General features: G+C 39.7%; 2 protein-coding genes across 6 annotated transcripts; one reads left to right on the top strand and one right to left on the bottom strand.

Annotated features, from left to right (window-relative positions):
• Nucleotides 1-41,465: 41,465 nt before the first annotated feature.
• Nucleotides 41,466-51,975, bottom strand: ZCRB1 (zinc finger CCHC-type and RNA binding motif containing 1). Its single transcript, XM_048300389.1, has 8 exons — nucleotides 51,830-51,975; nucleotides 47,066-47,153; nucleotides 46,885-46,913; nucleotides 44,641-44,752; nucleotides 44,451-44,558; nucleotides 43,602-43,711; nucleotides 43,418-43,493; nucleotides 41,466-42,110 (listed from the first exon to the last, which is right to left on the bottom strand). Exons 2-8 carry the CDS (start codon nucleotides 47,147-47,149, stop codon nucleotides 41,979-41,981), a joined length of 651 nt encoding a protein of 216 aa, XP_048156346.1. The 5' UTR covers nucleotides 47,150-47,153; nucleotides 51,830-51,975; the 3' UTR covers nucleotides 41,466-41,978.
• Nucleotides 51,976-52,064: 89 nt separating this feature from the next.
• Nucleotides 52,065-116,818, top strand: PPHLN1 (periphilin 1). Of its 5 annotated transcripts, none has more exons than XM_048300246.1 (10): nucleotides 52,065-52,132; nucleotides 56,306-56,353; nucleotides 57,442-57,533; nucleotides 60,749-60,919; nucleotides 61,376-61,431; nucleotides 78,320-78,528; nucleotides 82,866-82,945; nucleotides 86,208-86,327; nucleotides 89,528-89,668; nucleotides 116,526-116,818. In XM_048300246.1, coding segments are annotated over exons 2-10 (1,080 nt in total). In that variant the 5' UTR covers nucleotides 52,065-52,132; nucleotides 56,306-56,352; the 3' UTR covers nucleotides 116,736-116,818. The 5 variants fall into 5 exon arrangements, with proteins under 5 accessions (XP_048156203.1, XP_048156202.1, XP_048156201.1 ...); XM_048300245.1 differs by having other exon boundaries at nucleotides 60,749-60,928; XM_048300244.1 differs by having other exon boundaries at nucleotides 60,749-60,928; nucleotides 78,320-78,570.
• The last annotated feature ends 4,455 nt before the right edge of the window (nucleotides 116,819-121,273 follow it).

Genomic DNA, 121,273 nt, shown 5'->3' with positions numbered 1-121,273 from the left:
GATGCCATTTTGCAGGATGCTGTGCAAACAGAACAAAGAGCACATGTCCTAAGTACATAACAAAGACAGCAGTTAGACACAGGTAGACAGGAGAATGCAAGCAGACAATGAAATTATACTGGTCAGCATCTCAGTGGCCAAAGCTATTGCTGATGCATTGTCTTTATCAAGAAATGATGGAATTTTGGGACCAAAATATGCCCAAGGGGAGTTTCACTGAAGTGTGTGAGGACATAGAGGTGTTTAAAAATTAAGCAAGTGGACAACGGAGAAACTTTCTGATTCTGAAGGCAAAGTTGTCAAGACAAATTTCAGCTAGAAATGCTGGGATATGATGAAGAGAGGGAAAATGTAGGTAAAGTACTTGACATCTTAGGGAAGCAATTAAAGACCCCTTAACTGGAATGTAACATTTATGCAAAAGAACTAACATTTTTATAAGACTCACAGTTTTCTGTGTCTCTCTAGGAATGCTGTGTGTCAGCAATTGGAAACCTGTGTGGGATTTACTTGTGGCTGCCATTTATCCTAAATTCCTTCTGCATTCATATCCTGCTTCCAGTATTGCAATTTCCCTCACCTTATGGTTCTCCTTGTGTATTTGCCTGACATTTTCCTTTCTTTCTCTATTGCACTTCTTTCTTTTCTCTTTATGCTTCTCATGCAGTCTTCTGTAAATTATGAATAACATGTATGGATTGCACATCTGAGGGTGAGGCATGCCACACACAGACAGCTGGCCTGGGTTCATTTGCATTTAGTTAGACATCTACATGAACTAGGAGCCCAGACCCAGGTCTCAGCAGGAGAAACAAGCTCATGCTGAAGGTGATTGATCTCATGCTAGGACAGGAATACAATTTTCTCACTTATGGGGGCTGTCTCTTTCCATTGACTATAAAGAGTGCTTTGCACCAGTAGTCCAGAATTGGATGTTTAAAATTACAGAATTATATGAGATGTCTCACCTGTGCTTGAACCTGACCTTATGTAGAAATCTCTTGATGGGAAGCAGTGGAGAAACCTGTCTCCTTGTGCCCTTTTCCACAGCACACTCTTTCTACTGTGTAAATAAACATTATTTCCCCACTTTTGGAAGCAATTATTTTGAAATAACTGCTTGCTCTTGACCTTTCCTCCGTCACAGCCTACTTTCTCCATACTGATTGTGAGAAACAGAACTTCCACTGATGGTTACAAAATGCTGAGATATGTTGTAATCCCTCAGGAACCATTCTTGGAGAGGACCATTTCTAATCAAGAGGAAATGCAACTGGCAGCCATAGATGTTATCCCTAACAGAATAGTAATCTTTCTGGGTTTGTGCAAGGGTGGGTCTTATTCTTGAATAATGTTGAAAAGGAAAAAAAGACTATTTTCCTTGCAGCCTTGTTCTGTCCTCAAACAGGAGTATAAGAGAAGACCACTGAAAGCATCGAGCCATCCCATGTCATTTCTGCAACTGAAATGGTTACGGAAGGCATTATTTAACACCAATGCTGGAAAGCACGTGAAAGACGTGTGTGTAGTAGTCAGATGCTGAAGAGATTCAGGGGGACTTTGATACAAACTGAAAAAGCTGAGAATTCTATAGTCAGGTATTTTGTCATCCAGTGGTATTCATGTGAACCCAGAAAACTCATTTGTCTTTGCTAAATATTTGAATGACACAAGATCTAGAAAGTTTCAATGACAAAATTGATGGCATCAGTATTATCAGTCTTTTAAAAAATGTTTCTGGGAAAGAAAAGGGATGAATGAACCATCATTCTGAATACCCTTTATTGCAGTTTCACTTCGTCTAGAAGAACAGTTGTTCCACAGCAATTATTTGCACCCTGTTTTAATTCAAGTGAGACAGAAGGGATGGGCAATATAATTGTATCTTTTTACATCAAGTATTCACTCTCTAGCTAGTGTTTAGTCTCTTATTATCTTAAAATTGACTTTTTTTGTAGCGTTGTACAAGGGAAATGCTCACAGTATGATTATGATATTGAAAATGATATATGCTGATAGCTTTGTGGAAGTTATGTATTTCAATATATGGTTTAAATGTTCTGGCATTCATGACTTGTCAGTTAAAAGTTTATTCATAATAAAGAGGATGTGAAAAGGGATGGTAGCAATTTTTAAGTACCTATTGTGTGAAAACTCATGCTGCAGAGAAAATTACAGTTGTTCCTGAAAAAAGGTGCTCACATACGAGATTATTAAGAACAGGCCGGTGCCATGTAAATACATACCAGGATTTGCCATTTAGTCAATACTTGAACGATTGCTGTGCACATCAAACCTATGCCAGTTGCTGCACTATCAGCATCTTGAGCAATTAAGTAATCACTTAGTCACTGCTCAAGCTTAACAAACTCTCCATAAAGATGATTATCATTATGTTGTAGATAAACCACATTTTAATCCCTATTCATGAAAAGGAATACTGTGTAAGTACAAAATTGTACTAAAACAAATGCATGTTATTCCATCACGGTGTATCTGTTTTGCTTGGGTTGCACTGATAAAATTAATACAATTAATGGGAATTTTACTGGTGAGGGGTTTTTTACCATGTTAGGTATAATAAGGCCTGAATCCTGCCTGAGCTTCTATGTGATACTGTGGGGGAAAAAAATTTAAAATCAGAGATAGTGAAAAGGGAAAGCTGCTTGCAGACTCTATAATAAAGACAATAAGACTGGTGACAGTGAACACTGCCCTTCCAGCCTATGTTTGCTCAGCCTCAGGGGCAGCCCAAGCTATCAAAAGACATACCAGTGGTTCCTGACAGCTCACGCTTCTCTTACTAGTGCGTGGAGGCAGGAGAGTGAAATTCTGCTTTAGAAAGGGCCAGAAGAGAGAGGGACCACACCTAGAATACTTCATAACATCAGAGAGCCTAAAAGCCGTTTTAAAACAGTTTTCACTTCCTTGCATGTACAAGCCTGACCTAAACATATTGTATAATTTTTAGGGAACTATACTACTTATGAGAATTGTTTCATCACTATATCTTTCAGGTTTCACAGTTAGAGTGGCCTTGACATCTGCAGGGATATGCAGTCATGAACCTTGAGTAACATGGTGGTAAATAAGTCCAGGAGTCTTTCTAGGGCCATAATTTGATTGTATCTTTATGCAAATTTGGCTCCAAATTCATAATACAGAGGATTGTACACAGAACTCTTGCAGGTTACAGCACAGCAGCAGTAGCTAAGTGCGTAAGATCAAGAAAAATCTGATCAAAATTGGTTTTTTTTATATTTGTCCTCTGTGAACTGGAACGAAATTATCAAATCACTTACCTTCTGATGCTCCGTAATTATCAAGTAATTATTTCAGTGACTGCTTACTTGTCATTCACTCTCCCAGTTTGGGGCCAGCCATTATCCTTTCAGATTTTCTAGTGAATTTAAAAGTTGTTCAGATCTATAGTTTCTTTAAATCCTCTGCTTCATCAAAGAAAACTCTTGAAGTTTCCCTACCTTTGCCATTTGGCCTCTCCCTGAGGTAATCTAAGATGTGAAGGATCACTGGTAGGAATGAAAGAACATTCTCAACATTCACTAAATATTTCTGGTCCTCTTGCTGAGATTTGGTGGCACACAGTCTTTTAGACTGAAGAAGATAATTAATTTTGGTCAGATTATTAATAAATAATACCAATACTTAATTCTATCATACCTCTTACAGAAGAGGTTTGCTAAAAACTGTGGATGCTAAAAAGCTAGAGGCAGAGGAATTTTCCAGCTGCTCTACAATTCTGTGAAGTTTTTCCTTTCTCATACAGCTCTGACAAACAGTGAAGACGGTTTTGTAAACTAATTCTCTATCTCTACCTGCAATTTGTTTACTAGTCTTGTTTTGGTATATCGGAAAAAAATATTTTGAACGGGTGTTAGAGAACCTCAGCCAATCCTTCTAGGGGTGGCTGGACAAAGGACCAATGACCTCCTGCCATCCTTACGTACAAAGGTATATAACCTAGCTTGTAATTAATAGAATAATCCCATTCCATTCAGTATCCTCCTTGGATCTGTGTCACGATTCTTGCCATTTCTCGGTACAACAGCAACAAAAAACTGCCTGTGAAAGGTATGCCAGGTGATTGCTTCAGACACTGGGAAGGCGTTCACACTCTTTGTCTGGACTTGAGGAACCGGTGGAAGTTTTCAACTCAACAAATGGTGAAAGATTGGCTCCTCCAGGGCAAATAGTTCAAAGTGGTTAAGCCGGATTTCACTTATAAAGGAAGCAGAGAGAGACAAGGCTCTCTAGCATCTGTGAATTTGGATCTCCAGGGTTAAAGAAACTCAAGTGAATCTGCCCTTATCAACTATTTAAATTTGGGGCTAAATCTTTCCCTATCTGCTGCCATCAAGGTGAATTAAGATAGTGTGCAGTACATCCTCTGCCAAGGGGGGATTTATTTGGGCAAAGACAGCTTCCTGAGGAGGAATAGGTATTTCTGAGGCTCCTTTAAACAGAAACAATCTCTGCTGCCACTTCTTGCTGACATCAGTATAAGATCTGGCTGGTTACAGGGGTGAACACATAAATACCTCAATTAGCAAGCCAAGCTCCCTTGGGGCTATAGGAGGGAAGAAAAACCCCACTCTCAATGCAACCGGTTTGTGTCTGCTACCTGATTTCATCATGTGCCTTTATCCCTCCTAATCTGCTCCCTCATTCCTTTTTTGCTATTTGTCATCTTGCTGGTTGTGTTTTTTCTTCTCCTCTTTACGCATTCCTGCATTCTCCTTCCTGATTTCTTTTCCTCCTTGTCTTTATGTCTGAGATTTGTCTTTCTTCCTGGTCTTCTGTATTACTAATTCTGCCTGCTCTGTCCTTCAAGTTCCTTTTCTGTCATGTCTCACTCTTCTCTTCCTTAATTTTCACTTTCACTGAAGCCCTCCCTTTTAGATGTTGTTTTAAAGTGTTAAAATTTGACAAGAGGTGGAGTTTCCTATTTTTGTGTCATGCAGGTGGCAGGCTTCCCACAGAACTAGTGCCAAAGGAAGAACAGCAGCCCAAAGGAGATTTCACAGTTTACAGCAATATTTAAAGCATTCTGAATCTGATTAGGGAACATGGCTGAAAGTCACATAGCTTCTTGGTCCTACATAGCATTTTTTAAAGGCTGTCAGAGAAAAGAATGAAATACTGGAACTAAAGCCTCTAAGCAAGTTCCATGCTTAGTTCTGTGCTCCAACATCTTTTCAAGACAGCACACAAACACCTGCTGCGATCGCCGGATTCACAAGTGCCATAAGCTGCCTTTGGATCAAAAGTGCTGTTCAATTTTTCTCACTGTAAATCTCTTTTATGAATTCCTTCAGATTTACTCTGAGATCAGACTTTGACTTACAGGCATTATCTTTGACTAATGACGGGAAAAGGGTGAATGTATCTGCATTGTTGGATCAGTAGGAAAAAAGGATATTGCAGATGTACTGATTTTTTCAGATGTAATAGAAGTAACGAATGAACAAACCAACCTTCTGTCAGAAAAAAACCACAAAAGGATGATTAGTCCTTGAGAAGAATACCTTTTCTGTGTGTAGTAAAAAGCATATTTCACTGCTTATTATATATACACACATACAAGCACAGAGACACGGGTACTTAAACATTCGAAAGAATTGCAAATTTTTCTTGAAAGGTATTCCATATCAGCTCACTACATTTTCATTATGAAATATTCTGAGGCAAGAAAAATCTCATGAGTACCTTTTATGTCAATTTCCACATTATTCTAGGTAAGGAAGATAATGATGAATTTAATAGAAGTGCAGCATGCAGGAGTGCTGGTAAGAGATCTCACTTTTCTATTTTGGCTTGGAATTATTTGCTTGGTCTCAGTTTGCCAAAGATTATACTCTTCATGACATAATCCGTGTCAGCATCTTCTGCCTCCAGCTCCAGTGTTACATTTCCATTTTTTGTTGTTTGTTTTTTTCCTCCTGCTTTTAATTAATTTTAATACAAAATATAGGATCCAAAAAACAGAAAGGAAGAAAAATAAGAACAGGGATCAGATCCAGCCAATAGAACACGTCTGTGTGGATCCAGAATCAAGGCCAGGTGAAGAAGCCTCTTCCCTGAGGAGAAGACAATTTCCTTACCACAGTGCTAAGGTTATTGTGATGCCAATATCCCTAAATAACCATGCACTGCATCTTACACCCTTTTGTCTCTATTCCCATCCTTTTGCTTGGACTTGTACCGTTGCCATGTGCAGGGCTGGACTGTGTAGACTCAATATTGCATAAAAGTGTTTTACAGAGCTTCTTTTTCAAAATAAATTTGACATATTAATTTCAAAATAAGTATGTAAATGAGAGAAAGAAAAAAAACTAAGTTCTTTAATTACTGTGGAGTGTACCCTCAGGTTTTTCCTGTAGGTTTAGAGCACTGTATACAGTGAGCCTATTGCACTGACAGGTGGTCTAGGGCTGGAAGAAGCAGAAATCTCCCAGAGGAACCTGCCAGTTGACCCGGATCAGTGTTGATTCCTCCTGTTAGGTAATTGTCCAAGTAGAAGATTCTTCAGATTGTTCAGAATTCAAGTAAAACATATCAAAATAAAAGACTATCGAACCTTGCAGTGCTGCTACTCTTAAGATGACTCAAACCTTTAAAAAAGTGCCATGGAAAAAAATACTGCAATTATCAAGATGATCGTTACAGATCACCATCACTGGTAGTTGAACACTGAGCTCAGATGACTTCCTCACAAAGCAGCTACTCCATGGGATTTGACTGGGGCTGTCAAGCCTGCAAATGACTGTGAGGCTGCATGGCTAATGTCGCAAAGGCACACCATTGATGCTAAAGCTCCGCTCCCAAGTTAAACTGCTGCCCTCTGGCTATTGAAAAAAAAAGAAAAGGACATGTAATTACACAAAAGGGAGTTTGAAAAATGACAATTTTTGTTACAAGTTGGACATGAGTACACAGAGTGCCCTGGCAGCCAGGAGGGCCAACCATGTTCTCAGATACAGCATCACCAGTTGCAAAGGAGGGGATTGTCCCACTCTGCTCTGCACTGGGTTGAGTCCTGGGGGCAGTTTTGGGAGCCAAAATGTAAGGAAAATATAAAGCTATCTGAGAGTGTCCAAAGGAGAGCAGCAAAGATGGTGACGGGCCTTGAGGGGAAGCCATGAGAAGAGTGACTGTGGTCACTTGGTCTGTTCAGCTTGGAGAAGAGGAGACTGCGGGGACACCTCTTTGCAGTCTGCAACTTCTTCATGAAGGGAAGAGGAGGGGCAGGCACTGATCTCTTCACTCTCATGAGCAGTGACAGGACCTGAGGGAATGGCCTGAAGTTGTGTCAGGGGAGGTTTAGGTTGGATATTAGGAAATGGTTCTTCCCCCAGAGGGTGGTTGGGCACTGGCACAGGCTCTCCAGGGAAGTGGTCACAGCACCAGCCTGACAGAGTTCAAGAAGTGTTTGGACAATGCTCTCAGGCACATGGTGTGACTCTTGGGGATGGTCCTGTGCAGGGCCCGGAGTTGGACTCAATCACCCTGATGAGTCCCTTACAATTCCTCATATTCTATGATTCTATGATTAATTCTGCATCAGAGTTATCATCTATAGCTGTTACACACGCTTGACTAACCCTCAGAATGCTCTCTTACAGCCCTACAAAGAAATCTTCAAAGAAACCCTGAGATCAAGGCAGTGTAAGCACAAGTTTTAAGTCAGCTTTGAGTGACAGTTTCTGATTTATGCTTTCAAACATACCAACCAGATCTCTGTCTCAGTTTGTTCATTACCACTTGCAAAATAAATAAGGACATGGAGTGCCTTAATGTATCTCTTCCAGAATAAAGTCTTTATACATAGGTTATTAAATTATGTATTTCAGAGAAGAACTGCTCTTTCCTGAAGACTGGATGTTTGAAAAGACTATCTGGAATCTTCTATTTTTAATTAATTGCAGATTCTGTAGCATTCCAGAGAACTCTAATGTCCAAATTTGTTCTTACCAAATCTATATAGCTACTACCATTTTCATATAAACCTTGATAAGTATTGCTAAGAATGAAGTGTTGAATATGCTTTTTATGATATAGTAAAGGCATTTCCCTTATCCTTGAGGAAGTACTTAAGTAGATAAAGTAATTAATAATGTGAGATACTAGCTCATATATTAACAACAGAATATTTGTTAGCTGCACATGTAAGAAGATTTTAAACAAATTCAGGAGTTTCAGATGTAGTTGAATTGTTTGAAAGAAAAAAATCCTATAATTTGAATTATTTGTTGGAAAAAAGCTACTGCGCAGTTAAGAAGAGAGACATGCATCTGAAACTCTTTAGCCATGTCTCTCATTAACGTGCAGTAGAATGCACTGGATACTGTGCCTGGGTTAACCATCACACCTTTCTGCGAGTTGTTTGAAATGTACTCTTAACTCCAGGTAAGAATCTGTCTCTGTATAACTAGAAGATAACTAACTGTACAGCAGACATAGGAAAGAAGCAGCTCCACAAGAAAGTGTCAGGAAAAAATGGATTGACTTTGTCTTCATTTGGCAACTTCTGGAGGTCAAATACAAGAGAAGTCATGAAGCTTCAAAGTCTAAAAATTGTGCATATTCTAGAGCTATTTGTTCTGTCTTCTTAGGAGTCTGCCTGGGACACTAGCCAGAATAGCACTGCAACAGCACCTGACAGGCAAAATTAAAGCATGAATCATAATCTCTCTGGCCTGCCAAACTGAACTTTATTCAAGTTGTAGCTTTAAGATAGATTACAGTTTGATGGCATGTCCTGAAGCTAACTATCCCTTAATTTCAAACGGTGTTGTGAGAAGGTTGTGTACTGGCACTGGGGTACAAACATGGGTTTGCATGATGAGAATTGAGTGAAGGGAGTTCAAAATTGTAATGGCTTCTGTTGTGTAAATTTAAATGAAATACCAGCTGGATATTTGCCAGGATGAGATATCATTCTGACAAAGCAGAGCACTCAAGTATATTGAGTGAGCTCTTTGGACTAGTCTAAAAGAATAAAGGACACTGTAACACTCCAGGCAGAGAAAATGTGGAATGCTTCAAAAATAAGCATTCAAAATAGCATTGATAATAAATTATTTAAATGGAATTTGGAATATGGAATTCTTGATGTTTGGAGCCTTTTTCTTGGATATGAGGAAGAAGGGCAGAGACTAGACATTGAAGAAAGCCCATTATAAGGCAGAAGGGTACTATTTTCATTAATGCTAGCATTACTGATAGGCCAATTTTCAAAAACAAATCTACATAATGTATAATCTTTGCAGCTATAGAATTAGTTGGGTTCCACAGTAAGTATCATCATTACAATTTTCATTTTAGACACTGTAGCAATCAAAGGGTGATAACAGCTTCAGAGAGTAATATGGCATAGGCTGAAGTTCAATTTAGCATGCTGGTAACGGACAAAGCACTGGGATTTTTCAGTTGGCTTGACTGGGACAAGGGATGGACATACAGAAGTCTTCAATCATCAGATTACCTTGACATGCATGACTGAATATAGGCTTAGTTAAAATAAACAGTTTGTAATTGCCAACAAACTGCCTGCTTTATTAAGACTAATAAAAAAGACTAACGCAATCTAAGAGGTTTTGTCTCTGTGCCTAGATTTGTATCTCTCAACAATTTTTGTAATCCATTGATCAAAGGACAGTATAGAAACAAAACAGACTATTCTATTTATAATTCAAAGCATTCTTACATTTGAGATATCTACTAACAAAAATAAAATATCTAACAGACTTCAGTGCAAGAATATGCATTTACTTTTAGTCTCACTGGTGGTGTCCATTAAGGATGATATTCAGTTCATTGGTTGCAGATACCACCAAACCTGTGAAAAAGTGGAGTCTGATTTTGATAAGAGTAGCCATCTGTAGCTGCAGTTGGTATCTTTTCCAGGATTACTTTCAGTTAAATTAATGATATAATTCTTAATATTTACTCCAATTTAACATTGATTTTTGTCTGAGAATTACTTCAAAAAGTTTTTACATGTGAATATTTAACCAGAAAGCCTGTGAGGAAATCCAGTAAGAAGACACAATAAAGGTTCCATAATACCTCACAAAACCTGATGACATAAATTTGGAATCTTGGCTCAGCTGAAAAACACCTGAAGTTTTGAGCCAGGCTCATCAGTGGACACTGGTTGCTTTGTGCCGCTACATACCAAGGCAAAGGGAGATACAAGTTAGGCCAGGTCTACTGATCAGCTGCTTTGCATTACTGGGTGAACTAATACCAGTCAGAGACTGATCATCAATTGACCAGCAGGCAGGCACAGACATGCTTTACAAGAGTGGCATTGGGGACCAGGTGGTAATTGTGTGTGTTGCCAGGGGGAGCTATTGACAGATGAGGCCAGTGTCCCCGGTTGCTTTTGCCCAACTGAGCTGATCACGCAAATCAGTGAGTGAGGAAGCATGACATTTGACTGTTTGTCTCGGTTTTGAAAGACAGGTGTCTGCTAAGGAAGGCAGAGGCCCCCCTTGAAGTGGCAGATGTAACCCCTTTTCCCTCCAAGTTATTATATTTTGAAATCAAGAGCCTTTAGGCGAAGATGTGGGAAATAGGAATAACAGTTCTTTACTATATATATATATATGTATATAACCAGTCAAACAAAACAACAACAACTATGGCAGTAACAGCAATCACAAACCCAGTCCCAGCCTTCTCGGCTGTCAGGCCCTTTCCCCTCGGGTGCAGTTCCGCTCGCAGCCGGCAGGGGCGCTGGCGGCTCCCGGTGAGCAGGGCAGGTGCGATGGTTCCCCCGCGGCTGCAGGGGGCGCTCCGGAGCGAGCTCGGGAAACCCGCGGCTCTGGTGCCCTGGGATCCCGGGAAGGATGGAACAAAGGCTTCACAAACCGCTGGGCAGCCGATCCCGGACTCTCAGGAACAGCAGGCTGGAATGGCAGGGACGAACGCAAATCCCGGGTGGCAGACGAGATGTATCCAGATGGGAAAAAACCACGGAGGCCCAGGCAGGCAGGGTGAGCAGGGCTACAGCGTAGCGAAAGCTCGAAGCAGCAGCGGAGCAGGACAGCCACAGCTCGGTCTCCAGCAGGGCAGGGAAAAGCGGCTTTTGGGGTCCCGGCGTTGCTTCCAGCAGGAAGAAAGAACGGCCAAAAAGAAAGCAGCAGCAGCTCCTTTCTCTGCAGCTTCTCTCTCCGGACGCTCAGAGCGAACTGTCCCCACACCCAGGTGTAGACAAAAGAGTAGCCAGGCCCGCCCCACTCCCCTTTTTGTCTTTCTTAAGTACAGCTATTTGTCCCCTAGCAACATGCATATGGGAGAAAATTCCTTTAACAGGAAAACCTAAGACTAAACTAAAACCCCAACATTATCCACCCCGAATTTTTTCCCATACTAACATGTTACATGAAACTTAACTTTTTTTTTTTAACCATATAAATCTATGCATTACCCAAATTATATACAAATATACATGCTGATATTGATACAAGTGCAGAGCCATGGGTAGTTCACCCTAAAACAAGGTCCTCTTGAGGTAAGCATCGGGTCTCTCCATCCTTTTGCATCACCCACCAGGTGCAACCTGGTCCCTGAGCAAAAACAACCCCACGGATGGGTTTGTCTTTGCTCAAGGCAGACTTTACCCAAACAGTTTTTCCAAGCATACCTCTCATGTGCACCACTGGAACCTTATCTCCATCTGTTGTTTGTAGGGGTTCGGATTGGGCAGGGCCTGCTCGGCTGGTGGAACCTCGAGTGTTAACTAACCAGGTGGCTCTTGCTAAATGCATCTCCCAGTTTTTGAAAGTCCCCCCACCCAGTGCCTTCAAGGTGGTTTTAAGCAGTCCATTACACCGCTCAACCTTCCCAGCTGCTGGTGCATGGTAAGGGATGTGGTACACCCACTCTATGCCATGTTCTCTAGCCCAGGTGTTTATAAGGCTGTTCTTGAAATGAGTCCCATTGTCAGACTCGATTCTCTCAGGGGTGCCATGCCTCCAAAGGACTTGCTTTTCCAGGCCCAGGATGGTGTTCCGGGCAGTAGCATGAGGCACAGGGTAGGTCTCCAGCCACCCAGTGGTGGCTTCTACCATTGTGAGCACATAGCGCTTGCCTTGGCAGGTTTGAGGCAGTGTGATGTAATCAATCTGCCAGGCCTCCCCATACTTGTATTTGGACCATCGCCCGCCATACCACAGAGGCTTCACCCGCTTGGCCTGCTTGATCGCAGCGCATGTCTCACAGTCATGGATAACCTGGGAGATACTGTCCATGGTTAGATCCACCCCTCGGTCTCGTGCCCACTTATAGGTGGCATCTCTGCCCTGATGGCCTGAGGCATCATGGGCCCATCGAGCTAGGAACAGTTCTCCTTTATGTTGCCAATCCAAGTCTATCTGGGACACCTCTATTTTCGCAGCCTGATCTACCTGTTTGTTGTTACGATGTTCTTCATTAGCCCGGCTTTTGGGGATGTGAGCATCTACATGACGGACCTTCACGGATAGCTTCTCTACCCGAGTGGCAATGTCTTTCCACTCTTCAGCAGCCCAGATTGGTTTTCCTCTGCGCTGCCAGTTTGCCTTCTTCCACCTTTCCAGCCAACCCCACAGAGCATTGGCTACCATCCATGAATCGGTGTAGAGGTAGAGCTTTGGCCACTTCTCTCTTTCAGCTATGTCCAGAGCTAATTGGACAGCTTTGAGCTCAGCAAATTGGCTCGATCCACCTTCTCCTTCAGTGGCCTGTGCAACTTGTCGTGTGGGGCTCCATACAGCGGCTTTCCATTTCCGGCTAGCGCCTACAATTCGGCAGGAACCATCAGTGAAGAGGGCGTATTGTCTTTCACTCTCTGGTAGCTCGTTATATGGTGGGGCTTCTTTGGCACGTGTCACCTGCTCCTCTTCTTCTTCAGAAGATAACCCAAAAGTCTCACCTTCTGGCCAGTTTGTAATTATTTCCAAGATCCCAGGGCGACTTGGGTTTCCAATTCGGGCGCGCTGCGTGATGAGGGCAATCCATTTGCTCCAAGTAGCGTCGGTGGCGTGATGCGTGGAGGGAACCTTTCCTTTGAACATCCACCCCAGCACCGGTAGTCGGGGTGCCAGGAGGAGTTGTGCCTCAGTGCCGATTACTTCTGAGGCAGCCTGGACTCCTTCATAAGCTGCCAGGATTTCCTTCTCGGTGGGAGTGTAGTTGGCTTCAGATCCTCTGTAGCTTCGGCTCCAGAATCCCAGTGGTCGGCCCCGAGTCTCACCAGGCACCTTCTGCCAGAGGCTCCAGGACAGACCATTGTTCCCGGCTGCAGAGTAGAGCACGTTCTTCACCTCTGGTCCTGTCCTGACTGGGCCAAGGGCTACGGCGTGAGCAATTTCCTGTTTGATCTGGGCGAAGGCTTGCTGCTGTTCAGGGCCCCAGTGGAAATCATTCTTCTTGCGGGTAACCAGGTAGAGAGGACTCACGATCTGGCTGTACTCGGGAATGTGCATCCTCCAGAAACCTATAGCACCTAGGAAAGCTTGTGTTTCCTTCTTGTTGGTCGGCGGAGACATTGCTGTGATCTTATTGATGACCTCAGTGGGAATCTGACGTCGTCCATCTTGCCACTTTACTCCCAGGAACTGGATCTCTCGGGCAGGTCCCTTGACCTTGCTCTTCTTGATGGCAAAACCAGCTTGCAGGAGAATTTGAATTATTCTCTCTCCTTTCTCAAACACTTCGGTTGCAGTGTTCCCCCACACAATGATGTCATCAATGTACTGCAGATGTTCTGGAGCCTCACTCTTTTCTAGTGCAGTCTGGATCAGTCCATGACAGATGGTGGGACTGTGCTTCCACCCCTGGGGCAGTCGGTTCCAGGTGTACTGCAAGCCCCTCCAGGTGAAGGCAAACTGAGGCCTGCACTCTGCTGCCAGAGGAATGGAGAAGAATGCATTGGCAATGTCAATAGTGGCGTACCACTTTGCTGCTTTGGACTCCAGCTCGTACTGGAGCTCCAACATGTCTGGCACGGCAGCGCTCAGTGGTGGAGTCACTTCATTCAGGGCACGATAGTCCACAGTCAATCTCCATTCCCCGTCAGACTTGCGCACAGGCCAGATGGGGCTGTTGAAGGGTGAGTGGGTCTTGCTGACCACCCCTTGACTCTCCAGCTCGCGGATCATCTTGTGGATGGGGATCACAGCATCTCGATTTGTCCGATACTGCCGGCGGTGCACTGTCGAGGTGGCAATTGGCACTCGTTGCTCTTCCACTTTCAGGAGCCCAAGTGCAGAAGGATTCTCAGATAGTCCAGGCAGGGTGTTCAATTGCTTAATGCCCTCTGCCTCCACAGCAGCAATCCCAAATGCCCACCTGAGTCCTTTTGGGTCTTTGCAGTAGCCATTCCGGAGGAAGTCTATGCCCAGAATACACGGGGCCTCTGGGCCGGTCACAATCGGATGCTTTTGCCACTCCTTCCCAGTCAGGCTCACCTCAGCTTCCAAAAGGGTCAACTGCTGTGATCCCCCGGTCACCCCAGCGATGGATACAGGTTCTGCCCCCACATGTCCCGATGGCATTAAAGTACACTGTGCCCCAGTATCAACCAATGCATCATATTTTTGTGGCTCTGATGTGCCAGGCCATCGGATCCACACCGTCCAGAAAACTCGGTTCTCCCGTGCCTCTTCCTGGCTAGAGGCAGGGCCCCTCTTGTTGCAGTGGGGATCCTGCAACACGCATATATCAAACCAGGAGTCCCGTGGAAAGGAAATATATATGGACAGACAGATTCTTGATAGCTGTTTCAGAGAGATGTTTATTTCTCCAGCCGCATGGCCGGAGCTCTGCCCAGGAACTGTTTCAGTCACGGGACCAAGGGTCCTTCTGCCCGCGCAGGGAACACAAACCAACCAATGGGAACGAGGCTGAGCAGGGGCAGGAAACCCCGTGTCTGTGCCCTCAGGGCCCCTCTCCCAGGGCTACACGGCGGGGGAGGGACCCCAACACCTCACCCGTTTTATTTTAATAAAAGGAGAATGAAAACAACTGGATAAACATAACAAGAACAGTTTCAAAACAAAACAAGCCACCCTCCTGAGTCTTTAAATGTCCAAACAGATTCTCTGGAACATCTTAGGGCTGACAGAAGGGAGACAGAATTCTCTGAGCATGCTTTGTGGGGAAACTGAGGCAGGAGAGGGTTTAACTTCTTCCTTCCCCCTTTTCATCCCCCACTCGGCATTGGAAAGGGATTTTTGGGGAAACAATTGGCAAAAGCATGGTTTTGTGAGGGAAACCATGGATGAAAAAACGGATTGGGAATACACTGGGGGTAATAGGACATAGGGTAAAAGGGAAAGGTGGGATTAGGAAAGGGAAACTGTAGGGGGGGCTTACAATGGAGATACTGTCTAACATGACTACGATTTTTTGCATATATACTGCCTTTTACAGGAACACCATCAGGCCCAGTGACCTGCGATGCTTGTAACCCTTTTCTCCCTAGTACAATATTAAATTCCACCACCTCTCCATCTCCCAAGCTTGGGATGCATTTTTCAGGGTTATTCTTTTTAATAGCAGTTCTATGCACGAATATGTCTTGCTGGTTGTCACACCTTGTTATAAAACCATAATTTTGCTTAACATTATACCATTTTACTATCCCTAAGGTCTTAGTTGCTATGATCTTTTCCTTTTTCCGAGTGGCTGCTGTTTTCTGTCTCGCTGCGTCTTTGCTCTCTCCTTCGGTCGCTCCCGTGTTGGAATTGTCGGGGCTGCTGGTGCCTGCGCGCTCTTCCCGGGGTCGCGTTCGGGGCTGTGCGGGCCGGGCCGGGCCGTGCCGCTCAGTTCTCCGTGCGTCGCCTCCTCTGGTCGCAGCTTCGCTGCTGCTGCCGGGCGCTGCACCCACGTCTCGGCCGGGCCCCCGAGCGAGGACTCCCCCGCGCTCCGCTCCAGCGCGCGTCTCGGCTGGGCGCGGCTCCGTTCCACCGCCATCGCCGCCAGCCGCCGCCCGCGCGCCGCCCCTCTCGGTCAGGCATTCACGGGGCTCGCTCCACCACGCGCTGCACGGGACCATTCGGGCACCGCCGGGTCCCGCCACGCCTCGCTCCGCCACCGACACTGCGGCTCGCGTGGCTCCGCCCGCGCGCGGGAACTGCCTCGCTGCTGCTCGCAGAGCGCTCGGTGCACGTGGCCTGGGCCGCACGGTCCCTGCGCCACGCTTCCCTTCACCAGGACACAGCTGACATTGCTCAACAGTCTCGGTAACTAAATAATATTCACGAAAATATTCTTCCATCGGCATATATTTTGACTCCAATATTAACTGTGTCCAAACGGTTTTCCAAAAGCCCTTGGTAAGAATTAAATCCCAAGAAACATAGAAAAAGTTCTTAAACAACCATGCCAGGAAGTGTTTCAGTTCTTTTTGAGCTTGAATCAAGCTAAAATTTACAAATCGTTGTTCAAGAATCATTTTAAGTTTAAGATAAATGTCCATATGCGGCTCTGAGAGCCAAGAGTCTTCCCACGGTTCCTCCATAGTTTAGATACGGAATAGCAAAGCAAAACCAAGAAGAGGAATCCAAAGTTTCCAGGGTTTACTCACACAAATCAGTCGCTTAGGGATCAGGGATCGTTCTGCTCACAAATCTCCACCATTTGTTGCAGTGGGGATCCTGCAACATGCATATATCAAACCAGGAGTCCCGTGGAAAGGAAATATATATGGACAGACAGATTCTTGATAGCTGTTTCAGAGAGATGTTTATTTCTCCAGCCGCATGGCCGGAGCTCTGCCCAGGAACTGTTTCAGTCACGGGACCAAGGGTCCTTCTGCCCGCGCAGGGAACACAAACCAACCAATGGGAACGAGGCTGAGCAGGGGCAGGAAACCCCGTGTCTGTGCCCTCAGGGCCCCTCTCCCAGGGCTACACGGCGGGGGAGGGACCCCAACACCCTCTAGCCCTGGTTATCATTCTTTCCCTGGGCGTACATGCTCGAGGTACCTTCAAGGGGATCCGACATATCATCCTCCCTTCTGTAATGCCTGGCAGCTCGGTCACGGGAGGCTGAGGCTACCTTCACCTTAGCGGAACCCCCTCGGTTAGTGCCTCCCTCCTTGAGTTCACGCACCCGCGCTGCCAGGGCAGAGGTGGGTTTCCCATCCCACCTTCTCATGTCTTCCCCATGCTCACACAGGAAAAACCACAGCTCAGCTCGTGGGGTGTACCCTCTCTCTCTAGCAGGGGGACGACGGGCTCTGACTTGGGGGCCTGTGACTCGCACTGGTGCCACACTGACCCTCCTCATCTCCTCCCTCATCTCCTCCATCTTCTCCTTCATCTCCTCTTTGAGGTCCTGGACCACAGCAGAGACATGAGCTTTCAGCGGGCCATTGATCATGCTGTCATAATGCCTGAGCCTGTTGGCAACAGAGCCCACTGTTTCTCGGGTATTGTCAGCATCAATCGTTGCAATGAAGGTGGTGTATTGCGATGGCCCTAGCCTTGCCAGGTTCCACATCATCTGTCCTGTGCACCTGACCTTATCGGGGTCATTATCATGCTGTCCATCCTTCCCAAAGAGTACCTCTAATATTGCCACCTCTCTTAGCTGTTGGATCCCTTGCTCGAGTGTCTTCCACTGCATTCTATGATGATACTCCTGCATTCTTTCTTTGTGAATGAACCTTTCTCTCACACTCATTAAGAGCCACTCCCAGAGAGAGAGAGGCCCTGGCTCCCTCACAAATATCTGGTCCACACCTGGGTCCTGGGTCAACGATCCCAGATACCTTGCCTCACCACTATCCAGTTGCACACTTGTGCCCATAAGGTCCCAAACCCGAAGCAGCCAGGTGGTATAAGGCTCACGCCCCCTTCGCACAATGTAGTTTCGCATAGCACGGAGACTGTCGTGCGACAGGGACTCAGTAATGATTTCTGGCTCTGGCTCTCCTGCTGGTTGTGAGGGCTCTGGTTGCCCATCATCATTAACTGGTCGTACTGATTTGGTCTTATACTTCCTCCTTTGCACAGGGGCGACTGCTGCTGGCTGTGGTTGTCCTTGTGGTTCAGCTGAAGCCTGGACGGTTGTAACATCCGTGGGTTCCACTGCTGCACCATCGGACTCACCCTCTTTGGGGCAGGGAGAGGGTTTTTCACTAGCTGAGGAGGTGTATTCCCTTAGCAATTGGCATATCTCCTGGCACACCTGACCCATCTCCTGGCATATCCCCTGGCGCACCTGACCCATCTCCTGGCATATCCCCTGGCGCACCTGACCCATCTCTTGGCACATCTCCTGCATCCCTTTTGCCAGTACCCCCACCCAGTTTGGGTAGTCCATTTCTGAGGTGGACTGTTGGGCAGTATCAGTCTGTGGGGCGGGATCTCTAGTGTCTGGGGCTGTGGCAGGCTCTGGCTCTGGGGTAGGATCTCTAGTGTCTGGGGCCGTGTCAGGTTCTGGGGTAGGATCTCTAGTGTCTGGGGCCGTGTCAGGCTCTGGAGCAGGATCAGGCTCTGGGGTAGGAACTCTACTCTCTGGGGCCATGTCAGGTTCTGGGGCAGGATCTCTAGTCTCTGGGGCTGGTGTCCGGGTAGATATCCAAGCCAATCTCAACTTATCCTTGAATGCTAAATAGAGTAGGCCTATCAGCAGCAGATGGTTAGTATTCAGAGGGAATTTAAACCCTTCGAAAATTGATGGGGTGGGCCCAAAGAACTGGTTGAGGGGTTGGGAGAAAACTTCCCCTGGTGTCATTTCCTCACAGAAGGTACCATTGTTAACATAACCCCAAAAACATGTGCTCAGTGTGTGATAGCTGTTTATCCATGTGCCCACATTCCGGAGGAAGTTAAAAACCCATGAATTCCTCACCTTCTCGACCCATAACGCAAGCTGGATAACAGCAATGGTAGCCTTAGTCAGAGGACCCATATTCAAGTAAGGAGCTGCAAAGGGGAAGAATATAGCCACGGCTACATGCCACCCAAACCAGGGTAAACTAGACCACATAGTGCTGCCTAACAAGGTTCCAATATCCGGCACACAAAATAAAGTTATCGAGGAACTGTTATTCCTTTTTCACCTCTATCTCTTAATGCCCTCAGGCCCCACGTTGGGCGCCAAGATCTGTCTCGGTTTTGAAAGACAGGTGTCTGCTAAGGAAGGCAGAGGCCCCCCTTGAAGTGGCAGATATAACCCCTTTTCCCTCCAAGTTATTATATTTTGAAATCAAGAGCCTTTAGGCGAAGATGTGGGAAATAGGAATAACAGTTCTTTACTATATATATATATGTATATAACCAGTCAAACAAAACAACAACAACTCTGGCAGTAACAGCAATCACAAGCCCAGTGCCAGCCTTCTCGGCTGTCAGGCTATTTCCCCTTGGGTGCAGTTTTGCTCATAGCCGGCAGGGGCGCTGGCGGCTCCCGGTGAGCAGGGCAGGTGCGATGGTTCCCCCGCGGCTGCAGGGGGCGCTCCGGAGCGAGCTCGGGAAACCCGCGGCTCTGGTGCCCTGGGATCCCGGGAAGGATGGAACAAAGGCTTCACAAACCGCTGGGCAGCTGATCCCGGGCTCTCAGGAACAGCAGGCTGGAATGGCAGGGACGAACGCAAATCCCGGGTGGCAGGCGAGATGTATCCAGATGGGAAAAAACCACGGAGGCCCAGGCAGGCAGGGTGAGCAGGGCTACAGCGTAGCGAAAGCTCGAAGCAGCAGCGGAGCAGGACAGCCACAGCTCGGTCTCCAGCAGGGCAGGGAAAAGCGGCTTTTGGGGTCCCGGCGTTGCTTCCAGCAGGAAGAAAGAACGGCCAAAAAGAAAGCAGCAGCAGCTCCTTTCTCTGCAGCTTCTCTCTCCGGACGCTCAGAGCGAACTGTCCCCACACCCAGGTGTAGACAAAAGAGTAGCCAGGCCCGCCCCACTCCCCTTTTTGTCTTTCTTAAGTACAGCTATTTGTCCCCTAGCAACATGCATATGGGAGAAAATTCCTTTAACAGGAAAACCTAAGACTAAACTAAAACCTCAACACTGTTATTTCCAGGTGTAGGTGTATAGATACATCTATATAGAGATAGATATATATGCTAAGTGTTGGGGTCTCCCCCCTGCCATGGAGCCCTGGGAGAGGGGCCCTGAGGGCACAGACACGGGGTTTCCCTGCCCCTGCTCAGCCTCATTCCCCATTGGTTGGTTTGTGTTCCCCGGTGTGGCCAAGGACCCTGGGGTCCCGTGACTGAGGAGTTCCTGAGCTGAGCCCCGGCCATGCAGCAAGAGAAATAAACATCCCTGAAACATCTACCACGAATCTCTCCATATATACTTCTTTTCCACGGGACTCCTGGTTTGATATATGCTTGTTACAGTAATCCCCTCTGTAACAGCTAAGGTATAGATCTGCACCTGCTTATTGCTTATAGCAGTCGTTAATACCATACTATCAATGTATGTCCTCCATATGAAGCCTATATGTGACGTTTCAGGAGATTTAACACTAAGGAAAGTTTGAATGATCCTTTGTTTTCACATTATCGAACAAAATAATGAACAGAAAAGTTGCATCCTCTGCATGCACCAGAAAGGATGTGGCAACCCAGACAGAGCTCCACGAAAACATGCAGCCAGGTCTTAGGCTGCAGATGTCGTCTACCTAAACTTTTAGTAAAGCCTTTGACACCAGTTCCCACAGCATTCTCCTGGAGAAACTGGATTCCCATGGTGTGGATAAGTGCTGGGTAAAAAACTGGCTGGATGGCCAGGCCCAGAGAGTGGTGAACGGAGTTACATCCAGTTGGCAGCTGGTCACCAGTGGGGCTCCCCAGGACTCAGTATTGGGGCCAGTCCTGTTTAATGTCTTCATTGATGATCTGAACGAGGGGATCAAGTGCACTTTCAGTCAGTTTGCAGATGATACAAAGATGGGTGGGAGTGTTGATCTGCTGGAGGGTAAGAAGGCCCTGCAGAAGGATCTGAACAGGCTGGATCGATGGGCCAAGGCCAGTCATATCAGACCTCAACAAGGCAAAGGGTTTGGTCCGGCACTTGGGTCACAACAACCCCAGGCAGTGCTACAAGCTGAGGGAAGAATGGATGGAAAGCTGCTCACAGGAAAAGGACCTGAGGGTGCTGGTTGACAGCAGCTGAACATGAGCCAGTGTATGCCCAGGTGGCCAAGAAGGCCAATGGCACCTGGCCTGTATCAGCAATGGTGTGGCCAGCAGGACCAGGGCAGTGATTGTCCTTCTGTACTCAGCACTGCTGAAGACACACCTTAAATCCTGTGTCCAGTTCTGGGCCCCTCACTACAAGAAGGGCATTGAGGTGTTGGAGCATGTCCAGAGAAGGGCAATGGTGCTGGTGAAAGGTCTGGAACTCAACTCAAATGAGGAGCTGCTGAGGGAGCTGGGGGTGTTTAGCCCGGAGAAAAGGAGGCTATGGGGAAACCTTATTGCTCTCTACAGCTGCCTGAAAGGAGACTGTAGTAATGTGGGGCTCAGCCTCTTCTCCCATATAACAAGCAATACAACAAGAAGAAATGGCCTCAAGTTGCAACAGGGAAGGTTTAGATTAGATATTAGGAAAAATTTCTTCATAGAAATGGCTGTTTAGCATTAGTACAGGCTGCCCAGGAAAGTGGTAGCATCACCATCCCTGAGAATTTTCAAAAAGCCCATGTGAATACAGCTCTTGAGGATATGGGTTGGTGGTGAATTTGTTGTGGTGCTAGCTGATGGTTGGACTTGATCTTAGATGTCTTGTCCAACCTTAACGATTGTATGATTCTAGCAGAGATGTGGGATATAAGACTGGCAAATGACAAATTTCTGAGGTAACAGGTTTAGGTTTTTATGTTTTCTAAGTTAAAAATTAGTTAAAACATTTCATCAGTAAATTGTCAGAAAAAGTGCTGTACTTGAAGCATAGGTGGTGCATCCTATGACACATCCTTGGTGATGCGCCCTACAATCCATACAAAAGGATCTTGAACTTTGATGTGTACAAAGCAAAGAAGTTTTGAATCATTCTCTCAGATCTCTATATGAAGACATACTAGAATCACACCAGTACTCTATGTTCCTTACAGTACATTGTAAGTCTGGAACTAGGAGGAAAAAATGTAATTCACCTGCGGTGATGATTTTACAGATTATATAAGCTTTCTCTGATGTTCAGAAGTTGTAAGAAAGGGTTGCCATAGTAGGCATAGTTAGGATGATCTCTAACAGCATGCTGCCATTTCAGTATGAAGTCCTCAGTAGAGAGCTTGGAAGAATTATTTCTGGCCAGTTGAATCACATCTTAGATGTGCTGATGAATGGTGTTGCTATACAAAACCTCTGAGTTCAGAAGCAACCTTAAAATGTCTGTTTCCAGAGTTATCAAAGATGGGAAGTATTGTAAAGCTAATGTTACCCATATAAAGGTGAACAGCAGGAACATCAGTAATCATACGAGCATGTTACAGCTGTACCTGGCCAGTGGGAAAGCCAGGGAATTAATAGCAAGAGACAGTAAGTTTCATAAGATGGTCTGGGTGAAACTTTTCTTTTACTGTGTGGTGTCTCATTTTTCATTACCAAGGAAGAGGATTCAGAGAGTCCTAAAGCCTCCAGCTCCAGGGACATTGGGCCTGGAAAAGGCATGCCAAGGAGAACACAGAATTACAGCAATATTCCTTTTTCCACATCATTCTTATCTGGGCCACCCATGGAACCTGGAACCTTCATCCTAATCCAAAATTCAATCTAAACCATTAGGTTTAGGATTGGGGTTCAGACAACTAATAGGCACAGAGCTCCACAGACACTGGGGCTTGAAAAAGGATACCGTGGCAAGCAGGACACTGCACCTATACTGCTCCTTCCACATTTTGTAATCTGGGCCACTCATAGTACCTGGGACATTGGCCTCAACCCCAAGCTGCCATTAGGGTCAAGGGGTAGGGGTAGGGTTCAGAGAACCACAAAGAAAACAGTCCCGACAGGGACCCTGGGTCTGAAAAAGGCAAGGCAAGAACATGCTCTCTCTGTATCTTTCTGGTCCAGTCCACTCACAGTATCCAAGACCTCAGTCTCAACCAAAAGCCACAATTAGAGTTAGGATAAGGGTTCAGGGAATCACAAAGCCTACCACTACAGGGACACTGAGGCTTGAAAAGGCATGCCAAGGAGAGCACCAGACTGCACAAACATTGGCGCTTCCACATGTTTCTTATCTCAGTCATCCATGTGATGGATAGTACTTGGGGTCTCAGCCTATACCAAAAACCACCATTAGGTCAAGGGGTAGGGTTTGATTCCGGAGAGCCACAATGTTTACAGCTCCATGGACACTGGGGCTGGAAAAGGCGTGGCAAGGGGAGCACAGCAATGCACCAACATTTGTCCCTCCACATCTTTGTTATGTTGGCCACCCATGGTGCTGGGGGGCTCAGTTTCAAACCCAAGTCTCCATTAGGTTTAGAATTATGGGTTCATGTCCCCTCCAGGGCCAGTGGGAGTGGAAAAGGCATATCAAGGAGAGCCCAGCATTGTGCCAACACTGCTTACTTCACCTGTGTTTGTAATCTTGGCCTCCTATAGTACTGGAGACCTCAGTTTCAGACATCCTACGTATTTAGGGATTACATGAGTCTTCCATAATCCAAGATACTTTATGTACAAAGTATATCAGTTTAGTTTTTTATTTTCTTGGAAAAAATTACCAGCTTCTAAGTTCCTTTAGTAGATACTTAAAAAAATAACCAAAACAAAGAATATTATACAGAGGGTAGCAACTCTTTTTTCCTGCTGCATATGAAATATTTTAAGCAGACAAATGTGATTTCAGAGTCATTCTTTGTGTTTGAAATTAAATAGAGGTGGAAGAATCAGAGCAGCTGTAAAAGTAGTAATACACTAGGTTGTTTGAATTTTTGTAGGCTGTCCTTGCAACCCATAAATTCACCGAATCATAGCAACATTCTCCTTTACTCCACCCTGGTTTGACACTCAACTAGGAGCTGATCACTGGACCATGGTCTGCTATACTCCTTCAGTGAGCCAGCTGAGAATCCTTCTTTTGGTAGTTGACAGGGTCAAATTTACTGCCTGAATTGGTTCACAGACATTATTTCAAGATAGCATTATGTGTTTACACTGAAATAAACAGCGGGCACAAGTTCACTCTTCTTTAAACTTGCTTTGAGCTTGTTTACATGTATTTCTAACTCAGCCCTGGGGTTCTCTGGGTTCTTGTCTGCCTGCCACTGTAAACCTTCAGTGACTGTGCTTAAATCCAAGCATTCACTCTGGATTTTGAAGAGGTTTAAATAGATACAGACTTGTCAGTTTTATCTTGTTTGGGTTTCCTTTTCCACCTGAAATAAAGTAAGCAGATGGAATCTCAAGTCTTCTGAGAATAACCGCAGGGAAGTTGTTTTCTGTGGGTGTGCAGAAACAAGCTAGAGGATAATCTGGAATTTATTGCTGCTGAGTCTGGAGTAATTGTGCCACTTGAGAAGCCTGAGGAGGCTAGGTGAAAGCACACATTAACATGGAAACTTTGCTAGAAAAACTAACCATGTCAAACTGGTCAGTTTCCACAAAAATTGCTGATGTAGAAATAATAGACAAATTGTTATTTTTCTAGATTATGTTAAATTATGTATGGATTAAGTTGTATAAAAACCCTCCAAATTTACAGCTTCTCTGTTTAGAAACCGGTGTTAATGGATATGAATACACACATTAAGTGTGACTTTATTGACAGCCAAAGTATTCCAACATAATTATAGCACTCCGCAGTCTTTCTAAATGGATAGCGTTAATTTTGGAGTCTATCTGTGTTAGAAATCACTCACTGTATTAATAGATGCCAGCTGTGAGATAAGCCTCTGACAGCTTCTTAAAAATACTGTTATTCATTCACACTGACTTCATGTGTAGCTAATCATTGCATGGTTTTGCATTTGTTGCTGAAAGCTGAAAAGAAAACCACCACTTCACTTTACTATTGTAAATATTTAACTGATGAAGTATAAAATATTCTCTGGCTTGCTCTTGTTCTCTGGCAAATGAAATAAAATTTTTAAAGAATCATTCTTTCCTGTTACATTTGTTTGAGGAAAAAGTTATGATAAGGTCTCTTACCGGCTCTGCAGCTTCACAGGGAATTTCTCATAGAATTTTTTTATGTGTAAAATCACCTGAAGAAAAATTTTAATGCAAGTACTTCTGAAGACCAGACAGTAACTGATCATGCCATTTCACAATCACTTTATGCAAGCTAATTGTAGGCTGTCGCCCAAGGAAGCATTCCCTTTCCCTGCCCAGTGGTCTGTTCCTGTCTCCCTTGTGCATGGGCTGCCTTAGGGACAGGGCAGGGCATGGGGAGCTGGAGCACCTTGCCAAGCTGACTGTAACCACTCTGCTGGGTTTTCTGCAGGGTTCATTTTCTCTGCTCTGATCTGTGAGCTAGTCCAGCTCAGCCTGCAGCTATTTGACAGGAAACAGCAGGAGCTTGCAACCAGAAGCAAGGAGGAGAAAGCTGGCCTGTTCTTTCTGGGCTGTGGTGACTCAGGCTTCATTGCACACAAGTCAGCAACATAAATATAGGTAACCTCAGCAAAAGGATAGCACTGGAGGTTGCACTGAAAATCGCTCAAAAAACCCCCAAATTGTTCTAACAACGAAAAGGACGAATCTGACCTATGATCAAAAGACAGAAAAGCCTCTGAACAGGCAACTTACTGAAAAATGAAAAGCTCTTTGTAGTTTATCACTTATTTAATAGCAGAGACATAAGTGGTACTTCACAGAGACATGACTTGATTACTGGCACTCACAACCTAAGCTCTCAGCCTTTACATTGCAAGACAGAGGCACAGAGACCAGCTTATATCACAGAGTTGCAGTCCTAAAGGATCAGATGCTGTATTAAATAATTAAACATGATAATGGGAGACCTGACCCAGACAGTGACTAGACGCATCTACATTAACTTACAAGAACAAAACTGTACTATCTCACAGCTTGCTAATGCTAGAAGCTAATGCTCTGCTTTCACAGAGTTTTTCCTGGCTGTGTGGCCCCATGTTTTCCCATTTTTTTTTTTTGCCTCTGTCACTGTCTGATCCATGGGTGAGCCAGGTCAGCTCACTAGGTAGTTTTCTACCAGCTCAGCCAGCAGATCCCAAAAATTGTGAGACCATGTGAACAGTTACAAGAACCAGAGAGACTGGCAGAGGGGAAACCATCACTCTGTGACCAACTAGGCATCCTATTGTCTCAGCTGTAATGGGAACCCTCCCCAAAGCACTAATTATTTGCAATAGCATTAGTGACAATTATAACCAGCTACACCTGGTTATTTTTTTTACTTAAAAAAAAAAAAAGAAAATAAATCACAGGATAGAAGGATCAGGTTAACTCAGGTTAGAAGGATCTCAAGAGGTCTCTGGTCCAATCTCCTGATCAAAACAGAGAAGTCAGACTGGTTTGCTTAGGTTTTTGTTCTTTTTTTGCCCTCAAAAATCATTCTCTTTATTTGAGAAGATGCATGATTTATATAAAAGTTTGTTGTATTTTCCAGGGAAAGGCCTTTCCTCTGTCACAAGAGCTCTAACACAGCTTTAGGGAGAGAACAAAATGTTCACTGTCCTTCTGTTTGGGCTGGTCAGGTGTCAGCAGAAGAGCACTCTGGAAATGCCTCTTTGCAAACAGTGCACTGGCACACTTTTATCCTCCTCTGTCAGGAGGAATTAGTTCATGGGTAGCGTCTCTTAGGGTCTGCTGAGAGAGATATGAACCCCCTGGGAAGCTTTACTTTCCCCATACCATTTCAATCTGAATGAAGCAGGTGAATGAACCCTCCTGCTCATCCTGTCTAACCTGGAATGACTTCATTCACACGTTGGAGGTGGACGGCAGGCTCAGCCAGTGGGTACCAGGGAACAGAAACATTTCCCGGAGAAGGGGTGGGTGACTGTGAACTGCAGGGAGAACAACTCTTCACCCCAGCACAGCTGGATCTGGAAAAGGACACCTGTCCATGATGTGGGACACACATACATGGTTGTATCATCCTTAAACTGATTTTTTAAAAAGAAAAAAGAATCAAGAAACCTACTAAAAATAGACTAAAAACTGTTATGTGGGTAGCTAAGGCAGCCACCCAAAAAGCATTAAGATGCCAGGTGACCACAGGACCTTGACTCAATCCCCTGTGGAAAGTGCATTATGCAGTATCAGCATGTATTGTTCCTCCATGGGATCTCCATGTGGTTCAGTGGAGAATACAGATGAAAAAAGACTAACAGGGGGATCTTAAACTTCCTACTTTGTAACATTCAAAAGCTTCACCTTGGCCCTTATATCCTTATTAATATTCCTGTAATGCAGAGGGTAACATGCAGTATGCATCATGTGTGGACACACATGTATACTTTGGAGAAAGTCCTTACCTGAAAGAAAAGTAAAAATGTCTTGAAAAGGACAGAAAAAAAATTAGTAATGATGAAATTTGACTTTATCTCTTTCTATAATTCATGTTAACTCCGCACTTACAAGGTCATTTTAAACAATTTCTATAGGAAATAGTAAATCAACTTATCATAGCAAATGTAAAACAAACATAACCAAGCTTGGATGTGACTGTGTGAAAAGTCACATGGGGAGAAAATCTAGGCAGCTGCCTTCAAATAACCATTATTGTCCAAAGGTGAACAGATAAGAGAATGGCCTAAGGCCACTAAGAGCCAGACCCTCTGCATTTCAGAAGATGCAACACTGAGAAAGCTGAGATGATGCAAAAAGCTGAGGGAAGAGCTCACATACAATGGCATCTTTTGGTACTAATCCTGCCCTTTTTCCAACTCTCTTAACTCCTCCAGGGTTCTGTTGTTGGTGTTGTTTTCTTTGTTTGCTGTTTAGATTTTTCTTTGTTTTCTTTTTTTCCTTCTTCCAGAGTCTGAAGTAAATTCCAGAAGGCACCATATGCATAATATCAGCTGCATTAAAATTTTTAATTGTTTAGGACTTGGAGCTATTTTCAGATAAAATTTCTTATCCTCCTGTGATTCTTGTGAAAGGCCAAGAAATCTCTAGAATGGACTTAAAGGTGGGAAATCTCTGCCACATACTGAGTTCTGCAATGCTGTTGTCTACCCTTCTGTCTCTTTACTGTTTTGTGTTGCCTTTGTGAATGAGATACAGGGGCTTAATATATTGGCTTTTATTTTGTCACCTAATTCCTATTAAGAAGACGAGGGAGTTATAACTACTTGGTAGCAACAAACAGTGGACAAAGAAGTACAGTGGGAAGGTGAACAGGAGGTTTGCACTGATTTCGTGTGATCAAGATTTACACCACTGGTCTAAAAAAAAATACATAATTTCTAAATGTCCATACAATTAAAGGGCCAAAAGGTGCCTGCATTTAATCAGAAAAACACACACAAAAGAGAAACACTAAAATATGAAAGATCTTCTGTCTGTAAAAATACTATTTTAATTCAGATCAAGTGTTTGTCAATTAAGAGCATTAACTAGGGACACAGTCATCCTAACTGGCATATGCATTCATCCACAGACGTAGCCTGGAGGGGTGGTGATCAATTATTCAGCATGGTATTTTATGCTGCCTCCACCTTTCATAGCACATCATCCACCAGATTGTGATCAGTAGCAAATATCTGAACAGGAGCAAATGAGAAAACAATATTTTTTGGTTGAAGCTGAGTGAGTTTCTAATTTCTTCAGTAAAAACTCTCATCAGTCACTAGATAATGGAAGATGCATGAGCCTGGTTCCTTCTGTTCTTCAAAAAGAGCTGAGCCGGTGGCTTCCCATTCTCCAAATATCCCATATGCTTTAGCATTCAAACCTCTCAGAATTCTGCCTCTTTCATCACATTTATTGTCACCTCCTCCTCCCCCGAATCTTTACTGCTGGTCCAGCAGTATATTGATAGAGAGCAGCATATTGATAACGAACAACTCTCCCTGTGTGCTTTTCCAGTTTTGAAGCTGCCTTAGAGTGCAGTCAGAAATGCTGCTCCAGCTAAAGCTGATGGAAGCAATGAGGTCACCCCCACACACCCACCAGTTTCTTCCCCATCCTCCCCACCTACCTCCAGCTCAGATCTCTTGGGCAACCCCAAAGCAAACCACCCCACCAAAAACCTGTTGATTTTCTGTTGGCTCAGGGAAGCCGATTCACCCTGAAGTTGCATAATCCCCTGGTGTGATGCAAGGAAAAGGACAGGTACACACATGGGAGTGGGGACATGAAGACAGAAAGGCTGCCACCTTTGGTGGGAGCCCACAGTTGTACAAGATTCATACATCTGCAGTATGAACCACTCTGGAGAAGAATGTGTCAACCACAGTTTCTCTACTGAAAGAAAATACATTATTATAAGGTAACATAAGCTACTTCCTACACTTTTTCAGTTCTTTAGTTTGCTTTTCATTTCTCAGCTGGAGACAGTGTCTATGCACTTCAGAAATGAAATACATGTGAGAGTTCCTTCAAATTAAATGTGAATTTGTTTGAGGTTTTTTTGTTTTTTTTCCTTAAACTACCGCAAACACATTCCTGAATGAAACTATGGAGGACTCTTTCCATACTCATTCTCTCCCTAAGTTATTTATAATTCATGCCCTTGCCTTTTAGCACTAGGTAGGCTCTACAAGATATTTTTTTGTGTAGCAAATAGCTTTTTTCCTCCCTTATGACATGAAAAACATACCAGAGATCATTATAAAACAATCAAGATCATTAATCCTACCTTTCTCCTGGGGGACCTGCCTTGCATTTCTGTTGCTCCAGGGCATTCATCACTCAGAAGTGCATATTCAGCATTTCCACCTCTTATTTCTTGTTGTCTTGGGTAATATCAGGTATGGACTATGACACCTGGGTGAAATTGCAGTATGTTTTAATCTTTCTCACACTCTCCGAGGAAGTTTGGGATAAAAGAAACATGACCTGGGAGGCAGCATATTAGCTGGTCTTTTTGTGGGTAATTATTGTTATCTGCATTGTTAGGTGCATTTGCCTCTCATCTGGAAAAGGCCTGGCAGATTCAAAACTGAGTTCAACATTTGGGAAAGAAAATGCGTTCTACTGTGAAATTAAAATTAACTGGTACCTCTCTAAGGAGGTACTGTAAGAGAGCTCTGTAAGAAGTAAACCATGCAGTTCTTACTTTCGACTTAATAATCATGCCTAAATAAGTAAATCTATTAGGTAACTAAACAATGTTCTGGGTCAAATTAAGCACATAACCGAAAGAAGTAATTCACAAGAAAACATCTTGGCCACAAACGTGCCTCAGTGTGCATAGTTTCCGCCCCAAAACAGTCACCTATTTTCTGGTATCACTTAAATATAAATGATCACTGAAAACTGGAAAAGAATGGGCAGCTAGGCTGGTCTCACGAGACACATCAACAGGCACTTCACCCCATTTGGGAACCCCTCAGCTTCTGGAGTGACTGTACAGCCTATCAGTGTCGTGCAGTATGCAGCTGCAGTATTTTGTGGGGAGCAAGGCATTCAAAAGCCTGGCCCTGTGCTTTTTTAGGCTGCGACCCAGAGCCCTTGCAGGGGCAAGCAGCACCGCGTCTGCTAGCGCAGGGCAGGAGCCCGCGCAGACCCACAGCTCTGTCCCTCTGCTCTGCAAACCCCTCTTTGATTTCCTTCCCCGTACCTTCAACAACAAGCTGTGGAGCACTGTTGTGAAAGAGGGCTATTAAGTAAATAAAAGCTGGTGATGAACAGCCTGCTTTTAAGCAGGAAACTGTGTGTCATCGAGCTTCTCGCTTATGTCAGGGAAGAGAGGAGTGAAGGAGAGGTGATAATGACAGGGGCTGCCTCCAGGGAGGGAGGTGGCGACAGCATTGAAGGGGGTGGAGAGCTCAGATTGAGGCAAAGGAGGACAATGAATACAGTCCAGTAAAATGATCACAGTGGAAATAAATAAAGGACAAGCAAAAGAAGAATTTACTAGAACTGAAACAAAGCAGAACCACTGGATCTTTCAGAGCTATAAAAATGAGGAAATGAGAAAAAGTATGAACACATTTTCATCCAAATTTCTAAAATAGGCTCAAGATAGCAACACTTGAGAAAATAGAAGAGGGATGCTTTGCTTTTGTCTGTCTCTAATCTAGCCAGCAGCGTGCCCACGTTCCCATGCAACGTGACTATAATTATAAGCTGTGATCTATCAAAGCAGGACCTGGAAACTTTCATCTTATTTCTGTGCAAACATACGTGAAGGGCTGCAAAACAGTTAAAGCATTGACTCTTCTCATCTTAGCACATTGTTATTTAGCACCATGATTCTGGACATAATGAGAGTGTCTGGGTTTCCAGTGATAAGGGCTCGATAGTATCATACAATTAGATAGGAAATGTAATGAACATGTCCAACACCTCACTCAGGTTTACTGTTTCTTGGTATCTAATGGAAATTGCTTGCAGTTGCCTCCTCTTTAAATGATGATCCCACACAAGCATCTCTTTGCAGCTAATGAAAAATCTTGAAATGTAAGAACATACTTAAGGAGCCCTTTTTTCCCCCCAGTTTTGTCACTTACTTGTGCTCAAGAATCTGTTTCTCATTTTTTCTTTCCCCCACATGCTGATAAACTTCATGTTGACAGACTGAAGGGGCTGAACACAAACAAGCCCTGAAAGTACTGATTTCAGCTTTGGCATTTCCTACATTAGCAACAGATGTCTCCCCCAACCACTCACCAGAGCACCAGGGGTCTGTTGTAAAGGAGTAAAAACCCAGGCAAAGATAGGGTTGCCCTCAATCTAAAAACACTGAAATATTTTGTAAATGTAGTATTTATAGTGATGGCAGGTTATCGATACTTAGAGGAGCATCACAGCTAGAGGCATAATGGAACTTTTTTGGGGTTATGGGAAGTACAGTCTTATGGCCCCAGGCTTCAACATAGCCTTGAAAGACAGAGGACAGTTATTAGCTTTGAAGACCTTATAACTTGCCTCCAAGGAAAAGAGAGTCTTGTTTTGCTAGACAGGAGCTTCGAAGATTAAAAAAATCCCACAAGGAAAACACTACCCCCAAACAAACAGCCCCCCTCCGCAAACCAAAGCAACTCACCCCACCTAGTTTTAAAGGCTCACTTTCTGAAATGTTAAAGTGTTCACGAACCAAACATCAGCTCTACCATTCTCTGGGAAAGAGATACAGAATCTCCTGAAAACTTAGATGACACAGGAAAAAATGGTCAGGTGTGTAAAACCAGATTTAGGGGTTTCAGTCTCATTTTTATCTGGAAAACCTTTATTAAAGTATTCTGTCTAGCTATCAATCATCTTGCTATTGTCCCCACAGGACAAAGACACACAAGCTTTGAGCACAGATCGGTTCAGCTGGTGCAGCCTATGCCAGCATGGAAGAAGCACAGGAAGAAGCAAAGGCTGAGCAGAAGGTACTTGCAGAGGTCATCGGAGGTAACTGATTAGCTCAGGAGCAACCAGGAAAGGAAGAGCTATTCTTATGCCCATTCAATATTCAACAGTATCAGATGAAAAGCCAAGACAGCTGGTGTCCTAGGATGCTTATTATTCACAAGTTTTCACAAGCATATTTTCCATTCTACCATCCAAGGTTTTAAAGAGACTTTAAAACAGTATCTCATTCATGACAGATCTCTGCAGAATCCCCCTCAGTACATCTCATCACTTTGTTTGTGAACGGCTGAAAGCAGTTTTCCCCCAAAATTTTCACTTTGGTTGCAGTAGTAGCATTTATACCATGTTGTTACTATGTCACAAGAGCACAAATGTCAATGAAGTCAAGATAAACAACATCTACCACCTCTCTTTTACATGCAAGATCTACACCCTTGTGCAGAAAGACATTAGATTGATTAGAGTCTATACTGATTTTGTTTTACATCTCACCTCTTTGCTTAATAATTTTGTTTCTGGATTTTTTTTTTTTTTAAACCATGGGTCTGAAATTCCTCAGCTCCTACTTTTTAAAACCAGAGTCTGAATGTATACTTGTAAATGCAAATTCTCAAAGACAGCTCCTAAAATTGCCTGGGTTCTCTATGTACTCTGAAAGGCCCAACATCTTTACAACATCTAACCAACTGAAACATTCCCTACCCCTTTGTTTCCCAGCTGTAGCTTGCACTCTGATGGGTTGTTACCAGCATTGCAATTGGCTTTGAAAGTGAAGGCCCATTCTGCCAAGGACGAAACACCTCTGCCTTTCCAGCTGCTGCATTGAAGACTCCTCTCTGTTCAAGCGTGGATCAACTTGCTCCCTGGCTTTACCCTATGAACATACTCCTTGTTTTTCGATATTTGTACAACACATATCATTGTTTCTCATTTGATTGGCTGATCTTTTGATTTTGCCTCTGTATTCTTGTGCTAATTACACTTAGCAAACTGGTCAAGGTCCCCCCACTTTTTTTTAACCATTGTTGAAGATTTCATAAGTTGGTCTCTTAGCTCACTCCTGCTTTTATTCCACTTTGAAGTAGTTTGCAATGGTGCCTTTATCACTGCCTTTTTGAAGAATTGCCTGTTTTGTTTTTGACTACTTCCCACGAGCTCCAACTTCTCACTTCTCACAGCTTCAGCTCTGTTGTGACTCTATTTGAAAAGTAATGGTATCAGTGACAATTTTACTAAGTGAAACATGAGCCACTGTCTCTGGATGAGACAAGTAGGCTGGGAAACCAGTAAGAGTGAATGACTGGCTGTCTGGCATTTCTCCTCAGCAAGGTGGCTTCTTTGCTTCATATGACTTTCCTGTTTCTTAACGAATTATTCATGCCATGTAAATGGTAAGAGTCTACTAAGGCTCCTCCTAGTTTCTCAGTTCCCTACAGTAACAGGAATTTGAGTTGAAATACATTTTCCCTAAACCACTATTCAGCAGTAGTAGTGCTAGAAACATTTGGGAAACATCCTTACTATAGATCTATAGAAATATAAATCAAAGTACAGAATAACCATCTGCTGGTTAGCTTGTTTTTATGAAAAGGGACATTGAGCTTATTTTTGTTTCTAAGTGAATTGCAGTACAATAGATGAAATGCATAAGCTTAAGACAGTATATTTGAAGTCATGTACAAATATTACAGAGATTCCTCTGCACACTGCTTTCTCTTTTAGAAATGAAGATATGATTCTAAGGTATTTTCTGCCAAACATCAGCAGATTCCCACAATAAACCCTGAAACCCTTAAAAAGGAGGAGGGAAAAAAGAAATAAAAAAATAATGGAACATCTAATAAGCCTTTTAAGATAGCAACATAAAAAATACTGCTTATCATAATACCGTGGCACAAAATACATATTTTAAAACCAGTTATCAATGAATAATGCACTTATCACTCAGACTGGAGGCACGTATGAAACTCATACTTGAGTATTCTCTAAAGAAATAGGTCTAGACATTTGAAATAGAGTTTCTTGGCCTCTCTCATCAGCTGAAGCCTAAGTATGATATATCTGTCAACAAACACGGCAGCAAACATTAACCTGTGTGATTCATTGCTGGTTTTGCTACAATTAATTTAGTAAAGACCATGTAAATTTTAATAATCTCAGTGAATTCAATTTAACTCATTCATATTATGTGAAGGAACTACACCAAATACATTGCAAGAAGAAAGAGAAACAGAGATGTCAGGAAAGTTCCCAGTCAGCTGATTTTAGAATTAACTTCTTGTGCCCTACTCATTATTAATACAAGTAGGTTTAGAACAGAACATAAGACAAACTTTTATTATTAGTTGTTCACTTCAGCTTGCTAGGGTTGTTTCCATTTTTAAACATTTTATATTTTTCTGATTAATTGAAAAAATAGATGGGCTAAGTAAGACAGAAGATAACTGAACCACTCACTTTACAAGCAGCTTACTGAAGGAAAAATCTGAATGAGTAAAGTCTCCTTCAGTTGGAAACCTAGGCCTTTATTTAAACACTAAATTTAGTCAATGACAATAAAAGTGGAAAAGTAATTGGACAGCATAACTAAATGAAGAGCATAGCTGGAAAGCAATGTTGTTTTTTAAAAAAGCCTCTTGCAGGTAAAGTATAGTTACAATGAGACATCCTGATGCTGATCTGCAGACTGGATATCACACATAAAAAACCACAGAGCAGAAATCTATACATCTGAGAGTCAGAAATCTAGGGAGGGAATATTCATTATTGGCAGAATCACCAATAGCATGTTATGAAAAAGGAAAAAACCCTCAGCATAAATCATAACAATGGTGAAGACAAACAGGAGGACTTTGTCATCCCAACAGCTGGAAAAACTGAACAAAGCTCTGAATAGTACAATCCCCTGAGGGAAGGAGGAACAGGACATCAGTGAAGTGAGTTTAAGAGGCACCAGTTATCAGATACATCATTAGATCTTTTAAGTTAGTTATTGGCTAAAGCACTCTTGAACATTAACTGGTGACACAAAGGATAGACTGGCAAGTCATTTGTGACCTTATTTTTCAAAAAAATGGTGAGCTGCATCCATCTTTACCATATTGCTGTGAAGTCTAAATAGAGGGGAATCAATGCTATAGATGTGTGTTGGTGTGTGTGTTTATTTTCATAAACCTATTTTGCTCCATTCTGTCCCTTATTCTGATGCTGAACTCTGCTATACCAAAATTCTCAGTCTCACCTGCCATTTTTCTTATTTGTTTTCTTCTCACTTCTGAATCTCTCCTTCCTTTCCTACCCAGAATAGATTCCACAAATCCACTGTGCTGTCTGCATTCAAGTCTCTCATGTCAGAATCTACCTAGGTAGAAAGTTTACGAAAAATAGTTCTTCTAACAGGTATCATCGTGCCCCAAGAAAAGCCAGTTAAAGCATGATGACAACATGAAGATGTAGCAAACCTCATCTGCATTAATATAATCCATGTTATACTTCTATGTGACTGAAATGAAGTCTGTGGAGTTAGACTTACTACACTTGTGTACTCCAGACAACCACATACATTTAATCTACATAAACTCTGATCTAAAGTACAGTGAAGAAGAGGATCTGTAGAAGGAAACCCGAAAATGTTTAGCATAACTGATATACACTTATTCTGGATGGATATTTGGCTTACCCCTTCTTTGCCCTGCCTGCCTCCTTCCCTCCTCCACTGGCTCCCAGCCCCTGGAAGCAGTGAAATTGCATCCAGAGAATGCTGTTATAATAATTACTCCTCGCCCCTTCCTTAAAGGTGCAGAGTAATCTGTGTGCAGTGCTCCTACCACACTCAGATCAAGAGAGCCAAGTACCTTCCCATCAACCACTTTCCCATTTCAAAGGTGTGCAATACAGTACAAAGTCCACCATCCTAGCACAAATAACACAGGAGTGAAAAAAAGGTGAAAGTTTTGCAAGGGCTACTTTGTCCTGAACTCAAGTACTTTATCATGGTCTTGACCTAGTTTTGCAGCTAATGGAGAGGATTCTGGACATTCTCCAGCAGCTTCAGCTAAATTAGATATGAACATGAGTAAGGCCCTGGGGCCTTGCATTCCCTGGGATGCCACAGGCATGGGACTCACAGACAATCCACCCTTGCTACAGAACTGTGTTCCAGATTTTAATTAACCAAGTTTTCTCGGTTAAGCTTTTCCTGCGAAAAGCCTCCCACAGTAAAAACACTCCTTAAAAATGTTATGCTGCAGCAGATGAAAATAAACCTAGCTGATGAATTTTCAAAAACTTTCTTGGAAAGAGCATAATTTCAAGGACTACAATCATTCATTCCAGATACATGGTTCATGAACTCAAAAGCATCACATCCAAGTACTGCATGTTCTCATCTTTCCTAACTGCCATATGCTGCTCAGTCGTTTCATTTTATATGCACCCTCAAGGCTTCAGGCTTCATGGGCAGATGGCTCTTTGCCACCTAATCAAATTCACACATCAAATACATCTCAAGTGAGGTCTTTTGTAGAACTGTATCCTCCTTTAGTTTCTCCTCCTTTCTTGAGCATTTGAACATCAGAACAAACTTGTACTACCAAAAGGTTCATAATATTCAGCTATAAGACACTCATTCTTCAATTAAGCAAACATAGTACAAGCAGTTCTATCCCACTCTAAAAATACAATTCAGTGCCTTGGGACTTCACAAGATACCCACAGAATCCTTAATATCCCTTTTGGTTCTATTTTGGGTCTCTCCTGCTTCCATAGCCACATGTGTTCTTTGAACAGAACACATCTACATCCTCGGCCTCTACATAAGCAGTATGCAATCAAGTGACAGTTTTTGCTGCACTGCACAGTGCTTGATGCAGTACCTAAATTTGGATGCCTTCTAACTCTCTTTAACAGGATATTGATAAAACTGAATTTTCATGGATCAGCCCATCTTGATGTAGGCTCATGGCTGTTGCCTCTCATGAACTTAAAACCTCAGAGCTGCTTTTGATTTTTTGGAGCATCCTATTAATCAGACAGGAAACTTCACATATTAGTAACTGTGGTATTTCTTCAAGCCACTGCGACCTACATTGCCTAACTGGGTTGGTTAAATGTTTCACATGCTTTTATCACATTCTACTGCCACAATTTCTGCAACTCTTTTACTTGCTACATTACCTGTCACATCCATTAAATGCATGCATAAGCACACATCTTGTCTGAGTGCACAGCAGGGTCAGGGTTAGCCTGACAGTGATGGAATGTTGTTTCTCAAACCTGTACAATTCTTCAACTTAAAAAATACTGCTTTCTTTACATGGATAATCTCCTCGCCTTATTCCTTCCAGGATATGTTTTAAAGATACCAGGATAGATACAAGAAACAAGGTCATCTACATTAAGGATGATTAAATCCTCCACTTTACACCTTTTTCTCTAAAGAAGGAACAGTGTAGTAATTTTTAATATTGCGTTCAACAGCTATGGGAAAAAACCCTCACCCTGTTAAGATCTGTAAGATAAACAAAGCTGCTGAGTATGAACATTTTAAGGACACCTAAAAATGGTCTTGTAATCTATACTAAAAAGAAACAATCAGTTATCTAATACCAGTTATTTGAAGATAGCACATTTGGAAGAGTATTATTTGAAATATTTTTATAGAAGAGCAATAGCAGAAGAGTGATGGAATATATCATCATACTGACACTGCAGATGCAAAATAGAACAGAAACATTCTATATCTACTTTCTATCTATCTACTGTTCATAGTAGCACTTATTAAATTGCTTAGAAAAGCTAGATGTAAACTGTGATATTTTAAAACGGCATTTATTATATTTTGTCTCAGAAGACTACAGCTAAACAGCCTGCACAGCTCACCTTCCCAGATGCTACAGTCATCTCTGCAGATTAAAGAAGGGCTATCCCAGAGAACACAGTGACCCAGAAGCCAAAGATAGTGTTTACAATTTCTTCCAGACATCACCTATTTAGCTACATATAGTTCTTTATATTTACAGTCCCTTCTATTGCTCTGCTGAGAGTAGTAACCTGAATATGCCAAAAACATAGTGGGAGCCTGCTAAACATGGACTAAAATTACTCCTGTGTCTCATAGCTGCAATGGTTTTAACAAGTGCTGCACAGGCACAGTATGAGTAATACCATTTATAATCAATTAAGCTAATCATCCTTATCCTACTTCCATATCCCTTCTTCCCCAAGGACAGATAAAAGGCATCTCCTAGTGATTTTTTAGACACTACTGTGTTAGCCATTTCAATAGACAAGAGGTCCTATGACCCAGAACACATTTTGACAATTTTCAAGCTGTTTTGAAAATATGAAAGACAAAATCTAGTAAGTGGGTATTTGCAGAAAGACACAAGTTTTTGACATTATTTTAAAAAAAAACAAAGTCTGCCACTTAGAGTAATTTTCTCTATAATCAGAGCCATATTATTTGTACTCTAAAACTAGAATTCAGCTTGCAAGCCTAAGGTAGGTCCTCAAAGTATTAGAAATAACCCTAAACCAACACACAAGCTGCACAGGAATCCCTCAGAAGAAAACTCCGTGGTTTTTCTAACAATAACAGGAAGGTGTTCTACAAGGCATTTTCTGTTCTCTTTTAATAACAAGGCTACACAGTCTCACCTGTCTGGCCCAGAGCCATAGAGCCACCCACACTGTTTCCTGCTTCCACAATGGGTGCTTTATGATACCAAACTGACAAAAGCACCACTGCCTTGCTTGAACTTTGCACACTAATTGAACCCTCTTGGCCTGATCTAAATTAGGAGCTTTGTACACAAGGGAGGGAAGACTCTCCCTTGCTCCTCAGCACTGATGGAATTCAGGTGGAAACCTGAAGCCATGCTGATTAGAGCAGGCAAGGGTAGGCATGAACGGGAGCAAATCCCTCCACGCTGAAAGTCATAGAGACTTTATTGACAAATTTTGGCCTTAACTTTTTTCAGGATGAGGCAGTTGTATTGGGGGTGCTGCAGAAAACAACTTTATATTCAAGCAAGCAGAACAGGTACTTATGCTATCAAATGTAATGGTTATCTAATGCTAGTGTTCAGAATTTCTCACCTAGAAATGCTTTGTTTTCTTCCCAACAAAGAACTGAAACTTAAAATGATTCAGGAAGCCAAGTGCAAAAATCCTATTCCTGAAAGTCCCGTTAGACTGTGTTTTAGGCATTAGGTGCATCCTTCTAAGACAAAAACTAGACACACTGCTAATCAAGAGAAGTTCAGAATTAAGAAAACTGTTAAAGGAAGATGATTTAAGGTGAAGAATTCTAGATGCTGCTTCTGCACAGAAGCAGACTCATTTTTATGTTTTTTTTTTTTCCAATGTCACCTACCTCAAGTGACTTTATACTTGGAACAAAAGAGCATGGAGGAACAACACTGCATCAGTTGTAACAGTCTGGACTGAGCTACTGCTTCATGCCGACAAAAGCAAATCCTATGGGGAAAGCAGTGAGGCAGAAGCAGCAGACTAGAAAGATATATCAACATGCTTCAGCTACTGGAACTCTGGAAAAAAGTACTGTATTAGGTCAGAACAATAGTCAGTTTTGTTTTTTATTTGAAGATATTTCTGAGTGGAAACTTTAACATTTTAAAATACCGTGTTCCATATGTAAGTCTAATCCTTTTGACCCCACGACCCTGAAAAAAGTCTCATGGCAGTGAGTTCCACTAGTACATTACACGGTGTAATGAAATAAAAGTTTGAAGCTTGCTGTCTAATCACTCCATTGAAATCTTAATTCTTGGAAGCTATCAAATATTTCCAAACCAAAGTCATCGACAATGTCGAACTGGTCCTCTTGTCATATTTTAGTTTTCTATCTTTTTTTAAAACCAGCATTGAATATGGTATTTGAGAAGAAGACAAATCCTGATTTTAAGTAGTGGCATAATCTTTTTGTTTGTTTTGCTCTTTTTTTTTTTTTTTTGGACTCCCATTGAGCCCTAACCTAACATTTGAAGAAAAACATGATGGCAGCATTATTTGCTTCCTTAGTAGTGTTTAGAACACCTCAAGCTTCATAATTGCACACATGATGTAGAGTGATTTGCATTTATTAACAAAAAGTTATGCCTGGCAGTTTAGCTCTCAGTTATTCAGTACTAAGAGATCTTCCCAACATTCAGTAAAGGAAGCTTCAGATTTAATATATAGTACCTTCAGCAAAAAGTCAAAGTCAGTCTTAAAAACATTCCTTGGATTACTGAGTCCAAGACCTTCCTGTATCTAGAGCCCAATACTCCTTCCTATTCTGGTGACTTGAGTAGCTTGCACAGAAAAAACTTGTATTACTTCATTCTCATTTCTGAATTCTTCTGTTTAAGGAGCAACAGAAGGCACCACAATGACCTTCTGAATGTCACTACTTTATATTAGCTTAGAGGGTGTGTGTGTGTGCGTCTGTGTTTCTTTGCTTTGCACCCAGTTATATATTTGAATGTAAATTGGTATTAATTAAGAATACATAATGGTATATTTGGATTTACATTTTCTATATTTGGAAGAAAATCAAGTCCTGATGAGCAAACAGGAAGAACTGAAAATAGAAAGGGGCCAGCTTGTCTCTTCTTCCAAGTGTGAAATTGTGGATGTATTTTATATTGTGCTTCCTAAAAGTGAAGGGTTTAGACTACACACCAATATAAAATGGGTACCACAAAAACCACATGTCTGTGGTCTTGGGAATGATCACAGTTACAGGAGAACATGCCTAGAACCCTAGAGAGGTCTAAGGACAGAAAAAGTCTGAACTGCTTTATGTGCAGAATAGGTGGCAACACACTTTGCTAAGAGACCATGACAGTTCCAAGTATACATGAAAGCTGATTTTTAGGCAAAGGAAACTATGCCTTTTGAATTTTGCTGACAGGTTCAGATGGCTGTGATGCAGGTTAGATCCACACACGACTGTGATCCAGGTTAGGTACGAGCCTATTTAAAACCCTGTGGATAACCCTTGTTAGGCACTCAAACTGCAGTCAGGAGAAACAGTGACCTAATTTATTATATTATTGCATGAAGAGTTAAAAGACAATGCTTAAAGCTGAAATTCAACCCTATGCAGAGGAACTAGTGCAAGATTCATATTGTACTTAAGTACTACTAAAGCACTGCTTTCAAACAGACCAATACATAAAGCATCAGTGGTGCTAACAATCATCCTAAGAGGAACTCCTCTTAGGAAAAAAGCCTTGGGAAATTCTCTCATGAAACCCTTCACTGCTAGGACTTGGGTCAAGATACTAACTGCAGGTTGCATTCTCACACTTTTCTGGATTTAAGTGTACAATCACATCATTTTCTTAAAAAATTGCCTTGAAAGGTAAGGTTTTGAGACACAGATATAAAAAGATGAGAGAGTCAGGAGACAGAATAAAAATAAAACATGATTTTCAGTGTCTTCAACACCAAAACACACCTGTATTACAGATCACTTTGTAGCACTTTACAAAATGCACACTATATATATCTTATATATGCATTTAGAACAGTATTAGTTCAGTCACTAAGTTCTTCCTCATCACTGAAATAAGCGCTTTTCTTAATCCGTGGACGTTTTGAATCATCTGAAATTGAAGATTCCCCTGCAGTCTGGGTCCATCTTTGTTGTTCCTCCTCAATTTTGGCTTGCTATAATGAAGGAAGGAAAAGTATTAACTGGGATTAAGAAAAATTAAGGTGCATTACAAATAATAACGCTAATTATCAATATGCACTGAATTATTAAATAAGTTAAGAGAATTACAAGGGTTTATTTCCAGGTATACTGTGTGATCAAAGCACTAGGAAACGTTTCTGAAAGTATTTCTCACATGCAAGCTGTCTTCTACACCACAGCAGGCCGCCTGGACTATCCTGTATTCTCAAAAAGAGGAATCTTGCCCATGGCAAACTTCCAAAAATATAGAGCAGCTGAGATCTAAAGCAAAGAATGCCTCATGTTTTAAACTGATGTTATTGAATCGGCTTTGTTCCACTAGTAAGTCTTCTATCTGTTGTCCTTTGCAGTCATTCATTCAGATAATGAGTGCCTTTGGGGATTATTTCTGAAGGTTATTCAACTAATAGTTTAAATAGAAGCTTCCTATTTTTACCAGTTAAAATCCTTGGATGGTGATAGACATGAGAATGTTTCCTGGCTTTATAGGTTTTATTTCCAATTGTGGAGTTTTTGGGGAAAGGGAGGAAAACTGTGCATATTTGAATAATTTTTTTGGACTACAACATGTAAAAAGTTCTGCACTCCTTACAGTAATAGTCAGAACAAAGTTATTAACTTTTGAGGGTTTTTTTTGGAGGGACAGGCAGACAGGGGACAACTGTTGACCAGGGAGCCAAGAAATTTGAATATCAGGTCAGGATTGTTTTGTGTAGTGAAGCAAAAGAGTGTATAGATAAAGAAGTAATAGAGACAGTAATACAGATAATCTAGTTACATAACAAGATACGCATTCAATATGTTTTGGGAGATGAGGTCTATTAGAGAATGCGATGGTCTGTATTAGGCAAAGAAAGTGCCCCAGTAATAAATGTTCAAGGACATTCTAGTGAGTGCAGAGGATGTGTCCGGTCGCTTATACATGACTGTTTTTCTGTCTCCTCAGTTAACAAAGCAAAGAAGGATTTGTGGGCAAAAACCTAGCAGAGCATCACAGCAGAGATGACAGAAGCAAATAGCAAAGGAGCTTGAAGGAAAGAAAAGGCTGCAACACACAAATACAGCAACAGTGAAAGAGCAAAAAACCCAAACAAAATTCCACTGAACATGACTGCAATGTAAAGAAGCCAACTATAACTACCAACTGCTGCTACCAAACCAGAGCCTGCTGAGTGCTATAGAGCAGACAGACCTATGCATGTATAGCACAGCTTTTGAAAAGAAGCTAAAGAAGGGAGTTGAATTTAAAAAGTAAGTATTCCATGCTTCAATTTTGTACCTGAAAAGCTATGGCTTGGCTGAGGCTATCTAGAGCAGGGTCTTCTCCTTCCTCTTCGCTTTCTTCTTCCTCCTCACTTCATTGTGCAGAGAGAGGGAGAAAAAAAATACAGATCCTTAATTAAAGTGTTTAGTATGAAAAAGCTTCCTAAAAAAAGTAGTAACACGTAACTAAATATACATACGTTTCTTCTGGCTCAACTATTTTCTTTCTCTTCTTCTTTTCTTTTTTTTTTGGTGGTTCCCGCTCCCCTAGCATATTTTTAGGACAAGCATAACTTAAGTGTCCTGCTTCCTTGGAGAAAAAGAAATATTGCTTAACAGAAGCCATTACAAACAACTATACGTTAAAACATATTGTGAGGGAAGTTCATGGGGGAAAAATGGAAGCAATTAGTAAGATCAATGGAATGCTGAATTAGCACACAGAAGACAAACTCTTCTCTAGGCCTGCCATGGAAATGAAGAGATTGGTGGTGATATGCATGCTTAACTGCAAACTGAGAACAAGCTATGAGCACAGTAGGTTTCTTTGGCTGTTGCAATAACTCAATACACTACACACGGTGTATATTCAAGACAAGATAGAAACCTCAGCATTAACAATTTAAGACACAGGAGTGAGGTGACATTTTTGCTGTAAGAAGTGTTATGAATATAAAACAATGTTTGGACATTAAATACTATCCAAATCTCAATGTCCTACATTACTATGTTCAGGAAAAGTCAGGAATTAATTAAAACTTAGAACTCACTTCTACATAAAACAGTTGTTTCCCATATTTATTTTACTGCCAACTAAATAATGAACTTCCAAAGATATAGCAAAAGCAGGTATTTTGAAGCAAAGGAGGCTATCATTGCAACAATTTTCATATGCATCACTTATCTTTCTTGGGTTTTCTTTCTCTTTGTTACTTTCATTCTCATTACCATCTACTATTACTATTATTTAATAGTATTCCAATTATTAAGCTGTTCTTATCTCAACCCACGACTTTTGTCCATTTCTCTACATTTTTGGTTTTACTCACCCCACATTCGTAACACTTAGACTTATCAAAGTAGTTACGCCTGCGAATGAATTCTGCTGCTCTTCCATTATCAATGGCAATGCTTGCTTTTATTACTCTTCCAAACAACTACAGAAAATTGGAAAGAAAAGTTAAATGTTTTGAGACTGAAAGCCCAACCCTCCCGCCACAAAAACTTTCCACAATTTACCTGTTTGTTATTAAGTGCCCGAGAACAGTTTTGTGCAGATTCTTTATCCAGAAACAAAATAAAGGCAACTCCTTTGCTCTTTCTGGTGTCTTTGTCTTTCATAATGGTAACTCTGGAAACATATAACCACATTATTGATACACCATAATTTCTTCAGAGATATTTTTTCCTTAAAGGTCTCAGTGGGATCTTAGCTTTGTTATATAGCAAAAGGGTTAAAGTATATTTAACAAGAAAAACGCTCTAACAGAAATTCAAAGGAGCAGCTAACATGGCCATATGCTTAGAGGTAGAGTGGAGATGAGTTTAAAAAAGTGTGTGGGGTCTTTCTGGGACCAGCATCACTCTTAATTCCCTTGGGTGACTTGAAGAACAGAGAACATAATCTTTAGATTTACAAGTAACCTAACTGGAGGGAACTACGCATACTGGAAGCAAAAGGAAAATTCAGGAGTAATCTGACCATTGCTATTATTGGTGAAAAGCACAGTGTGAACTGCCTCCAAACTGAGAAATCTATGTTTGTGTAGGACTAATCAGCTAAACAGGATCACAATAGGAAACACTAACTACATGCAGTATTGCTCTACAAATATCTCCAACTGAAATCCAAGGATCGTAGATGCACGTGTTATTTCACATGACATACGAAGTTAAATCCTCAGTCTAACATTGAAACCAACAGCTTCAATAGCACATTGAGAAGCTCAGGAAAATCTAGAAACAGTAAAAAAAACCTGTGACAAAAAAGATTTACAAGACACGGCTGGGCGGTGTGTATGGCAGGAACCCACACATCCTCAATTCTTTCAATATTAATCTCAATTGTATTTAGCCCTGAAAAAACCTAACAAAACAACAACAGTGAGAACCAGAACGTCAGTCTACAAGGACATAAAAATAAAAGTACATGTAAAAAAGTAGGGAATACACTCCTCCTTATGTCCACCACAGGCACAACAAGGTTCAGCCATAAGGAAAGCCAAAATTTTAAGAAGTAACAAAAACCACCAAACCCCACTTCAATATAGAAGGCCTACCACATAGCCTGTATAAGTAACAGATGACCTACATTGTAAAAAGTTTATAAAATAAAAACACAGTAAAGAAAGCTCAAATTTCCCCAAATACATGCACGAAAACGTTGAGCTTAGAGAAGAGTTTTACTACTGAAGTCTCTTGGACAAGACATGTCCATGTGCATGCATTAAGTTCAAGCATCAATAAAACTGACCTTAAAACAATTCTATTAATTTTTTTGCCAAGCTACTCTTTGAAGAATTCCAATAGAAGCCTGGTATGACTGTCAGGCTTCTAATTGGGATATTGAACGTATCAGTTAATAACACAAGAATAGAAATAATCAAGTGTGACAGATCTTTAAAAAGCCAGGAACTTCTTGGAGCCATAGAAAGTCTGATTTCTTACTGAACAAACTGAGTTGAAACCATAATAGTCAGGATATATTGGCTTTTCCTGCTATTTGTCACCTGAAACACACTTCTGAGACTTCAAAAACTTTGAAACTCCATATATCACAGATTACTGCAACAGCTACTAGAAGTTAGAGATGGTATTTGCTGGTTTAGGATTAAAAACTGAAGACTTGAGTCTCCTTATTCTGATCAATTAAAAAAAAAATAAACAAATCAGTCAGTTCCTTACTGTGGCATCTCCTTTTGTCATTTGAACATAGAGGCAGATATTCACATAAATTGTTCACGAATGCCCCACATATTGAAAGCCATCAATGCAGCCTTACATCTAGCTGTAAGTAAAATACAAAGTAGTCAAAATAACAAGTCCCTCTAGAATCACGGAGAACTGTACACTACAACTGTGGGAACTGTGACATCTAGTTCACATAAGAAGCAGCTCCCACTTTCACACTTACCCACTGTGCCCCACATGTGTTCAAGGAAAGGAGAATAATACTAGAAGAATCCTGTTTCAACTGTTTCATGGAAAGGACTGATGGTATGTAACAACATTCTACTTGCTCTTAAGAAATGGTTAGCAAAACCCGTCCCCAACACAAATATTCTTGTATTATGTATGTAACTGCAAGAACTTCCAGTCATTAAATTAAATTTATACTTCATTAAAAATGAACAGAACTTCAATACATTCATATTCCACATTCATACTTAAATTACAAAAAGCTCAAGACTTTCAAGTGAAGAAAAGACATAAAATATTTAAAATGAGAGGTACAAAAATAGAAGACCATATCAGGTCACTTACTTGACAACTTTCCCATACTTCGAAAATATCTGAAACATAAAATAAAAAGATTTAACAACAGACAACTGCATTTCACTAATAATAAATTTATCATGACAAACTTACATATATCAGTATTGACTTTACACTCAAAATTGTTGTCAACAAGTTTAATCTAAACAATGCACCTCTTAAAACTTACCCTGTACAGATCGTTGTTTGTCAAAGCAAAGGGTAAATTGGAGACATATACTGTGCTTTTGCTTGGTGCCAACCCACCACTCATTTTTCTGATGAAAGGAAAGAGAGAAGAGTTAAACTGTATTCAACAAGGAAATCAGTTAATAAAATAGTTTCAGGACTTTCAATTTTATTCCAACCTAGCCCAGACAGCCATGATAAAGTTGTAGGAGAGCGTAGCTATCACTTCCCTTGCATCATTTCACATGAAAATGAGTGTTTGCCTTCATGGGCTACAGAAGACATACATTCCTTCCTCCTCTCCTGGATCCAAACATATTTTTGTTCTATGTGAGTCGATTTGTAGTCATGAAAAACCAGACAAGTTAGTGTACTTACAATAATCCTCTACTGATCTGTGCAATAAGAAAGTTTGGGGGCCAAAAGAAACAAGCAATGTCCATTTATTAAATGTTATGGCCAACATGTGAAATTACTGACCTTTGTACCAGTACCATCATGATCTGATTCTTTTTACAATATCAGTTCAGCTGCATTCAACATGGACTAAAATACAGTTGGTTCAGGGGAAAAAAAAAGCCTCCCTAAAGCAGAGTCCTAATTATTGTGGGGAGGGAGATAAATACATTTCAAAGTCAATGTAGTATGATGCTAAAGCAGCATGCTCTCATTTTCTCTCTTAGCTGTTGCTCAGGTTTCTGCACTCCTCTAGAACTGCATGTGTCCAGAGCTGACTGTAAAACAGCATCTCTGTAGAAGCACTCCCCTTTCTCCTCCTGATTAGGCAGCTTTCTCCTGGCAGGAAGCAGGAAAATTTCCAATCTTTCTATTTTAATTTCCAATCTTTTCTATACTCCTGAAACTGCGTATGTCTGGAAACAATGAATCAATTAAAAATACTGTTATAACCACATACACATCACCTAATACTAGGTGAAGAGTAACAACTAACTTGAGAATGAAGAGCCAATGTTTTTCTTCACATTTGGACATTTCCCAAAATTTTAGGTGGTGTAAAGTCTGTGCAAAACACTCTCTTTGATCCATTCTGTAGCCATGGTTCAGACTAAGCGCTGAGTAAAACTTAAGATCAAAACATAGCCCTTATGAAAGGCCACACCAAATAGTACAGCAAACCCGTTCCCTACACAGCCCAATTTCTACCTCCTTGTCCATTTTCCTACAGCCTTATTACTGCTTCCTAGCACCTCTAGCCAATTCCCAACTGAGGATCAAGCCATTTCTTCAGCAAGACCGACTAATTTTAAAAACACAGACAAAAGCTGATGAAGGGATAAAAAACCTAAAGTATTAAAATCAGCATCTGCCATATTACAGTTTCTTAGGGGACTTCTTGGGTAGCCAGTCTGAACAGATTGCTTGGTCAAGTGCCAACAAAGTAACTAATATCGCACTCTAATCCGGCTGATACTTTCTGGCATTTCATGATTCAGTTATCTGAAGGCCTGATATTCCCAGTAGACACTGATTATCCAAGTGCTTTGCTTCTCTTTCCTGACATGCTTACAGTATCACAATTCATTTGAGTGACAGCTTCCAAGTGATTGAAGTTTGAGGTTTTCCATGTTGAGAGACTGTTTTCTGGCATGAGCAAAGATGGCAACACAAAGGTTAAGCAAATGAAAACAGAATAAATTTGCAATAAAGGCCACACATTGCATCTGGTGTTAGGCAGACTGGATTCATTATCCCAAACTCCTTTCTGCTTGGCATTAGTATCCTTGACAAGCCTAACCAGACTGACTTGGCAACATGCCACATGAATAGACGGCCTGAAGTGCAGTTATCCAGATGTACAGTGGATAGAAGGATTTGGGAAGAGCGATCTCAACATTGCACTATGGTATGTTGCCAGTGCTAATATATTGCAACAGTGGATGAGGAAACACTGAAAGCGAACGTCAAGTGTCAGAATACAACAATTTCACTCTGCCTAAAAGGCAAGAGAAGCTGAAGCACCTTATAACAGCAGACCAAGCAGCCCCCGTTTTAATGGGCAGGCACCAGGGAGAACGGCATGACTGGAGAGCAGTCAGCCTGCACATTCCACAACGCCACAGCGCAAACCTCCACAGAGAAGGTGAGACATCATGCAGAGATTACTACTGGCCTAATTAGCACAGTTGTTAGGAAATTATTAATGGATGCAGCCTATAGAACCACCATTTTCAGCTGCACTGCTTTTTTCATTAGAAGCTGAAAGAGTTGCACCCGTGAGCGCTGGCTGCCAGACAGCTGAGGTTGAACATTGTTTCTATTCCCCTGGACAAATTTAAGCTTAACAGTTTTGTTGCTCCAAGTGCCCAAATATTCTTAGTAATTTGTATTGTTTAGGACTGTTGTGCAAGTACTTCTTCTTTTTATTAAGTCTGACTCACTGTACAGACACAGCTTTAATAGAAGAGGGAGCACAGTAACTGCATGGTTATCACCATTTATTCTAATGATGTTTTCTAGCAGGAGGAGTAAAAAATGCCAGTTTCAGCTTTAAGCTAACCCTCTAGACAAGACATGTCATCTGGAGGCTCATTGTTACAAAGTTGAGAGTCCTTCTACTTCAGGAATTTTCTAACTTCACAGAACTCTTCAATGTAAGTTTAACATTTTCATCGCATTCTCTCTCCATGATTACCAGCTTCTCTGCTCAGCTGACAAGAAAAAAAAATCCCCTTCCCTCACAAAAATCCCCAAACCAACCAAAAAACAACATCTGAGCTTTCTTCTTGCTGCAGGAGACTCACCTGAAAGTCATGTACAGCCTGGCTTCAAGGCTATATCCTGCCAGAGCTTTCCAACAAATCAAAACATTTCTAATTTACCCTGAACATTTTTCTGGGGCTTTCTTGATCTACTAAGGTATTACCTTAGTTAGTTAACTTTAAAGCATTGGCTAAAAGCCTTTACAGTATCTCCACAGAATTGTGCACAGTTCCCATTAATGTAATAGCCTCTCTGTAATATTAATGCCTTCTTCATTTATCATTTTCACATATTAACTTTGACAATAGAGTTCTGTCTCATTACAATGACTTCTTGAATTCAATCTTTTTTGTCTTTTCTAACAACTTGAACTAAAAGAAGCCATTTTTTGACAAGAACCATCTGTCAGCAACGATTAAGTCTCCTGAAAAATAGATCAGGTACATGAATATGTTTTGCTTCAATCCAATATGCCTAATACAGCATCTGTCACTAGTGTTGGGGATATCACAAAAAGACAATGATTAATTTCAGTAATTGGCTTTTCTACTCTATCTCAGAACAGATAAGGGCACCAGCAAAACAGTTCAGATGCCTCTGAATCATGAAGTGGAGCTTAAATTTACTGATACTTTCATGACTTAACTTTGGTATTTTAACTGAAAAGCACAAACTTGTACGTTTGTTTTTAAGTGCAGAGCAGCAAGCTCACATTTATGATTTAATCAACTGAAGTATGCGTAAAAGATTTGTGAGCAAGTTTCTCAAGGGACTCCCACTCAGGGCAATTAATTTGAGTTTTTCTGTCTTGATCCTTAAAACACAGTATTTTATTCCTGCTTTAATAGAGTCAACAGAGTTTACACCCAAATCAACAAACCATTAGTTGTGGCAAGAGCTTGGCTCAGGCTTATAGTCAAATGTCTGCGGTAAAGGACAAAACCAAACTCATGTTCTCCTTGGCCCCTGACAAGGGTAATAACCACTTGCAACAATTCTGCTCTGCACAAGGGGCATGGAACAAGCTGTAAGAGCATAATCTGTTTTATCTCATAGTTACTTAGACAGTACCAAGCAAATATTAAACAGGATCAAGAGTTGGTAAATAAAGTTAGCGCTATCAGCAAAAGAAAGAATACAATCTGCTCAAGCCAAAGAGGAACATAAAAAGGATCCGTGTACTTTTATGTACTGATCTAACTACAAAAGTTTAGGGACAGTAAGACTGGGCAACCAGACCATGAGGCGGGACTATTTATCAAACAAATATAATTTATCTATGTCCCTTTTCCAGATCATGTATAGGTGCCCCATCGACCTTGGCCAAAATCAGTCGAATTTTGTCCCAAACAGATATCATGATATGATTCCATTTTCGTCCCCAGTACTACCTGTACATGGTGTTGGCTGGCTTGTGGGGGCCCTGCGTTCACTGAGACTTTATTGTGGATGAAGATGATACAACAGTAAGTGCTTTACTCGACAACAAACGTACAACACCGACAGAACTACGGAGTGGTCTGGAGGCCAGGGCCTGGGCTGTCTTCTTTCGCCTCAACTTGGAGAGACCTGGGGCCCTCAGAAGTTGATCACTTCTATGCACCATTTCCCCCGTGCTCCGAAGGGAAAGCCCATAAAAGCTTTTTCAACAGTGTCTTTTTAAAGGGATTCACAGCACAGCCAAGATGGGAGAAGAGCTGCTTGGTTCAATCGCATCTGGTCTCACCCAGAACTTCACCCAGGCGGGGCAGATCTGGGTAACTCACTTCGTGACGGCCCTTCGTCCTCAAAACACGCGACACACGATTCTACTTCAGAGCTCAGCGCGAGCAGAGCGACATTAAACCAACAGAACCACAGACTGCTCAAGAACTTCCACCCGCTGTATTAACACTTCCGGCCATAACATCGGCCTGCGGTTCCTTTACCACAGCGCGGCCCTGACCAGCTGCTTATTTCATCCCTTCCTACTCCGCAAAGGCCCGAAGCGAGCGAGCTGTGAACGAGCGCTCCCGACACCCGCGGCACCCCCGCCCCGGCGTACCCGTCACGGCGAGGCTCAGCCCGCGCGGGAGCCCATCGTGCGCCGCGGCCCGGAGAGGCGTAGGTGCGGTCCCGGCGGGACAGCCCGGGGCATTCGGCTCGCTCCCCTCTCGCCGCCGCCCGGCCCGTCGCGCTTCCGCCGACGCGCACCTCCCGGCGCGGCTGCGGCCAATGGGCGGCGGCCCCGGCCAATGGGCGGCGGCCCCGCGGCGGCGGGCGGGGGTTTCCGCCGACGGCTCGGGAGCGCCGGAAGCGGAGGCGCGGGGCGGGCGCGGAGCTGTCGTGCCGCGGGAGTGGGAGGCGGGTGAGCGGCGGGGCCGGGCGCGGGGCCGAGCCGGGGGCTGGCCGCCTTCCTCCGCGGAGCCGGCGTGGCGTGGCGTGGCACGGCGTGGCACGGCGGGGGCCGGTCCCCTGTCCCGCGGTTGCGGCGGGGCGCGCTCGGCTCCTTGCGGGGGGCCCGGGGCCCGCCTTCCTGCCCCCTCTGCGAGCACGTGCTCGGGGGTCGCGGAGCGTCTGTCCTGGGAAGCGGCACCCTCGAGGATTGGCCCGGGGAGGGCGCGTCCGTCCGTGCGCCGGGGGGAGCTCTGTGGAGCCGGACTGCCCGCGGGTTGGGGTGCATTGAGGTGGCGGGACAGGAGCGGTGGGAAGGACGGCCTCCAGGCGGCTGTTGGGGCAGCACCCGGGATGGCTTATAAGCCTTATCATTTAATCCTCTTTAAAACCCATGCGTGACAGAAGATTGATTCTCAGTTTAATCTGTGTATTTGTTTTGAAGGGAAGGATCGTCCTGCTTGTACATACATCTGAGAGTGATTTAAAACAATTCGTAATGAATGTTTGGAGGCTATATAAATCCCACTGTAAACACTTTCATTGGCGTGTGTGGTGGGTATGTTGGTGCAGGATCAGTATCCTTATTATTTCTAGAGGAATAAATAAGACATGAGTGTGTCACTCAGCTCATTTCCTAATAAGTACTAGAATAAATCTTTCAGGATAAATTTGTGCGATTAGTTTAACAATAAGGTATGCTGTAATATTTTAAGTCCTTATTAGTATTGAATCATCTCAAGTCTACTGTTCATGGTTCTTTATTCTCACTCATACACCTCAAGTAGGCTCTTTGCCATCCATTAGTGTTTTCAAGGATAGTCTATAAGTTTCTTTTCTGGAGTATCTGTGACTTCAAGGGAACAAAGTTAGAAATACACAAAAAGATGTGGAAACCCACACAACTTGTGAGGACAGTGTGATACAGTGATTTGCTGTGGGTGAAGTGCTATGCATTGGTTGGTACTTTGAAGAGTAGTTTTTGAGAGTGTTGTGGTTTTGACCTGTTAAGGCAGCAGTATAGAGAGCTGCCCTGTTTTGTTGTCAAAGTGTTTGTGCTGCAGGATGGAAAGCCATGGGAGCAATGGTGATCCATGCAGTTGCTTGCAGTGACATTGCTGGTGTAGCAGCCACATCACAGCCCGGTAGAATATGCTTTTCATGGCATTGCTACTGATGATGGCCAGGTGGGTAACTGCAGGTGGTCAGGCAAAGATAAGTGCTAATACAGCAGTCATTCTATTAATATAACCCCCAAAGCATTGCTTCCATTTCTCTTGTTCTAGTGGCATATTAGAATGATGTAGTAAGGAAGTGGAACTGGTGGGATTGTAAATCCTCATTGGAATGCCGCTGCTGTTAATAATTTTATTCAATTTACACATGCTTGAGTTATTTTTTCTTTTGAGGTAGGAGTTAATTTGACTTCTTGGTCAGTGATTTTTTTAAATAATTTTTTTGGTTGTTTTTTTTCCCCTTATTTTAAGTCAAAATTATTGTGAATGGGTTGAGAAAGATTGGAAGAAAGCCTCTTCCCTCTGGTTATTAGGTTTCTAGGTGAATATCCCTAGACCTGTTGCAGTCATACTTCTAATTGCTTTTGCAAATCTTATAGCCTAATATTTGCTATTAGGCAGAGACAGGTTGTCTTTAAATCTTTGTTTTTTTCTTAGTGCCTCTCTCACATTATTTTATTTCCTGATGTGTTGGATTTTCCCCTCTGCTCTTACACTTCTGCTTTTTCGTTTTACCAGTAGGACTATGTCTAGTCAGTGTGTTCCCAGTTTTATCTGTCTTGCCTCCTGTCTAGGTAAGAGGTGCTGGGATGTCTTTGAAGCATTATCAAATACAGAGTCTAATTGTTGGAAGATAAAACAGTGTTTCCTGTCTATGTCCTCACAGCAGGATCACTGCAGGTGTTATAGTGATATTGCTAATAAGTTACATCTCTCCTAGAGCTTACCTGTACAAAAGCGTTTGAGCTTTTTTGGAGAGCTTTCCAAAGTAGAGAAGAGACAGAATTGGCTCACATTTGTCAGTCTCTGCTGTTTGTCAATGTAATATTATAAAACCAGATATATCCCAGTGGCATGGGAGGCACTTCAGCTGCCTGTCTCTGCATTTGCTGCACAGCATTATTTTTGTGCTTTTTTCACATACAGCAAGATGTAGCCATCTGGTTTAGGGAGCCATATGTTTTGAAAACAAAAATGTAGATTCTGCAGAAAGATGATAGCACATGCTAGGAAATTATGAATCCTGGAGCAGTAGATACTTCTAGCCTTGATGAAAATTGATGTTTCAAGTAAGTATAAGCAGGCAAGAATTGTGTACAAAATGTTTCAAAATACTGGAGTGCTTTTGCAAATGCATCAGGAATTTTTAACACATATTATTTAGAAAGCAAAAGAGAATAAAAAATTAATGATTGTTTGTTAGATAAAGAAAGCCCAGTGATGAAAAAATCTGAAGAGACCTGTGTAGTCTGCTTGATGACAAAACCTGTATTAGCATAGAGCACAACATAGTGCTAATTGGAGTAAAGCCATTCTTGTACTTGTGATGGTTGATTCTGCCCGATTAACTGCCTTAATTTCATTCCTCTAAATGTAAATGAGATTTTTCTTCCACCTGCATAGTTGCTTGTTGTCTGGTATATATTTTTTGTCAGTCTGTTGACTTCTGTGATAGTGTATCTCTACCTTTTTTCTAGCTTGTGTTTTTTTTGTCAAAATACTGGTGTTAATTCTTGCTCATTTCAGTGAGGTCCAACAGTGATAAAAAAAGGAAGTGTTTATATCAGCCTTGCTGCCTGAAAATATAATGGGGTGTGTATGTAAGTGTTAGAGCCTGCTGGCAGTCATGTGTGTTGGGATGTTGGAGGTGGTTTGACTGACAAAGCAGCATGAGGTGTAAGTTTGCACTCGGCTTCAGTAGCAGTTCTCTGAGATGTGTTGCTTTTTGAACATTGTGTTCAGTTAACAGTTTCAATAACTCCTGCAGGCAAAAGGACAGGGTCACTACTGTATTTGTCAAAATGGAAAAAAAAGAAAAGCAGCCCACGTGGAAACCTTATCTGAGTTCAGCTTCTGGTATTTGCTATTGGTCTAAACAACTGAGGGTTGCCATCAAGTACTTAAATATCTGTGCATGTGAGAGGTGGGTGGGCTGTGGATGAGCAGGGGAGGGAGTGGGTGCTGTGGGCGGTTCAGGCTGTGGGCAAGTATGGACAGAAGGAATGGTTCCCCCTGGGGCAAGCGCTGGGCATGAGGGACCAGCAGTGTTTTAAGGCAGAGCACGTGATGCCTTTTCAGTGTAAAGATTTTGTCTTTCCGTAGCTAATTCTGTCCCTCCCAGTACATAAAAACGCAGAAATGTTCTAGTACTGTTCTGGGCACAAAGACTGTGGGGACAGTCCTGAGCATCCTCCTGGTAAAGTGGGAAGGAGGGCATGGGGTTGGCCTAAGAACTGTTCATGTGCATATAGCCCTGATGTGCGTTTTTTAGGCTTTAGCGAAAGTCAGCGTAGTACAGAATAAAGAAAAGTTGAGGCAGTTGCTGTGAAAGTGCCACGAAGGTGTTTCTGGTGATGCACCTGACCATCCAATGGCAGCAATATGAGCAGTGATTTCAGAATTAGTAAGTCTTACATGGAGCTTGCTGGAGAGGGCAGGGACAGTGGATCCTTTTGCTTTTGTCCTTAACTAGCATAAGCTGGTTGGTTTAGTCAGCTTTTGATTTATAACCTGTAGCTACATCAGACTAGTTCTGTGTCTTGGTTATAGAGCAAACTTAAGGTCAAGTCTGTTATAAAATGGGACCATATTTCAATAAGATACTCTGGTTTGTTTGAACCAATGCTAGGGTCAAAATCTTTGAACATAGATACATCACGTAGTTGAGGAAAGAGCTTTTTTTTTCAGGATTTACTGTCTTTTACCAAAAGAAAAGCCTTTGTTAAATCAAGCTTTTCATTAACCTCTCATCACATGCAACTGAATCTTATTTTTTTTACAAAGACAGTTCACAGGGTACAGGCAGTTAAAACATTTAAATTTTACCTGTCTGGTTTACTTGTCAGAAAAAAATATGCTTACGATGAATATATATGCATTTTTTGCTAACCTCAGTTTCTGTTTTTTTGTAGGTAAGTGAATGGATCTTCAGAAGCAGAGTTGCTAAAACTGAGAGAAAAGTAAGTATGGAAGTGTTTATTATTTTTTGCAAAAGTGTGTATTGGACTTAGTGCTACCTCTGTTTACAGTTAATAAACGTTTTTGTCATGTTGATTCTTAGCACCTGTATTAATCAATATTTTTATATAGCCTCGTAAGTCTATTTCCAGTAAAGTGTTTTTACTTTGTGCAAATAGGTTATGTATTTCTCCTGAATATGGCTTGCTGTTACTTTTCCTTATTGACTGTTTTTAACAGGTAGAGCTACTATTGTGAAAGGAAGGTTTGAAAAATATAATTCTAGCAATTGCATATCTGCTTTCAATGTTGTATAGTAGATAATTTGTCACCTTTATAATTAACAGAAAGGTTTGAACTCAAGTCTGTTGTCTGGCATAGCGTGACTAGAATCTCTCAGAGTGATGGTTTGTTTCCATTTGTTTTTAATGACTAATTTTGATTTTGAAAGTCACCTTCCTCTGGAAAGAGGTATTTTTTTGTTCTGCTGGCTCCCAGTTTAAAACAGGAAGTATCTGCATGTGAAGAGTGTGTTCTATTCATGTAATCAACATATGGGGCTTTGTATTAAGAAATGATGTGTGGCGTTTTGATCTCTTTCCAGATGGTTGAGTTGATGAAATAATTCAAAGTTATTATATTTTATTAAAAAGTAGAAATTATTTAGTCTAATAAATAGGTGCTGAATTTTTTTTTTTAAAGTTCCAGTATTTTTAGCAGAGCAGTATCAGAATTGCTGTAGGTTATGTGTGTATGTGTTTATAGGTACATCTAGTATTTGCATTATGCATTATTTCAATAGAGCTGTTTATAGCATCTCTAAGTCCTGTCATTTTACTGACTGTACTGAACTAATTTCTGGTTGTTCAGTTTTCTTGCCCATACTGTGAGTTGTTTTTGCTCGAAGTACATTAATTACTTTCCATAACTAGAAAGACTTATTTTAAAGGGCTAACAATAAAAAGTACAGGGCTTCTGCATAATACATTATATTGGGAGAAGTCTGTGAACCTTTATTTTTCTGCTCACTATCCTTTTGTCTATTCATAATGAGTCTGGTTTTCACTAATTGTATTTTCATTGTCTTTAGTGGCATATCGAAGAGATGAAATGTGGTCTGAAGGGCGATATGACTATGAAAGAGTTCCAAGAGAACGTCTCCCACCCAGGATTCATGGTGATGTAAGTATGTAGTAAGCACTGTATCTGTAGCATAATAACACTATACTATACCTTTATACAATGACTTGTACCATAAGGGCTGGATTTATCTACCTGTGTAAGTTCCTAGGATACCCCAAATTCTTTTATTTTCCCATTCTTTGAAGCCAACAATCTAGCACATAAATCTGCACAGAAATAACAGGATGCCTGCAGAATTAAGTCTTGGTTTCTTTTTTTTTAATTTTCAAATCTGTTGAAACAGTTTTAGAATATTTGTATTTTGATAAACTGATTTTTTGGTGTAATTCTTTTTGTTATTAAATGCAGGATTTTTAATGACTTCTGGAGAACAAAAGGCCATACTATGTTATATTTTTTCACAATCTTTTCTTTTTATGTTACTATTTCTTTTATGTAATTTGAGGTGGTAAAGGAACGTCTTTCATAATTGTTCTTGTCACCAACACAGTTTTTTGTTATGATGGTTAAAGTATAGGAGGAGATATGTATAACAAGTGTTGAAAGTACATCTTTGCTAAAGTTGTGCTTTGGAGCCCTGTAAGGGAAACACTTTACAAGAGGAATGTCAACAGAAATCTGCTCTGTAGGTATGGAGTGTTCTGTGGTATGTTATGTATGTATGTTACACTTGTAAAAGTAAATGCAGAAGCTGTGCTTGCTGTGCTATAGAGTAACTTTAGAATGCTTTTAGGAAATCTCTGTCCCACAGAGTTGGATAACTTTTTTTTCTCCCTTGTCTGAAGTCTCTAGCAAAGAAATAAAACAGGTTGTAGCTTTTTCTTTGAAGGTATTACAGAAATAGAATTTTAAGAATACTTTTTGATATTTCTATTTACATCCTGTGCCATGTGCTTTTGGCAAAATAAAATTTCAGGTACCGGTGCCTCTTATCTCACTTTCCTTTTACTTATTGTAAATGTTGAAATAATAGCATAGCTGATTTAGCATATCTTCTGGGTTCCCTCTGTTGCATTTTCAGCTTGTCTCTTTGGAAGCTTACCAATGTTGGTAAGTTACCAATGTAACTTGGTAACTCGTTACAGAGGCTCCTCTATTGAGGAGTTTATTAGTGTTTGGCTGCTCTGTGATGTTTTTAACTCTTTTTACAGGCAGCAACATTTCTGCATTTTCAGCGAGTAGTAAATCAGATTGATTTTCACAGGGCGTTTATCTACTTCCTTCTCCAAAATACTTAATCAAGATAGGACAAGAGGAAAGGCAGAATGTATTTTCACATTTTTTTTTTTAAAGTAGTTTGACTGACTGACACATTGCCAATTTAATTTAACCATCGCATCAGTGACATTTCTAAATTCTTTCAGGCTGCTCCGGGAACAATGTGTGAATAGGCATTATGAAAATTTACTTTACAGTCTAAAAGATACACTCCTTTTGATGCAAGAGTTAACTACATAGTTCAGTGCTAGCTTTGTATTACATGTGTTTGGAACTGGGATTGAAGGGAGTAGCAGAATACACTCATGACAATTATTACTATCCATCTGTACCAAAACAACACCCCCAGTAGCTGGGAAAACCAAGATAGGGTATCTCTCTGCCATACTGGCAGATGGATATGGAGTTCCTTCTCATACAGCTCTGCAGATTCAAGATAGTTGGAAGGTACTTTCTGTCCTTGTAAGCCTGTGCCATTGTATTTGTGTCCACATGTAGAAGTCTGACTTAATTTTGACTAGACAAGTGAAATGGAATTCATTTGTTCAGTCTATTAATTTGCTTAGTGTTTGCCGATAGGTATGTTGGAAATGAGATGTGCCAATGATACAGAATGACATATTTTTTGTCTGAAGAGAGCAAGAGATGTGTCCTCATCTAAACTGGGTGCTAATTGTATGCCAAGTATAGACTGTAGTAGAAACATATGCTTTCAGATACTGATAAAGAACACAACTGGATACACATTAAGCTTTCATGTAACTGTTCTATGTGTCAGGATAGTTGTGTGCTGGGGTCTTCTGGGTGAGGTTAAAGCATGGAACAGTTTTATTTAAGCCTCACAGCACATCTTTGTAGGACACCAAACTAAGAAAAAAAAAATTAGATGTGGAGGATGTTCAGTGAGGTAAGAGTAGATCAAGCGATGTGACTGACTGTGTACTCTCCACTTTGCACCAGTATGGCTGGAGGCTGGCTTTGGATTGCCCTCTAGTCAGTTTGTTGGGTGGTCTCTGAAATCAGAACTAACTTTTTTTTTTTTCCTTGCATGGCAATATTTAGCAGTTTGTGAATGTAATGTGTTTTTCTGCAAAAACTCTCTGTGCATTAGATTGTGACTTCTTACTGTTAAAAAAATAGCTTGAGTGTCTTCCCCCCCCCCACCAAATTGCACATGCTAGCTCAAGTCTCTGCATTTGTAACTTTTATGTGAGGCCCACTAAAAATGTTTTGCTAAAGGAAGAAGATTTAAAATACAAAATCTTCAATTAATGTTTTCATTTGCTTTTTATTTGCAGTTGACTTACATAAAACTTAATTCTAGAAAATTGGATTTGTGTCTTTTGCTGCTGTGCAATTTGTACTTAATAAACAAAGAATTTCTTTAATTGGCAAATGGTGTATGATATGTTATTTGGAGGAAATAAATTAATTTTGTGTTCTAGCAAAAAGCTGCCTGAAACTTGCACTGAAAGAAAAACCAAGTGTGTTAAAATTCTGTCACGTCAATCCTCAGATCAGCTACTGCCTTGTAGTCAGTGTGTGCTTATCTATTCAGATTATGAAGCAAGGTCTGTCTTAACTACAGTCTCTGCAGTGTGGAGGATGTTAAGGACATAAGGAAAATAGTTAGCATTTTCAAACGGGCTCTTTGTTTTATAGGCATTGCGAGTGTAACTTTCTTTGTTGCATTCTAAAGATAATGTAAAAGTCTGAGAAGTACACATAGCTAACCGATGCTCAGAAGGTAGCTGATGCTAGTGCTATAAACTTTCAAAAGAAAATTAAACAATGTTGAAAGTTTTTCCTCTGTAATTAAACTTGTAATGCCTGAGGATTGAATATGAGTGGTGTCCAATTAGATTTAATAAGTTATTCCACTGTCAGACTGGCATGATTTTTAAAGTTTGCTGTTTCCCTGTGCAATTTCTTCTTTTAAGTCCCATATTTAGCAATAACTTGGTTTTACTTTTGTTTATTCATTACGGATATTCAGCTGTTAAAAGCAATATGATTTTGTTTGTTTTGTGGTTTAGAGTGATTACCATAGAATAGTAAACATTGTGCCCAAGAAGCCACCACTGCTCGAGAGGCCGGGGGACGGGAATTACAGTCGCTATGACGATTATGGTCACGCTGAGTACAGAGACTATGACGAGGGTCGCAGCTTTGCCCATGACCGAAGAAGTGGCCCTCCTCACCGAGGTGTACGTAAGGTGATTCTTCTCATGTGTTTATGATGTTTATTTTCCCATTAATGCTTGAATACCAGGTGATTAAAATACTGGAAAGGTCATCATTGTTGCCCCCTGCAACCTAGCTCTTTGAAATTCTGTAATTTCAAGGTGTTGATGGTAATTTATATTTCAAAGAGGAAATTCTTCTTCAAGTCAGAGCATATATATGGTTTGGAAACTTTTGTAGTTTTTGTGTTTTGTATGGCATTGCAAATTTGCTCTCTTCAGTATTGACAGAGGAAGAAAATAAAAGTAATGGGATACAGTGAATAAATTGAGAAGATACTTGCTGTGGGGGTTAATTTATTTTTAGCTCATTAAAGGCTTTGGTTTTGCAGTAATTGAGTACCGTTTGGCAACAAAATACACCTGACATCTGATGTAGAGATACATGTCACACAGTTGTTTTGCATGTATGTTTTGCAGGATGAATCAGGATACAGATGGGCAAGGGATGATCATCCTACAAGACCTGAATACAGGTATTTTTTGATGCTAGTAGTGCCATGCATAGGCTGTAAATATTTAGGGCATTTTACTTTGTTATCAAAACAGTTGGTAGAGCAGGCCAGTGAAATAACAGGGAAAGGACATCTGTTGAAGTAAAAGACAATAGTGGAAAAATGTTTTTTAGTTGTATTGTTTGAAATAGAAATTAAAGAAATTATATGACATGAAAGTCTCTATTTTAGTATTTGTTTAGTAAAGGAAAGGAGGCATAATGATAACATCTTTAGGATGGTAACCTGAAAGTGTAAGTAATTTAATGGATCTCTGATCAGTCACAATTCTTACATGATTTCAGAGAATTCTTTGGTCTATTATTTGATTCTGTGGCTGCAGTACGTTGGGGCCACAATATAACAATGTCTGTGCCATTTTAAAGGTTGGTGGAATAGATAATGGGATTGTGAAGTTCACCACAGCCTTGTTCTGAGCTCCCTGTTTTCTTAGCTGAACTGAAGAGTATGTATTTCCATCATATATTATGTTAATTTCTGTGAATCCCTCTTAGTCTGTGCCTCAGGTTCCCATTTATGAAATCTAAGGACTACTAGTAAATCATAGGGCTGTAATATACATATGCCTGCAATGATGTTTTATATGGGATTATTTGAGTTAGCAAATAAAGTGCACAGGATAGTGTTACACTCAAAATTTATGGACAAGGATGAAAGTCACCTTAAATATTTAGACAAGAATTGATTGTTAGTATAGCTGAAGTATTAGCAGTCTGATTTAAGAATGTCATCTGATGGCTGTGCTTATATATGCCCCATCCTGTGTTTCCGCTTCCCGAGATACCTATTATACCAGGCCTGTATTTGTAGACACTGCGTTGTGGTGTTAGTCGTTATATCACAGAATAACTCCTTATTAGTGCTATGTGTTTCAAACTATGGTTGTACCATACCAAGATCAACAAAAGTAAACCAAGTTAGCTATAGACACCTGGTCAGTTAGAAAAATAGCTGTTAAACCAGCAGCAAGTTAAAAAAAAAGACTGCAAGCAGGTCAGGAAAAGCTCAGACAGAGCAAGCCTGACAGGCTTGCTCAAAGTCTTGGTCTTGTGGTGTTGCAAACTCAATATGAAGCTCTGTTAGTAGCAATATCCATACGGGGCCACAGAGTTGCAGTAGATATCTATTCCATTGCATGGGATGATTTAGACCTGACATAGATGGGTTATTCTGTAACACCACCATAAAAGAAATCCTTCATATATCGTAAGGGTCTGTGTGCAATAGACTTCTTTCAGAATTGCATTCTTGGGGCTAGAAGCAATAATAAAGGGTTTTAAAAAGGAGTGTTTGATAAAAACTTGGGTAAAAATTCTTTCATCTTCTCAATTTAGAAGAATCAGAGTTGTTTAAAGCTGAGGAAAAAACCAAAAAGGCTGAGAAGAGTGAGTTAGTGTCAGGCAGTTTATTGTACACAGAACAAGAGTGGCACCCAGTGGTCAAAAATATGGTCTTAAATGCATCCTGATTTCTTCCTTTCGAAATGTAAGGTTAAAATGTCAACTCACTTTGTTGAAGGCTTTATAAGTGTGTTGTATGGTATAAGATAGTCCCATCTGAGTCTTTATCATATACTTCAGACTAACTGTTACACAACTGCAATAATGCTATGAAAGAACTTCATAAAGATCTATGGTTCAAATACATTTGCAATTGAATGAAACCCTACTGATTTATTATATAAATACAGTAAATCTTGAAAGCAAAGTCTTGTGATCATACTGCTAAACGTTTGTCGTGTTCCTTAATCCTTAATTACGATTTTTTGCATATTGCCCACTATTGAGCAATGTAGTGGATCTGAAGGAGGAAATCAAAGTACATTTCTTGGTATATGTTGTCTCCTGTGGTGAAAATGCTAATTACTTTCTATTTCAAAGACATTTGCTTCACAAAACATGATATTAAAAAGTTATTTTATGTAAAAATGCCTTCGCTTTGGATATGCTTAGAATTATTTTAGATAAGTTCTTTGGAGTATATATAATTTTTTTTGTTTGAAGAAATAGGAGGATGTTTAAGATTATTTTAACGAGAACGATTTTTTAAAAAAATTGCATGGAACATGGCTAAAGCGTAGTTAGAAGTTAGACAGTCAGGAGACTTGTATGGTTGACATTACTTGAGATTCTCCCAAAGTAAAATGCTGCTTATCTGCAATATCAAGTGTCTTTAAATGAGTCCTGTGTGCAGTTTTGGGCACCACAATATGAGAAAAATATTAATCTATTAGAAAGTGTCCCAAGGAGGGCAACATAGATGGTGTAGAGGCTTGAGGAGAAGCATTATGAGGAGCAGCTGAGGTCACTTGGTCTGTTGAGCCTGGACGAGAGTGAGGGGAGACCTCATTGCAGTTACAACTTCCTCTTGAGGGGAAGAGGAGGAGCAGGCACTGATCTCTTCTCTGTGGTGACCAGTGACAGGCCCCGAGGGAATGGCCTGAAGTTGTGTCAAGGGAGGTTTAGGTTGGATATTAGGAAATAGTTCTTCCCCCAGAGGGTGGTTGGGCACTGGCATAGGCTCCCCAGGGAAGTGGTCACAGCACCAGCCTGGCAGAGTTCAAGAAGTGTTTGGACAATGCTCTCAGGCACATGGTGTGACTCTTGGGGATGGTCCTGTGCAGGGCCAGGAGCTGGACTTCAGCGATCCTTGTTGGGTCCCTTCCAACTCCTCGTGTTCTATGATTCTGTAATCTCTTAAACTTTGCTGTTGAAGAAACCAGCAGTTATGGATTTTTTGTATTTTTTTTCCTGTGGTTTCTTTGGTGGTATTTTGTTGGGGTTTTTTTAAGCTTCTCGCCTTTTTCTTAACAATAGGACATGCTTGCTTACTTAGCATTTGTAGAGCTGTGGCTTCATCTGTGATGTGTCTACTGACTAGCAGCAGTTCTCCATGAGTGACAAGAGGATTCCTGAGGTTCTACCACTTAGCTTACTGTCTTTTTTTTCTTGCCTTCCTCCTTATAGGGTTATGCTTCAGTTTCCAAGTGGCTGTCATTTATGGTAGACATTATCATGTCTAGCACTGAGTGGAACATTACTATTCCTTCTGCTATTTTCTGGACCACATGCCCTGTTTTATACAATGTTTAGGGAACAGCTGTTATCCTGACCGTGACTGCTTTATGGCAATGATACATGTTTTATATGTAAAAAATAAAGTAATTCAGAGGATGTGCAGGGCATAGATTTCAAAACGAGTTCCTAGCTCTTTCTCTCCTTTTGTTACCTAAGGAATTCTGAGCTCTAGGAACTGATGTGAATTTTGTTTTAGCTTGATTTGAAGTGCCTCTTGGTTCAAGTGTAGTTGACATATATGAAGAATTGTACATCATAGTTTGGAGAAAATTTTCTGCGCACATTAAGGCAATTTTAATGTCTTGATTGCTGATGCTATGAGGATTGTGAGACTTAGCAATTGAAAGGAGTAGAGATCAATTAAGATGTGACTTTGTACATTTATCTTGTACTGATGTTGATTGCTTCTGGAGTTATGTTAGTGCTTGTCTTCAGCAATATATTAAGCTCATTTATGCAAAGCATTCATGCATATCAGATTTTTTAAAAAGTTGCAGGGAACTATGCTATTATATGTAGAAGGATTCTAGTTTTGCAGTACTTCTCTGTGGGCCTCATAGCAATGGATTTTGCATCCAAGTTCATTTTTATAAGGTCAGATGAACTTTTCAGCGTGAAATGCTTTAGAAGTTTGTTAGCTGCTGTTCACTTTAGTCATGCCCAATTTTAATCCTTTTGAGTGCACAGAGCATTACTTCATTCTTTTTTTTCACCAACCAAACTGAGTTTGCAAGATGGGAAATATATGAAACTTGGCAACTTAAGATGGGTAAGACTCATCTTCAAAGAGAAATTACAAAATGACGCACTTGTAAATCCCAGCTACACATGCATTAAATTTGATCCTTTGAATTATCTGAGGCCCAGATTTTTGTAAAATAAGGATTGCCATATTTGTAGAATAAATAAGAAGTAGACTCCTGAGAAGTGGCTTACATAGGACATTTTTAATATCTCCTTTTCAGCTGTATATATGAATGATTTTTCCTTTGTTAAGAAAGAAACATATTGCTACTACGTGTGTTGTTTTGTTTATTGGTTGGGTTTTTCTCCCATGTTCTAAGTGAAGTAGGAAATAGTCTTCATAGTCCAGTCTTTAATACTAATACATTTATACATAAAAAACAGATCAACTTATTTCCTGGAGTGCGTAGGAAATATTTTGCAATAAATGGAAATACTGAAGTAATTTTGGTGCTAGGAATGAGAGAAGACTGTCTAGTAGAATATGGAAACTTAATGGTAAACAATTTGTGATCTGTGAACAACTGAGGTTCATCAGGCAGTTCTGTGTTTTGTTTTGAAAGTATTTAAAATCAATGGCTTATTGTCTTTCCTCTGAAAAATTTTATGTGGTTTTCTGAATATTAAACTTGCAATTACCACTTTAGGGTGGTAAAACATAATATACCTTGGTTTTTGTAGATGCATACACCTTCACAGTGAGAATGTTTACTGAAGGCCATAGAGAAAACTGGTTGCAAGTGGGGGATGGAAGCCCAGCAATTGTGGCTTTTTGATCTCTGCTTGAACTACCCTTCCATTTAGTGATTAACCCCTTGTAAGTGCACAGAGTGATGACAGGATGTTGTAGAGGTGTGGTCTGAAGGTTGTACATTGAGAAGAAAATTCTTCTTTGGTAAGAATGGTTATTTTAAATGGAAATGTTTGATGAGAGAGTCTCCAGATGGAAGTGAAAGGTCACTGACTCTTCTCTCAATAAAGTAGCATTTCATATTGGGAGTTCAGATGTGTCATAGGCCAAGGCAGTTACCTTTACATTGTCACCTTTGAATTACAGGGGGTAGGTTGTTTCTTGGGGTTTTTTTCTCCTCCCTGTATGTATTCTTTGATTAACGAAATAGTGAACCTGTTTAAATATTATGCTGTTTTAAAGCAGTGTATTATATTGTGGGAGGCCTTTAGGCTTTGGATTTAAACTTTCCTGTAATGTAAACTGATCTATGTCTTGCTTATAGAAGATAAACTTAGCCAAAGGGATTTATGAGACGGTGCTATAAATGTACATAAGTCTGCTGTTTTGTTGCAATATTTGACAGCTCTTAAGGGACACCATACAAGAACCTCATTCTTTATTAGAAAAAACATGTATGGAGGGAAAAAAATATGGCAGTCACCCAAAGAAAATGGTCTTGCTTTTGACAGAGATTGATAAGCAGCGTTGTAATCATACTCATTAGCACATGCCTTTTTCTTTTAATAAATAAATAAAATCTCTGCCTGAACATTGAACCTCTCAGGTATTCACATGGCTGAGTAGAGTAGCTTGTTTATTCATATACAAAATTGCAGTTTCCATATAATAGAGCATTGTGGTAGATTCGTTATACCTGTCTACAACTCCAGGCAAGGACTTGTCTGTTGAAATCTGTTGCTCAGAAAACCCATTGTGTTAAGCTGCTAGCTAAATTAGTTTATCTTGGCTTATGATATTTTGGAGGGTGGAGGGGGAAAATTAGAACCTTTTGGAACAAGATAATAGGTAATATACAACTTAAAAGTTGTTTCTGGTTTACACTAAATATTTAATGACTTCACATTCAGTTCATGTCTTATGCAGCAGTCTTACTGATTCAGTAATTTCTACATTTTCTTTAAGAACTGTTTTCTGCTCCACTGGCTCTAGCTCTTTTGTGTTTGGGACAACCAATTTGTTTGCAAACTGAGATTTGTATTTCATAATTTGAGTGTCATTACTCAGAGTTAAATATGTCTGATTGTATGCCAGCACTTTGGGTTCTGTAGGTCTATAAGTTTTTATTTTGAATGGATTTTAAGAACTCAAATCTTCTCATGCCGATACCACGTAGCATTTTAAAAATGCCCTGTACTGAAGACTGAGTGAGGAACTGTCCACTGTTGCAGGTCAATTGAAAGTATAAAGGTTTCAGTTCGGACAAGTCTGGTTTTATTGCTGTGATGAATCTTTTTTCTATTTAACTTAGAACCCAGAGACTATCTATGTGAACACTGCCTGTTTTCTTACTAGGAATTTTGTGTCAAACTGAGTTTCTGCTGCATATGGCTCTGTGTCCATATATGTAGAATTATGCTAGAAACTTCATTCAAAGCGAGACTGCTGTCATTCCACTTCTGAAATGTTTGCACTTGAGAATGGGGAGAAAAGGAGAGATTAGTAGACAGGGTTTCAACTGCAGTATTTTTTTGCCCCCATCCTATAATGTAAAACTATGGGGAGGAGGTAGAAATTCCTCTTATTTTCAGCTGGGTTTTTTTTTACATGTTTTAGCTAATTGTGTGGCTAAATTGGAAGGTGAATGTTGCTTTCACTGGCAGCTGGTTTTAGTTGCTGAGAGATTAATATTTTAAATATTTTTCTTTGCATAACAATTGACTGTTACATTTATTGAAGGCTGTTTTATTTTCTTTGCAAAATTTATCCATGCAATTCTAAAAAACAAGTTTGCTTTCAGAAATTGCTTACTGATAGTTTTGTTCCTTTTAGAAGATCTTGTAGAATTCTAACTGGTTATGCAGTTTCCATCTCAGGATGAGAGAAAAGAGTTTAAACTATCAAATTAGCAGAACTTCCCACGACCTGATTCTTTTTTTCTGCTGAGCTTGTAAATAAACAGCCTCATACAATAGAGCTGGCCTGTTATATGAAATGTGGAATGGTTCTAAATCCTGGCTTTAACTTCTCTAAAAGCCCTAAGAGAAAATTGGGTGAGCTTGTTTTTGAAAAGCATAATTACAGTAGGTATTTTCAGTCTGATTCTCTGTGTATGGTATTTTTTATACTTTGGTCCTTATAAGTGTTTCAGTTGTATTTAAATACAGTTTCTCTGCTGTGGCTCTGAGGCATTGAGAAAGGATAAAGACAGATATTTATGAACTTCGCAAAGAACATTTTTATATTCTTAAAAATCGTTGTTGAGTAAGGAATGCTAGGTAGTAAATTGACGTGTAAGTATTTATTTGACAAAATTACAGTAAACACACCAAATTTGGTGAAAAATACAAACCCCAGAAGTTCTCATCATGTCAGTTCTCAACAACTATCTTGTTTATTTGACTTGCTTTTGATCCAGAGCTGTGTTGCCTTTTAAGGATTTGTGGCTTTTTGTGTGTACAACTGTTTCCCACTGTAGTTTTTGTAAGGTTTTAAATTGTCATATAGAATTGATATCATCATTGTATTTGTTAACAGGGGCTATTGCATGAGAACTGTTTACTACAGGTGTTATGATATACCTATAAGGGAAAATTCAGTAGTTGGTGCAAACTCAGTTAAATTTTGTAATAACACTGATTTGTTGTTTAAACCTAAGACACATCTTGGGAAAATTTTGATTTTCTTCTAATAAATGCTGTTTACATAATGCTAATAAACTGTAAGGAGCTTCTCTGTTTACAATGTATGATAGGGTAACGTGCCTAAAGATAAGATTATGTACCTTTACATTGGAAGATCTTGGCTAACACATCTCTTAAAGGAAGTCTTTAAAGCAAGTCTTAAAGCAAGCTCGCCTGGTCCAGTCTTATAGCTAACACTGTAGATGGTATCAAACCTGCAGGTTAATGCTGGATTGGGAGATAATGAGGCAAACTCCCTTGGGTAGCACTTGATTATTCTGGAAAAGTTTCTTGACAACTTTGTTGAAAAACAGCTAGCTACTGAGAGACAGTGGGGGAGGGAAAGAGAAGGGAGTCTCCCTTCGAGTCCTGACAACTTCTGTTAAGACGGCATCTAACTAAATCATCTTAATGAAAGCCAATGAATTGGACTGATGAATGTAGTCATGGCTTTCTCATGTTGAGGACTTTGACATAATTTCCCATAGGAAGGTAAATTCTTCTTCAGCTGTTAGGTTTCAAGGACTTGTTTGTTATCTTTCGAATATACGAAACATTTTAAATTCAGTTCCCATTGAGAGAGGGTGGGAATATTAGGATACAGGAAAGGAGAGGAAAAAGTTTAGTGTTACTGATAGTTTAGGCATCCTTTTGTTAAGCATTTTGCTTCAAAGAGAAAATTCTTGGTGTGCCATTTCCATCTACTTTTGTGTTTAGGGTGTTATGATCTACATCTGAGGAAAAGTTCATCAGTAAAGCAATTCCGTGATCTCATGCTATTGGTATTATTTTTAAAAGATGATGCTATTTTTGCATGGTAGCAAATTATTCTCAGTGTTAGTCCTGACATTAGTTTATGATATATATTTGCATAACCTTAAAGGTTTTTTCCTTTGTATATGAAACTCTATAGAAGTTGTTTATGAGCTGACAAGAAATGCTTTTGTCTAAGTGAAACTGAGTATTGATGTCATTACACACAACAGGGTTGGGTCAGCCAGCTGTGGGAATGTCTTTCTCTTCTGAAGTCTGACTTCTAACAGTGGGATGTGTTAAATTAAGTTGTATCTTATCTAGCCTAGTATGCCTAATTATTTTTGAAAATGATGCTTGAGAGCATGATTATGAAATTTGGAAGTAAAATGGAAAAAATGTTTTAATGTGTTGACTTATGGAATAATTAAAAGGTTTGAGTTGGAAGGTACCTTAAAAGGTCATCTAGCCAACTCCCTGCCATAAGCAGGGACATCGTCAAGTAGATTGGGTTGCTCAGAGCCCCATCCAGCCTGACCCTGAATGTTTTTCCAGGGATGGGTTATTTATCACCTCTCTGGGCAACCTGTTCCAGTGTTTTAGCATCCTCATCATAAACATTTTTTGGCAGAGCCTTTTCTTCTCCAGACTGAATACCACCAACTCTGGCAGCCTTTCCTCATAGATGTGCTCCATCCCACTTGATAATTTTTGTTGCCCTCCTTTGTACCTGGTCGAACTGTCCATCCATGTCTTTCCAGGACTTCAGAGCTGGGTGTGGTGTACCAGGTGGGATCTCATCAGAGTAGAGTAGATGGGCAAACTAATTTAGGTTTTTTTAGTAGGCTCAGTATGCATTCTACCATTTTTATCTTGTTAGATGCATTTTTGGAAGCATTTTGTAGAAGGATTATCCAAGTAAGGTGAAAAATTATGTTAACAGAGGAGATTGAAGTACAAAGCAATGAATTGCCTTCTTTAAAACCTCTTTTCAGCTGCTGTCAATATTGTAATACTTTCTAAAACTTGTCTCCGTTAAACAGCATTCTGTTTTAAAATTTATCTTTGAATTTACATTTATTGCTCACAGCCGGTCAGTGTTGCTAGATATGTATGTCTGTTATTTTTAGGGAAAAAAAGGAGTATTACTACTTTGAATCTTACTGATTCTAACTTCAACTGCTCTAGAATTCTCTCAAGGAACCTGTTTTATTTATCGTAATTAATTCAAAGTCACGAGTGTGGTAAAGAGACTGATTTTCCTACAGTAACAATATATTTCCACAGCAGTTTGAACTACCTGAGCACGTGCCATTGCGGTCCTTCCCCTCTCCTGGTTCTGTTTCAGGTGTTTGTACATTTCATGTAGTTGGTTCTGTGTGCTAACCCACCACAATGAATTAAATAATTGTCTGCCAGTTTGGTTGCCTGAGAGAAAATATCAATGCCAGGTTAGGCACGGAATAGGAGTATGAATCCAAGGAAGGTTGCAAAGTTCAGGATTGCAGCAGCACCAGTTTCTGCAAAGAACTGCTATTAAAAAGAATAACCCTGAAAAATGCATCCCAAGCTTGGGAGATGGAGAGGTGGTGGAATTCAAAATTATACAAGGTAGAAAAGGGTTACAAGCATCGCAGGTCACTGGGCTTGATGGTGTTCCTGTAAAAGGCAGTATATATGCAAAAAATCGTAGTCATGTTAGACAATATCTCCATTGTAAGCCCTCCCTACAGTCTCCCTTTCCTAATCCCACCTTTCCCTTTTACCCTATGTCCTATTACCCCCAGTGTATTCCCAATCCGTTTTTTCATCCATGGTTTCCCTCCCAAAACCATGCTTTTGCCAATTGTTTCCCCAAAAATCCCTTTCCAATGCCGAGTGGGGGATGAAAAGGGGGAGGGAAGAAGTTAAACCCTCTCCTGCCTCAGTTTCCCCACAAAGCATGCTCAGAGAATTCTGTCTCCCTTCTGTCAGCCCTAAGATGTTCCACAGAATCTGATTGGACATTTAAAGACTCAGGAGGGTGGCTTGTTTTGTTTTGAAACTGTTCTTGTAATGTTTATCCAGTTGTTTTCATTCTCCTTTTATTAAAATAAAACGGGTGAGGTGTTGGGGTCCCTCCCCTGCCATGTAGCCCTGGGAGAGGGGCCCTGAGGGCACAGACACGGGGCTTCCCTGCCCCTGCTCAGCCTCGTTCCCATTGGTTGGTTTGTGTTCCCTGCGCGGGGAGAAGGACCCTTGGTCCCGTGACTGGAACAGTTCCTCGGCAGAGCTCCGGCCATGCGGCTGGAGAAATAAACATCTCTGAAACAGCTAGCAAGAATCCGTCCATATGTATTTCCTTTCCACGGGACTCTTGGTTCGATATATGTATGTTGCAGTATCCCCACTGCAACAAGTTTCCATCAGTAAGAGCTGTCATGGAGCTCCAGAGTTAACTGTTATTAAATCACTGAAAGAACTGAAGGCGTACAAGAGTTGCAAAAGAATTTTTAATAAGGAATTTTCCCAAGCAGCATACCTTGCTTCTGTGTTAAATATGTTAAAGCAAGTGATATTTATAATATATAGGAAATGGCCTGCAAAAAGAGGCAACAGATAATTAATGTTTATTATAGAGACTGTAAACTGTAGTTAAAGTGAAGGGAAAAAGCAAACTGGAAAATAAAAAAGATAAAGCTACATGGCTGAATAATTTATAAGAGGAAATGTCTCTCTTAACTTTCTGATTTTGAACAAACTATATACCTGACAGGGAGGAATGAGATCACATAAAGAAAAATCCCATTATGTACAATGGATTTTTTGCTTCATATATGTAGAATGTCTTTTATATTGAGAAATCCAGAAGCAGAGGTAGTAGTGTGCTAACTTTCATTGAAATTTGCCATACAGAAGTCCATACAACTATTACAATGCTTAGAGGCATATAAGCAAGTGAAACTTACTTGACCTAATTGCTTCAAATCTCACTTTAATTTAAGACTAAAAACACAGAGATCTGTGAAGCATTTATCTAATATAGAGAAAAATGGAGTGTTTTTCTGATTTATAGATCTCATTAAGGGATTTGGAAATAGAAAAAAAGTAAATATAGTAAGGGTATTGTCTGTCAGTATTACTGACATAAAGTATTACTGCTTGCAAACCTGTTCCACAACTTGTTCTTTCCTTTTGCAGCTTTTTATTGATAGTGTTAGAAAGTCAACCACAAGAGTTGATCAAATCAGCATATCCTAGTACAGAGCACTACTTGTTGCAGTCTTTTAAGTGTCAATGAACTAATGGCGTTCTGCAGCACAATGATGAAAAGTCTAAGTGCTCCTCCAGCAGATATTTCATGGTTTCTGGGTTCTTATATGGAAGGATTTTAGAGATAGCTTTTGGAGAAAGAGTAATAGCTTGCCGAACATAAAATTCCCTTATGTCCCTAAAACGAAGTTCAAAAAGATTTCTTTCTGGGGCTTACATTAAATTGTTTGGCATGTACTAAGTGTGAAGTAAAAAACAAAGTAAATTCAAAGCTCCCAAAGAAAAGACGCTTTTGTGGGGTACCAATGTGCTTTGGTACCTCAGGGAAATGTTTTAAAACTCTTTCCTGTGTGCTGGTCTCTGTGCCTGAGGCAGGATGGCAGTAAAAGTGCAAGCACCTACTTAGAAATCTCTGTCCATTAGAACTTTGTCTAGAAGCTAAAAAGATGACCAGTTTCTCTGGTCTGTTAGGGCATTAGGGAAAAAAAAAGCGTGTAAAGTACCATATTGTGCTTCCAGGCTTTTTTCCAATTTTTAAGCTCATATTGAGGTAGAAGATTTCAATTGTTTCGATTTTGAATTAAGTCTGTTTAGGACTTGATTTAGTTTCTACTGCATAGTCATAAAATGGGAGAGGTTTATTCCCTGAACTAGTTGTCTGAAATGCTTTTACTCTTCTGGGGTGATAGGCTGTTCGAAGTGCAGTTGTAAATGTTGTAGCTGTTTATAGAAATTGAAACTTGGTCCAACACTTTAAGCAAATACTCCCTGTGGAACTTAAAACCTATGTTTTATTTTCTGTTTTATGGAAATTGGGGGGGTGTTCATAAGCCCTTGTTTTTAAAAAGAAGAAAAACCAATATCACATGCATTTGAATGCAGCTGTGTTGTCTAATTTGATCTTAATTTGTCTAAATAACATATTTTGTCTTTGTTCTGCAAAGAGTTTTCTGAAGCTGTTGGCTCTTAATTATTTGGTACTTAAATCTGTGTTTTTCTGGACTCCTTGTTACTTGTTTCTCTGTCCTTTTCTGTATGATTGACCATATTTTCTCCCTGTCAGATAATAGAGAGTTTTAGTTTAAATATGCTTTTATTGTCTGGGCTTATCTTGCAGCAAGTCTAATAGTACGTTATCAATGACAGTAAAAAGGAGGAGGGTACTCTTTACTAAGGAGAAAGAGCAATGCAGTGGGATTTCCAGTGCAGTTGAAGTGCACAGCTTTACTATTCAATTAAAGGACATAGAGGCATTTATTTCTCTTTAATGTTGCTATAATATTCAGATTGTCTTATTTTTTTTTCTCTGACCTGTCATGACATCCCGAGGTGGTGGAAGGGAGAGAGGAGTTGTGTAGCTTTCATACTGAGTGAAGTGGACAAGTGGCATCAGCGTGGGGATTGGTGTTTGCTTATGATAACTTCAGTAGTACTGCATGCAGCATAAACATCATGAAACATTTATTTATTTTCAAAATTTTTTGGTACATTTGGTATTTCTAGGTACCCTTTTCTGCTTGAAACAGTGTTTCACAATGCCTGTTTCCTTTTGCCTTCATGCAAAAAGCTGTTAATAAGATGACACTGGCTGGTCCTAATTATGTTAATTTCCTTTAGAGCAAAATGCAGATGTCACAAGTGCTCCAGTTACTTGCTTAGTCACAAAATGTTGAAAACCAGTTGTCAGTAAGAAATCTTGTCATCATTTCAAATGTTCAAATTAAAGCCATTGGAACCAGGTGCAATTTCTTCTATCTACAATGGTGTAATTCACTGTATTATTTTAGCTTATGATAAATCTGCATAACGGTCTTTGGACAATAACAAGAGATTTACTATAATCTCCAAAGCAGAACCTGAGTAAGTTGTTGGTTTGTTGCACAACCGTGTACTGTGTACTTTGGAAACAAATGGAATGAGGTCTGGGAGAGAGGTGGCTGGAATCTTGCACCACCTACATATACTTTGAAGATGTTAAAAGTGGAGGTGTTCTTGCGTCTTCTTTTAGAGGCTGGGGGTGTTGTATATTTTATTAAATATTTTCTACATAATATGATTCATGTTGGTAGCTCTTGCAATGTCCTGAAAAAGCAGGCAAAAGGATTTTTTATTTTAGCTTCCTCCCCCTTGTCTCTGCATTATGAGACAGAAGAAGTATATTCAGTTAAGGATTCAGTTTAGATCTTGTCTGTTTTATCTCTTTGCACTGAAGTCTGGTGTTGTAGAAACTATTTATAGCTTCTTCAATTTATTTATAAAACTGTGAGAGTTATTTCTAGGCAAGGTTAGCAATTAAGTGCAAGCCTGTAAATGGAGTGTTTAATCCCTTTGGCAATAGCAGTAATCTTTCTCACATGGAAGGGATCACAAAAACATCTCTGATGACTTTTTTATCTTGGTTATAGACAGTACTCACCTGTGAATTACTGGAAGACCCTCCTGTTTCTGTTTCACAGCAGTATGCTGTTTTGTTGTCAGTCTTCAGCTCAGTGTCAAAAGTGATGTCCACTATGGCTGGACCATAATGTAGGTTAATGTTCTAGCTGAAAAGATGAATGTATTGGGACATAGAAGTCCCAGAGAATAGTGAGCACAAAGTATTGTAGGCTGTTTCCCAGTAGCACAAATTCAGTGAGAGTGATCTAACAGTACTTTACTCTTACAGTAAAGCTTTTTCCTTTATTGCATGTGATGTGCTTCATGTACCCAAGTACCTCTCTATTTCCAGGCATTTCTCTTCTAGGAAGTGATTTAATTTTACCTTTAAGTACTCTTAAGATATAAAACTGACACAGTGGTTTGTGTTAATCTTTGTTTCACAGAGCTTAAGCTATACCACTGTGTTGTTTCTGATCCATAGGCAACTGAAAATCTCCCCAGTGTTGTATTCCCTCGGTTTTCTGCTGTGCAGAGTGTCATACTTTTGTCTATTCTGTAGTTGTGTTTTATCCTTGAGGAAACTGGAACTGATGGTGAACTGAAATAGCTGTCAGGCTTGTGCTCTTCCCCTAGCTGCCCTTGGTGAATGGTATATCACAGTATGGCTCTTTTTGTAACATTTCAGAAGCTCATCCAAGACTGTCAGCTTTAGTGAGAACTTAATGGTCGAGTTTCATCAAGGTTAACAATGATACTGCTTCCTGTTGCAACACTGCTGAGAGAATAAAATTGTGCTTTCAGGATTAAGTGTGAATTATGAATACACAATATAAAGATTTGAGGGATGTTATATAAAAGGGATTAATTCTGTATTTGTTGTTAAGGGTAGTAGCTCTATTTTAAAGTTACAGCTGAGCACAAAATTTTGCATCTCTATTAGATATTGTCCCTGCTCAATAAACCTTTTGAGTATGTGTTGGAATCTGAAGCATGTGCTTAACTGCTTTGCTGAATTGGGGCCTTCATTACCAAATTGCAGGTGTATGTTCACTTAAGTATTTAAGGAAAAAAATAACTGTAAAACAATACTTACTTTGTTCTGTTCAGTGTGTTACATTAATGGAAAACATCAGAAATGCTGTGCTGTTGCTATGCTGTCTGAAACAGATTCAATATAGTTAATGACTTGAATGTTCTGTATGAGATATGGTCCAATTAAGAATTAACATGGAGTGATGAAATGAAAATGCAAAAATTGAAAGTGAGATTCTATTTTATGGTGCTTAATATTATTGTAGAATAAGGCTTTCAAATGTTTTCCTGTTTAAAAGTGTGTTTCAATTATGGTTTTTTTCTAATTCTTACATGGATATTAGAGCATTTATTATGTGTGTGCAATAGCTGGGGCTCTGTAAGCATTTCCATAATAAAGTTCTCTGTATACGAGGGTTTAATAATGTGGTCATAAAAGTGTGTTTTACACATAAAAGTGGTGTATTGGTCTGCCAGAAGGCTTGTGCTTTAAAAATAAATAACATTATTTAAAGAGAGATTAAGAAGGAAATGGAAGGAAAAGTGGGCTCTACCTAACTCATTCTTGATAAATATTTGATCAATATGTATAAATAACCCCCCACTTAGCTAGAAGAAGCAGTTCAATGCTGAGCTAATCTAGTATCTTCAAGCCTGGACTTAGACTTCATGTCTGTTGCTACATAAAATGTTCATACATGTAATGAAGATGTGCTTTCCATGCAAAAAGTAAATCTGCACTGTGTAAAACACAACTGTGTCACAGGGTTCTTGTTTTGTGGTGCTACCTTTGTAGCTTCCATAGCCCAAGAAACCTTTGGCACACTGAAATCCTTTGGTATCTGTCACAAATATGGGCCTGTACCATGCTGTAGGAATTGTACATCTTTTCTTCCTCTCCACCAACATAAAATTAGCTATAGCTGCATTGTGCTAGATGAGACCACCAGATTTTTGTGAGGCATTCCCCCGTTTAAAACACTGGACTCTGATGAGAAATAGGAGAGAAGATACATTCTGATTTACTAGAAGTGCTATTAAATCTTGGAGATTTTTGTGGAGAAGCTGAGAAGTACTTGCTATTCTTGCCAATGTGACCAAGGCAAAAGTGACAAGTCTAGACTCAGTTGGCTCATGTGTTCTTTAGCTCTGAGATTCTTTAGGACAAGTTTGAAATGATACTAGGGTTTTTTTTTTACCCTTACACATACATGTACATTAATACAATTTACAAATAACCAACACATTTGAGCCGTGGTCTGGAGTAACAGCATTTAAATTTAGTAGAAAGTTTGGATGTTTATTAGATTATGGTTTTTAAATCAGTTGGGTCTGTGACATTTTACATTGAAGTTCAAAATTAATATTGTGTGTTGTGAGAAACATATTTAGGAGATATAACTCTTCATATTTTCATTCAAGATTTGACCTTGGGTGGATTAATAGGCATGAGAATAGATATTCTGCATATTTCTTGTTGTCTTTGCTGGATATAAGCTGAAATCCCTCAGTGATATTTTGTGTAGCAAGGTGTGTGAAATCAAATGAGGGATATAGTCCCTTGAATAGTAAGAGAAAAACATAGCTGAAAAATGCCAAATAGTGTAAGCAGTATTTTCATATGCATTTTTAGCTATTGTAAATTAAGGCTTAATTTCCAGAGTAAGTGTACTGAATCTGGAAAAAATTGTGAGAGTTGTCATTTCTTCAATGTCTTTTTCTTACATTTTAGCTGTATTATCAAGAGATAGAAAGGAATTGGTTTCTAGCAATGAAGTAGCTCAATGAAATCTGAAAAAATTACCTTTTTTTTCTTTGTCTTTCTTTTTACTTTTTTAATTTGTTTTTCGTTCTTTGCCTAGTACTCTTAACAACACGGAATATTTTGGATATGTTCTGCATGTGACAGCTAACCTATTTGTATTTACCAGGCACGAAATGTTGCCATTGTATATATGCTGTTCCATAAACTTTGGGAGGATAACCAAGTTACTTTTATTTTTCTGTTGTCTTCCAAGGGACGTCAGAGATGGCTTCCGAAGAAGAAGCTTCTATTCTTCTCATTATGTGAGAGATCGATCCCCTCATAAGAGGGACTCACCGTTCTTCAGGGAATCGCCAGGGAGCCGAAGGGATTCTCCGCACAGCAGATCTGGCTCAAGCGTCAGCAGCAGGAGCTACTCTCCTGAAAGAAGCAAAGCCTATCCTTTCCACCAGCATAGCAGAAGTATGTCATCTTTACATAAAAGAAATATTTCTTCTCAGCAAGGTAATGCTGCATTAATGATGCGAACTGGTTAGTGAGGTGAAACTATAAAAGCCTTTTTTCCATACATGCTCTTTTTTACAGTGGGAAAAGCTGACATTTTGTACCGTCTATGTGTTGTCTGCTCTGGTTGTTTCATTGTACTCTCTGTTCCCTTAGGTATTTCATGTGGGAGATTGTAGGTTTTATTTTGGTATCAGGTCTAGACTGACTGTAGGAGTTTCAGCTGCACAGCTTTTTCTAGTATTTTATGTTCCTTTTAGCATCAACTCCTGTTACTTCTTTATGTGCTTCCTTGGATTCCCTGACAAGAAACTTTGCTTCATCTACAGCAGATGAAGACATTTCTTCCTGCAACTAGGAATAAAGAGGGATTTAAAAAAATGGAGAAATGAAAGAACATATTGCTACTTGTTGCATTTTCTACAAATTTTACTAGGCTTTTAAAACTGATTGTTTTTTATCAATTACATTTCAATGTCAAAACCGCTCAGGTCTTGCTCTCCTCAAAGAAATGTGAAGCGTATCTGAGTTTAGTCCATTCTGACTATTAAAATCTTAGCTCCTAATGTTTCCCAGAAGTCTAATGAATCATCTGTTTTGAAAATATTTGAGTTTTTCGTATTTAAATAATTTGGGGGGGAAAAAAAAAAAGAAATTGCTTTTTTTAATGTGCTACAATCTTAGCCACTCTGTTTGTACAGCTTATGTAAATTAATCCGATTTAATTTCCCTTTCTGCAAATGCTTTCTAGTGAACTATGCAAACCTACTGTTCATTTTGGCAGCTTTTTAAAAAGTAATTAGGTTTTTTTTTTAACTCACTGAGAGGCACATTGTGTTTCCAGAGTGACACTGAGCCATTATGTAGCACATCTTGCCAAAAAAGATCTTTGTAGTTTAGTTAACATCACTTAAATATTGAGGAATCATTTCACTCCTTGCAGAGTACAGATGGTCTTTCTATTTGGGCATTACAATGCTTTTAAAATTTTGTAGCAATACTCAGTGAACATAAATTCCTCTAAGTGTAGGAGAGGAAGAAAAAAATAAGATAGTTAATTTTCTGTAAGTCTTGTAGGTGTGCAGCTTGTAATTACTGGGGACAAGAAAACAGTGTTGTGAGAAACCATACAAAATTTTGGAATGTTTCATGGCTTTTTACAATTTTGAGCTGACTTAGATCATACATGTCTATAGTATATTGTTAGAATTACTCAGACAATAGTGGAGGTAGTGATGTAGAAGCAGAAATATTCGCAAACCAGAAAAGATGCTGATCAAGAGAGGAGCTTACATTTAGGTCTGTGTTTTTTGATATTTTCTCCTGTTTGCAGGGTTAAATACCTTTCCCAATCACCTTTAGATCAGTTTTAAGAGACCAGGTGGGTTGTGAACTGGACTACTTTTTTATTCCTTTCCCTGGAAAAGAGGACTACTAAAATGACTGAATTACTAAAATGACTACTTTAGATGACTGAATTAAAATTCCTATTTGCAAGGTATAAATGGTTTAAATAATACTTTTAGAATAATTTTTGAATGCAGTTTGCCTTAGGTAAGCTCATGTATTGCATATTTAAAAGGAACATCAAGGGGGACATCTCATATATGTCAGCAGTACATTTTAGTGGGTACTTAAGTGGATTTACAACATGCAGAGTATATACTATTTCATGTGGAATTTGCAATATGGCATCTTTCTAAAATACTATAATGCTGTTTAAAGTCATGCTGTCTGAATTGGTTTGGTCACATGACTTCCACTGAAGAAGGAATATCCCATGCTCTCCAGCCCTTCATACGTGAGGATAAATACAGAATTTAAACAAAGAAAACTGCAGGGACATGAAGAAGCTTGATAAAGGGAAGGAAGGGGCTAATGGAAAGGACAAGCATTCATCTGTGATGGGAGAGCGCGGAGAGAAGCAGGATGGTGCTCCTTCACGGGACCAGGCAGTTAGGGGTCAGTAGAGTGGAGTAGGTGTCAGCAGAGTCAGTAGGGGTCATACTGAGGAGATACAAGAAAGCAAGTAGTGGTGCTTTGAGAGTGTCATGTTTAATTTTACGGGTAGGGCTTTGGGGCTCAAAATAGCCACACGCATTCTGAAAATAAATGGCCTAATGTCTTCAAATTAAATGGTGTTTTTTCTCTTTGCTTAACTTTGAATAATTGTCTGCCACTTGTATTAGCTCATTTCATCTGTTCAGGTGCAAACATATAATCCATTCAATTGAGATAATCTTTAAAGAATCCAGTCTGACAAAGGAGGCATGTGGGAGGCAGAGTTGGAGTAGTCCTTAAATTTAAAAGGAGGTGGCTAATCTATGGGGCTGAAAAGCAGGTATCACAGGAGCAAAACTTATGTTACTTAGCGGTGACAAGGGAGATGTTCTGTGCTTTGGGGAGTGTGACAGAATAAAAACATGGTTATTTCTATCTTCTTGATTTTAGTTTTGACAAATACTTTTTATTTATAGGAGCTTTTTTACTTATCATAGCTTTCCCATTTACTATTTTCTGTTTAAAAGCTTTTTTTTTTTTCCATTGAAGGTCTATTTCTTTTGTTTTATGTCTACCAGAAATTCTTAAATAAGGCTGATTACTATGTTTTTAGCTAGGATCTTAATTTAGCATAGTCTTCAAACTGAGGTTTAAAGTGCAATTTGGAATGTTTGATTTTGCCAGAGTAACATTCCCACCTCTTTTCATTAGCATTTTTGAAAGACCCATCAGTAGCTGTGAAAAGTTTTGCATGGATTAGTAACATTACAGCAGAAACTCACTTCCCACCAACAGTGTGCATAGACGAGCAGGTTTTGATGTTTGCTTTGCATTAAGCCTACACTATATATATATGTTATGAAAATGTGGTGAAAGAGTTGAAGACCTACCTTTCACATACCTCTTAAGCATTTCCTGTTGTTAAAGGCATGCATTTTGCATAGACTTTTACCTGCATTTTTGTGTAAGTATTTTAAAATGCACCACACAATACAGTATTTTATGGCATTGAATAAAAAAGGAAAACAGCTCAGCTCTTCAGAGTGAGATGCCATGTCTGCTCTTTGTTTTGATTTGTTAAATTAAAGCCGTATTTAAAGCCATAATGAGCAATCACATTTATAATTCTACTAAAATAATTTCTATCCCAATTTTCATAAGTATTTGATAGACTTTTTAATTAATCCCTTTATCAATTGTATTGATGAAGATTTAATGGAAGCCCAGGTAAGTTTACATTGTATTTTATTTGTGAACAGTCAGTTGTTTCCCAGTGAGTGTGAAGAATCTGGTTGATTTAGGCCTACTGTTTGCTTTTTGTACTTACCTTCTGCAGATCCCTTAGATGTAATCTGTGGGCCCCAGCTTGAGAACTGGTAGTTTACACTGCAACCAGTTCTGTTGTTGTGGGCTGCCTGTAACTGGTCTGTGGCAAGACTATGCACAGATTGTGATTAGCACTGTGAATTCGATTTGGTATTTTGCCAATTTTAACTTTTATAGGCAAGACACTGATCTGACAAAGAGCACCTACTGTGTGGCTGATACAAAACAGGAGTATTTCTCATGGCAGGTCTTTTCAACATACTGTGGCCTGCTAAACCAGTTCATGCACTACCTGGTTTCCTTGAGTGATTGACTGGTGTCTAATATTTCAACTGTTTACATTATTGCAGGAATATTAAAAAGTGAAACCACATCATCTTGTGGAATCATACTTTCAGTTAATGATGGGAAAAAGGACAGTGGGTTTTCTTAAATGCGTGAAATGACACAGCTATATTTCTTCTCTCCTTGGGAAGAGAAAAAATTGTTACCAATATTTATCAGATGATGGAGTATGTAGATATTATAGAATCATAGAATCTTTAAGATTGGAAAAGACCTCCAAGATCAAGTCCAACCTTTGACCAAACACCACCCTGTCAACTAGACCATGGCACTAAATGCAATGTCCAGTCATTTCTTGAACACCTCCAGGAACAGGGACTCCACCACCTCACTGGGCAGCCTGTTCCAAAGCTTAACCACTCTTTCAGTGAAAAGATTCTTCCTGATACCAGCCTGAGCCTTCCCTGGCACAGCTTGAGGCCATTTTCTTTTGCCCTGTCACTAGTTGCCTGGGAGAAAAGTCCGACTCCCATCTTGCTCCAGCTCCCTGTCAGGTAGTTGTTGAGGGCGATAAGGTTTGTGTCTGACTTGAGAAAATTTCACTGCAATTTTTCTAAGCAAGTAAGCATGTTTGCAACATACATCTTTAATTTCACAGCCATTAATTTTTTTCTTAATTGTAGGTAAAGAGAGGACAGTTCAATCACTGAAAACATCAAGAGATGCATCACCTTCAGGGTCCACAGCCATACCTTCATCAAAGGTGAATTTTCTTTTTGAATATTTCACACCATGGTTTTAGATTGTTCATTGTTGGATTTTTTTTCCTCAGTTGGAAGGAGATACTGTATGTACCTATAAAAGTGCATATTCCTTACAATATTCCTTCCTGTTGCTTACAATAGGACTAGGACTTGGTCTTAGAACTGTGTCATTGTGAGTGTATTAGTATTACCCACTCACTTTGACACAGACACACTTGCCATGTTATTCAATGACTGATTGTTGTGACAAGACTATGACTCACTGGAAGTGCCCCCTGGATGAAATTAAGGGGCTGGCTGGGGGTTTAAGATCCATTAAAATGAATAGAAGAGGAATAGGACTTGGTCTTAGAATTCTGTGTCATTGTGAGTATGTTAGTATTATCACTCATTTTGACACAGACACACCTGCCTTGTTATTCAATGGGGAAAAAACCAGGCTTTGGTTGTGCTATGTCATTCTAAGTACTTATCCCTTATACATCTCTTTTAGAACTGCTGTGCCAGCTGATTGCCATTGTCCTTAGGGGGGGAGGCAAGTGATGTATTTTCAGTGATGTAAATAGGGAAACCAAGATAAAAGCTGTTATGCTTTTATCAGTTACGCTGATTTGGTTCCTAAAATATGCTTCATAATTAGTTCACTTATTTTGCTTACAGACTCAGCACAATGCAGCTTAATGCCAAATCCTTACTTAATACACACCTTTGAGAACAAGGCGGCATTGCAAAATCTCTTGCTCTTGTGTTAATATTTAGTGTGAGGTTGAACTCTGTATTCTCTAAGTGTTCTGCTTTCTTCTTCAGTCAGGTCTGATCTATGCTGTATTGGTTTTTTGTCATCAGTTTGCAAGTATCTGCTGGCAGTGGATAGTTGCTTGGTAAAGGCTATGCAAAATGAAACTTTGTTTGATGAAAGTCATTTCCCCAGACAGCATAAATATTTATTGGTATGCATCAGCTGCAGAAATAGAAATACTTCCATGACCGTTTATTGGTTTTTCTCTTGAGTCCCCAAATCTGCTTGTAATGTACTGCCCTGTGTCAGTGGAGCCTGTTGGAGTTAGCCTTCTGGTTGGAATTGCACTGAGCAGTTAAGTTACCTAAGTGCTTCACTGACTCAGAAGTAGTGACAGAAAAAGTCTTGGCAAAATATGAACATCTCCAGAGCCAGAGTCTTAAAATTACTAAGGCTTGAGAAATTAGTTATATGCTATATATTAGAGATTAAAGGAGATGATTTTCAATGCTCTAAGTTATAATTCAGCTTTGAAATTCTTACGAAGGTATATGTTTCCATAGCAATACCTCTTTTCACTGTAGTATCTATTTGCAAATCTGAAAAGGTATTCTTATCTACCTTATAATTATTTTTTGCATATTCAGGCATGTGAATTAATACATGTTGATGTTACCTGATCTTAGCCACGTGTTTGTCTATGGCATGAAATCTTCTGTGTTTTTCTTTAATAGCTGTATGGACTGTAAGCCTTGGAGGATGTATCCAACATAGAGTGAAAGGCAGATGTGTGAGACAGGGGAAGCTTCTGAGCAGTGATAGGCTTTTGCTTTTCTATGTTATTCATGAGATTAAAAAAATACCAAAAAAAGTGACTTCTGTTTTGAGTCAGAGAGTGGGGAAGGGGGGCAGTTAAGGTTTTTTATGAGATATATTAGGTTGGTTGTTTCTTGCATGTTTGCGGCCTAAATAGCTGCTGCTGTTTCCAACTGAAAAATATGTTCCTGTTCTTTCTCTTCAGTTGAAGTGTACCTGTGGAAATACCATTACTTTATTCCATAAAATTCACTCAGGATTTAATACGTATTTATCAACATTCAACCTATAGAATTAAATTCAGTGAGATTAAATTAAACAGATTTTTTTTTCTATATTCCAATAGATATTAGAATGGTTAATTTCTTTTATGGCTTCTGGAAATTTAGCAGGTCATGTGAGATTTTCTATGAATTATATTACTGCTTGCTTTTAAGAGCCCTCTTCATACCCTGCATATTGAACTTTGTCACCTCCTGACTTCACTGGTTGTAATTCTGTAATTTGCAGTTATAGAAAACAGGGATTCCTATTGGAACATTTTGTTGCACTTCTCTTCTGGATTCAGATAAAGGTGGTGTCTATGACACAGAATCCTGGAAGGGTTCTGTGAGTTGTGTATTTATGCCATACTACAGTACAGAGATATTTGGATAATACTTTGCTTGAGGTAAGCACAAAAGATGTGAAGACAAAGGAGTCTTGATACTGGCCATTTATGTAGCTTAGAATGAGCTAATGATAAGAGGTGGAGTGTTGGTTTCTTTCGTTTGGGTTTTTGTTTGGTTGGTTTTTTTGTCTACCCGTTTGCTAAGATGGAACAGGCACTGGGTAGAATTGTTATGGCCTTTTTCAGGCAGTAGGCTTTTTGTATCTCTTTTTTAGATACCCATCTTAGTGTTGCAATTTTTAATGCTAGAGTGATATAGATTCTTTGGGTGCTTCTCTACATACAGTTGATTTAAATTAAGTATCCACGTAGTGGTAAGAAGATTTATAAAGCTAGCTATTCCTAAACTGGTATTTGTCATTGTCTGTTTGCTGCTCTGATAGTAAAAGCCAAATAGTATTCTTAGAGAGAAATCAATTTTTAAATATTATTTATGTGAGAATTTCCATTTGAAAAGGTAGATTAAAAGAACATAAAGCCATGACTGACTCTATTATAAATGATTAGCATTCCCCCAAATAAAAAATAATGAATTTAAATGGAAGCATCTCTGATCACTTAAAGTTTGTATAAAATATTTTTTTGTCCCTAATTAGCTCAGGTTTTTTACCCTACTGAGCATGTAATAGTTTATTTTAAATTTTTTACAACCATTTATGCCTGAAAATCACATTGAATTATTAGTTCACTCCACTCTTGTATCTGACTTCTTTCAGTGCCCAACAGGTCTCAAATAATTTTTCTGTTATCTCTGACCTGTGAATTTAATAAATCTTATTCTGAAAGTATAGTGTTTTTGTAGCAGTCCACTGAACTTCATTGATTTATCTGTTTTTCTCCTCTCTTGTTTCTTTATTATCTGCTCTCTCCCCACCCACTTTTCTTTTTAAAGAAATTGGACAGCAAATGAAATAATTTCAACTTTCTTATTTCCTATTTTAAAATGTTTTAGGGATCTGAATAACTTTTTTTAAATTTTGAAGAGTCTTGCCTTATGTATTTCTTGTTAAACCTTGACTATAATATTTTTGTACAGGCCTTGGAGAAGAGCAACAGACTTTCAGAAAAGGAACTTGCAGAAGCGGCGAGCAAGTGGGCAGCTGAAAAGTCAGAGAAGGCCGAGGAAAGCAATTTACCTGAAATAACAGAGTATGATGTAAGATAGGATTATTAATCCACTTATTTTAAAGTGTTACAACAATAGGCTCTTGTTTTTCTGTACTTGTCATCAAAGCACATTTTGTAACTTAATCCTGAATTTTTCTGCCTATGCTATTAAATATTTGTTGGAAGGGAGTGAGAGGGAGACTAAAACCTTGCGATTTATTTATTTTGAAAAAATACACAAAACCACAGTACGTTTTGAGTATAATTTGAATTGATGTTGAGCTACAACTGACACAATGAAGTTTCAGCTCTCCCAAGCATTCTCCAAAGAGCTCTTGTAGTAGTGTGGGTCTGTATGTCTGCTGAACTCCTTAAAATTAGTAGGGGACTTCCGGATCAAAACATGAGTGTACATGGAAAACATAACACTTGGGAGAGAAACTCTTGTTTGTTGAGTTCTGTTTCAATCCATGAGAGCCTACCATGTCACGTATTCTTTTTCAGAAAGCAGTCCTCCATTTGCCCCAGAGTCTTTATTTCATTATTAATCAACATTAATTATTCACCAGTTTATTCCCTTTTGTTTTCATCCCTCCTTGTCTTTTATCCCTGGCTACATTGAAGTGTGATTACAGCTCTTCTCAGTCATTTGTTATGCTGCTCTTGGATAGGAGGTCTTTTTTGGGTTCTCTTATTGTTGGGGAAGATGAAACAGGAAAGCCTTGGAAATATGATTGCCTGACAAAAGATTTTGGGAATATGAAAACTACAGGCAACATCGAAATGAAAGCCACTTTTGAAATACCAGGTCTTAGTTACTGAACAACTAGAAAACAATGGTATGGCCGACTGAAGTAATCCCCTCTTGATGGAACAATACCCTCTGCTTGCAAACAGGTCCAAGGGTCAGAGCAGACCCTACTAGCTCAGCAGAAGGGGTCCAAAGAGTAGTTTTTAGAAGTTAAGATGTAACACTCTATGGTAATATAAGAACTCTTATAGGCTGTATGTAAATGCTATAGGATTTGTATCTTGTATTAGATTGGTTAGTGACAATTAGAATATTCAGTGCAGAAGATGATTTATTGTATTGTAACCAGGACTTCAGACATTCTCATTCTCTCTCTTCTATTCATTCTCATTCTCATTCTCATTCTCACTCTCTCTCTCTCTCTCTCTCTCACCCGTTCACTCTCTTGCTCTCTTGGGCCTGCTCAGAGCTGAGTCTACCAGCTCTGAGCAGTGCCCCAATACCCAAGCCTTTTACAATAAACCGGCTGTGTCCCAAGACCTGCCTATAGAGATCTCTCGTCTCCATCCGTCACCGTCTATGTCCGGCCGTCCCGACTGGACCCCAGAACCCCCGTAACCTACATCTTATGTTAGTGGAAAATGTATTTGTCATTTAAAACAACCCAAATATTATGTAATCTAAAATAATTTGTTTTAATTCTGTGATAATTTTCTCTTTAACTTTCACTTTGCTTCAACTTTAGAGGCATTCTTAAAAAAGCCAAAATAGTATCTTCTTCACAAAGTCATGTCTTAACCTTTGCAATTAATGGGTTTGATTTTTTTTTTTTTTTTATTTGTTGGTAAATAATTTTAGGGAAAATGAAAGTGTCTTGGGAAGCATCACATTTCCACTTGTAGAACATAAGGGCTAGGTCAGAGAAATAAAGTCACCGAATCCATATTTATGAACTTTCAAGTCCTGTCCGTTGATGTAATGGGTGCATGCATGAGCAGCTCCTCAATAGTAGTCAGGAAGATCTAGTTAGATACATAAGCTGGAAAAAGCAATTAAAAAAAAGAAAAATGTGGAGTAAGTGTTAGAGTGAAGAAAAAGCAACAACTGATCCAAGGATGAATACCATATGAAGGAGAAACATATGCATGGGCATTTCTGAGAGGTTCAGCAGAGAAATATCACTCTGGTTCTTGATGAGGGGAAGGTAATGCAAGGGCGGAAAGAACAGAGTGGGCTACATGGAGAAGAGTTGTTTAAAGCTTCCTTCATGCCTTAGAGAAAATTGCAGTGGCAGAAAGATTAAAAATAAAGAATCAAAGTGAAGCAATTGCAGTTGATTATGGTGCAGTCTGAGATGGTTTATTGACTAAGAAATTGGGCTGTAGAAATGCTAATGAAGGAAGTAAGGCGTCTCATTCTGAGTCTCGGAAAAAAGGACTTCTCACCTTGATTAGTAGGCCGTCATGTAGGAATTGCAAGAGTTCTTAACTTTTTCCTGTTTATCTTATATAATGCTTAATAGTTGAACTTCATGTTGCACTGGACTTTTTAGTAGCCTTCACTCACTCTCAGGCATTTTGTTACTTACTGGGGTTGCAGGATTTGGGATGCAATCTTAATGGTTTGTGTTCCTGCTAAGGTTTGAGCATATGTTCACAGGACCACTTAAGCTTTTTACTTCCTTTTTCTGTCTAATGCTTTTCTCTTTTACGTTAGTTAAGTCTTAAGATTCTTCACCTCTATTTTTGAATAATAGAAACTAGTTTTAGTCATCATCTTCAATTTTCAAATCCTATTAAAAAAAAAAAAAATTATAAATCTGTTCCATAATACTGGATTTAAATAATGCTGTAAAAGGAAATTACTACATCTTCTATATAAACTTCTTGGAGTTGGGGTCTGTTTTCATTGGAGTAGGAATACTGTCTTGATTTCTGTTTTAGAGGGAAGTTTATACAATTTCAGTACTTCAGTGTGATTTTTCATGTTACTATAAATCCTCTAATCACACGTTTGCTTTTGTTATACAGTAGTTATCGTAGCTCCTTTAATAATAGACCTGTGGCCCTGAATGCTTCAAGAGTTCTTCCTGACAGCATTTTTTTGTTGTTGATGCCTATGTACCCTTGATTTTGTTACTTTTATCCTTTCCCAGAAGACAAGTCACATTTTCATTGTGGATTTTTCTTGCTTTCTGGTGTTATAAATACCACACACAAATTTCTTCTCAGTGGATGGGCAGGTAAAGGTTATCTGACATCATTACCTTTACACAGTTAAGGCTGTGTCACAGGGTTTTGTCATGCCATGTTATCTACATGTTTAAAATTTGTATTTCTGTATCTGTTAAGATTGTAGCAATAATACTTCACTAATAGTCTTGATGAGCAGATTCATATCTAACTGATGACTGTATTTGGGCTTTTGGGTTTTTTTCCTCACAATGAGGTTTTTTATTTTTCTCTCAAAACTGAATTTATTGTTTGGATTTTTTTAAGGCTGGATCTTCAGCTCCATTATACATCAAACAAACAGAGGAAACAGAAGCAAATCTAACAGATAGTACAGAATTATATGAGGACAGCCAGCTTCTTGGTCGTTCAAAAGCAATTGCAACTAAGACAAAGGAGATTGAACAGGTGAGTCTTCTTGGCATTTTGTCACTAATACAGTAATGGTTTGCTCTGCTAAAATTACCTTGATTTATTTTTTCCTCCTCCTTGGAGTGTAGTAGGAATGTAATTTGATTTTTCAAGATGATGTGATAACATCTCCAACAGTTTAATTCTGAAGAACATGGCATTTATCTGCACATGGAAATTAATGGTAGTTTTCTGCAACTTACATGCAACAACTGCTGTTTTGCAAGCTAAGACAATGACTGTCTCATAATTCTAGTGGCCTTTGTTCTGTTGCCTGTGAGGCCATTTCCTGAGCTGCAACACTGTTCCTTTTTACTGACACTTGAAAAACAGCTTTTTACTCAATTGTTTTTTGTTTTTTTTTTTCCTTCTATTAATATTGGCTTTGCATAATCATGTTCATGGTGGGCATGTCTTTCTGTGTGTGCTGGGATGGAGTTTACCAGAGCATGCTGTAACTATGAGAGCCATGATGCAGTTGATTTATCCCCGTGTGTCTGATCACAGGGTTACGTACAGCCTAAAAGAGCTAGTACCAAATGCATAAACTTAGGGCTTTTTAGAAATGACAGACTAAATAGAAGTGCACAGGCTAGAAACAGATTTTTAAAAAATAGCAGTTGGGATTGGTTAGCTGATGCTGGTGAATCTATGATTGATTAAATTTCCCTAAGCCCTAAAGACAGGGTTTTAATGAAAACAGATGAAAATTTGGTCAAAAAACCTAAATATTGTTTTCCATATGACCTAATGCTATTGTGTTTGGTAGAGTTTGCACTTAATTCTAGGGAAATCTAGATTATGTTCTGTAAAATGGAATACTTTTAGGAACTTAGTTCAGAAAAGCCTGAGGAATAACTTAGATTTGAATTTTGTAGAACCAGTTTCTCCTGTTGTTGGTTTGAATATTGAAGCTGTCAGCTTCTGCAGAATTTAAATAAGATTCTGGGATGATGCTAGAATTATTTTCTCAACTGAACAAGATGCTTACTTTCTTATAAACCAGGTACTGTGAATTTGTTAAGAGTTAGCCAAGATATTTATTTAATCATTGAAAATTAAGACTGGAAAATGATCTGTATTTTTTTCACATAAATATTTAAAATTAACTTCTCGATTGGCAATTAAATTTTTTGATTTTTAAAAAAATGTTGTGATGGACCAGATGATGTTCATAATCATCATGAATATCATAATGAATCATCGTAATGAAATACCGTGAATCTTCCTACTGTATATGGAAGCAGTCTCTCTATAGAAATTTGTATGCTATTTTGTTTACTTTGAGTTCTTAGTATCTGAAAGTAAATTTATTTTCACATTTAAATCTTTAAAGGGAGCGGTAAGCTAGTACATTTATAAGAAAGCTTTTTCATAATTTAGTTCTGATTATTTGTCTTGAAGACGCAAGTAATAGCAGAAAAATTATTTGGTTCTGTGGACTTATTTTCAGGTAAATCTCATTCAAGTGTTTAGTGTAGTATTTCTGGAATGTAATTTTGTGGAAGGATTACTAAAATAAAATGCTTATTGCGAAGACTTACGCTGCAAGAATGGTGAAGCTGTAATCTTTCTGCAAAGCAAGATTTTCAAAAGGTTGTTTTTCAGTATGCACTGGACAGCTATTAAGGTATTTAAAATAAATAAGAAATGAAGTCAGGGCATGTGCCACTGGGTATGTGTTAAAGAATTGGTGGAGACCCAGCTAGTGTTTGAGGAAGTGAGTTTGACCCATTGAACTTCTTCTGTCTCCTAAATTTTTCTTTCTCTTGGAGCACCAGATGTAGTGATGTTTCCTTTTTGGTTCATATTTATTCTCAACTTGATTGCCAAGTATTTATTGGCTGTTCCAGACTCCTGGTAAAGCCTTCTTTGCTTTGCCCTCTCCATATCCATTTGTCTCCAAAGCTCTAACCAGGAAAAGGAGCAAAATTTTCCAAATATGTACTTTTACTTCATAGGATGATACTATTTCAGGAAAACCCAGAGGCAAAAAGCTGTGCTGACAGAACATGCATGGTGCTGCAATGAGCAAATCCATTGCTGTGCAGCAGAGAAACAGGCAGTCTGATGCCCTGGGCAGGAGGGAGGTGGCAGCTTGTGATATAGTCTGTTATTTCTCTTAAGAAAAACAAGCAAAAATATCCCTTGAGCATTTGAATGAAATATTCATGCAGGTGTTCTGTTTTAAATTAGTCCATCTCAGTATCTCGTGTATCACTCATACCACTCTATTGTAAAGTTGCCTCTGCCTTTTCTCTAAGGTACAGTAACACAGTTGCCAATTGCAGAATTTTAAATGAAGCATGATTGTAAATGATCACCCTGGCTCATCAAGAAATTATTTGGATATTATTTATTTGGTAAATTTATTCGTAAAATCATGTCATTTGAAGAAAAATTAAGTTATTTGTGTGCTGATGATGACAGGGCAAAATGTGTCAAAGCAAGGGCTAGTTGCTGTTTGCTATATAGTGACTATCTTTTAGGAGTCTGCAGTTGCTTTGCAAATATTAACTGAAGCTGACATAAAGAGAGGAAACCAGAAGTTCTCCTCATGGGTAAAGGCTTGGAAAAATCCAGACACTGTTTAAACAGAGCCAAGAGTTATCTGTGTCACTCCCAAACTAGAAAAACTTTGAAGTATGTATTTCATTTGAAGTGTGCCAGTATTACTGGGAAAGGAAGGATATGGTTGCAGATGCACAGATGCTTGAAAACATTCCTGAACTGGGACTGCAGATCCTGGGCATTTTTGGTCTCGTCTGTGAAACAACAGGCATAGTGACACTATTGTGGAAACATCTAGGTTGCATGGGACTTACCTGAGCAAATCCCTGTGAAACAGGGCCTTAGGTCAGGTCATTCAGGGCTCTATCAAACTGAGCCCTGCATATTTTCAGTGAAGGAGGCTCTGCTGTTTCCCTGGACAGCCTGTTTCAGTGTTTCACTGCTCTGTGTCTTGAGCTCAGCTGCCTTCACATTCCAGAACATGGTTTCTTTCCAACAAGGACATGGTTTCTGCTCGCTGCTTCTCTTGACAGCTTCCTGTCTCCATTCTTGAGCTGCAGAGTCCCAGCTCCTTGGTGTGGTCCCCTGCTTTTGGGACCCGCTCCACTGGGACTGGGCTCTGCTGCTCTCAGGGAAGGGTTGATTTCCTAGAACCCTCTGGCTCTGCCACTTTGTGGTTGGAAGAATAAGGTTTTTTCCTGGAACTTTTGCGTGGCAGGTACTGTGGAAACTATTCCCTTTTATCCAGGTGCAGAGTCTTTTCAGTCTTTGTACTTCTGCACTGAATGGAAATTCTGCCGCGTTAATGTGTATCTCTCATTTTAATATATTCCATGATGTGTTTTTTAATGTTCTGTCTGTAATAAAAAGCTTTGGAGAGTTTTTAAAAAATAAAATTGTGAGATAATTAGCTTTCTGGGTTGGGATGTTTTTTGATTGGTTGGGTTTTTTTGAAGTTAGCTGTTTCCTTAGACCTTTGAACATGCATTTTCCTCTTTTCTTTACTCTTACAATTTTGAAATAATGTATTAAATGTTGTCTGAACATTTGTCTGAGCATGGTGAAGTAGAACCCCATTAAAGAGATGCTTAAAAGATTGGGCTGGTTACTTGAAAACAGCATAGCAGTGTATTTTGCCATCTGCATGTCAAGATCAATGAATGTCTGTAGTTTCCTAATGTAACCATTTCATGCACTTTTAAAATATTTTTGCATTTAATAGCATGCATTATGCATTAAGGTATTATTTTTGGAGTTGTTTAGTTTCTGGTTTTATATGGTTAAGGATCAGCTTATGCTTTTAGCATGTAATGTGCTGAAGTGTGGTGGTTTTTTTTGGAAGTGATGACAAGTATGTCCCTGATGTTAAATTCATAATTGGAGCTATTCAGCATCAGTGTTGCACAAAAGGCTATCTCTTTGTTCTTCCTTCGTGAGCATGAGTAGCAGGGATTCTTGAAATGTCTTATCTTGTCTAGACATCGAGTCTGCAACACTGTGTTAATTAGTCCCTTATTATGTGTCCACGTTTCTTACAAGTTGCATATTCAAGTTGGAGTGACATGGATTACCTCTGAAAATCTATTCTTTTCTGAAGACAAATTTTACCAAATGACAATTTTACCAAGTACCCTCCTTGATTCTGGCAAAAAATAAACCTCTGAGTTTCTAAATGAGATTTGACACTGAACCCTCAGTACCACAGAGTTCTGGCATCTAGGAATTAATTAAGCCCAGGAATTAATACATTCGTGCATGCTTTTTTATTCTTAATGGAATTATTGGCCGACTGTATGCTTTCAGTTCGCCAATGTTTTTAAGTGTTCAGCAGAACAATATTTTTTTAATGTTTAAACATTTAGATTAATTGCTGTTCTAACTGATTAGTTGATGTTCTAAATTAGTATTGCTTGTTAAGAGTCCTCAGTAGTATTAATGAACTATTACCCTAATGGGACAGCCTTCTTGCTGGAAGATGCTTAAAATTAGAGATGTTTCTAAAGCTTGTGTTTGAAACTTCATAGCTATGGTGCATAGAAAGAAGGAAAAATGGGGGTGTGGCTGGGTCAACAGGCTGTCCAAATTCTGTTTCCAGATCTGCTGTCTAACTAATTTTTCTTTTTAGAATTCTCTGACCTAGAAGTTACAATTAAGTAAGAAAAACAGGTTTTAGCAGTTACAGTGTGTGTGTAGTTTGAGAAGAAATGTTTCTTGTTCCCCTTCTTTGTCCTAGCTGCTGTTCTGGTAAGATCTATATAGCAACAGCTGAATTGTCTTTGTGTGTACCTAACACTTGTTAATGGGACTCTGTTCTCTGGAGGTACTGCTCTGAGAGAAGACTGACCTCTCACAAAGTGATACTTTACATTGAAAGGACTTTGTTAAAAAAATTTTGGTTTTAATACCAACAAAACACAAACAAAATTATACATGCATTTCTGTCATAATAAAATAGCTGTAGTTTGTTTAGTGCATGGGAGTTTGCTGTATGACTTCCTTCCGGCCCCCAACCCCTCCTGCTTCCTTTGCTAGTTTTGTTTTGCTTCAAGCAAAACTATTTTACAGTTCTTCAACAGTATAAAGGTGAAAGAGGATGTAAATATGAAGCTTCTGCATCTTGGCTAGGGATAAGCTCATGGTAATTATATTGGAAAAGTTTTGTAAGTCTTGGATGTGACAGATCAAGTATCTTAAGTTTTAGCAGTTGTAATAAAATAAGTAAATTAATAAATTGGAGTAATGAGAATCCAGGACGGAATGAAGGAGGATGTCAGAGCTGGCCTTGGATGTACCTTTTCTTTTGAAAAGCTCACTTCAGCTGAGCCAGGGAAACTGGTTACTATTTCCTTAGATTAGCTTGTTGGTCTGCTTGTGCTGTTGCTTATTTCAGGCAAAATTATCTAGGTTAGAAAAAATCCCCTAATTAAAATATAAGTTAAGAAGTAGGTGAGCTAAGCGAAGCTGAAGGTACTGGAACAGTAGCTAAAAACACATTAAAGGATTATTTCTGATTGTGGATGAGGTCAGACATGCTTTGTTTCTGACAGGAGTAGACGAGGCAAGAGTAACAGGCTAGATGAGGGTAAAAGATCGGGAATCTGTAGATTTTCTCTCCCTCCTTGCTTTGCTGTTGTCCTTCAAACCTTCTGTGCTTAATATCCAGTGACAAGGCCTTAATGATGGGCTCATCATCATCAGTCTAATTTGGTTGGTAGCGTAGTATGTATCATGCCTCCTCTGAGCTTATGTTTATTTTACTTAAATGTAATTAAGTGTGTTAATTTATTTTTTCCTAATCAAGAAAACATTTGTGTCAGGTTTTGTTATTTTGCCTTAAGCTTCTCAGAAAAATTGATGATAACTCTTTTACTTAATTATATCATCTGCCTATGATCTTCTTTCATCCTTTTGTGGTTTATTAGTTTCCTTGTATCAGTATCCCTCTCCTTACATCTAAAGTCAAGTGATTTATTTCTTTCTACATGTTCTTAGACACATTTTCTTTCATATTAATTCTGACCTGCTAATTTCTCTACTGTCTTTTAGTATTTATTCTAGACTTCCTTTTTACCATTACAAAATCAAATCAGTCACATTGTTATGCTTATTCGATCTTCATATTTCACACTTGCCTGAAGTATTTTTTTTGTGCTGGGGTCTTTCAATTTTGCAAATATGACCTATTTGTTAGAAATTCGTGTTTTCATATTTATGAAACTACAAGATGGAGAACATAAAAGCTTTTGGTCAGTTTCTTCATCGTCTCTTTTATTCTCCTTACAAATACATTTGTTTAAAGCAGGATACTTGTAAATGGACATGAAAACTTTAGCTACTTTCCTCTTCTTGTGTTTGGGCCACCATGCTTTAGAAGTTGTAATCCTTCACTTTCCATTTGTTCAGCTGTGTTCTATTCCCTTTCTGTGGACACGAATGGGTTATTTGGTGTGCTCTGCTGTGTTCATAATTACAAACTGCTGCATATGCAAAAGCAGTGCAACTCATTGTACTCAGCACCTGAAGGTATGGTTTAATAAGAAAATATATTACCACATTTCAGATTTTTGCCAGCAGCTTTTTTCATTGGAAAGCTGATAAAAAGTGCTAGTTGTTTAATATGCATGCTTATAGGGAGATACTTTAAAGAGAATTTAATACCAGAAATGTATGCATTTATCCAGTAACAGTAGGGTATTTCTTAGAGAGGTTTGAATTAGATGTAACTCACCTTTAGCTTTCACCACTATCTATTGAAGATCATGTTTGCCTTAAGTTTTTTAATATAAACAGTTTTAGACCTGTACTGATCACATTATTTTGAAGTTGCCAAATGCTGGGTATTCAGCCCATTGACAAATGTAGAGTTTTCGATGTAGTGGCACTTCATTATGGCAGCTGGTGAGGGGTCAGTAGCTCTGACCGAGGAAGCTGTGACCGGTCCGGGGAGATGGTCCCAAAATGAATCGTCTTCCCGGGGCCCGGTGTCTTCCCTCAGCTGCTGGCTGGGAGGGCCAGTGCAGAGACTGTCAGTTCTTAAGTGATTGTCAGCTCGTGGTTTCAGCTCAGCTCTGCAGGGCAGCCTCCAGGCCAGAGCAGGGAGAGAGACACAAGAGGCTCGTGTAGCCGTTCTGCACGAGGCAGCTTTATTGGTCCAGCAAAGGGGAGCCAGGGACGAGCATCTCTCTGCCCTCACAGGGGCAGGGGGCTAGCTTTATAGGGATACAGGAGGTGGGTGTCAGAAGGTAAAGGCCAGTGGGTTACAAAGGATCTGCATAGGGTCTCCGAGAGCATTCTGGGTTTGTCTACTTCTCACCATAACTGAAAAGTGGCTCCCTTTCCAGGGGAGTTCTGCTGGGAGATTAAGCACTCTCCTTATCTCAGCAGTTGTCCCTCCAAGGCAGTGGCTGGGCATACCCCACACTTCATTATGTGATCAAGCAGCACTGCAGACTGCAAGAGCTCAGAGGATTGTTTGCTTACGGACATTCTTAAAGGGCATTGTTTACAGGTGTTACAATTTGGTGGCAGATCTCTGGAAGACTTAAATGAGAGAGGGTTAGTAGTTAGGTACTTGATGAAATTGCTGGACTTTGCTGAAACCAAAGGACATGTGAAAAAAGGACATGTTCAAATCTGAAAGACAAGATTGACTTCTTGGTCAGACAGAGTGAAAATCTAAGGAGTTATTAATTTAATAGCATTTTTTCAATCAAAAGCTGGTGGTGATTGTTTGACTTAAAATTTCTGGTTCTGTTGTGAGAAACCAGAAGAACAAAAACAGGATGAAAGAAGACTTGGAAACTATAATAGTGAGTGGGCTGGAAAGAAGAAAGATTAGTTTCAAGAGATGATGAGTGTCAACAGGATTGGAAAAGGTGTTAGGAAGAGAAGAAACTCACTAAAACTGTGTGGGCCATGATATATAATTAGGAATTAATTTTGAGAAATTGCCTACTGAAAAAACTGTCAGAAGTTGAGATCCTTGGAAGGATAAGCAGAATTGACACTAGCAAACCTCCTGGGAATGCTGAAGGATAAAACCAGAAATGATGAATCGTCTGAGCCTTGATAAAGGCAGTAGTTTCTGTGGGAGTGAGGGTTATTGTTTTTGTGGGTTGGAGTTTTTTGTTTGTTTGTTAGGTTTGTTGGGTTTTTTTGGTTTTTTTTGGTGGTGGGGTTTTGTTGTTGGTTTTAATAACTTGGATTTAATTCAGAGGATAGAAAAATGCTTCTCTCCAACTTCATCTCCATCTTATTCTTGCTTTAACAGAAGGGCATTGGTGGATTTAAGAAGTAGGTTAGCAATGGTGTTTTTATTTTTGAACTCTTTTAAGGATTAAAGATAAAATTATCTCTTAGTAGGCTCACTGCACCAAAGATTAAAATTTTAAGTATTTTTTATTTTTACAACCTACTGTCTCTTCAGCATTGTAACTAGGGAAACTTGCTGCTTCCTGCATTGAAACAGACTAAGGGCAAAATCAGTCCCATATACCTGGTAACTAGATCCAGAAATTTAAATTCCCTCAGAAACAGTCCAAGCTCAAAGAACTACTGTCTAGCATCTCTACCCCTGCACTCTGATTATGCATCAGCTCTATCAGTATCCCTGATACAGTCTGAGCATTGATCTTCTGAAAGACAGGAGTCCGAGTGGTGCTTAACACAAGATGTATATAGGCCAAACAGGGAACAGTGTCATAAGGAAATTTCATAAAACCATATGCAATGATGGGATGGTGGTAACTGAGCAAACATGTGAAAACCCATGGAAAGTGGCAAATGAAATGTAGTGGCAGGAAGGTAGGTGACAGGAAGGACTTGATGTTTGGCATGGAAGCAGGTTTCCATTTCTCCTGCTCTGGCAAGTACTTTGAGGCCTCAGGAGGTTGAAATAGACTGCAACAGAAGAGTGTCACACACAAAATCTGTAGGTAGGGAAAATCTGCTGAAGTGTGAATCTACAGTTTTGTGGGGGTTTGTGTGTCTTTTACAGACTTTTTTCTACAACAGAAGCTTGTTTTGTAGATGACAGTTTTCCTAGTGCTTGTAGTTTAGTCTTCTAATCCATTTGTAATCTGATTTATGTACAACACTGACTCATATATAAATATAGGATCATCTGTGACCAAAGACATTTTGGTGACAGGTTGTGTTTGTCACCTGGTTCTTAAATTTATATGCTGTATCTCAGTGTCTCACCTAGCCTGATGTCTTCTTTCTTTTGGCAGTTGTTTAATTGAGTAGGTTAAACTCAATATGTTGTAAAGATGGGTAAATTATACCTATTCATTTTCTCTAACCTTTAAAATACTGGGTAATCTTATAGTTCTAAAAGGCATCAGAATTGAGAATTTTTCTGAAGTTTAATTTCCTAAGTTATATGGGGAAGAAATCTACAGTTGCATAAGTTGCTTATGCATGTGCTGCTTCTTTAAGTTAAGATTATGAGGCTATTAGATTTTTATCTTGGGGTATAAATGACTAATGCACATCACCATTTATTGCTGACCCACAAAGGATCACTTTCCTGTTTTGTTTGACTCTTGTTTGCTTTGGTGTTGTGACTTGAGTCTTCGGTGGTTGTCTGGACGTACTCTAGTATGGCTATCACAATGGCATGCTTCACAAAATAGGGCAGAAAAACAAGGGCCAAGATTTCCCCACAGGACAAAGTTTATGGTGTGCCTGTTTTACCTTGGTACTTTGACTTGGAAAGGCTAATAGAGTTGCTCATAGAGTCAGCCTGACTTGAAAGAAACACAGAAAGTGAATACTGACAAAATCGAGTGGGTCGTGGGTTGTTTGTGGTTCTTTACCTTCTCATGCTTCTTGAGAAGAACTGTTCATACGTTAATTTTCTGAACTATTGGACTTCAAGCTCTGAATGACAACAGTAACCTTTAATAGATGGGTTTGATACTGTTTCTCCAAGTTTTAATTTGTTTATTAGCAATCTTTCCTCTTCTCCTGGCTTCAGATAGCTTAAATACTTGGTTTCATTACAACATGAAATGTTCTCCTTACTTGGGTACTGTGCGTGCTTACTTGACCATAATTACACCTCACAAGCTGTTCACCACCTTAGTATAGTAAATAATTTATATATTAACTTTTTTGGTCACGTGCTACCTAAATAAAAAAAAACTCGACATAAGCATTTTTAAACACAAAATGATGAATAGATTAGGATATGCTGACACAAGCTTTTCAGTGATCATCTTCAGCTGGAAATTTGCCCATTTTATTATGTTTCTTCTTCACTTGGGTTCCTGGAGAAACTATCTTGTGCAATTGTAGAGTATCTGTGCTGTGTATCTTTCCACTCTACTGTTTGATTTCAGCTAAATTCAATTTAGGCATAAACCAAGATGATTAGTTGTTACAAGCTTTATGAATATAGTCAGTAACAGAAACTGTATGAGTTCCAGTTGAGACTATATTATGATTGCAGCCCATTAGACATCAAGAAGTCCCCCTTAAGCAAATGCTGCCATCAAAACCAACCTGTACCACTGCAGACTTCAGCTGTACGTTACAAAGAGTTTGGTGGCAACCATAGTTTGAGGAATTTCATCCCTGTATTGTACTGTTCCCTATGCTGGCACAGTAGTCTTTGTGGGGCCTGACCATGAATCAGATCAAGAGAAAGAAAGAAAAATTTGCAAACACTTACTTAACTAATTCTCTTAAGTTCAGTGTGTTTCCTTAAATGTGCCTGCTGCTACAAGTGAGTAGCCACCCTGTGTTGTGTGTTGAGCTACTACTGTTTCTGAACATTCAGTGTCATAAAGTACTGCTTTAGACAGTTATTTAATCATCAGGCAGAAATCATTGAGAATTAACTCGCTTGGAAGCGCTAGTGCATCACTAGACACCCTCAGAACAGCCTCTTTCAACTGGCCTGTTGGAGCCAAACTTTGATTTAGTTGTGAAATAAGCTGGCCCCTAAGTTCTTGGAACTATTTCTAGCTGAGGAATGAGGTGACCTCTGAATTGGAGGGTGGAGGAAATCTGGAAGAGATGAAAGGATTTGTGGTGACAGGAGAGGTAGGGTTAGTAACTGAGTGTGGGAAGCAATGAACAAGGGTGGGACTGGACTTGCAGTTGAAAAAAAAAAGATTTTTGCCAAGATCAGGAACTGCAGCCAAGAGGGTGGGGGAAGGAATGAGATGGGGAACATGGGTGGAGATGAGAATTAATTCCACAGAAGCTCTAAAGCCCATGGGCAACTGCAGTGGAGTTTCTCCCTGGCTGGAGGGTGGAGACGCTACATCATGCAAGAAAACCCGTTGCTATTTCTGGTGCCAGAAACAAGTGGGGAGCAGGCAGGTGCTTCCAGCTTGGTGTCTTCCTCTCTGGATGCCCTCGAGGCATCTGCAGGAAGCTACAATTGTAAGGCAGGAAATGCAGCGTTCCTGCATCAAGTACCTGAAATCGCTTACTAAAAAATTTGATAAACATGCCATTCATGGCTGTTCTTTTGTCTCTTCTGTTCAGTTTACTGTATTTGTCATCAACTAGGATGTAAATGTAATGTAACTTAATGTAAAAATGAGGTTTTAATGAAATTATTAATCTGGTTACCCAAGTATAGGTCTAGCCATAACTCAAAAATGCCCTGATGAGTTTTTTTTTAATGCTTTTCATAGTTTTTGTCAAATGTATTCTTAGGCATAGCTACAGCTCATTGTACAATTTTCCTTTTTCTTATGTTGAAATGGAAGGAGGTTTCTTGCAACTATGTTTTTGCTAAAATCAGAAGCAAAGATAAGCAAGTAGTTATATGATCTCTCATGACCCAGATAAGTTACTAAAAACCAGTGTGCTTTAGGAGTGCTCCTTTCTACTTTAAGTAGGATGGACTTCTTGCTACCCAGAAAAGCATGTACCGTTATAATGAGCTGGCTCTGAAGCCTTTTAATGTGTGTAGGCATTACTCGTGTCACAGTAAGCAGGCAGAGCAGCGATCCCAAAGAGAAGTATCTCATCTACTGTAAAGGTTGTTCTAAGTATTCCTAATAAAACATATGTGCATATTGCTGAGGAGTTATATTGAGATATGCAGAGGTCTATTGGGGATAAAGTGCTGAGCTTGGTTTTGTCTGTTGTGGATCAACTAAGATTTTAAAAGAGGCAAGGACATTTAGCATGTTACCCAAGTATAAACACTCAGTGTCTGGTGTCAGGTAAGGTTTTTTATGCGTGTAAGGATAAAAACTTTCTTTGGTATGTTTGCAGTTGATTTCACTGTGTATCACTCAGCAGGTAGGTGTAACTAATAAGCAAGTAGTTTTTTACTGTACTCCTTAAAGCTGTTGTATTACATACTGTATTAAAGCTCTGAAAGAACATGTGTGCATATGTACATAATATATATAGTGGGCAGTGTTTCTGTTCTTTAGATAATGTTTCCATGCAGTTATGGAGCATACCTTTATTTGTAGTTTCCTGTTTCATAGAATGCATGAAATGTAAATGCATTTCTGTCACAAGGTGATACGAAGATGTTCACATAATTCAATTGACTCAAAATGTTTTTCAGTGAATTTTTGATTTTTCGGGCTACTAGGGTTATATGAGAACTTGAATAAATACTTGCTAAGGGAATGGGGAGGACTCAGATAAAATTATGGGAGAAGTGAAGGTAGTCAGAGATAGTAGTGCTTCCTTTGTTAGGTATTTATTGGCCAAACTGCAGGGTGTTTGGAACAAGAAGAGTGATTTAGCTTTGTCCACAGTGCAGTTTTCTGAGCAGTGATGAACTAAGGAGAACAAAGAAAAGACGTAAACAAGTGAAAAAGATTAGTACTAAGTTAAAGTAATATGAAGAGAGTAAATTGATTATGTTAAAACTAAGCAATAGTTCTAAAATCAGGTTTAGGTGCATTGCAACCAATAAATGGAAAGTCTTAGTTGTGTTTTCTTCATCAAGAGTGTAAACTGTTGACTTTCCCTAGAGAAGGCAACTTTTTTTTCCCTTGAACAGTTGCTGTTATTATTTTACACGGTCCATGGTACTCTGAAATACATAAATAAATTAAATAATTCTTGTTTAGTATGTAAATTCTTTGTGTATACTTATCCTTGAAATAGCAAAATTCCTTACCAGCTGACTTAAAAATAGAAAGTTTGTAATGTTTAAACCTTTATGTGATTTTAAGGAAAAAAAAAGCCCACTGGACTTTCTAATTTAAATGAGAAAATGTCATCATTTTCATTGTTGTTTTTTATTTAATTTGGCTTGCTCTAAATAATTAAATATTTTTTTCCTAATTTAATTCTGATTCCAGACAGTACAGTTCATTCTTTATTAGCATGAGCTGTTTGGGATTTTTTTTATCTTTTTTTTTTTTTTTTTTTTTTTGTTATTTTTTGTTATTTTTGGTTTGTTATTTTTTGTGGGGTTTTTTGCTGGTGTTGTGGGGGGAGGTTGTGTTTTGTTTTGTTGGTGTTTTTTTGTGATTTTTTTGTTTGGTTTTGTTTTTTGGTTTTTTTCTTTGGATTCTGGAAGGCTGTGTGAAGGAAGCAATGCCTTATTTTTCAGGATATGTTTGTACGAATAACCTCTGTGTATTCTGTATCTTTGAGAACGCGTGGTAATTTTGTATGAAGTAAGGTTAAAAGGTAAATGGTGTGGTACTGTTTCTTTTGGCTATTGCATTGAAGTGTTTGACCTTTAGCAACCTGTCTTTATCTTGGGCAGTAAACTGTTTAGTTCTGCTTATCAAAAGAGACTTCACTGCTCTCTTTCCATGCTGTTCTCATCCAAAACACACTGTATCAATCCAGTATCAGTAGACTTTATCAGCAGCAGCTATTATTCTGTTTAGAGATTCAGCATAAAAAGTTTGTTGTAACAGTACATTTTATTCTGTAAATATTTTCATTTGTACTTCAGTGGTTTCCAGTTTCATTATCTAGTTTATATCTTCTTTTGTATTACCTCCTTATTACCTTACTCTTTCCCCCAGTTTTAGCGGTTTGACCTGAAATTACTTAGTTTGGTGTTGCTGTAAAGTGAGTTATTTTAGGCTATTCACACTATATCCTATGTATGTCTAAAGGTAAGGTTAAAATGGCAAAGTAAGTATCTTTGCAGATTTTTGACAGATTTTCTAATTATTTGGGGATCCCTTCAAATCATCGACATGGTGGTGGTAATTTGAAATCTGATGAAGTGTTTAGTTAAACAACTCCCCCATACCTTCAGTTGTCTGTGTGGTTTACCAGAGTGAAGTTCTACACATTGAAGTATTGGGCAGAGGCAGAATTTGCTGTATCTCTGAAGTGACTATAATTCATAATGCTGCTGGTGATACTCAATGAATCTGTAACCTGGAGGAGGTTGTCAGAGTTTGAGGCAGCTGCTGGTTTGTTCTAGCTTTTTCTTTTCATTGACTTGTTAATTTACATGATGCTTTACTGCTGTTACTAGTAAACAAATACTGGTACCATAGTCAGCCTCCCTGTTTATAGTTGTAGTAAATAGGATATTTCAAGAAGTAAATCCAAGAAGACTGAGCCTAGACTGCTAGTATCCTTGTGTCAGCATTAGTGTGTCCAGCAGGGCCAGGGCAGTGATTGTCCCCCTGTACTGGGCACCAGTACAGGGGCCAGTCCAGTTCTGGGCCCCTCACTACAACAAGGACATTGAGGTGCTGGAGCATGTCCAGAGAAGGGCAACGGAGCTGGTGAAGGGCCTGGAACACAAGTCTTACGAGGAGTGGCTGAGGGAGCTGGGGTTGTTCAGCCTGGAGAAAAGGAGGCTCAGGGGAGAACTTAGCACTCTCTACAACTGCCTGGAAGGGGGTTGTAGCAAGATGTGGGTCAGTCTCTTCTCCCAGGCAGCAAGTGACAGGACAAGAGGATATGGCTCCAGGTTGCACCAGGGAAGGTTTGGATTTGATATTAGGAAAAATTCACCAAAACAATTGCCGAACATTGGAACAGGATGCCCAGTAGAGTGGCGGAATCACTATCCATGGTGGTATTTGAAAGATGTGTAGATATGGCATTTAGGAACAAGGTTTAGTGGTGCACTTGGTAGTGTTGTGTTTACAGCTGGACTCAATCTTAAAGGTCAACCTTAATGATTCTGTGATTCTGAGTTTTATTTCTTGAGTACTGGATATATCTCTGTTATTTTTTGACTTGGTGGATTTGTTGCATCATGCTGCTAGCAAAATTTCTAGGTGTCAGGGATCACAGAAAGCTGCCCTAAGCTGTCTGAAGAATACAGAGCTAAAGCTCTCAAAAACTGTCTCAAAAAGAAACCCCAACACAGAACAGTATTTGATGATCCCAGTTTCTTCTCCCTTTTTATAAGGACAGGCTGAAGCCAGACTCAAAAAGAATCAAAGCTTTTCAGTGGATGCCAGAATCTGAAGACAAGCAAACATTTCAAGAAGTCATGAGTGTGTATTCATGATATATGAATATCTTGCCAAGTTTGTTCCCTATCTGTCTTCTGTCAGTTCACCCACCCCATCAGACAACTTCTGGAAAATGTTCAGTGACACTGGATTGAATAGGGCAGACATTCCTTTAATGAGTTTGATAGGTAACAGTTCTTGTGCTGAAATGCTGCAGCCGTGCTTAACTATCTCATTAAGAAAAGCTTGTAAAGAAAAGCCAGTAGAAACACTGTAGAAAGCCAGTGTTCTTAGAAGATGTTTTTAAGTACAAAATAGGCTTCTTTTTCCACAATGAAAAAGACCAGTGATTTCCAAGCCCTTTTGAACCAGCTGATCGCTGTGATTCTTCAATATTGCTTATGAGTGTAACCCAAACTTACAGAATAATTAATTCCAAGTACTGTGGGATACAGTCAGTGGTATATCCACTCAGTAAATTAAGAACTTGTACTACATTCCCTTGGAACCACAGTTGATAATCGCTGCCCTAAGACACATGATTTACTAACCATAGAAGACTAATCTCTACTCCTTGTGACTTTCTCTTTAGGGAGAGACATGCTTTCTGTTTTTACCAATTTTTGGATCAGATTTCTGCTTCCAAATTGACATGGAAATAACTAGAATTGTGGGAACAGATTCAGAAGGAGAGATAGTTCATGTGTTGGATGTTAAAAACATAGGAGGAATGAACATATTTTCAGTAAGAAATGAGGCTTCATTCATTCATGAGGTTCTCTGACCTGCTCCAACCCCAGCCGTTGTGCCAGCTTTATGTTCTGTTTCTGTATATATTTTGTATTTGACTGAAGTTACATACTTAGATATGCAGACATTTAAACAGAGATCCTGTGTGCTTTGTCTGTCTGGATTAGGTGGAAGTTCAGTGAGTGTTTCCAGATAAGCTCAAGGTGGACACACTAGTGTAAAGCTATAGAAAAATGTCCTCTTTAGATGCTATCCATAGCTGCTCATCACTTTCTCACCCAGGATAGGAGATTCCTCCCTGCAGCCCAGCTGATGTCCTAGCATGTGACCTAATCAGACTGGTTTTGCCTAAGAATTCATTTTAGAAGTACTCCTGTATATTAGTGGTTCGCACAAACAAGTGGGGTGATGGTTTCTGGCATAGGGATGCTGACAGCTGGGAAGGGGGAATAGCAGCTGCATGTAGAAAAAGATACGTATCCACAAGCTAAGGAAAGATTAGAGAAGTCCTCCAAAATAATTTACTTTTTAATTTATTTGGTTTTACATTTGAAATGAGTATTTAAAAGAAATGATGAGTGACTATTTCAAGGGTAAAGGCAGGACAGTAACTTGGACATGAAAAAAATTTGATTCATTATTGAGGTACTAATAAAACTGATTTGTGAGGCTAATATAATGTGTGAAGTAATTCTAAACCTTCAGAAGCAGTAAGGTTTAACATAAACTAAGCCATAAAATGTTGGTAATCGAAGTAATTGTTTTTCTTCTTGCAGCTGTTGCTTTTCTGAAAAGCTGTCCATTACATACAGTAGTTTACTTGTTTTATGTAGTATTTTCTTTATGCTGCATGTGTGATGAAAAAACCTACCCTTTGACTTGCAATTTCAAACTTGCTTTAGCATATTTTTAACCATTAAAGAAAAAAAAAAATTTAAGTTGCTCTTTATCTAGTGATAGGGAGGAAATTTTCTCATATAAGGACTGGTTCTTAAACTCATAGATCCACCAGTTTTGAGTTTGTATTAGCAATGCTGCTGCCAGTTAATTGTGTAACTGATCTGCTCTGAGTTGCTCTTAATTGGAAAGAAAGGGGGTTTTTTAGTTATTTCTTTCTATTGCTGCTTATTTTCATTGTGCAATTGGAGAAAATACAGACAATCCACACCTCAGGATAAAATGCTGTCTTGCCCGTTAACAAAAATTAGCCCACTTAATGCAGAATGTTGTTGAATCTGAGAATATTTGTAGCTGAGGATATTTGTTGAAAGTGGGACAACTTTTGTTGAGGGAAACTGAGTCATCACAAGTCAGTTTTGGGTAAAATCAAATGCATAATTTTTGATCTTGACTTCAACACAGTTGGTCTGTGTGGATTTTGAACTACTGTACGTTTCCTATGAAATATTTGTGTTGTTTTGATGACAAGAAAGATTAGTTTGTCATTTTATTGTTGCTGTTAATATATAGCCCATTCTGCTGAAGCTTAAATGAATATCACTTTCCTTTATGGTCAGTGGACGTAACTGAAAATTATTTAAAGCATTTTTAACAAGAGAATTAACATAGAGTCTTTTGTAGATAAACTTCACCCTTCCTGTTTTGGATGGAGCAAGAACTTTACCGTGGAGCAGATTTAGGAAGTGGCTTTCCATCTATTCAGTATTTTATAAATAAAAAGTTGTAGGGTGAGGCCCTTCCTTTGGCATATGGCTGATTATTTCCTGTTTGATCCTGAGCTGGTGTATTTCAGGTAATGGGAGTTTTCTAGCATCTGTTGGAGAGGAGAATTTTTAGGATTTTGTTTTCATTTATGCTCCTACAAAAATACAGTTTCTATGTTTGCATATTATTATAGAACAAAGAGAAATTATCAGATATATAAATAGTTCCCCTTTTACAACTTTTGGACTTGGCTGCACAGTTGTTTGTACCAGGGCATTCTTAAACATACAACTGGGTATTCTTATACATGAGCTGAAAAGATGTCATTGACACGTCTTCCAGAGATCGTCAGTACTTTCAGCGAGGTTTAGAAACTGATGAATTGTAATTGCAATGGATTTTTTTGGATTTCAGGTTTATCATCTCCTTGCACAGGGCACACACCTTCTGTAAGAAGAACATGTAAGAGGCAGAATTTAGACTCATACTGCTGTTTTACCTAAGGAACACACAAGTTAATATATGAAGTAACACTACCCTCATCCAACACATCTGTTATAAAGAAGCCTATGAAATCTAGGCCACACACAAACTGGTCTCCAAGAGCCTGTAGTTGGTGTTAGAATGCTGTTATTATGTGGTCTGATTGGTTTAGTAAAGAATTATCTCCAGTAAAACCATGTAACATAATAGTTCTTGCTCTCCCACATGGGAGCTACTTCTGCTTGACTAAGCAAGGCATTTCTTGAAGAAGTAATGATACACTTGCTCTTGCCAAAATGTAGCATTAAATGAAGTGTATCATCGTGTACATTTCTGTTGTGTACCAGTTCTTGTTCATTTAAACATTTGTGTCAAATCTTCCACCATAGTATTAAAAAAATATTAAACACATGGATTTCCTAGCAATATATTTAAAATAAATTCTTGCTTCTTATTGAAAACTCAAGTGTAGTAGTTTTAAAGCAATGAGTAACTATTTGGAATTTGTAAGTTTTCATAAATTAAAACTCTTGTTTTCTAAATAGCACCAACTTCTGCTGTGTTGGTTCTGAATTATGCAGCCTTGCTCTACAGATCTGTCCTTGGGTAAACAGAGCTTTAAACACGTACTGCCCTTGCTGAGGGACTTCACTTTTTATTGCTTTTTAATTATATTGTTCTTTAGGTCTCCTCAACAGTGTCATACAAAAGCTGTATGTCAATCTTTAGATTGCTCTATAAGCATTGAGGAAATGCACAAAAAGGTGTAATTTTTTGTTTGGATGGTGAAGGGAAGAAGAAGGGAGTTGACGAGGTGTGGAGCCTCTCTTCAGAGGTATGATTGTTGCCGAGGGGCCAAGCCCTGCACAGCAGAAGCCGTGGGCAGAGAAGGCTGATGTGGGCAGCCATGGAATGCTGCAGCCAGTCATGGGCTTTCCCAAGCGGTGGTGGGCTCCACCCCATTTCAGACCCCTTGGCTTCACTGTAACTGCACAGGTGTCAAGAGGGGCATGGTATGAAGCAAAGTAGTATCTAGATGATGTCTTGAGCCTAAACTGGAGGTAATGGATTCACACAGGTAAATAATTCTGCCTGCATGTTTTCTTCCCAGTGCATGTAAAAGACCAGGGTTGTGTCTTAGGACCCAAGCCAACTCTTCAGGGTTTTCAGCCTTGAAAATGTGTTTGTAAACTCAGCAGAGTTGGCCACTGTTAACACAGACACCCACCCCTCAATTTTACAGAGCGCTTTTCATCTCTTTTCATACTAGAATTCTACTTTTAAATGTAGGGGAAGCCTTGTGATGGCATTGTTTCAGACTGCATTTCCTCTATCAGATTAGTTTAGTCAAAGGGATGAATGATGCTGTGATCTAGAAGCAAAGGGCTGTAAACCAGCTGAGCAGAAACATTGTGGCTCGCAGCACCTGTCCCTGCTGTGCTTTGCTCACCTGCTGCCCCCACATGTTGCCAGTTCTGGTCCTTGAGGACAAAGCAGACTTCAAATCTGAGTTCCTGTCTCTTTTAAAGTGAGGGCTCTGTCAGCGTCTGTTCTCCACAAGGGGCTTCCAGGAGACTTTTCTGTCAGATATTTAGATGCCAAAAATGGTGGGCTTACATTCTAAAAGTTGATTAAATCTATTGAAGTTCCTAAAAAGGAACTTGAAAGTTTCATTGGAAAGGGAGGAAGAACTGCATTTAAGTGCAAATAACTTTAATGTTTTGCATATCTTCAGTAAGAAGCAAATTAACATGAAATTGTTCATTATTACATAATACATTAAATAACTTGTTTCTTCCAATTTGCATTTTAATGAGTATCTAGTTGGTCTATAAACACATTGATTAATGGGTGCAGAAAATATTACATGGATACAGGGCAAAATTGTTAGTGTGTTTTTAAGAAAGGAATAGAGTACACTTGTTGATATTTTATAATTTAAAATTGTATGCCATTGTAAACTGTATACTATTGTAACCAAGCATTGAATTTGTTCTATGTTAATTTAGTTTTTTGTAACCATAAAAATTAGTTCATCTTGGTTGAAAATCAGTTTTAAATGTCTTGATCATGAAAATTGTCTGCAAGTGGTTTAATGACAATTCTGAGCATTCTTTGCACCGTGGAGCTATAAACTTATATTTTGTACTCATAACAGTATAATTATATTGCCACTGCAGTGATGAAAATTTCTCTGTACTCTTTCAGTAGAGGATTAACTTATTGTAGTTTGGAAGAGCAAATTTTGGGTAAGTTACTGAAATCAAATTTGCATGGTTGAAAAACATTCCAAGATAGCATATAAATAAATTAAAAAGAAGAGATTTGGGGAGAGGTAGTAATTCCTTTTAAAAGATGTCTTCGACAGAGAATAAGCCGTGATAGTGGCAGTTCAATGTTTAGTAGTTTCCCAATTTGCTTAAGCTTACATGCACAATTAAAATGCAAATTTGACTGCATGTGCAATCAGCTTAGAGTTAGGTCTACATTATGAAATATTCCAGTATTGTTTTTAGTTAGGAGTAGAAGAAAAATTATACCTCATAGTCTGTCTCACCCATGCTGGGAAAACCTGGCATAGATGTGGCTTGGTTAATTGAAGAGTGCTTTGTCAGACTTACTGTAGGTCTGCTGAGGAGGGGAAATAAGAAGCCAGTTTATACCACCAGAGGGCTATACCAACCCAGCTATCATGGCTTAGGTGAGAGAACAAAAGCTGTTATCTCTGTCTAGTGTAGGGGGACCCTGGGACATCACTGAATCGAGGGAAATTTCCAGCAGTTTTCTCATGGAGTGTCTGGAATGGACATGGTATGGCTTTCAAACTAGTGCTGTACTTGTGCTCTGCATGTTCATGCTCTGCTGTTGTGAGAAATCAAACTGCCAGTGAGCATGTTGCTTCTTTCCTCCTTGCATGGAGTATTTGATACTTGTGGGAAATATGCTCTTAGTAACTGAAAAGCTCCTGTCTTCTGTAAGATAATATATTAAATGAGTACTTGCATGAATCACAGATGCAAAATTGTGATTGCTGGGCATGTTGGGTCTTCTCAAAGTGAGTTAGTATCTAAAGGTTGCAGGCTATTTAACATGGCTTCTGAGCCACAACCCAGCTCCTTCCCCTGTGTTAACTGAGCCTTGGGGGTCGTTGGCCCTTGGATGAGGAGCTGAGAGCAGGCATCTCTGAAGATGAGTACTGACTCACAGGCACTGATGGTGGGCTGTGTACATATGGTGCAGAGCTGCTCAGATAGTCTGGGCTTGCGTCGTGTTGCTCTGAGGAGTTCTGGCGGAGGCGAGAGAGTGTTAGATGAATCTTGAAATGTATGGAATGCTAAGAATATTCAAAAAATCCAGGAAAGGCTGTGAGGAAAAGAGCAAGGTGTTGGAAATTACAGATTAAATCATGGGCGTCAATTTCACTTGCTAAATCATCCTGTCCACCTAATGGATGTGGTCCTTACCATGTCTGCTGGTCCTGCTTGTCTTTGTGAGCAGAAGTACCGTACCCCTTCTGCACTGGAGTTTCCTCATCTCCTGCATGTAGCTGCTCAAGCTTGGCATATGCAAGTCCCGGGATGAATTCAACTGAAGAGGCTTTCGTGTGTGCATGAAGCCAAGAGCATTCAAAAAGAGTGACATAGTGTCATATTCATTCAAAACCATATCTGGAGAGGAAAATGTTTTAATACCTGCATATAAACTAAAGCACATCCATTAGAACAGCTCTCCCAGAAATGAGATGTGGAGATTCATTCGAGTCCTTTCTGAGACGGGAGAAATTTACATCTCGCATTTGCTACTCAGTTCTACTTTCTACAAGCTATGGACATGAGAGATACAGAGGCTAACTATCCTGGTGGGACCAGTCTTCCAGAGAGTCATTCCAATCATCAGAGAACTTCTCTCTTGTTTCCCATTTCCTCAAAGCCTGTTTAGAACAGATTCTGTGGTTTTAGCTGTTCTGAGTCACCTTGAAAAGTTAAAAAACTTTCCTTTGCACAGACCATTGAGCTAAGCTGGGGAAACTTGATGCATGGGTTGAAATAAGGCTTGTCTTTATCCCCTTTGAATACCGTGTCTGCTCTTGCTGTTGAAATAAAGCTGGTTTTTGGCCAGGTATGCAAGACTTTGAGCTCAAGATTGCTCTTATAACTTTCTGCAACCTGTAGTCATTTGCAGGGGAGGACATCTTAAGTTCTAGTTTTTGTTGTCATTACTGTTTATGTTGTCCAACAGCTCTGTTGCACAAAGTGCACATGTGGCTCTGGAACAGTTTTGGGGAAAAACATGGTGCTGTGCTAGTCAGAAAAAGAAAATTATATGGACTTTGTCAGTGAGTGGTGGGCATGTTGTCACGGTATTCCCTAGAAATGTATAATTTCACCTATCAGCAAAGCCATCCAATATGTTTTTCTTTGGTTTAAGCCTAAAACCATTTTTACATTATCACTGGAAGAGGGATATAGCAGTCAAAGACGTGAGCAGTCTCCATGTGCTTGCTTCTGCCCCTCTTTCTTCCTGTTCAGAGGTTAACATTCCACAGCTGAGCTGGAAGAAGAGAATGTGTGGTATCCATAATTTCTTTCATGTCAGTGTCATACATTATGTAACTTAGGACATTGTTGATGGCACTTTGAAGTTCACTGTGAAAACTTGGTGTAGTTGTAGATGAGGGAGTTCTCAAAAGTTCATTCTGCCTGGGGAGTTCTAGGCAGAATGATCACCTCCAACCTGGGCAACTGACATCTCCATTTCTCTAACTAGGTCTGGAAGTAAATGTCTTTCAGCTGTATTTAAACAGTTCTAAGCACAAGTTTTGGTTTAGCTTTCTCAAATAAATGAGGTGTCTTCACTAACATATTGCAGGTGCATCACAACTTTATATTTGCATCAAGTACTTATACGGAGAGTGGCATGGCTGATCTCAGCCAAAGCCTCTATGCCCTTATCATGTAACAATAAGAAGAGCTAAAATTCCATGAGAATAATACAAAAGTATGCATATTTGTGATCCTCTGACCTCACAGATGCTAGATGTGCTGATTTTGGAAAACACTTCAAAGAACTTGAATTCAGCTTAAATACTTGTCATGCACAGAAAAAGCAAGACTGCATGTATATATAGCTATATACAGCATGTGTATATAAAATAAATATATTCATGTATTTGGAAGCAGAACAGCTGTTTCTACTTCTCCTTCATCTGCTTACTAAAGTTTTACACGCTCTTTCCATTATGCTGGTGCTGTAACTTAGGTCAGAGAATAAATGTACGCTAGGGCCTCGGTAAATGATCACCCTGTGGCTCTAGCTGTTTTCAGGATTATCTGATTTATATGTCAGACAGAATAATCAGTTCACTGGTATCATTCCCTTTCTTGTTTTTCATTTTAAAAATGTTATTTCTTCTTTCCCCACACATGGAATCATTTTCAGGTTTTAGTTCCAGATGTTTACAGATGAGCTTTCCATGGTCTGAGCTCAAAATCAGTATCAGCTGGAATTTTAAAGATAGGGTTCTTTTCATACCTTGTTGGGTCACAAGTTCTTCCAGTATTTTTCTCCAACAGAGAGCTCTTTTTGCTTGGTTGGAATATTTTCTGCAGTTTTCTTTCTTCCTCAAGCATCACATTCTCAGCTTATTTTTCAGAAATAGCCTCCTTGTATTCTGATGGATGTTAATGTCATGCCACCATCCTCTTCTTTCAAGAGCTTTCAGTGCTTTCACAAAGTTTTCAAATCGTTGATTGTACCATTAAGCTGTAATTGACGTATTCTGTATTGATACTCTTGTAATTGATAATCTCCATTTCCTTCTGTAAAGCATAGTAACTTATCTCTGAAAGTTGGTAGTTGTGCCTTGGCTTCAGGTATAAACTGGTTTGTGAAGTTTTCACTCTAAGACCATGGCTCACAGCTCTTTCAGTTGTGCTGATGCATCTGGTTTTAGAATTGAATCACTGAATCACATTACTTGGAGGGGGAAGTAATTTTAAAAGGGAGCATCTCAGTGATGCAATTTATGTTGCAGCTATACAAATAGATTTATCAGCACAATTGGGATGTTGCAGCTATACAAATAGATTTATCAGCACAATAGTGAAGGAGGCAGATTGTACCAGGAGGATCAGAATTAGCAGCTGGGGCAGAAAGATTGTAAAGAGAAAATTGCTCAATTATTGTTAGAGGAGCTAAGCTGTTTTCTTTGTTTTCTGTTGTTAAAACTGTCTTCTTGCTCCACTTTTGCCCTCTTCCCCTCATTTAGGTAAATTTTATTTTTTTTAAGTCTTTTGTCACAAAGTATTGAAAAGATTCATCTCTTGTATGAAGGTGTTTAGTTTCGAGATTGTTGTGATGGCAGAGTGACTTCTGACTGCAGATGCAGTGACGACAATGGCTGTCTTGATTCTCTTCCACGTCTTCTTTTGCAAGAGTTTGGAAGAAAAATGTGCTTAGATCAAGCTAATACTTATATTCTAGGAGTCAGAGAATTTAATCTGGGTTAGTTCTTTGTGGTGTGTGGGAGAAGTAGCAGCACTATTTGCCATTAGTTTGAAGACCCATGAAAAGTAGAGCATTTCCTTCAGTTGTAGCCTCCCCATGCAGAAGGCAGGGCAATGAATCTGTGTTGTCTCTTAGTGCCAGGGTCTTCTGGAGACTCACGGTTACTATGTTTGTGTACCTGTGGAAGATCATTCACACATCCTTGGTCTGACCACTTTGTGATAAAATAGGTCAAACAGATATGCAATAAGAAAAAAAAAAATGAACTATTTTCCCCAACGCATAATAGCTTTGGGGAGAAAAACCATTTCAGAAATCATTCCGTGAAGGTGTGAGCAAGCATGCTGCAAGTACTTGAAAGGGTAGGTTAAGCAAAATCCCATCTGTCATATGGCTAATCAGAGACAGCGATTTTTCCTGAGCTTTTTCTTTGGGAAGAGAAAAAAAAGTAATGCAGATTTTCTCTGTTTGAAGTTGTTTTACCAAGTACCATGTTTTACTTGCTGTGGAGCATGAGCTCTCAGAGTCTGGGTTTTGTGCTGTTATTTTACTACCAAAGAACTATAAACCCCTCTCTGAGAAAATGCCATGTGCATTTCCACACTTAAAAATGTTTAGCTCAAGTTTGGTTTGGGCTGCACTCTTCTTTTTGACTTGTTACTCTCCACTGAAGACTAGTGTCTGCCTAAAGGTTTCCTTTTATTTGCCATCCAGTGTTTGAAAAGTGGGTCTGATTTTAAACTGTTCACCTAGAGTATGTTATTAAGCATTTAAGAACTGTCTTTATTGAAGGTATCATGATAATCATTGTGTTTCTAAGAATAGTTTGTGTTTGTTTAGTTTTGTGCAGAATGTTGGGATTTTTTTACTGGTTTTCGGACATCAATATGCTTGAGCTGACCTCAGACTGGTTCTTATGAATGGGTTATTTTGGTGGGTTTTCATTGGGGGTGAGATGGGTGTGTTTTGTTTGGTATTTTCTTTAATTTTTAGTCATGAGGAATTGCTTACATACAGTTGTATCATTTGTGTCCACAATACAGATAAATGTGAAAGGAAAGGGTTGCACATCTCTGTGAAAAAAAAGTTCTAAGACAAGCAGACAATACTAAAATATAATCATACTTTGAAGAATATCAACATTTAGCTTTTTTCCCTCAAAAAAGGATATATGGAGATAGAAAACTTACTTCATTCAAAAAGCTAATGTATTTTCTAAATGGAAATTGGCCTAACCGGTTTGAAAATTAACTGCATCTAGCAGTTGGAAGACTTTGGGAAGTTCCTTTTTTTGCTGGGTGTGTAGATTAATAAACTTAGCTGGAATCTGGAAAAAAAATTTAATGTCACTGACTTGCTTTGGAAGTTGCATAAGAGTGTGGTCATATGTTGCTGAAAAACAGTTGCAGTGATAATGAAAAGTTACTTCACCTCAAATGTGGTGCGTAACTGACTTGCAGACTCTTCATTCTCTGTGGGAGAAGGTCAGATGGGTTCAGGTAAACCACTGCCAGGACTTCTTTAATCCTTAGTGACTGAATCACCAGTGCAATCCAAACTAATTAAAGTCATCTTTGTCAAAGACTTCTACAAGAAACACATATAAAACAAACAAAATTTGGTGAAATTATTTAAACACAACTTGTATTTAAAGTATTAGGAAAGATAACAAACTAAATTATCTGTGCTTTGTATGAAGATTGAGATTGCTAGACATTCCAGAGTTTAATTTTAAATATATTGAAGTGAAAAGAAAATCTGGTTTAGTGTTTGTACTCTGCTCTACCATTATTTATTAAATATTGCTGCAAGGGGAACTTAATCTCTCTTTTATGGCATTTCATCCCATAAAAGTTATTTTTGGTATCCAGATAGCACTGAGCTAGCTACATTTGTATTAGCACAGGTCAGGAGAGAGGAAATGGCCAGTAAGTTTTACAGCTGAAACTCACGTTATATCCAATATCCTTTGCTACATTTGGATCTAACTCAATGAGGTTGCTGGTGTGCTAATGTGTAAAGGGTCTTGCATTTAATAATTTCCTAAAATGTGTTGTTTCTAGGTCTACAGACAAGACTGTGAAACCTTTGGCATGGTAGTGAAGATGCTAATTGATAAAGATCCATCATTAGAGAAGTCCATTCAGTTTGCCCTGAGGCAGAATTTGCATGAAATAGGTGAGCGATGCATTGAGGAACTCAAACATTTCATTGCTCAGTACGATGCTGCCAACCAAGATGTACCAGAGTCTTTCAAAGAGGGCTCATACTAAGGACAAAAGTGTGCTTTTGAGTCCTCTGCATTGTGTCTGCCATACTACAGAAATCTGCTTTTTGCGGGGAAAGAGGAGCTCTTGTTGAAGGTTTGAACCCAAGGCCTGTGCTCCTTTGTAATGGCTCAGGTGGCTGTTCCCTTGTCCCCTGTGGTCTCCACGATTGTATTCTTCCTACTGGTTCTTGTTGTCATGTATTCCTTTGAAAGGACGTTCTTTTCAAAAGTCCTGTAAAGCAACAAACTGTTTTTGAAGCCTCTACACGGTTACCTTGGAGAAAATGATCAGTCTGACGTCTGTACACTTATGTTTTGATGCTTACAAGTAACTTGAAACATTGTATTTTTTATTAAAATTACACGAAGCTGCTCTCATTCCTCAAGTTATGCACAAATATGTCTTATACATACTATAGGAAGGGAAAACTTGCAAAATTGGTCACAATTATGATTTAAATTATTTATTCCGGTTTAATTTTAAAATTCAGATTCATTCTATAAAATTACACTAGGGGTTATCTCTAGTCTCTGACTGCCAGAACAATTAACTACTTGATGTAAGAAGTGCTGTATTTTTGTTCTAATCGCAGGTTCTGCAAATGCCTTTTAGGTTTTGGTGTTTTCCATATCATGCCTCATTACTAGTAAGCAGTATTATGTAGGATGGATTCCATTTTTTGTTACTATTTGCTCTGTTTTTGACTACACTGTACAGAATGTAGCTGCAGGCAGCCACTGAGCAGGGTAAGGTCCCTTTTCCTACTCTGTCCCTCTCCCCACTTACAACTTCTCAAGCCTTTTCATCCATTAGTTTTAACTATAAGGAAGCTGTGTGTAATCTTCATTTCCAACTTCAAGAAGGAGCAGGAATTGGGGTGTCGAGGATGGCAAGGGAAGTGGGCAGTGAAAGACAGAACAACTTGCAGTTCCAGAACAGTGGTTGAAGAAAGCCAAGAGGCTCTCAGTGAAATCCAGGCAATTTAATACATTTATTAAGATACTGGTTTTTTGGTGAACATTTTAGGAAAGGGGTAACTTGAGTCATAATCACAAAGAGGTAAGTATAAGCATGATTGTTTTGTATACACTTGCATTTAGAACATATGAAACTCTGTAAAAGGACTAATAACTCATTATTTCCAGATTTCATCAGAATGGTGTGCAGAAACATAAATGAAATAGCAATGATTTTGCATGTACAAGGTACTCTGTGTGTCACAGCATCTTACACATGCAAATCTTGATGTGGTGTATTAAATATGCATTGCATCAGATTCCTGAGATGCCTGGTTAGTTCTCAGGTCAGTAAGGGGAGGTTTTGCAGTTGGCTTTTCTTGTTTTCTAAGAGTTCACATTGCTCAAAGGAGATGATCTACAGCTACTACCCTTGTTAGCAGCTGGGACCACTTGTGTGGGCTGCACAGTGAGTGGGAATCAGCTCATGAATCCCACAGGATGATAATTTGGCAAGGGAGAGAGGGGAGGAGAGGCAAGCTGTTGTGACATAGTAGTGAGACCTGACCCACCACCCCTTCTGGCAACAACCTGGTTTATTGAGATCAGTCAAAGTCTTCTCTGATGCTGAAGCATAACTACAGCACTTCTCTACTTGCCTTCAGGACTGAGAGCCTTCAGGATGTTACACCTGAGTTTCTACTTTGGGTTAGAAATGCTAATGGGAAAAAATAATAAAACTGTGTGTAATATATTTTTGATTAAAAATCTCCATTGTTACTGTACAGTTTGTTAGGAGTTTCCTTTGTTAGAAGCCTGATTAAGCTTATTATTATAAAAGTATCCAAGTTTTCAAGTGCTTTTCTGTAAAGTAAGACCTAAGGTTACAGTCACAGAATCATAGAATATCTCAAGTTGGAAGGGACCTGTAGGGATGGTTGAGTCCAACTCCCTGCTCCTTGCCGAACCACTAGGAACATTGTCCAGATGCTCCTTGAACTCTGGCAGGCTTGGGCCTATACCACTTCCCTGGGGAGCCTGATCACCTTCTCATGTCCAATCTGAGCTTCCCCCGATGCAGCTTCCTTGCATTTCCTTGAGTCCTGTCAGTGGTCACCAGAGAGAATTTAGTGCCTGCCCCTCTGCTGCCCACCTTGAGGAACCTGTGGAATGCAGTGAGGTCACCCCTCAGTCTCCTCCTTGATCACCCTTCTCTGGACACACCAATAGCTTTATATCCTTCTTACATTGTGGCTCCCAAAACTGCCCCCAGAACTCAAGGTGAGGCTGCCCCAGTGCAGAGCAGAGCGGGACAATCCCCTCCCATGCCCAGCTGGTGATGCTGTGCCTGATGCCCCTCAGGACACACTTGGCCCTCCTGGCTGCCAGGGCACTGCTGACTCATGTTTAATTTGCCATGGACCGGGACCCCCAAATCACTGCAGGGCTGCATCCAACTTCTCATTTCCCAAGTTTACGGATGATCAGGACTGCCCTGTTCCAGGTGGAGAATCTGGCGCTTGCTCTTGTTAAAACTTCGTGCAGCTGGTGATGCCCCCCAGCTCGTTTGTTTGTTCAGATCTCTCTGCAGTACTTCTCTACTCTTAAGGGAGTCCTCTCACTTTAGTATCATCAGCAAACTCACTCACTGTACATTTGACTCGTCTAGCTCCATTAAAGAACACTGGCCCTAAAATTGAGCCCTGTGGAGTCTCACTGGTGGCTGGCTGCCAGCCTGAGGTAACCCCATTCACTACACCTAATCTTTTGCTTAATCTGACTTTTTTTTTTTTTTAATCGATTAAACTTTACTTGTGAACTAAGGAGTCTTTTGAATTTTTATAAGTGCTATTTCTGTGAAAGGTTTAATTCACATTTGTAAGTGATAAGTAACTGATTTTCCATCTAATACTTGGCATTGTGTTGAATGTTTGCATTTAACATTTTGTGATGTATGCTTTCAGTTGATGTAAGTAAAATATACTATGGCAGTCCCTTAACTTAAGGAAAAAACATGGCTTTTAGTCTTGCTTGCTTTACAGGTATGTAGTTTGGATTAGCTTCATGTCAATGTAAAAAAATAAATTGTCCCTGGTCTAGTGGTCAGCCTCAATGGGGCTCTGGAAAGCTGCAGGAAGAGCATTGGGGGAAGGAAACATGCAGTGATGGAGAAATTTAGTTTGTCATCTTCAGAGCTCCTGAAAACAGAAATTACTCCAAGCACTTGCTAATGTTGCAGATACTCTTAAAAAGTAAAAAAGAAGGTGGAAATGGAAGGAAATTCAGTGCTATCGGCCGAGACTGAAGTGGTTACCTCTGTGACCTCACTTGGGCAAGTTGGCAGCTTTGAGTGACAGGGTAAGCAGTAAAGGTGAAAATCAGCAACAAAACCACTATTGATATGAAAAGAGGGTAATGCCGGATATCAGAGAAGGACCAAATCCTTGTCACCCTCTTGTCTGCAAGATTTTCAGTTTTGATGAAGATAAGGATAATATTTTGCCGTAGTATTTTTCCCTGTCCTGAAGGTTGTACTGGGTGTGGCTGGGACGGAGTTAAATGTTCTTCAGAGTAGCTGGTGCAGTGGTGCTGTGCTGCAGGCTTGTCCTGGAAACATGCTGGTAACACTGGGATGTTTTAGCTATTGCTGAGCAGAGCTTACACAGAATCAATTTTCTGCCTCTCAGCCCACCCCAGCAGTGACGATGCTGGGGGTGCGTAACATGTTGGGAGAGGACACAGCCAGGACAGCTGCCCGCAGGTGGTAGAGCATCATGCTCAGCATATAAAACTAGGAATGGGGCCAGGGCTCTTGCTGTTCAAGGACAGGCTGGGTAGTAGTTGGCTAGTGGTGAGCTAGTGGGTTTTTTGGTGGTCATTTGGTATCTTCAGGGTTTTTTTGGGGGGGTTTTTGCTTGTTTGTTTGTTTTTAGCTATTAAATGGTCTTTAACTCAGCCTACCAGGGTATATACTCCACTTGGAATATAGGTACTACTTCCAATAGCACAAACAACACTTCAGAACTTTTCTGGCTGTATCTGAGTCTTGAGCTAGTCACAGACGCTATATCCCATACAATTCTCTTTATATTTAAGGTGGAGGAATGAATTAGAAATATTTCTCATAAGAAGTCAAAAATAATAAGATATTGTTTATGTCAAGCTGAAAAAAATAAAGCTGCATAGTCATCTTTAAACTTTTTTTAAAGCAGAAAGTATTAAGAAGCAGCTAACAATCTATGGAGAACTGTAATATTCCATAAGGTACTGCAGTTCAGGAGAGTACACCTGCTGCATCTCAGGAGATGGTGTAGGGATCAGAACTTGTGGAGACATTTCTCCATGAGATGGTAGTTACTTGGCAGAACAAAGGACACAGCAGTAGTGACACAGCATTTTGTTTCTGAGTATCCTAGTTTCCCATTTTTGGAAATGCAGGTGAGAATGGAAGGTCCTAATCATTGTTGGAGCATCCTGGGGAAGGTTATTAACAAGTCAGCATCTCCAGCCCCATAAGTCCCACCAGTGTGGTGGCTGTAACATACTTAAGCACAGCAGGCACATGGGCTGCTGGGAAAGCTGCCT

This window comes from Corvus hawaiiensis, chromosome 4 (assembly GCF_020740725.1).
Source record: "Corvus hawaiiensis isolate bCorHaw1 chromosome 4, bCorHaw1.pri.cur, whole genome shotgun sequence".
Lineage (NCBI taxonomy): Eukaryota > Metazoa > Chordata > Aves > Passeriformes > Corvidae > Corvus > Corvus hawaiiensis.
The sequence above is the reverse complement of the archived record's forward strand: the minus strand, read 5'-3'. Positions and strand labels throughout refer to the sequence as shown.

What these genes read in the sequence shown, in the direction of transcription:
- ZCRB1 (XM_048300389.1), bottom strand. Translation starts at nt 47,149, where the DNA reads ATGAGTGGTGGGTTGGCACCAAGCAAAAGCACAGTATATGTCTCCAAT. An exon ending in AAGTATGGGAAAGTTGTCAA is followed by an intron (nt 44,753 to 46,884) that starts GTAAGTGACCTG and finishes ATATGTTTCCAG; the next exon opens with AGTTACCATTATGAAAGACA. An exon ending in GCCAAGCCATAGCTTTTCAG is followed by an intron (nt 42,111 to 43,417) that starts GTACAAAATTGA and finishes CCTTCATTATAG; the next exon opens with CAAGCCAAAATTGAGGAGGA.
- PPHLN1 (XM_048300244.1), top strand. An exon ending in CTCACCGAGGTGTACGTAAG is followed by an intron (nt 60,929 to 61,375) that starts GTGATTCTTCTC and finishes TATGTTTTGCAG; the next exon opens with GATGAATCAGGATACAGATG. An exon ending in AGACAAAGGAGATTGAACAG is followed by an intron (nt 89,669 to 116,525) that starts GTGAGTCTTCTT and finishes TGTTGTTTCTAG; the next exon opens with GTCTACAGACAAGACTGTGA.